The sequence below is a fragment of the Chanos chanos genome, chromosome 9 (genome assembly GCF_902362185.1).
Source record: "Chanos chanos chromosome 9, fChaCha1.1, whole genome shotgun sequence".
Classification (NCBI taxonomy): domain Eukaryota; kingdom Metazoa; phylum Chordata; class Actinopteri; order Gonorynchiformes; family Chanidae; genus Chanos; species Chanos chanos.
In genome coordinates this window covers 7,976,506-8,103,456 of record NC_044503.1, presented here as the reverse complement: position 1 = coordinate 8,103,456, position 126,951 = coordinate 7,976,506, and the positions used below count along the sequence as shown (strand labels likewise).

At 43.0% G+C, this 126,951-nt stretch overlaps 8 protein-coding genes across 9 annotated transcripts in view; 6 read left to right on the top strand and 2 right to left on the bottom strand.

Annotated features, from left to right (window-relative positions):
• Positions 1–2,422, bottom strand: part of myo1f (myosin IF) — a 14,977-nt gene extending 12,555 nt beyond the window's left edge. Inside the window, exon 1 of the mRNA XM_030784320.1 lies at positions 2,344–2,422. Within this exon, the coding sequence (XP_030640180.1) occupies positions 2,344–2,346 (3 nt within the window). The 5' untranslated portion in view covers positions 2,347–2,422. The remainder of the gene's footprint in view (positions 1–2,343) is intronic.
• Positions 2,423–5,587: 3,165 nt separating this feature from the next.
• adamts10 (ADAM metallopeptidase with thrombospondin type 1 motif, 10) lies at positions 5,588–33,425 on the bottom strand. The gene is made up of 24 exons (XM_030784874.1): positions 33,332–33,425; positions 29,346–29,701; positions 27,939–28,098; positions 27,486–27,688; positions 26,940–27,023; positions 25,158–25,303; positions 24,143–24,186; positions 23,434–23,539; positions 21,990–22,136; positions 21,567–21,708; positions 20,372–20,479; positions 20,058–20,203; positions 19,641–19,704; positions 19,220–19,322; positions 15,409–15,542; positions 13,521–13,644; positions 10,247–10,327; positions 9,553–9,716; positions 9,210–9,336; positions 8,282–8,411; positions 7,277–7,481; positions 6,780–6,956; positions 5,881–6,037; positions 5,588–5,697 (listed from the first exon to the last, which is right to left on the bottom strand). The coding sequence occupies exons 1-24, from the start codon at positions 33,423–33,425 to the stop codon at positions 5,588–5,590; spliced, it is 3,312 nt and encodes a 1,103-aa protein (XP_030640734.1).
• Positions 33,426–42,864: 9,439 nt separating this feature from the next.
• On the top strand, positions 42,865–48,414 carry zap70 (zeta chain of T cell receptor associated protein kinase 70). The gene is made up of 12 exons (XM_030784681.1): positions 42,865–43,266; positions 43,825–43,985; positions 44,735–44,873; positions 45,185–45,335; positions 45,644–45,690; positions 45,797–45,806; positions 46,200–46,383; positions 46,629–46,835; positions 47,167–47,359; positions 47,663–47,803; positions 47,970–48,082; positions 48,300–48,414. The coding sequence occupies exons 1-12, from the start codon at positions 42,865–42,867 to the stop codon at positions 48,412–48,414; spliced, it is 1,863 nt and encodes a 620-aa protein (XP_030640541.1).
• Positions 48,415–49,707: 1,293 nt separating this feature from the next.
• On the top strand, positions 49,708–54,189 carry mob3a (MOB kinase activator 3A). Its single transcript, XM_030784171.1, has 4 exons — positions 49,708–49,853; positions 50,859–51,427; positions 52,143–52,345; positions 53,809–54,189. The coding sequence occupies exons 2-4, from the start codon at positions 51,010–51,012 to the stop codon at positions 53,836–53,838; spliced, it is 651 nt and encodes a 216-aa protein (XP_030640031.1). The 5' UTR covers positions 49,708–49,853; positions 50,859–51,009; the 3' UTR covers positions 53,839–54,189.
• Positions 54,190–60,021: 5,832 nt separating this feature from the next.
• On the top strand, positions 60,022–71,713 carry mknk2b (MAPK interacting serine/threonine kinase 2b). The gene is made up of 14 exons (XM_030783905.1): positions 60,022–60,119; positions 60,993–61,172; positions 61,331–61,421; positions 61,624–61,725; positions 61,935–62,032; positions 64,598–64,677; positions 64,847–64,920; positions 65,120–65,224; positions 65,584–65,639; positions 65,829–65,924; positions 70,376–70,570; positions 70,825–70,989; positions 71,125–71,165; positions 71,343–71,713. The coding sequence occupies exons 2-14, from the start codon at positions 61,122–61,124 to the stop codon at positions 71,614–71,616; spliced, it is 1,428 nt and encodes a 475-aa protein (XP_030639765.1). The 5' UTR covers positions 60,022–60,119; positions 60,993–61,121; the 3' UTR covers positions 71,617–71,713.
• An 11,710-nt stretch (positions 71,714–83,423) lies between these two features.
• On the top strand, positions 83,424–93,886 carry rexo1 (REX1, RNA exonuclease 1 homolog). The gene is made up of 16 exons (XM_030784530.1): positions 83,424–83,611; positions 84,042–85,897; positions 86,291–86,386; positions 86,586–86,799; positions 86,894–87,051; positions 87,196–87,333; positions 87,728–87,851; positions 88,300–88,425; positions 89,024–89,161; positions 89,378–89,491; positions 89,712–89,785; positions 90,125–90,235; positions 90,372–90,487; positions 90,844–90,982; positions 93,336–93,456; positions 93,716–93,886. Exons 1-16 carry the CDS (start codon positions 83,425–83,427, stop codon positions 93,802–93,804), a joined length of 3,801 nt encoding a protein of 1,266 aa, XP_030640390.1. The 5' UTR covers position 83,424; the 3' UTR covers positions 93,805–93,886.
• A 6,958-nt stretch (positions 93,887–100,844) lies between these two features.
• dmbx2 (diencephalon/mesencephalon homeobox 2) lies at positions 100,845–101,937 on the top strand. Its single transcript, XM_030784364.1, has 3 exons — positions 100,845–101,016; positions 101,167–101,342; positions 101,482–101,937. Exons 1-3 carry the CDS (start codon positions 100,845–100,847, stop codon positions 101,935–101,937), a joined length of 804 nt encoding a protein of 267 aa, XP_030640224.1.
• Positions 101,938–107,043: 5,106 nt separating this feature from the next.
• csnk1g2b (casein kinase 1, gamma 2b) lies at positions 107,044–125,253 on the top strand. Of its 2 annotated transcripts, XM_030783586.1 has the most exons (11): positions 107,044–107,438; positions 115,488–115,557; positions 120,276–120,424; positions 120,606–120,840; positions 121,086–121,171; positions 121,961–122,045; positions 122,169–122,317; positions 122,625–122,705; positions 123,785–123,886; positions 124,670–124,776; positions 124,919–125,253. In XM_030783586.1, the coding sequence occupies exons 1-11, from the start codon at positions 107,211–107,213 to the stop codon at positions 124,971–124,973; spliced, it is 1,347 nt and encodes a 448-aa protein (XP_030639446.1). In that variant the 5' UTR covers positions 107,044–107,210; the 3' UTR covers positions 124,974–125,253. The 2 variants fall into 2 exon arrangements, with proteins under 2 accessions (XP_030639446.1, XP_030639447.1); XM_030783587.1 differs by lacking the exon at positions 123,785–123,886.
• Positions 125,254–126,951: the final 1,698 nt, after the last annotated feature.

The following is a 126,951-nucleotide window of genomic DNA, read 5'->3' as shown; positions in this document are numbered from 1 at the left end:
GTCCGATGAAAAAAACCAGAGATATAGCTCTAAAAATACCTTGTAGTCTGTGTCTTTAAAGATGTGGTTATCAACAGCGAGATCGTTTCCAAGCAACCAGCGAGTGTCTACAGTTCAATACTGCTTACAAACGCTGAGCAGTCTTGCTTTGAACTTCAAAAATATTTTATAGATTTTGTAGATCATTTTGTAGCTGTTGCAGATATTTATCTTTTTTTTTTTTAATTTTATTTTCCCGGAGTGCTAAAATAATTTCACAAACGTATCAGTCACCTTAATCCTGAAGTACTGACAAAGAGTTCACCTCTGATTTCGCGCATCATCGTATGTACAGCTGGAGATATAGCTTTTTTTGTTTTTCTTTTTTTTTCCCACCCCTTTTGACTTCTTGAGGATGAGCTGTTTTTGATGTGTGTGGCTTACTGGGGAGGGTGTGCTCTACCTGTGGCCTCTGTGGTTCACAGTCCTACCTTACTCACAGTTTTTCCAAAACAAATTTAAAATCTATTGTTAAAGTCCAGCCTCTTCCTTCAGTCACAAACATAGTTAAGTTCAAGTCAAACGTTTTTTATTACGGTTATATACTCTATTTGGGTGGATTTATCCTGAAAATGAATATTAGATTGAAATAATGGATGCTCTTCTCCTGATTTGAATTCATTGTTTTGTACATAACAACGCCGAAACCACTGTCTGGCCTGATATTCTGCATGTTATGTCCACAGATGTGATGCCAAATATAAAAAGGTAAAGGCCAAGTTCATTGTGAGAACCAGCGGTTTGAAAGTCAAGAGTGAAAGTTAAAAAAGAAAGGTTCATTTTCTGCTTCTGAGTTGTCAACACAGCCACCCAACTGATACACAATGCATCGTACACCTTTGATACGAAACATAGTGGGAAAAAAAATTCATGCCAACGCTGGTGGTTCGTGGCAAGCTGTGACATCTGAAAAATTAAAGACTCCAAACTCAGCATTTTAAAAATGGAATTCAGGAGTGATGCAGAGACCAGTGATGCACTGACCACTTCCTTTCACAAAGTGACCAAAAATAGTTGTTAGTGGACTATTTATACATGCGAAAGGTGATACATACACTTTCCATTGTTTTTGGAATGACTAAACATCTGGGGCACGCTGGTGCTCTTTTGCTGTGTCAGTGTTTCCAAAGGCTCTGAATGGCAGCTAGACAGCTGACGCTAACTTGAAAGGTACCAACAAGTGGATTAAATGGTACCATATTGTGCCCTAGGAAGCTACAATGATAGCATCAATCCTGACCTCTGGCTTAGATACTAAAGGATGCAGTTGGCCTGATGTGGTTACGACTTTGCTAATGCATGGCAGCCAAAAATGCAATTTCGTGTTGAAAATGCGGTGAGGAAGCGTAGAGACAGAAACCTCAGGGTCCTCTGAGACACATCCTCACTTCCCCCCCCATCGTGTCTAAGCGCTCTCTCTCTCTCTCTCTCTTGAAGAAAACCTCATGAACTTGGGGGCATGCTATACAGACTACCTATGGTTCTCTTTCCACTCTCATTCTCTCCTTCCATCTCTCAGAGAAGTTACTGCTGGCTAAATCCACTCAGGCCTTTTTCACAAAGAGGAGGAAGGTCTCTCATCCAACTCTAGACCTGTCTCTGTAAACAGCTGAGATAATAAGCAATAGCCTTGCAACTAGTTCGTGAAGTCTCTTCAAAGTCAGTCGTGCGCTGAAGGATGCCATAGCTCTGTACTGGAAAGTCTGTATTGGAATGTTACAACACAGAGGATGTAAGAGCAGATTACTGAAGGCACATTGCTTAACAGGCCACAATAAACTGTTAATACAAGAGAAATTCTCACTGAAGCCAACAGAGTTTAGGGTCGAGGCTTAAAAGAGGAAAAAGACTTTCTTTGCTATTTGAGGAGCTGAAATTTCAAGTTCCGCTGTGTGGGGGTTTTTTTGTGTTTTTTTTTTTTTTTTACCTTTCCTACAACCGGTGGGGTTAGATAAAATGTGCTCTTTGTCATTATATATTGCAAACAAAAACAGTATTAGCTCTGTTGTGGACCAGGGAATCGTTAGAACTGTAACAACAGCGTCTTATCTCTATGTTAACACTTTAGTTTTACCACCCCCAAGTTCAGTGTCATGTTTTTCACTTATGACACAACCAGCTAACATTAACGCAACTTCGGACAATGAAGGTGCTCTCCACCAAAAAAGAAAATGTGTCACAAATTTTTAAATTCAAATTTAAAAATAATTTAAAAAAAAAACTGCCTGCAGCTTGCAGAAAGAGAGAGGTATAATTCATTTAGCATCAGGCTCAGTGAAAGATATGCTGAGGTATGTGTTTTACCATGATGCTGATGGTAAAGATGCTCCTGTACTCTCCAGCAGTTAAGCCTGGATATGCCCAAATGTAATATTCCACACAATCCCTGTCAGCGTCCTCCCATCGCTGTCTGCTAGTCAAATACAGACACATTCAGTCAGTGCAGCAACTTTGACAAGCTCCCACTTCCTTATACTCCCACCCGAGACTGAGCGAAACGAGAAGTGCTCTCTCAGTCACACACACACATTCACACACGCACGCACGCACGCACATTCGGTGACCTCGGTGATGATTTTTGTCAATATAAATATATTTTTCTGTCATAAAAAAGAATCTTCAGATAGAAAGTGTTCTCATTGTCCTGTTTACACTTTTTGACTTTTACTGATGGATGTGGACTTCAACGTGTAACGATACTGAACAAACTTAGCAAAGAAGGTGCAAAGTAGTCTTCCTTATAGAGAACTGGTAACCATGGGGTTAATTCTGTTTTGATATGACCTGAGATACAAAAATACCATATTTGTCATCGCGAGAGATATGAAATGACATCGACAGACTGATAGCATGACGGAAGGTGATGGTGGGTGACAGTAAAATCGCAACAAATTGACTTCTCCAGGATGTTTCGCGCATTTGCCACAACAGAACGTTCATTCTTTCAAACATCTTCATCCGCGAGAGAAGAGTGATGTTTTAAATACTGCTGGAGAGAACAAACTGACAGAAGTGGAAGGAAACAGCAAGTCAACATCCTGACACTGGCCTCAATGACAGTTTACACCCACAAAACCCCACCCAGGTAGCTGTTTGCGTTTCAGTCGTTAAAAGCTAAGCTGAAGAAGGCATCACCCTTAACTGTCAAAGAAAAAAAAAGAAACGAAAACGCTTTTTCCTGCACAAGGAGTTCCACGCCCTATACGACTAGGCTTACCTTGTGTGCATTTTAAATCACATCCATAAGACCAACTGAACTAAGTGGGGTTTTTTTTTCTCCTTCTGTTCTCTTTGTTCTTGAGCTATCTGATCAATCACATTCTTTTCTCTGTGAGTAAATGTGGGAGAACACCTGAACTTTTCTTAAAATTGACAAAAGATTCACATCCATGACACTAAGACTATGCAAACACCTAAAACACCTCTTACATATGTATATATACATTATTTCTTCCCCTTTTCACCCTCATACCTGTAAATATGAACATGAATCATGAATTATTAATAAATGTTCCACGTCACGTTATATTAATGAGGTCAACACTTTGGCCTTAGGAAGTATGATCTAAGCATGTGAGGGCCAGAATCATGTTCTTCATTTTAACCTTAAAGAGACATAGCGGTAGTCATTATCACAACACCCGCATGACATGTTCAGCTGGAAGAAGAAGAAGAAGAAGAAAGAAAGAAAATGAACACCATGATTCATATGTTCACAATGCACCAAGTTTATTCACTGCATCATTTTCATTTCAATTTTTTCTACATAAAAATTCAGAGGGTGTTTCTATGACACTGCATGTACATATTCCATATTAATTCTCAAGTTATGAATATGAATAAACATAAGAGTCAAAACTTGTTTGTACAGTTAAAATAGTTGTGTGGAGTCAACCACTACAGTGGATGTGAAAAGATTTTGCACTAAGAGAAAACTGAGGGTGTGAAAAATGACCAGGTTCACACAGACTTTCAAAGTTTCACCCTGTAATATTCCAATATTCAGTCTTCATGGATGCCAAAGAGATACAGATAATGTTTGCTTTATGCTAGGTTCTTAATCCCCGACCCCAGCAAATCACTTTCAGTTAAAATAAAAATGACGAATCTCAATAATATGAAAAATTACAAAATAGCACCATTCCAAAGCACCGTAAGAAAAGAAATCACAACTTGGTTAAAAGCCATCTCCATTTAAAAAAAATAAAGGCTACTGCCACAGTACGCCTTGTGTACGAGAGTGTACGATATTCGATCGATGGTTTTTGAATCCTGAAGGCATAATATTTCATTTCTGTGCTTGAAAAGCTAATATGAGCTCTGTCTATGTTCTGTCAGGCTAACAGAACATGTGCTTAACACCAGCAGGGTTTTGTGTTTGTTTTTGCTTTCTGAAAACCATGGCGCATTGGGAATCCCGACGCGCAGTGTCCTTTACGTAGCGCGCTCCTGTCTGTCGCCGCGCAGAGTGACGATAATGAAGTACCGCGTGAGTGACCGAGAGCTAAGGGAGACCTTCACATTGCTCTTGCTAATGCAGTGCACTTTTTTTTATATATCAAACTGGCCAAAGTACTGTAACCTACCGACATCGATAAATGTCACGTGAGCAAGTTTGAGTTTGACTAACAAGCCACTGGTAGATCGACACTGGTTTTACCAGCACTAATGGCAAGAAATTGGCACTTTGACGGTAGTTAAAGGAAACAACAACAAACAAACAAACGACAACAAAAAAAAAAGACGACAGTTAAAGGCATTAGGTTATAATAAGAAAAGAAGGAGACATTTTGTTCCTATTCACCCTCTACACATAGCTAATAAAAATAATAGATTTATTGAAATCCTTCTTAAAAAATAGAAATGCAACTGAATTAGACTATAGGTGGTTTCGTCTCGGTTCAGACAAAACAACTGATCTGCGTGAATCGCTATGTTGTTTTGCGGCAGTCGTGCTAAAGTTTCACGAGACAGTAATTTAAAACATCCAAAACTTTGTCCAGCTGTGGGGGTTTTTTTTGTGTTTTTTTTTTTGAGCAGGGCGGGGTGAAGGAGGGGGTAGCTAAACCAGGCTGTGGGAAACAGAGCAACACTGGAGGACAAAGTGTGTGTTGGCTTGACAGACTATTCTAATGAGGATAAACTATAGTAGCACCACATGGTAAGGTAAGGTAAGGTAAGGTATGGTAAGGTAAGAGAGGCCGTCTGGAATTCACAGAAGCGCCACATCCTGGCCGAGGGGAGCCCACCGAGGAGGAAAAAGCAGCATAGTGTTACTTCCTCTGCCTCTTCGCCTCTTTTTTTTTTCTTTTTTCGTGCGTGTCTCTCTGCTTCTCTTTCAATCTTTTTGTCTTTCTTTCTGTCTTTCTCTCGCCCCCTTTCCCTTTTTTCTAGCCCACGGTGTGATCGCGAGCTCGACTTCAGTGGAATGTACAGCTCTGGCGGTCTTGGCCCAGCAGGGAGGAGTGGAGAGTAAAGAGACGGAGAGAGAGAGAGAGAGAGAGATAGAGAGAGAGAGAGAGAGAGAGAGAAGGAGGAGGGAGGGTTGTCAGTGTCCTTGGCAGGTTTTGCAGCACATCTGTCTGAAGTATGGGCGGCTGCAGAACTTGAACCTGAGCACCAGGGGGCAGTATGCCACCGTGTTCACATCTTTGCATTCTGAGAAAGGAAACGGGAATATTAGATTAAACACAACATGGGTCCGAAAATATACACAATGGAACTGAGGAAAAATGGCGCAAAAACTGGGAAACAGATAACATTACAAATACATTTGTTAAATAACTACAGATTTTTTAAAGTGGAACATGGAATATTCCGGAGTTAATTTGGAGCCCTCACCCTCGGGGTTGTCTGTAGGGTTGAGGTCACAGGTGCTGGTGCACTGTTGCATCGCTGAGGGCCTCAGCAGCTCTGGACACTCATTGGACAGCTGGCCAGTGTGTGACAGACACTGCACAGAACGCATCTGCTGGCCAAGGCCGCACTGAGCTGAGCACTGAGAGAGAGACATACACGCACACGTATGCACACATACACACACACACACAAGCACACACACACACACACGTACACACACACACACACACACACACAGCCACACATATGCACGTGCATACAGGCACACGCATACAGGCACGCACATACACACACAGGCACACATAAACACGCACACAAGCAATGCAATACGTTCATGTGAAGACGCCAACATTCTAAAATATCCTTTTTGGATTCTAATAATGTGTTGCATATTTTGCTGACAGAAATCTCTGAAAATAAAAATCTCTATAAAATATACGAAAGTAGAACGGAAATGTATATTGAAACATCCTTTTTTTTTTGGTCTATTTCTATTACAGCTTCAGATTATTTTACGTTAACATTTTTCCCATGATAAGATTTTTTCATGCGTTTCCATGACAGCACATTGCTTGGGGAAACACTGTATTACTGCAGAGCCCCAGAGAAGACGTAGCTTGTCTGAATTTGTGTATTTGTATTTGCGGTCCAGTCCAGTCTGTTGGAATGAACAGCGTTTGCTGTCTTAACATTGCTTCGCTGAGACATCCAAAATAAATTACTTCCCCAAAAAAAAAAAAAAAAAAAAATCAAAGTCAGTTACGAGCAGGTTACAAACATTCAAATGACCCCCGTCTGGTAACTCAACCTTGCGATGCGAATTTTGAAAACGGTTTTGTTTTCTCTGGGCTGGAATCAAACCAGAGACGGCGTGCTCTTACCTCACCCCACGGTCCAGTGATCCAATGCGGCGGTGGGCAGCGCTGCAGGTTACAGCGCACCCTAGTGGTGGGACGCCCTTGTTTCGGGCACTCCGACTCCGGCAGCGTGTCTCCGCTCTCCCCGCTTTTGCACAAGACGACCCGATGCCTGTAACCGGGACCACAGCTGGGCGTGCACTGCGTGGAGAAAGACAGCGAGAGTGAGGGAGAGAGAACAAAGGGAAACGTGTAGAGAAAAGAAAAATCGTTTTAAACGCAGGTTTTACAAAAACGTCCCTCGTGGCAATTTAACCCGATGACGGCTGACTAATTAAATCAACATCGGGGTCCATTGTTCAGGGTTCTCTGGGAGTGACGTTTCGACATAATTGTGGGAATTTTTTTGCTTTGGTTTCCATGTTTATCCAAAGAGTGTGCAGAACTGGCGCTGTTTTGTTCTGAAACGTTACTGCACATGGAGTTTTTTAACAATAGCCGCAGGGCGGGACTTCCTGTACCTCAGACCAGTCCAGGGCAAGCCACTCCGGAGGGCACGTGTGGTTGTTGCAGGGTTCGGTGAGGGGGGGTCGTGGGGGGGTACAGGCTTGGTCGTCCAGGACTTTCTCCTCCGTTCCGGATATCTTCCTTTTGCAGAGCACATCCCGCGTTCTCACTCCTCCGTTACAGCTCCGGCTACACTCTGACCAGTCCCCCACCCACCATCTGGGCGCACGCACACACACACACACACACACACACACACACGCATGCAAACGCACGCACACACACACACACACACACACGCAAATGCATACACACACACACACGCACGCACGCAAACGCAAACGCAAACGCACACACACACACACACACACACACACGCAAACGCATACACACACACACACACACGCAAACGCATACACACACACACACACACACACGCAAACGCATACACAAATTCACACACACCACGCACAGACACACACACGCAAACACATACACACACATCCCACATAACGTACATATGTTTCTTAGGCAGGTGCTGAGTAAATATATGGCAGTGCGCAGATGCAGAAATATATACTTATATTAAGATACACACGATGTGCTCTGGGTAAAAATACGCTCAAATGTGATTCTGTCCCCAAACATAGTCTTAGGTACAAATGTAAGGCATATTCAAAATAAAATGAGTTAACAGATGAACATATATTTTCATACACACACTCTGACACGCATGCACAATGCACACACACACACACAAATAACACACACAAACATGCATATACACAATCACACACACACACACACACACACACACACACAAACACACACACACACACACAAAAACTTGCATATACAAAATCACACATACACACACACAAACGCGCATGTACACAATCACACACATGTACACAATCACACACATGTACACAATCACGCACATGTACACAATCACATACATGTACACAATCACACACATGTACACAAACACACACAGGCGCGTGAACAGGAGCACTCACGTGGGAGAGCAGGGTTCTGAGTTGCAGGCCCGTTTCTTGTCTTTGGGTTTGCTTTTCTTGTCACAGAAATGATTGTAAACCACCGAGTGATCGGCCTGTTTCTTACACACGACCTGCTGGATCTGTACGCCTGCGAGAGAAAGAACAGAAACCTCTCTCGTCACAGGTCTCCTCCCTTTCCACCACACCTACTCAGTCCAGCCCGTTCATCAAAACCCTCAGTTCAAATCCAGCTCTGGCAGCTGCACCGGAGGGCCATTAATAACGCGTGCGGTCTTATTTTGCGCTTCAATTTGTTTTAAATCACCGAGAATGACGGATTGCCTGGAGGTAAAACGCAACCACGCAAGCTGATGGATCACGACTGCCGAAAATGCCCTCTCTTTTCCAAAACAAATGAAATCTGAACTCATGCGGAGCAAATGATTTCTTATCGGCCGTCGTCGATTCGGATCATTAACCGACAACAGACGGAAAGTAAATGGACTCGGCGAGAGAGTGCGACTTCAAAGCGCGTTTCGAGTTCTGACCGAGTCGCGTCTGATTGGTTAAGACGCTCCATTCCCAGGGTTCCCCGGGGGATCAGCGCGTTGGTGAATGCGCCACAGAGCACAAAAGGGGGAAGGCTCGGGCCCGCGCTGTTTGTGTGTACATGCGTGTGAGTGCGCGCGTGTATATTTCATCCACGGTGTTTACGTATGTAATTGAGGGGAGGAAATGATACGCTTGACTGATTTCAACGCGCAGTCCGTTGGCCCTTACGCGCATGTGTACACGTCTTGTGTCTCTGAGTGGGCGCATACATTTGTAAACACACAAACACACACAAGTTTGTGTGTACAATTCAGGGTGTGAGACCTTGTCACACACACACACACACACACACACACACACACACAGAGAGAGAGAGTATGAAAAGGTCGTTTACCCCCTGCACAGAGAGCAGAGCAGCGGGACCAGGAGGTGTAGTGCCACGCGTATCCGCTGAGCGGGTCCCGACTCACTGGTGGATTGAACCGGTAATGAATCCCTGGATTCTCCTCTCTCACCAACACCTACCACACACACACACACACACACACACACACAATCATAACTTGCCACTCACATATCAATACGTCTATCAACATGCAATTTTTTTAATTTTTTTTTTTTGCTGTTGTTGTTGTTTTTTTACCGTTCTATGACATTACCCAAGCCGTTCTGCATTAACTGCAGGAATATGTTTATCCTTCACACCAACACAGACAGATACCACCAGGCATGGTTACCATGACGATAAGCGACATGTTGGTGGGTCCCAGGGCCTCCAGGGTCTCTGGTCCGTCAGCGGGCCGCCGGTAATGAAAAGTGGTCCCAGCGATGTCAAAGCGACGGGGGGTGTCGATGGTCAGTTTACCGTTAATAAAGTACTGGTCCCCTTTACTCTTCAGCACTGAAACAGCAAGAAGAGAACAGGGTCAGGGTCTTGGGGTGGTTTAGAGAAGGATGGTAATTTGTACAGCGATAACTATGGGAAGGACATTACATGTATGCTTCCCTACAGCTGACCTCTTTCAACCTCAGTCTGATCTCTAAGAGATTCCATATGGAGACATAATAAAATGCGATTGATTATACAGCGTACACAAGCACTACCCACATACACACACACACACATACACACTCGCACACAAACACACACACACACACACACACGTACTCGCACACAAACACACACTTGCACTCACACACACACACACACACACACACACACACTCGCACTCACACACAAACACAAACACACACTCGCACTCACATACACACACAAACACACACACTGGCCTCTACCACTAACCTTTTGGCCCTGACATATACATTCATTCCTCCTGTGTCAGCATCAGTTAGAAAAGCTATCAAATGGCACCCTCGAGATCCCCACGAGAGATCCATTTACGAATCAAGTCAGGGAAGTTTCTGTCTCACCCAAGTAATTGAGGGAGACGTTGAGCTCCTGGATATGTATGAACACTGATCCTTTGGGAATTCTCACCACTTCCTCATAACCTGAGAAGACACACACACACACAGATACACACACACAGATACACACACAAGCACAAACACGGACAAAAACACACACACACACACAAACACATACACACACAGGCATAGACACATGCACACACAATCACACACAAACATAGACACAGACATAGACACATACACGCACATTGACACACATACACACGCATATACACAAGCACAAACACACAGCCACAATACACACACACACACACACACACACACACACACAAAAACACAAGTTAATTCACAAACACAGTGAAGAAGCAGCGCAGTGTGAGTGGAGGTTTACACAGCAGGGCTGTAACAGAATAAGCAGAAGCTTCGGATTCCAGCTGAATTCCTGGGCAGAGCTCTGCACTTCTGCTGGTGAACAGTAACCATGTCTGAAGCCAGGCAGAGCTGTCCAATCCTCCGACCGCCGAAGGAAAGGAGGGGTTTGGCTTTTGACCTCTCTCTGGAGCTCAGACAGGCATGCAAGTCATTTCTAAAAACCAAGATCTATACTTGTGGTTTTTGGTGGACCAAAAAAATATGAAGAGATTTTTTTTTTTCTGTTAACAATCAAGGGGCTTTGAGTTAAACAGAGTGCCAAAGAGTAATAAACCGCTGGACCTCAACCCCTGAATAACCCTCCATCTCTGCCAGAACTGGATACCGGACACAGACACACACACACACATGGAGAGAGAGAGAGAGAGAGAGAGAGAGAGAGAAATAAAGAGAGGGATTGAGGGGGGTAGAGAGAGAGAGAGAGAGTGAGAGCAAGTTTGAGAGCGAGAGGGAGAGAGAGAGAGAGAGAGAGAGAGAGGATTGAGAGAGGGGGAGAGAGAGTGAGTGTGTGAGAGAGTCAGGGTGAGTGAGTGCACAGATTGGACATAGAGACCCTGAGAGAATGTTGAAGTATGCATTGGAAAATGATTCATGAAAATATGAAGAGAGAGTGAACAGTAACCTACAGAAAGACAAAAAGAGGTGGCCACAATATACACAATGGAAAAATATAACCTTCAGTTTGGAGTTATTGTAAATCAAAAGCTGTCGAACAAAATAGTCCAAGACATTTCGAATTTGGATTCTTCAACCACCCATGAGTATTCATCATTAACTGAATTGTTCACAGAGCAGCAGAAAATTCCACCTTTAAAATTCGCTGCATTCAAATACACAAAACATATTTTTTTTAATACTGCGTCCAAACCAGACATACTTTAAGTCACTTAAAATACAGTTCATTCTACAGTTCTGTCTACTCTGCGTGTGTATTAGGAAAAGGTCGTCTCAGCCTGGGTCCCCATCCACCCAGCAGGCCTCAGTTCACAAGGCCTTATAAATCACACACGAGCCCAAAAATAGCACGCTCAGCTGGGTATGCGCTGGTCACTGTGGTCCCTTGCTCCGGCCGTCTGCCCTGGGAGGGGCTCTCTGAGGCTTTCTGCTGCCTAGAATAAACTCCTCTCTCAGCTTACCGCTTGCCAATGGGCAACGCTACCGGCATCACCTAAATCCGCCCTGACGTGTGACCCGGCTACCTCCCCAAAAAACGACCCATCAACCCATGCGGAGGGAAGGAGGGAAGTGGGGGGGGGGTCGGGAACAACTCCACCCAGCATGATATACCCTCTCAGGGTAGATGGAAACCTCATTAGCTTTGACGGAGGTATTATTAGATGGTACCGAGAAGCAATTTTAGTGTAGTGTGGTCTGAAGTCCCGAGGATGACGTTACTTAATGGTTTCTTAAGGCAATGAGACGATGGAGAATGTGGCAGTTTGTGTGCGGTGACTCTCTAAAGATAGACAACGACTGGTGTCTGACCTCAGAGAACAAGGCGTGACTTGTGACGGATTATTCTGCAATAGAAAACAGAAGAGAAGAAGAAAAACACACACACACACCGCTACAGGGACAGTTAGCTCCTCTTCTTCATCTCTGGACGTCTCCGAAGACGGTTTTCTGTGTAAAAGCTAAACTATTCAGATGGAGAGAGGCGTAAATCTACTGCGTGTAGAGATTTACACATGGGGGGAGGGGGGGGGGGTTGTGACGGTTGTGAATGTCTGTGTTTCAACTTTCACAAGGGAAATAAACACCAAGTTATGAAGCGAAAAAAAAAACCCAACAAAAAACAAGTTCGAAGCTTGCATGTGAACAAACAATTATAATTCTCTTATATAAATGGCCAAAGTCCACAAAAACTCCTGTAACAACAAGGCACGGGTCCAACCAGCATCTCGACGGAGCTGGAAGCACAATGCACAAGCATATGGACACATTTGTGTGAATTTCCATAAGGCAATTACATAGGCTTTGACAAGACACAAGGCTAAATCAGCGCTAAATCTTACTCTCTCGTGGTTTCGCTGCAGTTCTAGCATCCAAAATTCCTCCATTTACTCTCATTTCAGATTTTCTTTTCCACTTGCTAGATCCCAGACTAATTGAACATCATTTTTTTTGTTTTTTTTTTTACTGGCCCCAATATGGCTGTAGTGTAAGGAGAGTGAGACGACAGGAAAGCGAAACAGACCAATCAGAAGGCTTTTAAAGAGCCCCGCGCTTCTTGCCAGGACACAGAGTAGTAACTGCCTCCCCAGAGTCTTGGATTGATTTAGGGGCTCAGCAGCTTGCGGTCCAAGACGCTCTTGAGTTTCAAAAAAAAAAAAAAAAAACCCCTGACAGCCACTGACTGGACGTGCCAACGCTGCCCATACCCTCTTAACCGCTGACCTCCTGGTTCACACTCAGAGGGGTTTTAATACCGGGGTCCGGGTCACAGAGGACGTGTGAACCCAAACACGAGGCTAGTGTAACGGCACGTTGTTAGACAAACCGGTTTTTACCACCCGACTCCCCGTTTCAAAGAGCTGTGCATATAACACTATATTACATAGGGAGAGGAAGTGGGTTTAGCATTACCGTCTGAGCGACTATATTAAAATACATTACTTCGTAATCCGAGAAGTATTATTTCATGGTACTATTTCGAGGATGTGTATTCGACATTTCGTCATGTGTACCACACGTGCCATATGACACCTGACGCTAAGGGGAGATGATGTACAGTATATTTCCATACATCACTCCGTAGTGACAGCAACAATATCCAACACACAACCCGGATAATCCCTTTCTCGTACGCCCCCCACCCCCCCACCTCTCCCCTTCTCTGTACCTCCTTCAGGAAGAGAGTCGTTGAAAACGCCCTCGATGGCCTCGCAGCTGCTGCCGTCTCCCCCGCACACCCTGCAGCGGTCCTCACGCACGTCGGAGCCCAGGATTCGATCGCAGCCCACGTGCTGCGGAGACACACAGGTGCACCCGAGTCAAAGGTCAGAGGTCACACGAGAGACTTTCCCCTCATGCTGTCGACAGCAAAAAAAACTGAATGTGAGTACCGGGGGCGGGGTGGTCTGTGGGGGGGTTTTGGGGGGGGGGACGTTGTGTCATCTAATTCCATGAGGTAAGATTTCTCAATTAGCTGAAAGACTTAAGTCAAAAGTCACGACTGCCTCACAGGAATGTTCTTTATTGGAACACGTTCTTCATTCCTTGCTCTTGTATTGGACGGTTTTTGACTTGCGGCTAAAGTTTATCAAGCTAGGTGAGAAATCTCGCTTCGTGAAATATCACTCCAACGTTATAAAACCGATAAACAGATTCGAATGTAAACTTAAAACATATTTTAATGACTAAAGAGTAACGCCTGGAAAGAATTAAGACAGATACGAAGAAATGCACGAAGACGTTATTGCCAGGCTAAGAAAAACGGACTGTCTGAATCACTCGAGCCGTCCCGGAGTCGTGGATTTAATTAAGTGCCGCAGAGGTTAAGCACTAATCCCAATTTCTCCAGTCTTTACACATATTACTCCCGGCACTCTTTAAAAAAAAAAGAAAAAAAAAAAAGCCTCCCCGGTGCTTTTTGAAATTTTGTCAACCCGTGCTTACATTCCATTAACTACAGTACAAATGTGCAACCCATTTCCCCCTCAGTAATGAGTAGACAGCCACTTGCTGCATGTTAGGGGTAGGGCAGGGTTGGGTCCCCTGTTGAGCAAGAACAGTCTGGGAGTGTCTGGGACATGTGTTTCCACAAACATTGCCATGGGCTTCCAAACGCTCCCAAAAAAAAAAAAGAAAAAAGAAAAATGCCTTAAGTCAGTCACTAACTGTTTGGATCTCAAATAACCATGAGGCTGCAAACAATACTTTGATTTTTCTCTCTGCTGTTCTTTTCTTTTTATATGCACAATAAAATAAGAGAGATAGAAGAGAGAGAAGGGAGAGATAGTAGAGAGAGAGAGAGCGAGAGAGAGAGAGAGAGAGAGATGAGATGGAGAGAGAGCAGGAGAGAATCTGTGTGTGAGAAAAAGAGAGAGAGAGAGGCTGCTGTGATCTTGTTCAGCTGCCCACGGTGCAGACAGCTGAGCTGGAAGGTCACCGGGTTCTCGCTCCATGCAGAACAGTGCTGAGCTGTTGATAAACAGGTTCCCCAGGCTGGAAGAGCACTGCGACTCCTACAGCACTAACCCCCCCCCCCACCTCCCCCCCCTTCCACCCCCACCCACCCGCCCATAACCCAAGTATGAGCACCGGATCACAGCGAAACTCCAAACAAAGCACACGAGAAGAGAAAGAGGCTGTCTGAGCTGCTAATGAAAGCCAGTTACGTCCTGCATAGCTACAGGAAACCGCAAAACAACCATTCTGGTGTTTTATGGTGTTATGTCAATCAATCTGAGAGGGTGTTTTTGTTTTTTTGGGGGTTTTTTTTGGTAAATCTTTTCCCTCACTCCCTCCCTGTCACTGCTCTCTTCCTCTGACAGGGTCTGAAGCTATCCAAAAACAACAGACTTGCCATGCGAAATACAATACAGCTCGACGAAAAACCAGAGAGAAAGAGAAGAAAAGAGAAGAGAAGAGAGGAGAAGAGAGGAGAAGAGAAGAGAAGAGAAGAGAAGAGAAGAGACGAGACGAGACGAGACGAGACGAGACGAGAAGAGAAGCGTATGAAGAAAACGAATCTGCTCCAGACGCGCAGAAGGCAGGTCCAGTCTCACCTTGCACTCTCCGTTAACGCAGACGTCCAGAGAATCGTCACGACACGGCGTGCCGTCCACCACAGCCGGGGCGCGCTCGGTGTAAAAGTTATATCCCTCAGCCAAGCAGTTCAGTGAACAGGATTTCACCCCACCTGCGGTAAAACACAGACCACCATATTCATGAAAGGAAAACACTACAAATCTAACTGTCATAAACTTTGGAATGCAACACTGATACACCAACACGCTTAAACAACACATAAAACCTTTTTAAAGAGGTTCTGTAGGTATGCTTAGGTCAACCAATGCCTCTTCACTCCTTTCACTTTTATTTATTTAGTGCGATTTACTACAGACACCGTGACAAGGCGGTTTTATAGTACACACCAGGTGTGAAACTCCCCATTGAGCAAAGCTGAACACATGAGTACTGATTTAAAAAACAGGAAAAAAAAATCTGTAGCATCAGACTTTATTCAGACGTGATACTTTATTCATTATGTCAATGCGATTTTGCTGACATAAGCTTTTCTGACTCTACTGCTTATGATGGAGTAATGTAGTGTTTAGAAAAGGTTTAGAGTTATGGAGAAGTTATGTTAGAGTGCTATAAGGACCGCGTGCAAAAACAGCTAAGCTCTCAGATTCTCGCGGGGAGATCTACAGAAAGAATCACCTGAGATGATGAAGTCATCAGCTCAAACTATGTCATCATGTTCTGCATATCTGCTAGACAAACCAATCATCCTGTCCGTTTTGCTTAAATGACTCCGTTACACAACAACAACACGAGAACAGGCTGTTTACAAGTGCCCCCCCCCCCCCCCCTTTCATACACCCCACCAAACAGTGAAGTCAACATTCCTTATTGTAAAACACAACACATTTACTCAAAGTGGTCTAATCCATCACAAGCCACATCAACAAATGTCGGTCTAAACTATCTGATAACTGTGCGTGGTATTTTAATGGGCTTGGGCATTTTTTATGTAAGACTTGACTGGTTTGTTCTTGCACAGCTGTTAGCGTAGTGGGTGCCAGAGATGAGAGAGAAAGAGAGACAGTGTTAGAGAGAGAGAGGGAGAGAGAGGGAAAAAGGGAGAGAGAGAGAGAGAGAGAGAATGGGGTCCGAGGAGGGAGAGCACATTTTAAATGGCTCACTTCAAGAGAACAACCAGCTGAATGTGATTAAACTCCCTCTCTCTCTCTTTTTCTCTCTCTCTCTCTAACACACACACACACACACACACACACAGACACACACACACACAAACACAGACACACGCACACACAGACTTGCTACATCCAGTCTCGGCCTTTGTAACTGCCTTAGAAACCTGAGACCCAAGAAATAACAGGAGTGAGAAGGAATAATGTATCTCTCAGCACATTTCTCAACAACCTGGAAAGCCATAATCCCACACAATCGTGTAACTAACAGGAGTAGGGAAGTAAAAAGAATGCCATAATCCCACACAATTGTGTAACTAACAGGAGTAGGGAAGTAAAAAGAATGCCATAATCCCACACAATCGTGTAACTAACAAGAGTAGGGAAGTAAAAAGAAAGCCATAATCCCACACAATCGAGTAACTAACAGGAGTAGGGAAGTAAAAAGAAAGCCATAATCCCACACAATCGTGTAACTAACAAGAGTAGGGAAGTAAAAAGAAAGCCATAATCCCACACAATCGAGTAACTAACAGGAGTAGGGAAGTAAAAAGAAAGCCATAATCCCACACAATCATGTAACTAACAGGAGTAGGGAGGTAAAAAAAAATGCCATAATCCCGCACAACCATGTAACTATCAGGAGTAGGGGGTAAAAAGAATGCCGTAATCCCGAACAATCGTGCAACTATCAGGAGTAGGGAAGTAAAAAGAATGGTGTAATCCCGCACAATCATGTAACTATCAAGAGTAGGGGGGTAAAAAGAGAGAGAGAGAAAGTGTGTAGGAAGTAACAGGTGCTCTTTTTTTAACATTATATTTCCAGAAGACTACGAAATAACACTCTACACTTTTTACAAAAAAAGAATAACCAAATCAAAAAGAAACCTAAGCTCACGGCATCTGCTGCTATGAGTGATTTTAAAATTTCAAAATTAGCCCAGACGCCGTAATTTCACAATCTCCACGGAAGCCGTCCATTTAAACTTGACCCCTTTGTCCCCACGCACCCAAACACCTCGTTCCCAGGTCTACCACGGCACGACTTGCAAGGAATCATGTGAGCGTCGGACCTAAGTGTTAATCAGCGCCTAATCCTCAGCCTGCACACTGGTACCGCGCTAAACCAGAGATTTTCTGCCCCGCCCCGTCTTTATTCTATACTTTAAACGTGTTAGCGGTGGAGGCCTCTCCAGCAGGCACCATGACATCAGATATGCAGTTTCAAGGCTCGTCCTGTGCCAGTAACTGCCTGGTGGAGATTGCCAAACTGGGAATAATCCAGCAATGCAACCCATAGGATCGCTGGTCTTTACGAAGCACATGAGTGGTCGAAAGCTTCTCCTCAACCTTTAAAGAAAGACTATAAAAGTTCTCTTCGCTTCAGATTTTTAAAACACCCAAAGGGTGCGCTATATGAGCTGTCTGAGAAATGGCTTCAAGCTCATTTTAATGGCACTTCTTGTTATTACTGGAATTTCTTATGGAGTTCGTTGCCGAGCGTGTCCAATAATGTTTGATAATGGGAGACTACAATTCCCAGGTTGCTCTTCTCTTGGCAAGTCTGAAGGTGACAGTGGAAGTTGAATGGGAAAGGCGGCAGGGTAATCGCAGGCCTGGTGAGAAATAGCTCACCATGGAGGGTTTTTTGGACAGAATGCAACAATGTGGATGGCTCCTGTCATGGTGAAAATAAATATGACTGTCTGAAGCGCTGTATGATTTTTTTATGAACTGTCCTTGGCTGTCTGAGTGGAAGGAGACCGGCTGTTCTTACTGTTCAAGAGAGGGGGGAGGGGGAGGGGAGACGAAACAGAGAAAGAGAAAGGAAACATAACAAAGAGACGAGCGAGTGTGTACGTGTATGCGTGTGTGTGTGTGTGTGTGTGTGTATAAGAGTGAGTTTGTGAGAGAGTTAGAGAGGCACTGAGAGAATTCAGGGTTGGTAAAACGGGAGAGGGGATGGGACACAGAAAGAAAAGAAAGAAAGAAGGTGTGTGAGTTAGAGGAGCCTGAGTGTAATCTGGCCCTAACGGGTGGACACGTTGTGGCAGGGCTCATATTTTAACAGCTGCGAGGGACTTCCATAGTAAAATCAGCTGACTTGATGAAAGGACCACTTGTTGCCCTGAAGTTGGGTGGGTTTTCCCTCTCTTTCTCTCTCTCTCTCTCTCTCTCTCTGTCTCCCTCTCTGCGAGCCATTATGTTATTGGGCTGGCAGATTAAAGGCAGTTATGTTGTTGAAGGTATTTATCTTTAACATCCAGCGCCGCCCTTTATCGGGCCCGAGGAATTCTAGCCGAGGATTCTGGGAGCTGGCAGGCCAGCGCCGGCATATGGGTGCCAGACGGTAGACTGTCTGAGTTTCTCCAGACCCCTCGCTTCTCCGCCGGCCAGCCGAAAAAGGGCCGGGCCAAGGCAGCTCTCCATCCGAGCACGCTCTGGCTCCTCTCTCCCGGCTCGGCATTCAGCTCGCTCGACTCTGCAGCAGCGTCTGCTGGAGCCCTAACGCGTCGGGTTCCAGGAGAGAGGAAGAGCTTATGTATCAGCTGTTGGGACGAGGAAGGCGGAGGAGGAGGAGGGGGGTGGGCGGGTTGTGGGGGGGGGGTGTCTGACAGGAGGTTAAAACGTCACCGTGACTCAGTGTCTGTGTACTAACCTCCTCTGTAAGGCTTCCAGGTGTAGAATTTCCCGCGGAAAGGAACGCTGTCGAATTGGGAGCACTGAATGGCTCGGAAATCCTGCGATCCGGCTGGGCACTCCTAAGACACCCAGACGTATACACACACGCGCACACACACACACACACACACACACACACACACACACACACACACACACACACAGTCAGACACAGGCAATGCTCACTGTCTGAAAAATCAGTGGTCTATAGCAAATCCTTCTCTATTTTTGTGGTCAGACTGAAGGCATGAGGTCTGCTCCCCTGGACTGTCAGCTAATGACCACAGGCAGCTGTAGGTCTGATCTGCCTGAATTTAAAAAGGTAAGATTGGTGCCCTTAGGAAAGCGATGCACAGATGAGGATTTTCAGTCAAACAAATGCAAGTTCTAAGACTCACATCAATATTACAAGATCTGAAGCGTTTCCTCTCTCCGAGACAATACTTTCCACCGATGGTTGGCCTGAAATCAGAGAAACACAGGCAAATACACATCTGAATGCAATTTCACAATATCTCCCAATAATCACACGCACTGTTCTGCTAAAATCCACCTTATCCCGCACCTATTCTGTCAGTCAACTTTTATTCCTTTAACGGTCCAAGTCCAATTTGCACTGAGATCTTAGTCCAAGAATACGGGCGAAAAAAAAGATTACAATGAGTGAAAAACCTCTGTTTCAGATTGGCACAGTCGCCTGTCTGGACGTAGAGGCAGAAGACTATTCAGATAGGAGATCTGTGCCTATCAAGAATTCAAGCTGTAATTAAGCTATATTGAATTGTCACGTGATTGAGTCAAGTCACATGACCAACCTGGGGCTGTCACAGTGCCGAATGGAGGAGGAGACTCCGCCCCCACACGTACGACTGCACTCCTCCCACGGCGACCAAAGGCCCCACCCACCATCTACACCCTCTGGCCTTGTTCCATAGGCCACACACACTCTTTTATAGCACCACTGTGGAAAAAAAACACACACACACACACACACACAGAGGAGAAAAATTAAATAAGAAAAGAAAAAAAAAAAAAGAACAAGAAAATAAGAAGCATTTGTTCCTGATACTGGTAATGGAATAGAACATATGTGATCCTCCTGCTTTCCATTTTGACCTCCATTACTTACACCTTTCTCTATGGTGTTGGTTTGGCAGATGGTTCCCTCTGCTGCCGGGATGCTACTGGTGATGCAACGGTTACTTTTGCTCATACACCACAACTCGCTGCATACTTCCTGCAACCAATCAGAGACCATAAAAAAAAACACAGTCAGGTTTCATTCAGTCAGGCACATACAAGTCAACTTACACCACAGGCCTGGTTACACCGCGTGCCTTTGATTCAGACCTGTCACATTCCCCTGTGTAATGAAATACGCACGACATACACAGAGCACCTCACCAGCTAAATACCGACCAATCCGACAGAAAAGTCGTCTTCCGCCCACTGCGGAACTCGTTAAAACTATGCGACGGCAATGGAAGTAATTTAGCCCCAAGCGACGCATTCTGGTCAAGTGAGACCGCATTCTCTTTGTGGGATACCAGAGACCGTTCGAGAACAGCGACGCAGAGCGTGTCTCTCGGTTTTATTGGGCCTTATTTTGACTGCGCAATAAAAATCATACCGATTCTATAGAGCGGTATTTCGTTCCAGATGTCCGACTCGCTTCACAGTCCGTCTCATAAAACAGACTATACATACGGCTCTGCTCAATAAAGGCGGCTATTGAACTCTTCATAGCTTTCGTACGGCCCAGCCAAAGCTCTAGAGTAGGCTACGCTGTGAATCATTACGAGGCAAAAGAAAGGTCAATGGTGGCTGGCAGAAAAAGTCTATTTCAGCCAAACAAATTCAACAACTTTTCAACTTTCATGCGACTTTGAACAAATGTGGCATTCTGCCAGAAATATCCAGAGAGAGAGTGAGAGAGAGAGAGAGAGAGGGAAAGATAGAGAGAGAAAGAGGCCTTACAGAGGTAGAACTCTACAACTGGAGAGAGGTAAAGCAAGCCATCTGCTCACAATTTAGAGAGAAAGTCAAAAAAAAAGAGAGAAGGCTGAAGAGAAAGCGAGATACGGTGAGAAGAAAGATTTACGGGAATAAGAGAGACCGAGACGGGGGTTTCGAACCGACCACACTCGGCTCTCGAAATCATTTTTACGCTTTTTTTTTTGAGTCAAACAGATGAGATTCAGAAAAGAGAGAGACAGAGAGAGAGAGAGAGAGAGAGAGAGAGAGAGAGACAGAGAGAGAGAGAGAGAGAGAGAGAGAGAGAGAGAGAGAGAGAGAGAGAGAGAAAAGAGGAGAAGACTGAGTACCCCGTATTTACACTGGCGAGATTTTACTCCGTACTGGAAGCGGCATTGTTCGTCTGCGTCATAGGCCTGGCCTGGGGCCGTGGAGGGGTACACAAACTCCTGTTTGGGTGGAACATTGTTGAGGCAGGAGCCCATGCCTGAACTACAGCAACAACAAAAAAAAAAAAAAACAAAAAAAAAAAAAAACAAAAAAAGGGAAAATGCACAAAGATGACAGCTAATACTGAACATCAAAAAAAACGAAAATAAAAAAAAAAAACCCCAGAGTGATTTACAGCAACAATTATCTGATAAATCTTTCCGCAAAATTGGTTTTAAGTACGGCCGAATTCATATTTAAGACCGTCTTTATTAAGCCCTTTTGGTGCCAATGTGCTAAGTTGTTTGTCTCTGCGGTGAAAGGACAGGGCTACAAAGTCTCACTCGAGGAAGTTGGTGATGTAATCGCGGCTGCAGGCGGACCACACAAAAGGATTGGTCTTCATGGTGATGTGAGCAGCCATTAGCTTGGCTGTCTCCTGGCTACGAGCACCGCATGCATTTCCCACACCATCGTGGTTCATCCCAAATCTGAGAAAGACAGAGAGAGAGACAGAGAGACAGAGAGAGAGAGACAGAGAGAGAAACAATCAAATTGCTGATTTTCCAACCCAAAACAAAACAGCAGTTTACCTCAATTGACAATAGCTTATAAACACACTACCATTATCATGGTTTGAGAAACAGCTGTGTCTAATGATATTATGCTGCTTTTAACATGAATAAAGAGAATTACACGCACATACCCACACACACACACACACACAGACACACACACACGCTCTCAGACACAGACATACTCCCCACACACTTCCATGCACACACAGGTCTAGATGGTCCCTAGCCACAATCATTGGCTCAGAGTCTGTTTTAAAAAGGTACCTGGACGAGCCATCAGGGAAAAAAGCACGTATGGCTTCGCCACCTGTAAAAATACCTCATATGCCAAGATTGTGCACAGACTAAGGTAAACAGTGCATTCAATTATGCTGTGTAAATAATGCAGAGTGCTTAAAAAAAAAGAGAGAGAGAGAGAGAGAGAGAGAGAAAAGAATGCAACAGAACGTGCTTTCATGGGAATTGACAAAGTGCTCGGAGAAAGACCCGCAGTTTCACTGGTGCATGTTGCTAGCCACTAAGGCATGTGGATAAATATGTATGTATCAGTAAAAAAAAATGACGGAGAGAGACACAGAAGGCCTGGAATGCAAAAGCCAGCAAAACAAAACTTTGTCTTGGAGCGAAACTACAAAAGTCGTGACCGACGCCAGAGTCTGAGTGATACACCAGCGAATAAGTCGTAACTTGTTCCATTCGGGTATAAATAGCACAGGACCGAAAAGAAAAATATAAAGCTATTAACACGTTTCCCCATTGATGGAAATTACCCATGATTGTTATGTAAGTCTTCCCTCTGGGTGCTTTCCTGATCTGTGCTTTTTAGTTCAAGCTTGGCCCATTTGAAGTTCAGGTCAGAATTTAATAGCAGAAGTCAAGGTGCCTGAGGTGGTCTGACGTTATAGCAGCGCTGGCAATGTGAGGGACTCGTAATATTTGGACATGCTTGTCGCCAGCAAACACAGGGCGAGTCAAAAACAATTTAATTCAGCAAAGTCCAAGTGCTAATCGAGAACAAGCATAGTCAGTGAATTAAGCTTAAGTTCAGAGAGCAGCTTTGTTCTGTTGCGTTGACTTTTCGGCGAATAAAATAATCTGAAGTAAATCAGACGGTGAGGATGGAGGGAGAGAACAGAGACGGGGTGAGGGAGGAGAGGACGAAGGTGAAGATGAGGGAAAGGGGGGGGGGGGTGGGAGTGGGGTGACTCACGTGTGTCCGATCTCGTGAGCGATGGTGAACGCTGTGGCCAGGCCGATGTCTTCGTTTATGCTGCAGCTTCTCTCTGGCTCACACATCCCCCCAACAGGAGCCAGGCCTGATACACACACACATACACACACACACACGCGCGCGCGCGCACACACACACACACACACACACACACACACACACAACTACTGTTCTAAACACAATATAGCGCAACACACAACTACTAGCTGCAGGCCACACAAATCACAGCTGACAAAGCTATAGAGTTTCAAGAGACAACTGCGTCATAGAAACTGGAGAAATTAATTGATTAGTTACAGAGGAAATTACAAACTAACACAAGAGAGGGCATAACTGGAAACTTTCAGCTACCTGCTAAGCTCTTGTTAGCTTTATTACATACAGAGGGATTAGCAGGAAGTCATTAATATAGTAATTAGTGCAAAAACAATATTACAGCTGTTTTCACATATTTTGTCCACATTCAATTGAGTAAAAATGAAAACTTAAATAAGGCGTGATTAATGTCTTGATTCAGAACCTTGACAATCACGTTTAAGTCATACATTAAGTGCTTGACTGTGATTAAAATATCTAAAACACGTACAAATTAAAACAGATCCCTGCAGCTAATATTAAAAAAAAATATTACGTCCTATTCAGGAAAAAGCCTGTGATGTGATGCTTTTGTGTAATTTTCACGTCTTACCTAAGGTTCCGCACGGTTTATTTTTGTAGATGCAGATGTCGTACCTAAAAACAGAAAATTAAGGTCAGTGAAAAAAGGGCTGGGACAGACTGCGGTACTCCCACTGACACAAACATATAGAGAAAGAGCAAGAGAAAGAGAGAGAGACAGAGAGCCAGAGAGAGAGAGAGAGAGAGAGAGAGAGAGAGAAAGAGAGAGAGAGAGAGAGAGACAGAGAGAGAGAGAGAGAGAGAAAGAGAGAAAGAGAGAGAGAGAGAGAGACCGAGAGAGAGAGAGAGAGAAAGAGAGAGAAAGGGGGGGGGGTACTGTCCTGATAAGAGAATGATACAGTAAGAACAATGACAGGAAATGAGAGATGCTGACAGTTGTGTCCTTTTGGATGATTTTCCACTCCTTTGATAAAAACGTCCAGAGACGCAATCCAGGCTAAATCATAGCATCATTCTCACAAACGCATTCAAACACGGGCCTGCGTCTCAAACGGGAACCACACGCCACCTCCCATTTGAACATCAGAGACGCGGCGTTTGCCAAAAGGTGCTCATTTTCCAAAAGGCTTCCCACAGTGGGGTTTTTTTTTTTTTGCTAGTCTTCTATGTCTCCTGTAATACGTACTTTACCATGTCTAAATTATGCCCCTGTCTCCATGGCCAAGAGGGAAAGCTGTGAGATTTCAGTCAGCTGTTTGTGAGTGTGTGTGTGTGTGTGTGTGTGTTAGTAATCTAGAATGTCCAGATGCTCAGTTGAGCGGAACAGTCAAAGCTTGCAGCCCTGCAGACATAACTACTACACTAAACCAAAAAATTTACTCTCCTGACAAAAAAAAAAAAAAAAAAAAATTGGCCAGAGGAGAAAGAGGAAAAAGAAAGACAGCAAACTCATGAGGCGGTAGCTCAAAGAACACGAGGGAATTACAACAGTACAGACAATGACACATCACATCATCCTTAACATGCTGCGCTAAAGCTTCGCCAAAACTCACAGAAGCTGAGGTATTTGAATCTGATTGGCTGACCTGGTGATGAGTACGGCTGTGTCATGATGGGCGATGCCGTTGTCGGGGATCGCGTTGCCGTGCCCGTTCCGGTTCTGGATGGATTTCTGCCACTTGCAGAAGCTGTCTAAAGATTTCCCTGCATGGTGGTTGATCTCCAGAGTTGGCTGACAGTGGAGAACAGAAGTTAAAAAAAAAAAAACATTAAATATGTGCGATAAATATAGAGCTACTGAATATAAATAGAGCATCAGTAATAATTAAAGCGTCCTCTTGAGGACTGATATTTTTGAAGGGAAAAACAACATGGCGCTGTTACCCATCTTTGGGTTATTTCTGACTATAAACATCACACCATATGACATTTTCATCATACAATATACCTTTTTCTTTACTGTTACTGCACACGGTGATTCTGAATGTGCTAAACTAAATAAGTAAATAACTTGTCAAGTATGAGTTTTGTTATTTCATTTTTTGAGGTAAACAGTTTCTTCTTGAATTATCCTAATGATCACCTCTTGGGGGGGGGTTAACATACATGTGGGGAAATACAGCTAAATTCTTCTTCTTTTTTTTTTTTTTTGTACCAAGTCAAAATATCATTTGAAGGGTCACCTTTAACAACCTTACATGGGCTGTAAGGACCAGTGAACTTTTCGTTAATGGCTGTGGAATGGTTATATGAGCTGATCTGCTTATGTGCCCTTTAGATGTTAATACTCTGGGTAGCTCGGTGACAGACTGAAGCTTTGGCTGCTCTTAAGCTGCGCTGGCAGCACCAAGGGGAATGCTTTAACTAACCACAGCAGGGTTACGCGCTCCACACAGGAATGCACACTGTGACATAACTGGCAATTGTCTCATCCACCGCAGTCTTTTTTGCCTCTCTATCCGGCTCTCCTGCTTTTCTCTTTTTCCAAAGGGCCTGAATCATCCGGAAACTGCAGACGGAGCTTTAGCGCGCGCGCGACCAATCCCTGAGGTTTTAATCTCGAACCTCAGCGTACCGGACCGCAGCAAAGCAACGCTGCTAATACCTCTTCTAACGATCGTGACGGCTTCGTCCCCCCCCCCCCCCCCCCCCCCCCCGTCGCCGGTCGGACGACACGGCCTGGAACAAATTACGGAGGCTCATTTTTAGCTGTCTGTGATTCACGACCATTAATGCTTCATTACCTACGCCACAAAAAACCACCGCTAATGACCCCTCCCTTGCGTTTCCAGACATCTGCAGAAGTCTGTTCGGGGGGTTCTCTGTTCAAGCCACGGGTGAGCCAAGTTCTGCTAGGTCATACTGACCACAGTGTCATTAACACCAAATTCAGGATGGTGGAGGCGAGACCACAAACAAGATGGAAGACTGATTTCCCCCCCCAAAAAAAAAAAAAATGCCCTCTCACAGCAGGTTACGAGAACAGTGCAGGCACAGTCTTTGAGAACCAACCTCAGGATCCAAAATTGACGTCACTGACGTGACCTTACGGGTCAAAATTAACAACAAGGGCAGTCATCAAGGGACCGTCGAGCACGCCTCACGGATCCGTATGAAAAACAACTTAACTTACGCGGACCTTTTTAGAGGAGGGATAGGAAAGGAGGGACACTTAAGCCAACAAATCAAGCAACAAGGAACTCTTTGACATTAACGGCAGTTCTTTGACGGTGATGGAGGCTCTTTGACGTGATGGAGGGAGTATTAGATGTTTGCAGGACGTAACGAGGGCCGTAGGAAATAGAAGAAAAAAAAAAGAGAGCGAGAGAGAGAGAGCAGAGCTGGGCATCTGCTCCGGCCGGTTCTACCTGGTCCTCCATCAGCAGGATGAGGCGAGTCACCACGATGTTGACTGCATTCCCCAGACTAGAGTCCTGGAACAGTTTGGCAACCTGACCTCCAGGGAAGCAAGAAAAGATCAGTCTTAAAAACAGTGCAAACACACAAAATGCTTATGCTTTTAAATCCCCCCCTATAATACCAATCCTGACTTCATATTATTAGCCTTTACAGCACATCTGTTACCAAGCGCAACCTGTTGTCTCAGGTCTTTCCAGCCAGCTAAAGCCTTTTATTAGATACATTCCAGGAGTGTAAAACAGAAAGAAGAAGTTAGGTCCAGTCATTAGGTAACCAACAAAAAAAAAATCCTGTCACACTCCATTTACAGATTTGAGATTTTACCCCGATCGCTCCACAGATTTACTTGCTGTAGAACAAATAACACGACTTCATCGTGCAGACGTCATGCTGTCCAATCAAATATCAGGATGTTCTCCACACATTTTTCTGCTTTGCTGTAGGTATACAGACAGCATGCTGACAGAGCAGATCCAGCTCAGTGTGAAACTTACAATATTCATGACAGCTAGAATGTACTGCTCGATGTCTCTCCGTCCGTGGTATCCCACCATCATCTTATCGGCCACTACCAATGTCTCCACGTAACGCTCCCTGCTCACCGACCGTTTGAGTGGCAGCTGACCGCGTCCCATCTGGTTAGGGGAGGCCTTCATTGTCCTTTGCCACCAACTGAAGCTCTTACTTGGTTTCTCATCTGAAGCAGAGTTAATGGCAAACTGTTATGTGCCATAGAGAGTTCACAGATAGAATCAAATCTGCTAACAAAAAAAAAAAAAAAAAAAGTTTGGAACAAAGATGATAAAACTAACTATCCAGACTGTATTAGTATGTGTAGCAAGATGCGATGGGGCTCCCCACTGCCATTAGACTGAACCAGAGATAAGCCTTTGCTGTACAGTAATGACAAAGAAACCTTTAAAAACGTTGGCGTTATTTGCGCCTACCAATGACTCCACAGGACTGGTCCATATACTGGTGTCGCAGGGACGACCTTTTATAGACCACATGGGGGCGTCCCTCCCTCCCGTCGATGTTTGTGTGGTTTTCAGCTGAGGCAAGTGGCTCAATGAGGTACTCCTCTCCACCAGCAACAATCACCCCCTGCTGAAAGAGTCAAGAGGTCCACGGATTAACGCAACTGGCGAACTCTGAGATGACCGTGACGGTTATGAAAGTGACATACATGGAAATGCCTAAGAAAAGCGTCACAGCGGGTGGTTCTTTATTCTCTCTATGCTCTCAACTGTTTGATGTTTCATGATTAATGCATTAATTTCTCTATTATGATAATATCAGCACCCTTTGTCAGCATGTTTCAATACAAACGCGTTCTTGCTCTTTCGCCGACAGAGAAGATCTAATAGGAGGGGAATGCAGTTCTGTCAGAACGGGAACGCGTTTTGCCAGAGATACAAAATGTCCACACTTCCTTTGATTAGATCTGTTGGGTTAAAGCCATGGAGTTCAATGCGAGTGTTGTTTCCTTTTTTTTTTTTCTTTTTTTTTTCCTTTTCTCTCCACAGCACACTTTCAAAGTGCTCATAATCCTCTAACGAACTTAGTGATGCTCTTGTTAACACACAGTGAATTCCCTCCACTGAATTAAGTTATGCTACTCTGACCAGAAGTAATTATCTTCAGAGCTTCTAAATGCCTGTATGAAGATGGATCATCCCCAACTCTGTTTACCACTTGTATCGGGGACTTGGCGTTCCTCTGCTTTTTAATGGTTAAAATATTAGTATGGATCTCCGACTTGCTCTTGAGAGAGGACAGGGAACAACCAAGATACATGTGCTTTAGAGCAACTTATTTGTATCTGAGGCAACTTGTGCTAAACTGTACAAAGCCGCATGCAGTGTTGGGTGATGGGTTTTGAGTGCATGACTAAGAGAGGTCCTCAGTGGGTCTTCTGGGTGTTGTTTATGCAGGTGCATTACCAGCCTTGTCTAGTAATGAGCATGCCGCAGCGTGTCGCTTGAAACTAAATCCATCATTAGGGTCCAAAACACCTGTTTCTGGAACAGAGCTGTAAACCAGCTGGAATCGACAAAGATGTGATGGCAGCTGCCCACTTCAGCTTTTGCTGCAATATCAAAGCTAATCTGTCCAACAGAATGATGACAGTGAGACACACTTACCAGTTGGTACTTCTGTACATTTCTTTTTAATATACTGTAAGAGTGAGGATTGGGACTCTGGTCTAAGACTTAGCAAAAACAGGCTCTACGGACATGGTTACTGGTATAAAACAAGTCAAATCCTAGAAAAAAACTGGTAGAGAAACTGGGAGAAATTTGCCGTAGGCAATTCCACTCCACTCCAGGTAGGCCACGCAGGTGAGTCCTTACCAGGCCATTGCAGTTGGTGAGGGCGACTGCGGTAGAGTGCGGTTGATTCTGTAGGTGACCCACATAGTGGCAATTAGGGGCATAGGGACGGCTCCAGGCCAGACGCCCCCTTCTCCAGTACTCCACACGGAACTGGCGTGAGAGCAGCCCCCCCTGGAGGGTCAGGTTGAGCAGGAGGCTGGTGCTTGGTGTGGAGAGATGGTAGTACAGCTGCGGATCGGCCTGTTGCGTCTCCGCGCTACGGCGGTGGCGGTCGTGCGGTTGAGGGCTTCCCTCAACGGTCAGAGCCTCACCCCGCCGCCCCACACGCACTGGGATGGCAATCTCATACTGGTCCAGGCTGGAGAGGAACGCAGCTGTAGAAACACAGAAGTGGAAAGCAGGATTAACCTCGCATTCCAGATGACGCAGAGAGAAACATCCCTCTGCGGTTTTGAGCAAACAAGGATATTTTTCACAATTAGTGCAGGTCTGAAAGAAATCAACTAGCCACATTCTGAACGTGTCGTTTTGGAATAAGAGACTTGTCTTGAACCCGCTAAGTAGAAAAGCTACTGGCAGCCTGACCAACTGGCAGTCTATCGCCATGGAAACTCTGAAATTGTATACTTCCTGTCCCCAAGCAGTGGGCCCTGAGATTTATCGTCCAAACACTTCTCTCTAAACACTGCACCCATGGGGAAAAGGTCACCGAAGAAGCACACGATTTTCAAGCAACCAATCTCCATACCGTACAAGGGTTTGTAAGATCCTCCCTATGTTAAGTAAGCAGAGCTGGAGGATCACTGTCTCATTTTTGAGATGAAGCCCCAGTCCACGGTTTACAAGACAAAGCCAGAACAAACAACCAATAAGTAGGAGTACAAAACCCAGACTGAAGCAGTAAACAAGCATGTGAGCATCTCCTGTTCCCTCTGCAATTCTTGTAAATGTATACATTTCACAAAAAAAAACAAAGAAGGATGAGATTTTAAGTGGTAAACACATTTCTTCAACCCACTGGAGACACACACACAGAAAATACAAATAGAAAGCGAGGAGAGGGCGGATATGGTGAACATTTGTTGAAGATACAGTTTTTTGTTGTTTTTTTTTTCTTTCAAACTTCGAATAGGAATTCGAAACCGACAATACCTCTTCTAATTCTCATTACAGAAATAATCTCTACAGACAAGGTCGCAAGCTAAGACTGTCTAATTAGCGAAAAATGAGCTGTTACTGAACTCCAACTGAGATTTCAATGGACTTTCAAACACCTCCACTTATTTAGCCTAACCCTAACACCACCACAGAGTTCTGCAGGAGAGAAAGACTTACAGTGGGACAGGAAATGAGTGAATATCCAGTCTGATACTCCCTGAAGGCATTCTGGAGGTACACTACAGGCACAATTAAATGCGGGGGGGGGGACTTGCTGGGGGTATGGAGTCAGGGGGTTGGTGTTTTTATTTACAAATGAACTCTTTTTATTGGCTATTGTACAAAGATAAACTGACGATTCTGTAGTGGTTTTAGATTATTCACCAACAAAGGTTTTGCTGTGGCAATGTTGAATCAACACGCTAAGACTCTAATTTGTAATCTAGGACGTCAAACTCAAGCGTAGCAGGTTACAGCTATGAAGCTACTGTTTCGCTTTAATATGTTTAGAGTTAAAAAAAAACGTGTCCGTTTATGTTCTCGAAGGGTGTGAATTTTGCGGCCTACAAAATCACACTCCATATAACCCAGAATTTAAAGTCTCGCTTTTTTTTTTTTTGCCTGGTTCCTACCCTGTTTCCATATTGCTTTGCAGTCTCCTGCGGGGGGTTTGTCCGCTGTGTCAATAAATTGGCCGCTTTTTTTTTTTTTTTATAAGTTAACACATTTCCATTAACGGCATGACCTCTTCCAGGAATACAAACACACCCCTGCCCTGTGGTCATCGTCATTTGGCAGGGCAGACACTATCATTAAAAAAAAAACAAAAAACAAAAAAAAACAAGCCCCACAATTCATGGAAGGGCTCTCCCTATTCTCGCACCTATGGAGAGCACAGCTCCTCAGGAGATCCTTTGATGTGTGCTTTAATCACTACCAGGGAGGAGCAACGGGGAAGATACTTCCATTACTCACCAATAAACCAAACCACTACAGACAAAGCTTTGTAAAAGATTCAAAGTGCTCGACTTTTATTAAAATAAACCGCCATTAAGAACTACCCACGGTTTGGGTTTATTTTAAGATTTGGGGGAAAGGAACCTTTAATTAGACTTTAAGAGGGAAAAAAAAAAAAACGGACGAACAGTGGCCCTTTTCTCCTGTATCATTCCCATAGAAATGGGGCGGTGGAAAGACCCCCCCCACCCCATCCCAGCTCCCCCTCCTCAGATGTACAACAGCTGTATCTGGTCAGGGTTGAGTCGACACCGGAGGAGGAGTGGGGAGGCCTCTATTATGCCAAGCGAAAAAGTCAGCCTGTCTTTAAATGTATGCCACAGAAACTCAGTTCCAATGAGCTTCAATGTACCATTTCTGCCTCCTTCTCAAGCCCTGTCCATTTAGCTTTCAATCACAGAGCTATTAAGTGGTTGAATTATAGGACTGTGTAGTGCTGAGCTCCAGATTGGTGGAGAAATTATTTATATACTCGGTGCATTAGCTCAGTATCTTCAGACACAACTAAATGACATAATGCCCTTCTCACAATGTTTTAACTGCATTATTTGGTTGTTTAAAGGAGGAGGGGGGTGGGGTGGGGAAAGAGATTTGAAAAACTTCAGTAGTAGCTATGCCATGTCTGCATATTTGTCCTCCCTCAATGTTAAATAAACACTAGAGTTATTCAAATATACTCTGGAGCTTGTCATGAACTGAAACTTTGAAACAACGTGAGGTTCTTTCAGTTAGGCATTTTCCCATTGTTTTAATATGCATAAGCCCGTTTTCCTCTTTAAATTCGTGCCCACATCCGCAGGACGAGACCTGGCATTGATTTACTCGCACTGTCGAGTGTCCATTCATGTGATCGATTTTGCCTTTTTTTGGTGTGTGGAGTTCCCCTTTAACCCCACGATAAAAAAAAAAGAAAAAAAAAGTGTATGACAAACAGCCGAGACCACGCGGACAAATGCATACTGATTCATATACTATGAACGAAAGTCCATTCTCGAACAGTTTGAAGCGAACTGTTTCGTTTTAATTGAACAGGTTTATCAAACAAGTCTTCTGAATTAGAGAGAAAGCCAAGGTGGAATTCTCTGGGTATAAAGATGCAGAGGGCAATGAAAATGAATGAGTCCATAGTCATTTTGAAGCGGTCTGCCTGACTATTGGAAACAGATGACTTGGACCGGGGGCAAAAGGTTAACCAGTGGAAATACAGTCAGTCACTTATTCTGCGGGACAAATGACGGACATTCAGGCCACGTCTACAAGTGGATCTGGTTAAACCAAACTCCGACTGGGGGGGGGCATTTTGGTCTTTGCCTTAAGGTCAAGTTCAAAGGAGTTAACAGTACGGAAACACGGCTAAAGGCAGTGTTTTTTTTTTACATTCGGGCCTGCGGGCGCACTGGACGGAAATTCTTTATATCACACATCACCAACGCACCTGACAGAACCTGTCTGGTAATTAACTGAGCAGTGTCAAAAACAGGACTGCATTGAAACCGTGCTGACGAGCAGGTTCCTGGGACTGGATTTTTAAAAACACTGAAATGGTTTACGGGACTTACAGCGGCAATCTTCTCACGGCTCCCAGCGTGAAGCATGTTGTATCCAGTGACTATGGTGCGCTTTGTCTGATCTCCTTTAAAAGCTGAGAGTTCAGACAAAACTCGAATCGTTCGCTTGATGACACTGTCTAATCTCTTCCCGCGATATTCTAGAATACGCATCAGTTGATGGCACTTTTTTGAAGTATGCTCTCTCCGTGAAAAAAGCAATAGTTAATCAGGTTAGCATATACATCACAAACCGAGAAAAATAGAAAGGATTCGTCTCACCCTGCGACTCCTCAGCAGTTCGACTTCCTGCGACTTCGGTAGCCGCCATGACAACGATGCCAATGCAGACCAAGGTCCTCCACACCGTTTCCATAGTTACTAAAGCTAGCTTCAGTGCGGTCCCCAGCGTTCCGTCCCCACATGTCTTCTGCCCTCTAATGTTTCACGTTCACCAGTGTGACACACTGAATTCTAGGGCCATGGTGACAGCGAACGTCCTTTCTCTTCCGATAAGTTTGGGTCGGGGTGCCTCACGATGCCGTCTTCCTCCGCGTTCCTGTTCTTCTCTGTCTGAGACTATTACGGCTGGCTGCTAACGGCTCGTAGGAATGGGCTCCCCTGTTGAAAAAGAAACAGGTTTGTTGGAAATTAAATAGAAGGAGATGAGAGGAGGGGGGAAAAAAGCATAGGATAACCTGGAGCTAAACATTTCCGCCCCTCTGACAGCGCAAACATGCAGTATCTTCCCCTGCTGCTCCTTAAGCTAATCCATCACTCCCTCCAGTCAGACTGAAACACTGCCCGGCCATTAGCAAAAGAGGGGTGGTGGTGTTGGGGTAGGGGGTGTCTGACTGACCCAGGGGCCTCATTTCTTTCTTGTCATCTGCTCACCGGAACATTTCAACCAGAAAAGAAAGCATTGATCTTAAAAAGAGAGAGAGAGAGAGAGAGAGAGAGAGAGACCTGCGCTTAAGACTCAAGTAAGCTATATGGGAGTGGTTCTAATGAGCCAATTTGAGAAAAGCTGCAGGCTACTTCCAGGTTTGAGGGGGGGTGGGTAGGGGGGGGTGGGCTTGTGTAGGCCTACTGTTCCACATCAGAGGAAGAGGTAGACACACACACACACACACACACACACACACATACACACACAAAAACACACACACACACACCGAGACGCCACACTGGCCCAGATGGCTGGCAGAAAACCAACTGCAGGCAAAGGTAATCGGAAGCAGATGGGAAACGGTTTGGCGACGAGAGTGAGGGAACAAGTTGCCTCCACAACAAAAAAAAAAAAAAAAGGGAAAAGAAGTATAGAAGGAGAGGAAAGCTCTAGAGGACAGAAAGAGAGTCTTTTTCTTCCAGCTGGGATAGCCATTCTTGAATACTAACATGCACACTACAGTGCGTGTATGCGTGTGTGTGTGTGTGTGTGTGCGTGTGTGTGTGTGCATGTTCCACCTCTCAGAAATAAACTCAGTTTGCACGTCTAAACCATGAATAAATATGTCTGCTCAGTGCCTAGACTGAGTTTCAACTCACTTTGAGTCATTTTGGAGAGAAATTTTGTTTTGGAATGTAATTGGAGACCACAGTGCAAACTCTATCCAGGAATTCTTTTGCCTTGATATCTGCCATGTTTCAACGTCTCGTTGAACAGCTCTGAATAATCTGTCTGAAGCTGAAACACAAACACAAAACTTTATCTTTAAAAAAAAAAAAATTAATAAATAACTCGCTGCTTATTAAATCGTCCTCTGCTTCTCCTGTAACCTAAACAAAACAAAATGTAACTGCAAACAACAGCACGTCACTGAGAGAGATGCTCCGGAAAAGGGCAGAGAGAGGGAAAGAGAGAAAGGTACAGGTTTAAGGTTCCCTTCATTTCCCCTGGGCTCCGGTAAAGTGGGTGCAGTGCAGTGGGTAGTCTTCCAACACTAAGGGGTCTTTGTGTCCCTTGCTCTTTTCTAATGGGGATGGACTATAACTCCACGCTCCTCTCAACCACTCCCTCCTTCTCCCGCTAGATTTTTCCCTTTTATTTCCTGCTTGGCACAACTCCCTTTTGTTTCATTAGCTCTTGTTAAAGACTCATTTTATTGTGTGGTTATTAGACTCTGAGTTAAGTGTCCAGTGGTTTTCATTAAAACATTTCAAAACATTCTTTCATCTTGTTTGTTAGAAAACAAGAAGACAGAATTGGACCCCCCTCCGCTAGAAGGCTTTATTGATTGTCCTTGAACTGGCTTTCCTCAAAAAACCAAATGCTCAATAAATCACTGTTGAGTAAAGACACACAACAGAAACATGATCCAGAAGGAAAAAAAAAAAAAACACATTCATTTTTCCATAAGAACATTTCTCACTTGTCTCTTTGCGGTTTTTTGCCACTAACTGCATGTGCGGTCAAAAAGAACTGCTTCTGTCATATAACTGTAATCAGCTGAGACGTAACACTACAATCTTATTTAAAAAAAAAAAAAAGAGGAGGAAAAAAAAAAAACGTTCACCAAATCTTCACGGGCTTGACTTGGTTATGAACTGGTATAATCTGAGATTTGAGAAGCGTTTGCAAAACCGCAGATAGTAGACCAGGATAGGGACAATGTGAGGTGAGATTTTAGAGTGGACAAAATTTATAATGCACTGTTGAATTTAAGGGTAGGCTTGCCCCTACACATAATCTAGAATAGTCTATGCAGTCAAACTATATTGTCTCTCTGTTAAAGTGAAGGCAGAAAGCTATCAGGGCATGAACAGACCTAACTAATTAGACCCATACGACTATCTGAATGTAAAAGCTCTCTGGAGAGCAGAAACGCTAAGGTTACTCCTGCCCTTTCTGCTTCACCAGTTTAAAACCACTCTCTGTTCCTACTCAGTAGTGCAACAGTAGTGTAATAACTGCCTGTCCTCCAAACTGTGTCTACATCACATGTGGGCAACTGATGTCTTATCTTAAAATGCACTGTATCAAGTGAGCCAGATCCACAAATCATTTGACTCTAGAAACACATAAAACTATTTATAGACAGCATGATGATTTTACACTAATCAAAAAGAAAAAATTCTCACTCAATAGCTGACTAGGTGATTATAATAATAGGGAGAACAAAGGTTGACTGAGATATGATACGAACAACTTTTGATTCATTTTCCATTTTCACTAGAAATAAACAAGCCAAACATGAAAAACGGGAACATAAACAATTCTAACTGCCATTTATGCACACTCAGCGAAAGGATCCATGGAATAACATCTGGCAAGCGCAGAATCAATCAGCAAGACGAATTATCTGTGAAGCTAGGATTAACTTTTCAGTAACCGTGAACAACTGACATTTGTTTTAAATTTCTCTGCTTGCTCAGGTCCTACCGATAGATTAACCCAGTAACACCTATATCCCAAGCATACAAACCAGCCACTGGTTTGAGACGTTTCGGAGGGAAAGCGAGACGTACCCTATCATGCAGGTCAAATACTTAAACTGGTAGTAAGAGATCTCACCTAGCTTGCTGTTACCCAAACTCTCTGGGCGTGAAGATCAGCCCCCAATCCCAAATGTTTCCTTACTTCCAAAATGTAAAGGGTTACAGGAAATAATAACAGATCTGTAAGATATGCAAACAGCATTAATGGAAAGAAAAATGAGCGATATATTATGTAGATAACTATAATCCGTCAACGGCAATTGCCTGAAACCATCCAGTCAGCCAAGCTCGCTCACTCACACGTAGGCACGCAGAGAGCCGTGGTGGACCCGTGCCATACGATCCAGCCTCCCCTCTCTCGCTCCCCCTTCAGCTTTCTCTCTCTCACACACACACACACGCACGCACACACACACACATTGGGAGAGAGCCTGCCTGCTTGACTGTAATTCGCATGCTGATCTATCGCACCGACTGATCGATGTCAGTGACAATCGACTAAGGTACTAATATACGATCAATTAAAAATTGATCAAAATAACAGCTACTCTTAACGGTACTCTTCGGAATCAACAGGTACATGCAGTTAACGGCAGCATTTTCAAAAAGCTCAAACTTTGCAACAAACTTAGATTTCAATCTCCATGAGGACCACCATATCTCGGCAGGAAAAAAGAAAAGTAAAGAAATAAAAGAAAACACAACAACTCTCACAGACTGGGACTCTCACAGTCACTCCTCGTAATCCAGTGCAAATGCATAATCATCCCAGAAGTGATATTACTAAAGTTACATCCACAAGTTTCATGGGGAAAAGAGGATGTAACAGCTTAAAGTTACGTCGTGACAGCAGTGCAGAGCACATATCATTTAGCTAGGCTAATATTGTTATCAAATGGAATGTAAAAATGCGCGTCTACACAAACCACATATTCACAAAGAGACTTATTTAGTTTACCAACCTTCCTGTCTGTTCCAGGCAGTGGTTAATTTATGTATCTCGTAGATTTGTGGCTATATCTCTACCGTCTTTCTGTTATTACAGGCTAAGTTCTCTGCCACATACAGTGGGAACAGTACTGAGCTATTCCTTCTCCTCTTTCCTTGCGTCCAACTGCTGAATAGAGTGACTACCGTAGAAGCCTGCCCGCATTCTGGCTCAGGACAGAATTCTCCTGTCGCACAGCGGAAAAGGCAATAACAGAAGTCGAACACAGGGAGGAGCTGCCTCCAATACAGATAGAGCATTGTAGTTTCTTTCATCACTAAGCAGTAATGTCTCTGTGGCGGAAGCGTATCGTTACATATCCTGTTAAACACAAGACTACTCCTCTAATAAGCCTAACGATGAACGAGGCCCTTGCAGTACCTGATAAATTTGGGTCTTGGGTTCCGTTAATCGTCTCACAGCAACAGCATAGACCTAAGATCACAGCATGCTAATTGAAACAATCCTGAGTATATGATCAATACTTCAGCATCATCTCTGTATGTCGTTTATTTTCTGGGCACCTTAATTCATATTTGGCATCTGCACCTTGCAGAGCAAATGAACTGTCTGACTAATAAATATTAATAACTATTGTTGTATGTCAGTGAACTTTTGTGTGGTCTGAAGAAACTGACTCCAATTGGAGGCCATGGATACTGTGGGACTATTTGGTACATTTTACTGTAGCATTCAGACAAAAAAACAAAAACAAAACTGGTGTATCTTCTTTTTAGTTCCTTTCATTTAAGATTGGTTATGTTAAAAAAAAAAGTAAACATAAAGTGTTTGGATTTTCATCTTAATATTTATGGAGGTTTTTAGTAAACCTCAAGTGAATTTGGAGTGATGTTAAAACTGTTATGATTTCTGAATTTATGGAGTAACTGTCATTATTGTTGGACTAAGTGGAGAATCAGAGACCCTTCATTCATACAGATCCAGAGGCAGTCTATAGGGCTGAGACAAGGAAGTAGGTTGCTGCTTCTGAGAAACTGTTAGGAATCCAGGGCTGCATCTACATCAACCCACACAGTTCACCTGCACAACAGTTCAGAGGCTCGTCAAGAGCAGATGTCTTTAGATAGGACCAGATCTAGAGACCTCGCTATCTCACACAACTTAGCACACTTCTGATCGCCAGTTCACACTAAAAAAAAAGGTCTTGTCTTTCAATTCCAGGCTGTGGTGAGTTGCTTTTGAATATTTTTGGAGTTGCTTTTGGATGTTTTTCCCTTATATATGTTGTAATTTATTTTCTTTGGTGGTATCTCTTCTGTGCTTATCTTTTTCTGTTGTGAAAATGTTTTCCTGTTGAATCAAATGTCAGGCCCAGATCTATGTGTATATAGAGCAAGATGATGTTTAGCTGATATAACTCAGTGTGTTTGAAATATTGCAGTTTAGACGACTGCCTTATCTGCAGACGCTCCTGCTTGCGAAAGGCCTAAATTGGTTTTCGTGCTCGTGAAACCAAAATGGCCCTGAAATTACAAGTTATCATAATTCCACGTTCTTTGTCTTCATTCTGTAGTTCTAGACATTATTTTCCCTCTTAGGATCACCATAATTATTTCAGATATTGAGCGATAATATGACAATGTTGTTATACAGCTGTTAAAGCATATTATGTAAGTATATCTAAACGCTGATTATAATTTGTTTCCTTAAAGTTATTTACGTTCTGGTTAGTGGATAAAATTGTAAATGTTCAGTCATAGAAATGATTATTCTTATGAAGAGTTCTTTTTCGTTATCGTACATATAAATTCCATGCTCTCTATGTCATGTTATTTCTTACGTGGTGCATTACGAAACAGACTTTCTGTCAAGAAACAGAGAAGTATTTTGGTAATATGCTGATTTTCAGCACACAGACTGCAAAACTGCAGGTCAGTGAAGAGTCTGAGATACGCATGTGATTTCGTCCGTAATTTCTGCACGTGTATTTTGTCTTTATTATTTCCTTCATATTTATATACATTTCACGTCACTTTCTGCAGTTTCATCTTTAAAAAAAAAAAAAAGGTATACATGTAGCGATACAAACTGATGGCGATTAACGACCAAAAATAACTAAAAATAAATGAGCACATGAATAAAAGTTTACGTGCTGCAACAAAGGAAAAAAAAAAAAACTTTTTTTTTTTTTTGTTATTGCTTTTGCTACGGCACAGTCTGCATGTTTTAGCTGTGACCTCAAAGCCTGAAATTACGGTTATATTTAGTCTTTATGCACATGTATGGAAAAACACTGCTTTAAAGAGTTAGGTATTCATCTAACCCCACACCTCCATTACCCCATGCCTCCATTACTGTTAATAGTATGTCAGTGACACGTTTAGTATAGAGGCACATAAAGATACTTTTAAAAAAAAACCCAACAAAAAACGATACTTTGTGCTAAAAGAAAACAATTTCGACTGCTTTCTTGGAAACAGGCATTAGTTCACTCTTTCTGCATGACAGCAACCTGCCCCCCCCCCCCCCTTCCCCCTTCCCCTTCCCCTCAACAAAAACATATCAAGCTCAAAAACAATATAAGACACTGGCTCATAACATCTAGATTGCATTTAACCAATCCAAGGATGAAATAGTTTAAAACAAAGGTATCCGAAGCACAAACGTGGCGTTGAAATTAAAATCTTAAGTCCTGTCCCACTGTACACTCCTCACTGCTCTAATGCTTTTGGGTCTGTATCAAATATTCAGCCTTGCCAGCAGTCCAAATAGCCATGATATTTCACTGGCACTAAGGGTGCATCTAAATATGGGCACAAAAACCAGGGAAGGCCGTACCACTCAAACAAAAAGAAAAAAAGACAAACATGCAAGGACATGGGGTCAAAGCCGCAACTGCCCTCTGGGTCGATGGAAAAATAATGTTTTGCTTTCCATTCTAGTCCACTCCAAAGAAAAAAAAAAAAAAAGTTGTTAACATGGTCATTGCTAGCGTGCTACTAATTAACGCTGTTTCTATACAATACTACCTAAACTCCCAAGAGAGCGGGAAAAATGTTCGCTCGTTGCGGCATCGTCGCGCTCTATCGAACCCGATTTCGACTTACGACACGCAGCGTTTCGTTATTCTTTTCTTTGTAGTCGGCTAGTCGCCGGGAAGAATCGTGCAGGGCCTCTCCTCCTGTGCAGTTCCACAAGATCAAAGCTGAAGTGAATTTCCTAAAAGACATTCTTTGTTTCTAGATCTTAAATATGTTGTTATAGACAACAGCCCACAGATCTGCAGCTACAGGTCAATGCCAGTGACCGTTAACTATTTACCGAAAAACTATCCCTTAATAGCATACATGGCGGATGTGGGACAGAAGACAGTTTCTTGAAATATCGGCGATTAACAGCAAATCTGAAAGGCTTTATACCCATACAATATTTTTACAATGTCAAGAGAGGAGCTAATATGGGAGGCATTACCAGCCATGTGTGAAAGAAACGGGATTACCCCTCCACGTGCTTTGGCCTCACTTTTGATACATAGTTGCTTTTGGGAGAATGTAAAAGGTTATTTTAATCATTCTGGCCTTAGGTAGTTAAAGAAACACCAATACCTTTGTCAGAGCATAGTCCCTCCTCAGAAAGAGCCAGTGGCTAATGATCCAATGTAGTATTTGAGTTGTGCGTATTTGGACAATTTGTGCCTGTGTAATATCACTGTCCCTTTGCTGTGGCCTGTGGTACTGTGAGACCAGAGGCCGGCGGTAAGGTCTCTGTGTCTGTCATAACACACAGTTGCAGGGTGTTCCTGTGTTCTAGTGTCGTCCCCCCCCCGCCCGTGGATGTGGGCAGCTTAACACAGGTATGTCCAGGAAGTTGTGGTTGAATCACAGGTCTTGTAGTGGGGATTCACGTGAAACTTCCTCGTTTCGCATTTACCTTCATCTGAAGGACACATGTGCTTTAGTTATGCATCACACACAAAACTCACTATCCACGCTCAGCTGTTTTATTTCTTACAACTGGGGCCTTTGAGAAGATAGAGCTCTGGACTTTGTTAGTTAGTTAGTTTGTTTGTTTGTTTGTTTGTTTTTTTCAACTCAGGCAAGTTTGTTTACTATGAAAAATAACTATACCTTGGTCTGTCTGTGGTTAAAGTAACTCAACAAAAAACAAGTCAAGAAGATATCTATGACCTATTACACTCCTACGCATTGGAAAATAGCTGCGATCAGAAGGTTTTCTATAAGATGTTGGAAAGTGCTTTAGAAGGGGGAGACCTTGATTTAAGGTAACGAGAAAATTTAACGTAGAATCTTCTTTTTTTTTACATTGTTTAGGAAACGACGTTCTCTGTGTATTTTAAAGGTTTGTGTCTGACTGTGCCAAGATACCATTTTGAAGATCTGAGTTGCTGATTTTATGTCTTTTCTTTTTGTGGTCGGTCCTCGAGCAAACATTTTCCACTAAGTTATCATATCTCGCTTACACTGTGTACCACATCAGTTCACATCATTCACCAAAGTTTCACCAAATTTGGAAGTAACACCTCTCTAAGGTTTTACATATTGTAGAATGATCATAATTTTGATGGAGGGAGCGGTTAGTTAAGTATTTGCTTTTCCGTTTTCATCTTTTTCATGCACTGGGTGAAAAAAATACATTCTGGAATAGTCTAGAAATTAGCACTCATACTTGCTTTTCCAGACGTAATCATGTATCATTTCTCAAAGCTTTTCGCCGTCAGCGCAGAATAACTCTGTCTACTTCATTTTGTGTTTTAACACCAGTTTATCTTTTCCTAAACATCTTAGTTTGAGTGCATTTTCTGTTTCTGCTTGTGTGGCACATGTTGTTGATAAAGTCTTTTTGGAACGTTCGCGAAATTTCAGCACCTGCTCACAAGAGGAGACACCACCACTCCAGAGAATGGAGGAGGGGTGAGAGTATGTCTGCATTTCCTGTTGTGGTGATGGTGCTTGCCGACTATGACTTATTGAGTGTGCAATGCAACGCTCGCTATCGCTCTTAAAGCTGTGACTGCCAACCACACGTACAACCAGATAGTGCTCTTAACTGATGTAACAGTGAAATAAATATAATGGGAATGAAACTCTTTAAAAAAAGGATGAGGGGTTGTCCTTCATCATCGTTCCTTCATCGTAAAGAAAAAAGTTTTGTCAAAACACAGGGACTGAGAGAGAGTGCGAGAGTAACGACTGATATAACTTTCCACTCACATCAGCAGCGTTTCACAGTCTATAAAAGCATGAAACCTACGCCTTACTACATATCTACGTCTCTACGCCCAGGGTGTGTTCTGCGCCCGAAAATAATTTGCTGAAGCTCACGTTCGCTCCCCTTTGAACTTTTTTCCACACAGCGGATTTTCTCTCGAGTCGTCGCGCTAATCGTCGGCCCCTCACACACCGTCGCCATGATCGACCCCGCTGTCGAGCTCCCCTTCTTCTACGGGAGCATCAGCCGGGCGGAGGCCGAGGAGCAGCTGAAGCTGGCCGGGATGTTGGACGGCCTGTTCCTGCTCCGTCAGTGCCTGCGGAGCCTCGGCGGGTACGTCCTCTCCATGGTCTGGAACTTGGATTTTCATCACTATTCGGTGGAGAAGCAGCTCAACGGTACCTACTGCATCGCCGGCGGCAAACCTCACTGCGGGCCGGCCGAGCTGTGCGAGTACTACAGCAAGGACGCGGACGGGCTGGTGTGCCCGCTCCGCAAACCCTGCCTGCGAGGCCCGGAGATGCCCATCCGACCCGGCGTCTTCGACAACCTTAGAGACAACATGCTGAGGGAGTACGTGCGGCAGACCTGGAACCTGGAGGTGAGACTTGGCCCCCTGGGGTCAAAGGGCAGAGGGCATCTCGGGGCACGTACGGTCGGTTTTAATGCTGAAATGTGAATCTGTGGAAATGTTGTGTTAGTTTCCGACATGACGCAGCCAGGCTCTTTTTTTTTTGTTGGCGCCTTGTTCATCTGATTGAAGATCTCGATACACGCAGGACATGTACTTTTTTGACTGCAGAACTAAAGAAAGATAGATTTGTATGATAAAGAACTGTTTTCCAGATCATGGCGGGGTTGGGTTGACGTTCAAGTTCTTGCGTTAATGTGCGTCTGTTGTCTCAAGAATAAAATAAAATAAAATAACATGAAGAACGTCAAAAAAGAGCAAAAAAAAAAAAAAGGCAAGAATATCGCTACCTAGCGACTCTAGTCTCTGATCAAAGTTATTGTCGCGATCCTGCGGGTTGAGATTCCAGTAAGACAAGCGAAATTAGAGAGTCAGGGTCCTCAGGCTTGTAGTTTTATCCAAATGATATAAGTAATATAAATTCTAATTGCGGTATTTACGACTGTGTAACATGTTCACTGTTTTAAGGGAGAGGCCATGGAGCAAGCTATCATCAGTCAGGCCCCACAGCTAGAGAAGCTAATCGCCACCACTGCACATGAGAAAATGCCCTGGTTCCACGGCAAGATCCCAAGGCAGGAGGGAGAGAGACGGCTGTATTCCGGAGTGCAGCCAGATGGCAAATTCCTGTAAGTTAAACTGGAAAGTTCACTCTTGTTGGGATATGCGTCTATTCTGTCAATCACCATCCCTGTCCACACAGTTGTCCTGATGCTGTATTTTGGTAGACTGATATTTACTGATGTCTCACAAGGTTTATGTTTACAAATCCAGTAAGTGTGTCAACATGTGGCTTATGCTAGCCTGACCAAGAGACAACCCTCCATCTCCTGTGTTAAAGGTCAATTTTTAAAAAAAAAAGAATAAAAACCCTTTCGGTTCAGTTCTTGTGTAGATAAAAGAGCCGTGTCAACAAGATCAGCTATTACACTTTAGCTATTAAACCATTTGTTAGGAAGAGATTGGTCTATGAATTTTTTTGTTTGTTTGTTTGTTTTTTAAATTTTTCCTCTGCTATACATACTTTAAAAATGGCTGACTTTGAAAGTCAGGGTCCATATTTGGAAGCTATGGAAAATGAACGCATTTAATGAAAAAACCCATACACGTAAAGTGTTTAGCGCAGAATTGTCTGAGATGCGAACACACACGTTGATATGGGTTATAATGACTCCATTTGTCAAAAAAAAAAAGAAAAAAACAACAACAACAACATGAAATTCTCTGTTTTTCTCTCACAGCTGTCAGTTTCTCTGCAGTTTTTCACCATGTCCATTGTGTAGCAACCTCTACAATTCTACTATGTGTATTACATAAGGACATAAAGCTTACTGGTGTGTATTCACTCACTTAAGAGATTTGTTTGTTTTCGCTTCAGAATAAGAGAGAGAGACGAGTCTGGCACCTTTGCTCTCTCGGTCATGTATGGTAAAACAGTTTACCATTACCAAATTCTGCACGACAAATCAGGCAAATATTCAATGCCGGAGGGGACCAAGTTTGACACGGTGTGGCAGGTGAGATCACATACTACGGCATATAATGATATCGTGTTGAGGTTTTTGTTCTTTTTTGTTGCCGTTGTCATTGTCGTTGTTGTTGTTGCTGTTGTTGACGAGTTACACATTCGCTCTTACTTGAAAGGACCATCAGCTTCAAAACAGGGTTCGGTCAACACAGAATGTGTTGAGTGAATCATGAACATAGTCAGCGTGGAACCAGTTGAACTTTGTGAACAAGATTTTCCATGTTAAGAAAACAACCATCACATCCGCTCCTCACAGCCCTCAGAGTTCTCCTTTTTTCCCTCTTCCTCTCGCCCCTGCAGCTCGTAGAGTATCTGAAGATGAAACCCGACGGCCTGGTGACTATCCTTAGAGAAGCTTGCGTGAATCGCAATAACGTACCACAGAGTATGCACCCACTCAACCTTACACACACATTAACACACAAACACACACACACACACACACACACACGCTGTGAGCAGAGTCTTTGTGATTCACACTGCTATAAGGTTTATAGTATGCTGTAGAATGAACTGTTCTAGACTTTAGATTTAATGAAAGAAAATGTAACAGGGCGACGTTAACGTTTTTATCCTCTTCCCTCCAAATGTCTTTCAGCACCTCTTGCTTCAGCCGCGTCGGTGAGTCTTTCTCAGATGAATTTGTATCATACATCGTTTCACATATGTACAAACGTTTCTTTAAACATCAGTCTACATTATACTATTTCTTAAAAAAATGCGGTCTGATTTTTTTTTTTTTTTTCCAACAGGCGAAAGGCGGCAAAAATCCCTACACACCGCCACCTCAAGGTAAGCTTGCGTCAGTGCAACACCAATCATGGTGTTCTTTTTTTATTGTCAGAGGAAACCTGCTTTTGAAAGTCTGTTCTCTCAAAAGTACAGAACATCACGTACGACAATGCTTCACAGTCACTGCCCTGCTTATAAATATACAAAAATAACTATTTTTAAAAATGTATTGATTGATTGATTGATATAAAAATGTATTTTCATTTGTATAAAAAGTACCTATTGCTCGCAGACTACTTTATATGTAAATATACAATATGCTTTATGCATAAATAAATCAAGTGTAGAAAAATTTGCTTCTATATTAACGGTCCAATCTGTAAAATCTTTTATTATTACTGTCTAGATGTAGAATTAAAATCATTTGGAAAGATTATAAAAAACAGACCAATAATCCTAACAGACTTATAAATGCTACAGAAGCTGGGCTGTTTGTGTTTGTGTTTTTGTTTTTTTTTTTAAGTTTATTTTCTTTGAGATTCTCACTGGCCATTCTTACTGTGTCACTCATCAAATCCTCTAGCTATAAAACTTGGCGATCGTCAGCCTCTGCCCATGGACAGCAGTGCGTTTGATCACTACGCCGACCCGAAAGAACTGCAGGAGAGGACTCTCTTCATTAAGAGAGACCGACTGATGATCGACGAAGTGGAGCTGGGGTCAGGCAACTTTGGATGTGTGAAGAAAGGGGTTTACACGATGACAAGGTGAGTAGTTTTCAACGAGGCGATACTTAACGGTTTAAATTAGTTTTGTTCACTCACCGAACTACGAGACTAAATCTTTAAGGAAAGACTTCGACATCTTAATGAGTTTGATTTTGACTAAGGTTTGTTCTTCTTCTGGCAAATAAATTTACTAAAAAAAAAAAAAAAAAAACACATAACAATCAGACACACACACACACACACGCGCGTTGAAACAAATAAAAGCCTTCTTTTGTAATCCGCAGCAAACACATCGATGTGGCCATCAAAGTGCTGAAGAGCGAGAATGAGAAAGCAGTGAGGGACGAGATGATGAGAGAAGCAGAGATCATGCACCAGTTGGATAATCCTTACATTGTGCGCATGATTGGTCTCTGCCAGGCAGAAGCACTCATGCTGGTGATGGAGATGGCCCCCGCCGGGCCACTTAACAAGTTCCTCTCCAGCAAGAAGTAAGTTTTAGACATATAGACGCCGAGCTGGGGGGGGGGGGGGGTTAAGAATTCGGTGTTGCGGATAGACTTTGCAGAGCTCTGTTAAATAAGAGGTCTTCTCAGTTTGTGAGAAGTTATACAAATCAACGTCAAGTACTGTTCCTTTTCATTTTATCCAGTCGGTATATGTCCTATATGACCCAATGTGGGCCCAGTTGTTTATTTATGTTTTTTACTTTTTGTAAATAACTGAAAAAGGTTTTTCACCTTGATGGATTGCTATACTGGACTGGTCGTACAAGAAGACCAAATAGAAGCTGACCGCGTTCTCGTGTTGTCTTCTTATCAGAGACCAGATCCCAGTGGATAACATTGTGGAGTTGATGCATCAGGTATCTCTAGGGATGAAGTATTTGGAGGAGAAGAATTTTGTGCACCGAGATTTGGCAGCTCGCAACGTACTACTGGTCAACCAGCATTATGCCAAAATTAGCGACTTTGGCCTGTCCAAGGCTCTGGGTGCAGATGACAACTATTACAGGGTAAGAGCTCACTCAGATGTGTCCATTTTATACAGATTTTTAAAAAAGTAGGAGGCTGCTTAGTAAATTGTGAGTGTGTGTGTGTGTGTGTGTGTGTGTGTGCGTGTGTGTGTGTGTGTGTGCGTGCGTGCGTGCGTGCGTGTGTGTGTGTGCGCGCGTGTGTGTGTGTGTGTGTGTGTGTGTGCGCGTGCGTGTGTGTGTGTGTGTGTGTGTGTGTGTGTGTGCGCGTGCGTGTGTGTGTGTGTGTGCGTGTGTGTGTGTGTGTGTGCGCGCGCGTGTGTGTGTGTGTGTGTGACCTTATAGGCACGCACAGCTGGAAAATGGCCCCTGAAGTGGTACGCACCAGAGTGCATCAACTTTCACAAGTTCTCCAGCAAAAGTGACGTTTGGAGCTTTGGCGTGACCATGTGGGAGGCCTTCTCATATGGTGGAAAGCCTTACAAGGTACATTTTGTCCTATTTGTCCTAATGAAAAATTTCAGTTATTTATTAACAATGAATCGTTTACCTCTCCGACCTGACGAGGTCTCAGCCTACATCCTATATATATGTATGTATGTATGTATGTATATGTATATATGTATATATATATTTCTTATGTCCTGAACAGAAAATGAAAGGTCCAGAGGTCATTAGCTTTATTGAGAGCGGGAGTCGTATGGACTGTCCAGCGGTGTGCCCGGAGCCCATGTATGAACTGATGAAAGAATGCTGGACATACAAGTACGTGGAATATAGTTGTTATTACATATGTACTATGTGGATGTCAGATAACAACCTGGTGAATTTCTGATTATGCCAATTACAAAAAGAACATCAAGAAAGACACTGAGTTGCGCTCCATGACAGAACAATGTAAAAAAAAAAAAAAAAAAAATAGTTGAGTGGGTGCAGTACATGGATGAAATGAATGAAATCTTTGAACTTTTTTTTTTTCTAGACACGAGGAACGGCCGGGTTTCGTGAAAGTGGAAGAACGCATGAGGACCTACTACTACTCCATATCCAAAAAGCCTCCTCCTGAAGCCAACGCTGCCTGTGCCCCGCCCTCCTAATAGATGGAGGGAAGCTACACACGCCGCGTTTTCCCCTATGAGAGACTAACTTCACATTCGCTTTGAAAACCTTAACCCGGGATGAAACAAGCTTTGATGAAGTTTTGGGAGTTATGCACGCTTTTGTTTGTCTCAGTGATGTGTTATCAGTGATGTTTTAGAGTGTGAACAAATTTATATGACTGATGCTGTCTGTTAATGTTTGCCTCTCGACAATGCACATCTTTTACACTCACGTCTTTACTGTGAATGTAAATGTGTGCTTTTTCTGCAAGCAGTCATCAGTTTTATGGTAACGTGATAATGTCATGATCAAATTCAAACTACAGATTTTTTTTTTTCCAATGCTGTCATCGAAACTCCAACTATGGATGTTAAATATGGAATGTTTTAGAGAGTGTACAACCTAATCTGAAATATGCCGTCTGTCAATGCTGACTGACTCTCAACCTTACTGACTGACTCTCTGTGGTGTATCCTACATCTTCACTGGCATTTACTGATAATGAGGTGGAGTTTTTTGGGGGGGAGGGTTTTGCAAGCAATGATCAGTTTTATGATAATGCTATTATGCTGCCAACAGATTCAAACTATATCTTTTTTTTTCCTATTTGTGTCATCAGACTAAAACTATTTAGTTCGGTTAATGTGCCCGAAACTATTTGTAATACTCACTTCTGGTGGATGTTGGAGATGCTGAAAACTAAAATACCGATAAGCGATCTGCTTCAGAACACGAAACTTCCTCCTTTTATGCTGTAGTTGGCTATGATGTGACGTAAGAGCCATTTTCTGTAATTAAATGTTTTATGTAAAACACGTTTCTGTCTTGATTCGTACAAATTCCAAAACGTGTGGGGGGTAAAGGGGTGGGAAATGTGAAAAATACAATAGCTTATTTAGTCAGTTGTTCAAGATTTTCTAAGCGAAGACAGCATATTTCATGTAAAGTGGCGAACGCGGACCGTAAGTTTAAATAAAAAGAAGAAGAAAAAAGAAAAGTAACATTGTTAGCGATTTTGATTTAAGTTAAACGAGTTTAAAAGATATTCAACAAGTTCTATCAACGCAATAATCCTTATGTGTTTTTAGTGATACATGCTGTACAATACACTGAATTTTTTCTCTGTATGTTTCCGACATCTAAAATTCATAGCTGCAAACCATGAATTTCGCTGCTACAACAGGGTGCGGTGACGTTTCATGAAAGGAAGTGTTTAGTTCTTTTGGGAGGGGCTTGTTGTTTAGTTTCCTAAGAAAGTGTAACGTCAATAATTGGTACAGTAAAGGGCTATAACTGTTATTTCCGAATACCTATAGGTGTATGTACAGATACGACGGTTTGTAAAAATCATCAAGTAGTAAGTAACTGCGTCGTTCGCAACGAACTGCACGAAGCAACAGTTAAGCAGAGGTGTACGACGAAGGAGGATTACTCGGTGAGTTTGTTTCAAGTTTCAAGTTGGTCTGTTTCCGTTTTCGAGACCGTTATTGTCTATTTCAGGAGCTTGACGTTAGTAATAGACAGAAAGTCATTGCCGATTGTAACTCCAAGTGCACCGTTATGTCGAGAGAATGGCTGAGATGTTTATCTGGTGCGTGTCAACGGTGACCAAAGTATCGTATCGCATCAGATCCATCATTTGGCTCGCGACGCTTGTTTCACTTTTGCCCTCGTGGATAAAATCCCCCTCGTTGTTTTGTAGATACGATTTTTATATGTATACACGGTGTACAAATACACATTCTGTGAAGTTTACCTACAAACTCAACATATAACCTATATCTAATCTTCGTGGAAAGCACCTTCACATCATGTAATTATATAGTATACTTGGTTAGATGCTCACTGAAAAGTCCCTTGGTGGCCAGTGTCACACGCAGTGGATTCAGAACGTCACCGACGAGGAAGTAACAAACGCTGCTGGAATAGATTGCGGTAATGAAATTTTCATCAAAATTTTTCGTCGCGAGAGGCAAAATCGGTCTAATTTTAAGCTTGGCTGACACTGCCTCGACTGACTACTTCGATAAACGTTTAATTTCGTGAGCTCCCAGCTTTAATGACTATGCAGATTTGCAGTGTTTTTTCATCTGAAAAATGCTTTAGACGCGTAATTTGGTGACTTTGATCATAGTTATATTGCTCCGTTTTTCCATTATTCCATTTGTCTTATTTAAATGGTAGGCTTTTAGTCTTTCCTGTAATTGCTTTCAGTTTTTCTCTTGTCTAGTTTCTCAAATGAATCCTTGAACTCTCGTGCTATTGAAATGTTGTAGTTTGTCTGCAGTAATTGATGAGTTAAAGATGTTTGAGTCTCAGCATGTCTTTAATGCATTCCTTCCATTTACAGTAGGCTTATGCAAAGACAGATATGAAGTCAGAGTAAATGTTTGACCCAGTTCTAACATTGCAGGCCTTTCTATCTTTATCTCTCATGTAGCTCACTTCAAGTCGACGACCGAAAATAGCTACAAGTGATATTAAAAGGGCCCCATAGCAACAACCTCTTTGTTGCTGTTTGTTTTTATCCCTTGATCCTTGGTATCAACACAGTAAGTAATCAACCGAAATCAACACTGCCCCTGGCAACTATGTCCCAAGCCCTGAAACAAGTCTTCAACAAGGATAGGACATTCCGGCCGAAGCGCAAGTTTGAGCCTGGAACTCAGCGTTTTGAACTGCACAAGAAGGCCCAGGCGTCGCTTAACGCCGGCCTGGACCTGAAGCAGGCCGTTCAGCTCCCCCATGGCGAAGATCTCAACGACTGGGTGGCCGTACATGTGGTCGACTTCTTCAACCGCATCAACCTCATCTACGGCACCATCAGCGACTCCTGCACCGACCAGTCCTGTCCCATAATGTCAGGCGGACCCAAATACGAGTACCGCTGGCAAGACGAGCACAAATACAAAAAACCCACTGCTCTCTCCGCCCCCAAGTACATGAACCTGCTAATGGACTGGATCGAAGTTCAAATCAACAATGAAGACATCTTCCCCACTAACGTCGGTAAGGGAGGGAAAAATGAATAGTCATGTGACCATTCTGCCCGGTGCTGAGAGAAAGAGTGATACTCAGAACTCTAAATGAATTTAGACGTAATGCATTTAAACGGGACAGTGGTTCCATTCAGTGGTAAACAGCAACTGTATTGTAGCGTGTTAACGGTGAAACGGATCCAAAACTCATCTTTCCATTCATCTTTGCAACCTTAACCTGCCATATGACTGGCTTTGGAAGCATCCAAGTGATGCCCTTTAAAATGGGTCATATAATCTGCAGTGAGGTATAAATAGACTGGGCCATTGGAAACGGGTTCTTAGAATGCAGTTAGACGAGCCTTCGCCAAACGTCTTGTCAGTTTGATTGATGGGTCGATTTGTGTTATGGCAGGATCACTGCTCATATATATATATATATATATTTTTTTTTTCAAAATGTGCGACGAATTTCATTTCCACAACAGTGGTTAGGGTTTGTTTTACAACCCTCAATATCAGGTTTTTACGACGTTTCGATATCGGGTAGCGCAGTAGTGCACAATGAGTCATTTAGATGAAAATAACAAGAGCGGAAAAGACATTAAGAGTCATTATATATGTATTTATTTTTTTGCTTGATACAGACATACTTGATGATATTATAGCCACTCTTGACATAGATCTAAAAAAAATAGATCTTGCATCCACAGCGTTCTCATATCATTATTGTTTCCGTTTTCCAGGTACTCCTTTTCCCAAGACCTTCATGCAAGTTGCAAAGAAGATACTGTCTCGTTTGTTCCGTGTCTTTGTCCACGTCTACATTCACCACTTTGACCGCGTGAGTCAGATGGGAGCAGAGGCTCACGTCAACACCTGTTACAAGCATTTCTACTACTTCGTAAAGGAATTCAACCTCATAGACCACAAAGAGCTGGAACCACTTGTAAGTCCAGGTGTATCATGTATGTGTGTGATATAAAGAAAGTGAATGTGAAGTGAGTGGATGAGGGAGAGTAAGTGTGAGTGAATCCGTATACAGCCATCAAATAAGCCATCAAACGGTCTTTTTGAAACGGGTCAAAAAAATCCTACAGTTTTTTTTTTCTTTTCTTTTCTGGTTCATATTTATATTATCATTGGGAGAAAAAAGCTTAAACGTTTAGTCCCCACATACAGCAGTTTGACTGAATATGGTCTAATGAGTATAATAGAATTAAAAGTCGCTTTTTTTTGTTCCTTATAGATGAATTATTAAATTAATTATGGTGTAGCATTCAAGTTTTATCAAGTTTAGAATTGCTTCTATTAGAAATGGTCCCATGAACCTCTGCATCTGTGCTCAGGAGGTTTAAGCAAAGGTATCTGACAGAGAGTTTTAAACTCCGAGACCTTTTAAAAAAAATACGAGACAGTCAGAATTCTAACCATAACAGTGATGACACGCTGAACCTCAAAGACATGATGGAGAACTGAGAGGGTGAGAAGATGACTCGACTATGTTTTCCACGCAGACAGTCTTGACACTTGGCATGTAATGACAGGAGAAACTCGTGAAGCAGAAAAAAACTCTGAGGTCACAGACAAAGTAGAAACTTAATCTGTGGACTCAAGCTCATGTGTCACCATTGGATCAGATTACAGACATACAAGAGCGAGTCTGTGGCTTTTTTTTTTTTTTGCATCCTGGCAAATCCATGACCTTATATTCACTCCCGGTGACATTTTTTTTTTTTTTTAATTGCGTCATGAATGTGGACCGACCTAAGACTTCATGGAGCCTAGAGATATTAAAAATAAACAAGAGGTGAAACCGTCCATTTTAGAATGATCTTTATTGTCATTATACTCAGGTGCAGTGAAATTTCGCGTGGCTTCTCTCAATTTAGTTTAAAAAATAAGGCAAGTAAATAACAAATAAGTAAACAATAAATAAAGCAGCACTAGAAAAACAGCAGTAATGGCAGCTTAATGTTTGAAAAGAAACAAAATAACGGTATCAGCAGCTTAATGTTTAAGAGAGTGGCGTTTGTGCACGTACAACTTTTAGAGAAACAGAAGGCACTAGTGAGATTATAAATTATATTTACACATTTACAGGGTTACAGAGGTTATACATTGTGTCTGTGGTAACAGTCTCTCGGGGTGGAGGTGTGTGTGCGTGCGTGTGTTTGTGTGTCACAGTGTTTGTGTGTGTGTGTGTGTGTTACAACCCCTGATGTGTATGTGTGTGTGTGTGTGTTTGTGTGCGCGTGTACATTTTGTCTAACTGTAAGGGATTAACGCATGGTGTTGGCAGGTATTATGTTAAGGTAAAGTTTGCCTGACTAATTCCTGGTCACTTGTAAAGTTGGCTCAAATGTCTCTGCAGCGATGTTATAGATTGTCTTTTCTTTCTCTGATCAACAGAAGGAAATGACATCACGGATGTGTCACTGAAATGGAAGACCACTGACCACATCCCCCAAGCAGAACAAGAGAACCATCCGAAAAGAAACATAGAAGATAGAGGGATAAAAATAAATTCAAAGACTATATTTTTATACACATTAAAAGTACTGTAATATTCTATTTAGCAGGAAGAATGCTATACTTCCTTTACTTTATTAATGTGTAGGCCTTTGAGAATTTTATCAAAATTCAGTATTAAGTAATCATGTTTTGTACTTTCAAATTTGCTCCTGAATCATTCCTGTGTTTTTGTTTTACCATTCCTATCCAAAGTTTTGAATTATGTATGTGTATATTTATGTATGTCGCAGAGACATTAAATGTACTTTGACTCACCAATATTTCTTGAGAATGATCAATTATTTAGGCCGATATTCTAACTGCTAAAACGATGCTTGGACGAAGTTACTATGACCACCATCAAGCTAAGCTAACTGCGCAAGTAACCGACCACATGAGAGAGTATCATTTTACCATTTAAAAATTAATTAAACGTTCTCTCATTGTCATTATTTTTGGCTGCACAATTATTAACAAGAAGAGCGTGCATAGGACACCCAAGTATCTAGTCACAGGCTGCAGTTCCGAGTACTGGGGTTGTAGAATAATGATTGTTACGTAAGGCGATGGAAGAATTATTTTAGAACGTATAAGGAGCGTCAGATGTACACTAGGTGGAGCCAAAATGCATTGAAAACGATGTGGAGGTGACGAAATCTGAGAGTGTTATGAGTAGCCGGAAATCAAGATCCTGTCTAGCGTGTTACATGTGCTGTAGTCGAATTAAAATCGCTGTTCAGCAAGTTACTTGTGTAGCGCAATTACACAGCTCGCCATGTAGCGGAAAGTCGAAGTGCAGTTTGTGTTAGAACGCATAAAGGCTATTCATATGTGTGTTATTTATATGTGTTTTAAATTATAAACAAAAGAAACCGTGGGCCCCAATATGTTTATAGTCACTAGGTACGTTATCACCACAAAGACATACGAATACATCACACATTCACTAGATTCACATATACACAGACACACAGGTCAAATAGAAAATGTCATTAATGAAAGCGTGTAGCCCTGCATAATAATTTAAGCTGGCATTTCTTATTTCTCACGTTCGTTTTGCCTATGGGTAAAACAAGTATTTTGTGGAAGACGTGAGCGCCCGTCACGTCAAAAACAACCGGCAGAACTAAGGGCATGGCATTCAGTTTCAAAGAACTTGGTTAGAACGGAGGTTTACGTTTTCGAACATTTATCTTACAAAGATTTAGATTTACAAATGCCCGCATGGACGATGCGTGAATTTTCGAGAAAAGTCTAACAAGTCTGATCTTGTGGGCATATGGTTTACATTTTGCGAGCAATCTCCGGTACACACCTTGCAGCAATACATACGTTATGTTATACATGTGTTTGTGTGTGTGTGTGTATGCGTGTTTGTTCTAGCCATGTGCTACGACGATTACATTATGTATTATATATTACGATATTATGATTTTAATTGCATTGCAATTATTGCAGTTTCAGTACTTTCAGTATTTATTTGAGTTTATCAGAGAATGTGGGAATGACTAAAGTAGCCTAACAAATGAATAGTTGCTAAAGCTGTAACTGTAAACACAATGCAAGCACCCAGTGTGAGAGTGTAATACTGATAAGATGATGAGATGACCTTAAACAATCTTGTCTTTAGCCATGCCGAAGAGTACAGCCACTTTTGTAGTGGAGGTCTCCCACCCCCCCTTAACCTGTATGTGCTTCATCTTGAACTGTCCTTCGAAAGCACGCGCAGAGCGTGCGTTACGTGCTCACTGCGACGCTTGCCGAATACATGGTTGTTTTGCCTCTAGAATGTACTCAGGAGATCGAGACGACAAGTAATGTTACGTCAGTGTGCGTCACTTGTTATGTATACTGTTTCGGTAGGAACGAAACAAAGTGTTCAAAAAAACCCAAAACTCCATTCATCGCTCTTCGTCGTAGTAATCGTCAACTTGAGAGATAATGTAATGTGTTGTAAAGCTGCGTTCACATGGCCGAAATGGTTGAAGTCGGAAATCGGCGTCTCAAACCACTGTCAACAACCGAAGGTCTTTTAACACAGCAGTTCCGATACTTGCCACGAAAATTCACGGTTGAACAACGCCGCAGCAGAAAAAACCTGCATTGAGTACGAATGAGTTGCAATCGAATTAATTATTGTTTTAGTTGCATGAACCAGTTTTACAGACAGCCTAACTTCAATCGGATTGTTTTATGCACATTGTGCTCAAACAGGACTGCACAATATATTTGATTGTTGTGGTCTACATGTTTTTACATTTTGCACACTAGTTTTTCATGCCTTTCTATTCTATCTAGTCTAATCTACGCAAGGTACTTAAATTATGTAAGTGCTAAATTATGCAAATGTTTCTGTGACCCGAATAAAGTTGAGAAGAATTCCATTTTCGAGGAAAAAAAAAGATTTCTGAAAGACAGACATTGTTATGTAATGTGTACTGAGAACAAATTACCTCACCAAAAGAATATTTTCTGGGACAGATGAAATTCCTCTCGCTGGAGGAACAAAAACAGAAGGACTTGCCAAAAACTCCAATTTTTCAAATCCCTGTGCTAAAACATAGTTCAGTTTATCTCAGGTCGAAGGAATTGATTTTCAAATTTATTTACTAGTGTTTTGCAATAATGGTTCTGTGAAAATTTTAACTGTGACTTTTAAACATGCACAGCATTAAGTTTCTTCTGCTACGATCCAATAAAACTCTCTCTGTAACAATGACATTGCTAGCTTGCTTTTTCTGTACTTTTATGTGAGAGACAGTTGGTCTGTCCTGAAAATAAGTGCAGTTTGCTGCCCTGATGTAGGTAAGCTTTATGTAAATTACTGGCTCTTGGCTCCAGCTGCTCATGTTTCTATCTCTCATGAAGTGTGTTTCCAAGAAGGCTTCAAGCGCTGAAGGAGTGTGAATAAATCTTCACCATGTCTACATACAAGCTGACTGTGGAAAATCTATGTGGCCAAGAGGTAACAGAAGAGGCCCTAGTGATTTGTGTACACACACACACACATACACACGCACACACACACACACACACACACATTTACATACATTTGGACCCACCCACTATTCCCCCCTCCCACAAAAAAAAACATTTGCGCACATACACACACACATACACACACTCCTTGCCCATGTGTATCATTACTGAAAACAAATGCTTTTTTTTTTTTAGCTACACCTTTAGCAACGTGTTTTAAATCTAATTTTAGTCAAATCCACTGCACGTTATGTTTGACATTCTGTGTTAAGTCAGAGAGTCTGTATTTTAAGGTAAATCTTATGAGTCTGCCACTCTTTCCTCAAGGAAAGAAATCCCCTTTGAAGTGCAGATGACCCTCTCTGTGTGTCGATGTTAATGATTCTGTGAGGCTCTCATGTCCAGGAGTTAGAATACCAGAATACCATTTGGGTTTTTTTTTTTTTTTTTTTAAGGCGGCCCTGTAACTGCTGTTAAGGAGGGGCCTTATTCCTTAACCACATGGCTTGTTTGCCAACATAATCAGTTATTGCGTCATGCGGTCTTCTCTCACTGAGCAGAGGATAGCACTTTTGCGCAATGTTTGCTGCTGTTTTTATGCCTCAGTATAACGGGCCAAGAGATGTTCTCTTGGATGAAAAGCCCTACAAGGCAACTGAGGGACTCAGTAGGACATGGTGATCATTAGACAGGATTTGTTGACAAACAATGGCCTATCTGCAGACAGGATTAGTGGAGTTCACCTCTAATCTTTAACCCTGGCCCGGGAGAGTAAATTAAAAGGATAAGTATTGCAACATGTGGCATTAGTATTAAAAAAAAAAGGAACTAGTTACAATATTAAAAAAAATTCGTGGGCCAAACATAACTGCTATGCATAATGGTTTAGGGATATCTCTCGGTACATATCTTGAAACCTAACCTTAAACTCATTACTTGTCGAACTCCGAGCAAAGTAACAGGTCATTACTTTTCGAGGAAAGAGAATCAGCAAGGCGAGGTATTTCATTAGCACGGACTTAAGAGACACAATCTCTTGACCAAGCATTATTGAGTCAGCAATTCATAAAATGCGTCAGAGTCATGAGCAGGAGCACAAGAATACATCTGAGTCACTCTCCATCTTTGTCTACCGAACCCTCCTTTTTCTCTGAGATTCTTTGACCAGTAACAACATTAAATATGTTTTGCCCCTCATTATATTCCTCAGTGATGTTGTCAAACATTTTTGAAGTACGTGATGAGAAAATAACTTTATGCCATCGCAGAAGGTAATGTTTTGCACACCGCTTCACAAACATCCAACCTAGCCTCATTCCCCACTAGCATTACTTCATACACCTGGAATTCATTCTTTGTATACCAAGTACCTGTATGATTCTGACTATTTGATACCAATAGATTATGGTTTTTGCATGCCAAATGTTGTGTCCTTCTGGACTGTTGTCATTGTCTTTCAATGTTTACAGTGCGGTTGCATCAGAAATTGGCAGAATGTAGAGTGTAGGCTTACATTATTTGCAGAAATGTGCAATAATGCAAAAGCATGTGGACTTGCAAAACATTGATTATTCATTGTTGGATCTCCATTAAAAAATATATATATATTGCTGGAAGCCAAAAAGGGGGAAATGCAAGTACAAAGTACCTTGAAAGGACACTAGGCCATCACATACTACCAGGACAGCTTCCATGTGCGAAGGTGTAGAATTTGTTTGTATTAAGCGTTCCTTTGGAGGAATGTGGCACCGTTCCCTCACGAGAGCCGATCAACGCTATTGGAAAATGCTGTATCTGAGACATTGTTCCGGAATCTCCCACAAACGTTCGATTGTGTTTAAGTCTGGTGACTGAGGGGGCAATGGCACATGGGTAACACCGTTGTGACACACATACTGCAAAAAACATACTGTCACGATATTGTTGTGTTCATCCAGGTTGGACTGGAAATTTGTCAGTTGGATTATTCCAAAAGTGATCCACTGAATGAGACTGGGGTGAGACCTTACATAAATATCAGTGACGATACACAGTCAAGCCCACTGAAATTACACTTTCAAAAACAATTTGGATCTGTTAAATTTAACAAACAAATCCTGACTAAAAAATAATACTTCGTCACGACTCATGAGACTTATTAGGAACGAAGCAATTGACCACATGAGATCAATACAACATCAGGAAAAAAAAAAATAAGCAGTGATGTGAATTATTGGCAAAAGAACCCTCTGTGGATAAAGCCATCATTGTCCCAGAATGATATCCTCCTGATAGTAAAGAAAAGCTGCAGTGTCAGATGAATGTGAATGTGCACAGAATCATTCTGTTCACACACAGGATTAGAATCAAGTTTGCCTTCTGGGGGATCAGGGCACCCATACCGCGCCAAAAAATTCAGCCCGTGCCTTTAGGTCTGTGGAACCCCAGGACCCTCCATTAATGGACTCTGGACTTTGCTTTCATCTGTTCGTCGAGAGTATACCAAAGGACGGTGATATCTCATTTCTCTTCTCCCTGGTTGCCTATAGATTATACACTCTTTGCCCTTCTCCACTTGCATGTGCACAGGTGTTGTGAGCAATTCACACCCTGTAATCCACGATAGTTTTCCTGCTTTAAGGTGTTGATGGACTGTTCTTGTAGAAACTGTTTGTTCATGTTCTCTCTCTCTCTCTCTCTCTACATACACACACGCACACACACATATATATATTTATACATACATACATACATACATACACACACACACATTCACACGCACGCACGCATACATACATATACATGTGCATGTGCCAGTTCTGTGGTTTTCCATGACGTTTTGATGGCGATTAATGGAGCTAAAGAGCGAGCTTTATTTGTGCAATAATGAATTTTTTTTTATCATTTGTATGCTCTGCATGGCACATAGTAATTTACAGTTCAACGAGGCACCCTCTAAACTCGGACCACACTTCGCACGTAGCTTACTCATGTGATCAACTGACTGTGACAAACATCGTTCGCTGCGTGCTCAGGACAAACGAAGGATGGGAAGTGTGTTTACAGTTAAAGGGGCGGGATTAAGTATAGAGAGGGGCGGTGTAGCTGACGTGAGATTATAAAAAGCCTACCCTCGTCTGTAGTCATACCTTCCACACAATCAGAGCCATAGGTCCACAACCAATATCTACGGCCTAAAGCACAGGGCCACTACACGGCGTCAAGACTGGAGCTTTAAAAAGAACAACGGGGTAGGAGAATTTTTCGAATCATGTACCACTGTTTGCTTTTTTTTGTAATATGCTTTGGAGGAAGGAAAAACAAAGTAATTTATCTGACGGATACCCAGGATTTAAGATATTGTCCTCAAGCTGGCTAAGTTAAACAACAATGAAAGGGCTCGGGCGTAACACATTGTGTGTAACATTACCTTTGCTCTGTCGTTAAAATCTAACCAGTCATTGACTAACGAGCAGCTTGCTAGTAATGTTGGTTGGCATTTTCGTTGGACTGCCTTTGCATTGGCTAGACTGATGTAAATTAAGAACATTTATGCTGTCGATGGTAGACATTGTCTGAGAATCCAGTATGCTTGTTATGCTAGAACCAGTGATGGCGTAGAGTTGATTATTTTAACCATTTCTCTCAAGATTAGTTCACCATGTCTGACTATTTGAAAATTAAATGTTCATCAGCTTTTGCGTTGTGATGTAATAAGTTTTGGACTGAGCACAAAAGATCGCAGAATTTGGACTGCATATTCTCTCTTGGGTTCAAACATGAGGAGAAAAACAATGTTCAGGTTATATAGCCACGTTGATTGCTGACTAGAATAGTAACGTGAATAATGTTTTGTTAACCTGACCGATATAACCCAAGTTATTTCTGTTCAGCTTAGTGGACTAGTGGTGACACATTCCTGTTGCAATGTTCATTGATGGCTAACGTTATAGCTGGCTAGCCGCCTCACTAGATAAACACTCTGCACGTTTCACTTTGCGACGCTAAATCCACTTGGATTTGCTACATGTCGCTTTTGTGGTTAGTAATTAATAAACCATCAGTTTTCCGCAGTGTTGAAGTTATTCGAGGTGATGAATTACAATTACTGGTAAACTTTTTCAGGTTTCCCGTCTAAAGCACTAAAGTCACTCAACGTCGGATTAGCTAAGTGCAAACTGTCACTCAAGCTAAGACCACCGTTGTTGTCGCCAGCCATCAATCCGAACGAAAAATCACACAATCCGGACAAAATGGTGCAAAACAAGATTACCGAAGTAACGGGGTTCCATCGCTCATTCAAGGTTGGTTATTTATCCGTTCCCCGTGATACTGCACTGTAACGATGACTGTTGGTTGCATCAGTGAGTGCGTGTCAATGGTATGAGTAACCACGAGAGAGAATGTTGCCAATCTCAATAACTTATTTTATGTATCACTTAATGGGATATTCTTTCTGCAGGGTCAAAATCCCTTCGAATCTGACGAGTTTTCAAAAACTGGTTCCCATCTCCTTGAATCTGCCTTCAATTTTGATTGTTCCGCCCGACCTGGTTGGTATTTTAGTTGCTGTTTATCTTAACTCGCAGCGAGTCAATGTTTTGTTATGTTTAAGTGAGCCTAGCGCTAACGTCAAGTTTATATAAATCAGCTCTTTATCGCCACTTATTTTGGATCTCAGTGTGTTTACCTGTTTTTACTGAACATTCACACATCTGGCCTACTCTCTTTTTCTCAATTTTTTTTTACATGAAGACATGCCGTCAAGTCAGCCAATCGACATCCCAGACGCAAAGAAGAGAAACAAGAAGAAAAAGAGATGTCGGGCCACTGACAGCTTCTCAGGACGATTTGAAGGTGAGTCAGAGAGTGCAGAAAGATGCCAGCACATTTTGCTGTTCCCTGACTTCTTTAACCTGTGTTTTTTGGGGGGTTTTTGTCATGATAAAGAGTCTGTTATCAGGGTTGCGGGCGTGCCAGCACATGCAGAGGATCAGCCTGTGGAATGCAGTTAAGGAAATCTGAAAGTGAAAATGTTTTCACTAATGAATTGAATTTGTTTTCAGATGTATACAAACTACAAGATGAAGTTCTTGGGGAAGGGGCATATGCAATAGTTCAAACCTGCATCAACCAAATTACTCAGAAGGAATATGCTGTAAAGGTAAAACGTTTGTTTGTTTGTTTGTTTGTTTGTTTTTTTTGGGGGGGGGGGGCGCATCCACTCATGGAAATGTGTCATGCAGTCCATTCCAAATAAGTATAAATGCAACACATTTACAATGGATGCTCTATTCATTTATGGTGTTTGACACCGTAAGTGCTTTTTTTTAGGTCATGTATACTGTTCAGTGTATTCTGATGCTGTGTTTTGGAAGTGACTTAATTGTTTACGGATGTACCCAGGCGACGCAGCGCGGTGTGAAACCGAATCGCTCGCTCTAACACAGACACGCGTCTGTGTTTGTTTTGTGTTTCTCATTGTTTCACGTGCCTGGGTTGTGAGCTTGATATGGGCCTGTTACATTTCTAAAGGCAAGAAGGGGGGGGGGGCATTGTCATTATCATCTACCTGAGAATCATTCAAATTATGGCTTTTTGGTGTAGGGTGGTAATGGCATGATATTGTGAGATTTGTCAACTTCCACTGTAGTTTTTTTTTTTTTTTTTTTTGGATAAGACATTTGTCAGTTCTTTGCAACTATGTAAAGCACCTCTCTGAGTGAATTCCCCCCCTCCCCCTAATGAATTGCTAACGTGACTTACGTGACGGGGATGTCGATGAGAAGAGTCATCCTGCAGTAAATTTGAGCCTTCATTGCTGGCTCAGCAAAGAAATTGTTTCTTCATTGTTTTTGTTTCGCTGTCCCTGTGTGCAGGGCCAATCACATTCTTAATTCGTCTGTGTCCTCCCCCACTCTTTGTTCCCATTGGCTATAAGGACAGTCACTGGCGGGAACATTATGTTCTGGCAACACTGCCCAAACAAAGCGTGGCTGAGAAGAGGGCTGGGTTAGAGGCTGTGATTGAAGAGGTTTACAGTTTTTCACTTTTTCTTCCTCTCGCTCGCCGCATAGTTTAGAGTTGGGGCGGAGCTTAAAAACGTTGAAGTCCCGGGGGGATATTGCCTCATGCTTTGAGGAAGTCAAATTTTGTGAAATTCCAGTAGGTGTTTTCCTGTCTGCCTACGTGAGGAAGCAGTGTATTTCAATACTGCATTACCACAGATTGCAGATTTGTTTTTTTAATTTTTTTTTTACAAATGGAATTATGTAACTGAACAGATTTGATTTGTCATTGGTAAGAATTTCTGTTGGATTTGGTTTAAAAAGCAAATAAAAGAATAACTTTTGTGCACAACAACAAACACCCCCCCAAAAAAACGTACCTTTTAACTTTATTGTTTGCATTCCTATTACTTCTTTGATTTGCAATGGTCTCAAAGAGTCAATGAAGGAGAGAGAGAGGAGGGGGGGGGGAGTTGTTTTGAAAAAACGGCTCGGTTTGGTGGGGGTCTCGCTCGTCAGAAAAAGTGGGGTCAGTTTGGGCTAGAAAGGAGCTCAGACAACTCGTACCAGATGTTCTAATCTTCTCCCTCCCCCCCCTTACCCTTAAACGGTGGTTGGTGGTGGGGAGGCTCTGGCGTCACGGGCTGAACAAAAGGCTGAATGAAAACAAGCGAGTAGCCAATCAGACTGCATCCGAAGCCTGCGTGTTTACGAGCTCGGCTTGATTTACAGACCTGCAGTACGACTCTGTAGGGGCCCCACTATCTCAGCAGAGATTTACAGTCTCTCTTCAGACACCGTCCCAGTTTGTCTCTGAAACTGTAAAAACTGGTTTCGACCCCCCCCTCACCATTTAGAGGATTAGAAGTTACATTCTTACCTTCACAACCCCCCCCCCCCCCCCCCCGCCCCCTCATTTAAACTAAAAAGAAAAGCAAAAGAAAAAAGGCTTTAAAGCTTTGAATAACTGGATTACGACTGTCGTGGGGTTTTTTTTTGTTTTGTTTTTTTTTTTTTTTGACATGGATAGATAAACCATTTGGGTTGGTATTTGGTTATGAAGACAAAAGATTTGCTTGCTTGCTGCTGAGTCAGAATTGCGATAGTAACACCGAGGTTTTGAGAATGGCACCGGCCCGAAACTGCACTCTAATCCTAGACTCTCATTGTGCGCCTGCCTGCTGACTACCAATGGGGGTCTGCAGTTCAGCTAAGCATGAAGTCTAGCACGTACAACACAGACAGATGGGACGGAATGGACAGGTTCGGCTGTCAGCAGTGGCGTTTGTCTCAACATGTGTCTCATTCTCTACAGATTGGACTATATTTAACTTAAGCATTATTGTTGTTTATGGGTTGCTTGAGTTCTGGGACTTGTGTGTTATTTGAGTCCCCCACCCCCACTCCCTCATTCCTTGAGATGTCTTGGGAGTATTTTGACTGGAATATAGGTTGCATATATAAACTATATTTAGAAATATGGCGCCTTGGACTTCTACCTCATTCGCATCTGGAAAAACTGGGTTAAGTCTTTTTTTTTTTTTCCCCCCAAAGTGGTACAGTAGTGTGGCTTATGAATGTTTAGAATACTTAAACCATGTGTTTACTTAACTTTTTACTTGACACAGTTTTAAAGACAAATGAACTCTGTCTTAAGCTATAATTCGTCATGTTTTTGCAAGTCTAACCCGGAGTTGTTGTGTCCCCCCCCCCCTTTCTAGATCATCGAGAAGATGCCAGGACATAGCAGGAGTAGAGTCTTCAGGGAGGTTGAGATGCTTTATCAGTGCCAGGGTCACAGGTACTACAAATTCCTTCCTTTACTGTCGCTTTAAGCAGGCTAAGAGTGCTTTTACTGTGTGTTTACTGCTGCTGCTCAAACGTCTGCGGTAATGGTCATAGCTAATTTGTATTTACTAGAGTTCATTGTCTGCTTCTGGTGTCTGAACATTCCTTGTTCGTCTTCTCAGAAATATCTTGGAACTTGTGGAATTCTTTGAGGAGGAGGACAAGTTTTATCTCGTGTTTGAAAAACTCAGAGGGGGTGAGTTTTTATTTGTCACAGTGGCTTCCCTTGTAGTATTACAAATATTTCACAGATGGAAACATTCCCTTTTCTGTTTCATTTTAACCGAGTCTCCGGCTTATGTACTGCATGTCCAAAGTCTCAGAAAACATTTAAATGTGTTTTTGTTTTTGTCTTTTTTTGCAACACAGAGCTAATAAGTGTTGAACTCTCCTAGGTTCTATCTTGACCCATATTCACAAAAGAAGGCACTTCAGCGAACAGGAAGCCAGCATTGTGGTGCAGGACATTGCTAGTGCTCTGGACTTCCTACACAATAAAGGTGAGTGGTGCCTCAAGGGCAGTAAAGGGAGATTGACAGGACAGGAGAGATGAGGTTTCATGCTGGGAGTGGTCGGCCCGAGGAATTTCAGTGAGAAATTTCGCTTGGTGTAGGAAGGGGATCTTGAGTGTAACACAGTCTCATGTATGATGTTGGCTGGAAAAGCAGCACCGTGGACTTCTGGGTAGTAATGGGGGAGAGGTGAAGTGTCTCACGTGTGTCTTTGAATGGACTGTCAACTAAAGGATCAGTCATTTATTCTTAGCTCTGGTATCACCCCCCGCCCCTCATAAATTACCCGATATCGGTCTGCTGTTGAAAACTTGAGTGTAATCAAAGATCATTTCTTTCCTCCAAAGGTATGGCCCATAGGGACCTTAAACCCGAGAACATATTATGTGAACATGAGCATAAGGTAAGTTGTGTGTGTGTGTGTGTGTGTTTTAAACATATTTGCATAACAGATTCAAAGGGCATAGCAATGCTACGATAATGAAAGTTTGATAAGACTTCCATCTACGTAAACATTTCTAACAGTCGTGCTCTTTGCGCAGGGTTACTTGCTTGTCACAGCTGAAATGACCTTAAGTTTTTCCTCCCCTAGATCTCACCTGTTAAAATCTGCGATTTTGACCTGGGTAGTGGAATCAAGCTCAACAGTGACAGTTCACCCATCTCCACTCCTGAACTCCTCACTCCTGTGAGTATGCTACAGCTGCTATTAGCTATCTGTTTGGGGCTTTCTCTTCAGCTAATATTAAAATGACCTTTGTTATAAATAGGAGAGAGAGAGGTATTGTTGGGGGCAATGGGAAACGGTAAACACGGACTAACAGCTGTGACGGGGGTGGGGGGGGCTATGCTCGGTCAGAGGCGTTTCTCATTGTTTCTGCTGAGTGTGTGGATTAGCTCGGCATTTTACAGCGCATTTCGTTATCTAGGACAACTTGCTGGAATGCTATTGGATGAGACATGGTGGTGTCACTTTAGAGAAGCCTTCTCATTCGCAAAAAAGAAAAAAAAAAAACCCTGTTTGTTGCTTTCAAGGACCAAGTTTATGACTAGCTGGAATCTGAGAAACAACAAATCCTGAATTAGCCTCCCTGTTTGACATTGACCCTTTCCCGGCAGCTCTGTTCCTCTATCTCGTCCTGAACGGATATCTCCTCCATTCAGATATCCCGACGGCCGTATCTGCCTGGCCTTCTACCTATCAGCGAAAAAAAAAAGACGTGAGTCATAGACGGGAATCCGTTTCAAGTTAGGGGAAAAAAAAAAAAAAAAGAGAGAGAGCGAGAGAGAGAGAGAGAGAGAAAAAAACCACGAAACGCTAGATTAAAAGAAAAAGAAAAGGAAAAAAAAAAAAGACGAAACACGTGAAATGTAGTCATTTACCCAGAGCCAAGGTCTCTGTTATGTTTGTGGATGAACAGTGGTCAGAGCCACGTGGCTCTGGCTGGACTGAGACAGATGAGAGCAGGTGAAGTAGGGATGGGGTAGTGCATGGTGTTGTAAAGGGGGGGGGGGAGTGTATGGTGAGAAATGCGGAGTTAGAATTGGGGGGGGGGGGTGCCTTTCTTTGTAACCAGAGCTGCCCCGCCCCCCCCCCCCCCCCCCCCGGCAGCCTGTTGGATGGCTCTGACTCGGACTATTTGTGGAGAGATAAAAGGGGGTCGTGGGTCTCACGTGTCCAGTGTGTGAAGCGATGGGAAGACACAGGGTTGTAGGTTTACCCTCTGTCCCTGCTGACAGACCTTTTGAGTAATGTACTCTTTACAGAAAAATGACCACCGCCGCGGTACAGCGCATGTCGTAGGGATGATGTTGTATGTGATGTCTTGAATTGTGAATCGTGTTTCCAAGTCTTGAACTGAGTGGAAGTTGTAATTAAAGGGTTATTGAGATGTAATGCAACCAGTAGGTTAGTAACACATGAACTTTCTCTCTTGTGTGTGTGTGTGGTTTGTGAGACAACACATTTGCTTTTGAGAACACATTTGTGAAAGTTGGTTACATCTAGCATCAGAACATATTGTGCAATTTTATTTTTAGAGCAAAACATGTTAAACGAGGAAGTAATGTAGGCCGGGGGAAAAAAGGAAAAAAAAAAAAAAAAAAAAAGAGTAGTTGCTTGGGCATATTTAAACTTGATAATCAGTTCCACTTTTGCCTCATGCCTCTGTCGTCTCTGTGGAACTGCCGTTTTGAAAAAACAACCAGGCTCACACTTTATTCCTTTGGCCCCTGTAGGAGGGTTCTTTCTCAACCTACCCCCTTCAGCACATTTGGGACTGCGTTTTTTTTTTTTTTCTTTGTTTTTAATACTGTGGCACAAAGACTGATGCCTAGACAGGCTCTGAGGAAATCTGTCGTTGCCCTAGCACCTAGCAACTGTGTTGTGATTGGCTGGTTGAGAGGGAGGGTGAGGAGGTGGTTTGTGTGGGAGTGGCCTCAGCTCTGGTCATGCGCTCTACTTGTTTTTCTTGGGCTTGATCCCAGGGACAATCTTATCTGATTTTCTTTTTCTTTTCTTTTTTTTTCTCTCTCTCTCTGCACTCTTGTTAACTCTTACTTGTTTACCAGAATGGTAACTTACCTTTTCCCCTGAATTCAGCCTCAAACCCTCTAATGCGCTGTAAGATTCCTGTACATAATTTGAATAGGGAGCATGATTTTTTTCTTTTTTCTTTTTTTGGGTTTCTCACATGGTGTTGTTATGAGTATGCAGGTAGTGGTGGTGCTTCAGGGGAATTTACACAAGTTCTGAGAAATAGATACATGTAGCTTCCTGCCTTCAGAGCTCCGACAGTACGTAGCTGTGTGTGTGTGTGTGTGTGTCAGTGTGTACACCACACCTTAAGAGGAAATTCAGATCAGGTTTAGCCGGCAGGCTGGTGAAATATCAGTGTCATAGGCCGAAAATGAGTGCGAGAGCATGCCTTGTAGGTTTTTTTTTTTGTTTAGTCACATGGACAGGAAAACCCCGGTTAGGTTTACCGACGAATCCGCACGCATCAGCTGATCGGCCTCTATCTCTGAGTCTAATCTATCTCTAAGCAGAAACGCAGCAGGGAAAAATGCGTCTGATGCAAGGCTGAGGTGGCCTTGCACCTAGACGGCTGCGTCTGGTGTGCTTGGAAAGTTTAAAATCTGCTGCACTGTTATCATTTGAACCCCCCCCCCCCCCCCCCCCCCCCCCCCCAAGATGTTTCTCTCCCCGTATCTCTAGCAGAGAGTGAATCGGCACCTCTTGCCGCATGCAGGAGTAATGTACTTGGGTTTCAGCGCAGAGGCACAATAGCATGTGACCCTTCATTGGATAGTCACAATACTGTTGCAGGAGCTGTCTTTTTTTTTTTTTTTTTTTTTTTTTTTTTCATTCTTTCTTTTTTTTTTTTTTTTTTTTAAGCTTTCCTGTTGTTCCCAGTATGTCAGTACTTAGACTCCGCATTTCTCTTAGGCTGGATGTGTTCGAGGTTCTTTGTTGTCAAGGTGGGGGGTTTTTAAGAGCTGACCTGAATGTAGGGTGTTGAGGGATGGTATGAGAGAGAGCGAGAGAGAGCGAGAGAGAGAGAGAGAAGAGGGGGTTGAGCAACAGTGAAGTCTTTGTTTGGTGTTTGGATTCCTGCACTGCGAAATTGCATTACATAAGGGTGCAGCAGGGCGGAGCAAAGAAGACAGCTGGGCCATGGCACACAAAAGGAGACTAGCTTTGCAAACAGGCCGTTGGCTTTATTCTTATAGATCAAGAAAAGACTTTCATCCTGAAAACATGACCTGTGATTCACTGGATCACCTGAGAAGATAGCCTGGAGGTTTTCCAGACTGTTAGCTAGTTTTTTTTTTGTTTGTTTTTTTTTTGTTTTTTTATGGCTGTTTTTCATGCTACTGACGTTTCACCCTATTTAATTTTATATTAACCGTGATAACAGACACCTTGTGTAATAGGGCGTGTTGGGATGAACAGCGAGTCACATGAGTTCTGCCGTTTTTATCAAGTCAGATATACCTGATAATGCCGAACTAAAAAACTGCTAAAAAAAACAAAAAAAACAATCTGGAATTCCAGACTGAGATTCTAGAAATTGCTGCGTCAAACTTTTCAGAGCAAGGTCTTAAAACATTAATTTAGAAAGGTGACAACTTATCCATTTGAAACAACAACAACAACAACAAAAAAACCCTTTTTGCTTTATCTAGACTCATCTCCTTGTTAGAAATTTGAACGAAGAACAAAGCCCTTCTGAGACCTTAAAGTGGTTAGTGAAAATACAGCTGAGTTTAGAGGAATGCCTTTGTGTTTGTCCTGCTGATCTGATAACCCGTCCACCGCTAACACAAAGAGTTTTGCGCTTTCTTATCGTGCAAGGTTTGTTGGGTAGATGTGTTGATGTTATGTAACCAACGAGCTTGACTCTGGTATTTGGGCTTTCTGGTCCACTCGATCTGCTTTCCGTGCTCTCAAGAGTTTGACCTGATTTCAGCGTCTGTGGGTTTTTAGCTGTGTGCACTGTAACGGGGCCTCCCTACGTGACCTCCATAACTGCTCTGTTACTCAACATAAAATATTACATATGGCACCGAGTTTTCCATATGAACCACGTAATTGAAGCCCAAGAGTGTGGGCTCATATGAATCCATCAGCGTGGCTAATCCATCACCCCCCCCTTGCCCACCCTCCCCCATCAGCTACAATGAACTCTCAGCACCCCCATCCACAGACTACCATGTGACCCTCACATAGTCTGTCTCAGACGTGGTGGTGGGCTATGCTGAATATCACATGATGTAGCAGCTGAATGGGGAAAATGTCTCCCGAGGGCTCCAATTCAAACAATCTAGTTATAGACCAACCGGGAGGCTGCAAAGAGCCTATATGTTTTGCCCACAATGGTTTTCTTTTTCTTTCTTTCTTTCTTTCTTTCTCTTTCTTTCTCTCTTTTTTTTTTTTTTTTTTTCCCCCCTTCCTTCGTTCTTTCATTTGGTCTCGTTGAAACCACACCCCGCTTAACCGCTAGTTCCTGACATCGCCTCGTGACTGTTTAGCAGTCCAGGTGGTGCTTGTGTACTCTTTTTTTTTTTTTTTTTTTTTGTTCTCTTCAGCATGTGACTAAGCATCCTGTGTGTGTGTGTGTGTTTGTCTTTCGACAGTGCGGTTCCGCAGAGTACATGGCACCCGAGGTGGTGGAGGCGTTCAACGAGGAGGCCAGCATATACGACAAACGCTGCGACCTGTGGAGCCTGGGAGTGATCCTGTACATCATGCTGAGCGGTTACCCTCCTTTCGTGGGCCGCTGTGGAAGCGACTGTGGCTGGGAGCTGGGGGAGCCCTGCCACGCATGTCAGGTGAGGCGCCGTCCGTTACCTGGGGGCATCGGCCCCCCCCCGAGCTTGCGTTCTTAATGACGTCAGAGCCTGCACCTGTAAAGGTATCTGAGAAGGGATACCCCCCCCCCCCTCCCGTGCTTTATTACGTTTGACACGTGAACGGGTGAAAGGGTCACATGGCGGCTGAACCAGGCCTTTTGAAGGGATGGGTTGCTTTTCTCTTGTTAAGAAAAGGAAACTAGAGTACTAACGTGTTGTTGTGCGTTTGACAGAACACATTGTTCGAGAGTATCCAGGAAGGGAAGTATGAATTCCCTGAGAAAGAATGGGCTCATATTTCCCCCGGTGCCAAAGACCTCATCTCCAAACTGCTGGTTCGGGACGCCAAGAGTCGACTGAGTGCCGCTCAGGTTCTGCAGCACCCTTGGGTACAAGGGGTAAGCACCCATCTGTAGCACGTTTTGGGTTCAAAGGAGGAAGACTTGTGACTAAATAGTTTGAATGGAGTCATGAGTGTTCAGAAAGTGTATTAATCTGGTGCTGTCCCTTTTTTTTTCCCCCCCCCCCTTCAGGGAGCTCCTGACGCTCTTCCATCATCAAACCTACTTCAGAGGTAAGTTCAGCTCCTTTACTTCACTATCTTGGCACAAACATTGAGATTCTGGACGGAAGCACGAAGCCCGAAGCTTTAAGCCCGAAGTGCTAAACATGTAATCTTGGATACGTGATACCGCTGTTATAAGGGGGGGTAATGTCAATCTAACCTCTCTTGGCTGCCGCCTTGTCTTAGGAACAGCAGTGCCAAGGACCTGACGTTCTTTGCGGGGAAGGCTGTGGCCGTGAACAGGCAGCTGGCCGAACAAGACGACATTGAGGAGCAGCAGCAGCAGGAAATGGCCCACGTCGTCGCCGCAAGCGCCTCTTCCATGCGCCTCTCTCCTCCTTCCAACTCCAAACTGGCCAAACGCAGGCAGAAGAGCAGCCTCCTGAAGGGGGCTCCCGTTTCCGCCTCCGAACTCCGGCAGCTCCTGGCTCCGCTGGTCATCGTGGGAGATTGTGCCTGACTTCCTCTGTAAAAACAAAAAAAAAAAACGCCTCAGATCTCTGGACAAACATTCTGTCTCTGCTGCCGCAACCGACGCAAACCTAGCCGCCCCCCCCCCCCCCCCCCCCGACGCCATGGTTTTGGACTCATCTGAACAGAGTGATTTCCCCACCACCTCCCTTCCCTTATCCTGTCTCTACAGCACTTTCAGAAGCACAGTGGTCTGGTCAAGACAGAACATCCCATGTCCAGACTGAGGAGGGGGGGGGAAGGGGAGGGGCTAGGACCGGGACTGGTGTTTATCTTTTTTGTTTGGTTTTTTTGGGGTTTTTTTTGTATTTCTTTAAGCCCAGTGACGGAGCATTTTAAACGAGCGGAAAAGACACCAAAGGACTACCTTTCCCACCCTCTCACACTCGTGCTGCTTCCATGTTACAACTGGATCCACTGTGAATTTTTCATGCTCTATATATATATATATATATATATATATATATATATATATATATATATAATATTTTCAGGAAGGTTCTTGTGCCTGTTCTTGTGCCCCACCCCCCTCCATCTGCAGATATATACATGCTTATGCAACTTATGATGAAGGTTATTATGTCTGACATGATTCAGTGGAGATTTTACACAAAAGCTGGTAACCAGCGCAGTTCGTGCCTGACTCCCATCTTTCATACGTTGCGAGGTTGTTCAAAGCCTCTAAATTCCTGCTGTCAGTTCACAGGTCTTTCCCTTGAACCCTATGGAATTGTCCGTTTTTTAAAACTCTTTGTTCTGGATTGGCCTTAAAATAACAAAAAACTCAAGATGAAATGCACTTCAGTATGGAGTGCCTGAAGAATGTTAACAACCCAGAACGATATTATGGAATATGAATTTGTACGTAAGCTCTTTCTGTAATTGAACATTCAAATTCCCTCGAAGGGAATTGGTTAAAATATGTGGGGGGTGGGTTTTTTTTTTTTTTGGATGTTATTTATCTGGCTACATGCCTCAGGTCCCCTCCCAAAACTTGTTTCTTTAGTCGAAGCCTTGTAAGTCCAATTGGCATGCTAAAGTACACCGAAGAGGTTTGATAATAATTGGACAGTAGTTATGATAGTGCTGAGGTCGCTGATGAGCGGTACAATGGCTGACATCACAGTTCTGGCGTAAACATCTGTAAACATTGTCGCCACCAGTATAGTCATTAACCGTACACTAGCAGATTATTATGTGGTTATGTAAGCACATGTTTGCTTATATGTCTACACGAATAACTTGCGCTGATATCAGGGAAGTAAGGCTTTGAGCACATTCTCCCTCGAAAGAGAGCACCGCGGTTGTTCTCAATCCGTTCCGTGTATACAAATGCTAATGAATTGTTGATTTATTAAAAGAACAACAACAACAAAGAACATCTCTTTGTAGGAGTTGCCAAATAAGTACATTGTTGTTAATGTAAAGAGGGGACAAGGTGACCTTGAAAATGATTTTAAACGTTTCAAAAATTAAAAAAAAAAGAAAAAAAAAAAGAAAAAGCATTCCACGAAAAAATCAAAAATTTAAAAAAAAAAAAGTCTTCCAAGGAAATGTAGCTGTTTGAGTATGTGTGAAATAAGTTCTTTAAAAAGTTTACTTATATTTTATATGTTTATGGGTAACTCCATATCAGATTGTGCCACACTGATGTGTTTAAGCTTTGATAAGCTTTTTGTTAAGCTTATTTTTTGTTTCTTTATTCTAAAGCAGGTGCTGTTGAATTGTTCAGGTGTAACACCTTTTTTTTTTTTTTTTCTTTTTTAAGACTTTTTGTTTTTTGTAACTTTAGTGTTCATGAATTGCTGTTGTGAAAGGTTGAGTTATGTGGGTGTGGAAGGAGAGAGAGAGAGAGAGAGAGAAAGTGATTTTTAAAAGTAGAATTGGAGCAGAGAGAGCCTGAAGAAGGCAATGCAAATTCTTTTTTTTTTTTTTTTCCTTGTCTTTTTTTTGTTTTATGTATGGTGTATTGGCAGTGATTTCTGTAGAATGAGTATGGCTCTTTTTCTTATCTCAAATGTTGGTGACTTGCATCAGATCTTTTGACTCACCCAGGCCACCGTTGCCAAAGTGACCACATTTATTACATCATATGCTAGACACAAGTATCATCCAGAATTTTCCTTGTTCCCCTAGCATTAAGTCACCAGTAAGTGGGATGAGTCGACAAAGTATATTATTCTGTTGAATGTTCATGGAAGGTTGCAAGCACTGCAGTTTGGTACTCTGGAAAAAAAAAATGGAAGCCCCCCTCTGTTAAAGGCTCCATAAACTTAGAAAATAGGACACTGATTGTAATCTTTTTAAATCTTTCTACAGATGCATCTTTTGTGGGGTTTTCTTATGTCTTACAGTAAGACTTACTTGAATTGTATATGCAGCGGTTTCCTCGTGTTCTGCTGGGGGAATCTACCTTGCTAAATCTAAAAAAATCTGAACAAATGTATTCATGAGCTGACGTGTAAGGCAAACCTTTTTGGTGGGAAAAACGCTATTTCTACCACTTTTGATTCAGTATTTTATTTTTGCCTTTATTCTGTTCATTGTACTAAACAAAAAAAGAAATGTCCCCAGATTGGGCCCAGGTTTCCCCGTAAGGGCACACAGAAGTTAAAGACACTTTGTGTGTGTGTGAGTGTGTGTCCTCACAAATCTGGTGTACTGTCAAGCACACCGCCACTATTGTTCACATATGTTAGTATGAAAACTGCCTTATGTTGGTGGAGATGGGATATGTTGTCTCATATCTCCTGAGTGGGTTTTTTTTTTGAGAGGTTTGTTTTGCTGTCTTTTTAAATGGGGAAAGCATTAAGAAAATTGTCCTTGTTTAAGGGTCCCCTTCCAGCAAATAGATTTAACTGTGGTGTAAAGTATTTCAGATACTGATCAAAATAGGGTTTAAAGTGCACAAATATTTTTTTTTTTTTACTATTGATGATCTGTGATCCTCTAGCCATGTGGCTGCTGGTTTTTGAGTGTTATTGACGCTCATGGTTTTTTTTTTTTTTTTTCTTTTCTTTTCTTTTAGCACTGTTTGTCAATTTTCTGTCAAGTCCAAAATATTCATGGGAAGAAAATTTGAAATAATTTCTCCTTGGGAAACATATTGATTCAGAGAAGCACTTTACTGTACCACGTGACTGATTTACAGTTCACTCGAAGCAAAATTTATGACTCTTCTTGCAGAAGTTTTTGTATTTTTTTCTACAAAACAAAAAACATTATAATAAAATACTTTGAACCACAAACATTGTTGTCCTTCTGCTTCTTTCAGCTCATAACCATTCCAAAGTCACCACGTGTTGAAAACTAATGGCTGTTGTCATATTTTGGTGGTTGTTTAGCCAATAATACTGCTTTCGGTCTTTTGGGGAAAAATCAAGTATGTCAGTACCCACGTGTCAGAGCCAGCAAATAACACATTTGATACCCAGAAGGTCTGCTGTTATCTGAGTTTGAGCTCTTTTATTTGACATGACTGATTAGAAGTGATGGATATTATCAAGCCCAAACAGGTCACCTGATCTAAAAAGTCACATGGTTTTGCCTCACTGAGTAAACATCAGTTTTGGAACAGGATGAGGGTTTTCATTTGAACTGGTCAAGACCTGCTGCAGCATGGCATCTGATGCAACCCTACTGTAACTGCGCTTCATGTGGTGGTATCCAAGGAGACGCTACAGTAGCAGCCAACATGCCCAAACAAGAGAATGGGAAATTCCTACCAACCTGATCATGTATCAGCTCCCTCTAGTGTACGTTTTTATTATAACACGCAAAGGCAAGTTCATGCAAAACACTTTTATTTGTTCAAAATACAATAAAAATATTCCATAGAAATCAGGTTAAATTACGTTAACATACCAATTAAATGTTCAGCAAATACATAAACTGGGTTAAAATGTCAAGGATTGAATGTTAAGCCACAGCACCTGCAATAAATCAACGAGACCTTTTTCATGAAATTTTCAGAGATGAACAGATGGGCCTCTATGAGGAATTGCCTTAATGACGACCCCCCCCCCCCCAAGCCATTTTAAGCTGTGTGGGTCATTCCTGTTTGTTTGGCATGTGACTCTTCTCTATCTGTAGGGATTTCTCTGATGAAGACTGAGCTGGGCTTTCATGGTCTGTTGTGTCTACAGTGCTACTACTGTGGGGCTTTATCAGAGACAGGTGCTTGGGTTTAGGTCGGCCATCACTGACGGCTTCAGGTGCCTTAAACATTCTTTGAAATTCATGGTTCTCGCGTAATTTCATCTTCTTCACTTCACGTTTCAAATCCTCTTTCCGTACATCGGTCCAGCCCTGCAAATCGGGCACGATCGCCTGACTATCATACGACAGCCCGGAGGAACCCTCGCTCTGGTTTACCCCGGGTGCTTTGGGCATGAAAGCAGCCACTGACCTTTGCACAGTCAAAGGAAGACCCCACAAGTGCTGCATTTCTTACGTTTTATGTGGGACTCTAGGTTCTCTCTGATTTCTTTGCTGAGAAATGATAACTTGGCTCCTTTCAAATGGAGCTCTGTCTTTTTCAATGCGGCCGACTTGGGCCTCTCCGCTACTTTGGGTTTCATGAGCTCTAAGGATTGCGTGTAAATTGTAAACAACCCCAGCTGGTGCTCTAGACGTTTCCGTCTCAAGTTCATCTCAATCAGGCTAACGGCGTCCTCGTGCATGAATGGGACATTTTTTCCTCTCGAGAGAGGGGTGTGTGCCCCTGGCTCAATGCGCTCTCTCAAAGGATTTTTGTTGTGAGAAGACTTCCCCTTACATGACCCATCAGCAATTTTTGCTAATTTGATTTCCAGGCCGTTGCTCCTTTCGTTCACGTTGTCGACGTCTTTTACGTTTGGTGTGATTTCCTCAACTGTTCCATGGGTCACGGTCCCCTGGAGAGGGACAGAAGTGTTATCTGTAACACTGGGACGGGAGCATTCGTCTTTTGTGCTCTGACAAGAAACTGATGACAGATAGGTTTCATTCTTAAGCTTCTGACTGTTGATATGGGACCAAGGCTGCGTTGTGTCTCTGGATTTAGGGAGCTTGGAACTAAAAGCTCTCACAGATTGCAAGGCGAGCCTTAAAAGTTTCCATCGACGTTTTACCAGCCTTTTCTTAATGTGCATCTCCAAGGCCCCTCGGATCTCTTTTGACATAAACGGAGTGTCCGCACTGGTGAAATCTATGTCAGCCGATGGTGATCTGGCTAAAACTCTGGCTCCTGTCTTCTCCAGAGACTCGGTGTAGAGAGTTGGCAGTCCCTTCAGGTGCTGCAATGTTCGATGCCTCAGGTTCATTTCCAACAGATTTGTTGCTTCATCTCCGAGCATTTTCAGTAAAAATGATCTCTGAGCAAAATCTGACCTCTCTTTAGCCGCGCTCTTCCGCGCCTTCTTATTCTGGCTCTGAACCGGTCCGTGGATCTTTGCGATTGGGATTTTTGAGCCCGGTCCAGTGTATCTCTGCTTTAACAGGTCAGGCATCCTGGTTTCAAAGAAAGCACGCTTAGCTTTAAAATCACTGCCGCTGCTCGAGACGTGGGACCAGCCTAAAAGACCGTCAACCGCTGTGGGAGGATTCTCTGCACTGCAGGCGTGTTTGGGAGACATAATCATTTGTTGTTTCAGTCTCTCAGGGAGTAATCTACACATTATTTTAACGAAGAGAATGGCTAGTCTCCAGCACTCGCGTAAGAGACTCTTACGAACGCCGACTCCCACTGACTGCCTCAGTCGTGCCACTGTTAGGTTCAGATTGGATATTCCAGTCTTAGCATCCTCACATTCTCTACCATCAGTGGAAACTGGTTTGCCGGGTGAAGTGACAGGGCAGGCACGGTTTGTTGCGACCAGCTGCTCGGATTCACTCTCAAGCGGTGGTAAACTGGCTGAACTGGAATGCAGGGAGCATATGGAATGGAGAGAATTCACAGAACCGCACGAACCACTCCACTCACTGGAACTCTCCTCGCTCTCGCTGAAAGTGTCCTCTCCTGATTGACTGACCTCAATCTGAACATTAAGGCACTTGCCACCATTATTACTGCATAAATGCATAGATCTACATTGTTTGCAGTCATGTGGAAGAATGACATGAAGCTCCTTCTGATGTTTGTGTTCATCTTTAGAAGAGTTTGGGTGATAAATTTGCTTGTTACGGGACACTGTAAAGACTTCAGAGCTCTCAGTATTGCTTAAATTGACCCATGAATTATAGTCCGGTGCGTTGTCTACGCTAAAGATATCCACCTCTTCCAGCAAATCAGTAAGGTACATGCAGTCACTGTAAAATGTGTATGTGTCTGCAATGATCTCCTTTAATAGGTCTCTGTGAGAGAAGATAACACAAAAGGTCAGACTTGCTCTCAAGTAGAAACAACAGCCAGTTACTACATCCAGCGGATGCTAACACTTAGCCTTTACTGAGATTTTCCCTCTGAGGCTAGTTTCTTTGAGTTTTATTTGAATTGTAAATTAAATAAATATTGATATTAAGACTAGACATGAACCAGTGTCGTAAAATTTGAATTTTAGCATGACTTACTCATCAAATTCATCGTAGTCTTCATCCTAAAACAGGGAATACGTATCATATTTCCAATGTCTGTGCGGCGAATCAAAACATAATAGTTCAGTGTTAATGCTAACCTCTCTCACCCCATCAGATTGTCTTCGTCGACGCAATGAACACAAGACGAGGACCACGGAGAGGAGGCATACTATGAATTTCAAGAGAAGGGCCGCGTCAAGATCCACGAAGTGAAGATGGGATGGCACGTAATCCTGAGAGCCTGGGTTATAATTTACACCAGTGGACATTTCAACAGCAACTCTTTAAGGGTGCATTCCATCCTTTCATATATTCGCCTCTTAAACAGGATTTGCTGACAGACATCATGTTTGCTGCCTGATCTACGAAACAGTTCAAACGGAAAAACAACATATCTTTTGTTGAGTTTACAGGTATATTTCAACAGTAGAATGTTAGGGAAATCCTATAGTGAACGGCAGAATTTCGCGTCATTTAAAACGCAGATATTTCGGTAAATAAAAACTTTGTGTAAAAGCAACAGGAGACTGTTCACCTTCTTAGTTGTAGTCTATGCTGTTTGAAAGTTCTCAGGAACAGAGAGAAAGTAAATCCTAATTACAACCCAGTAATGATTCAGTCCTTTCGTTGGTCACATCCGTTTATCTTTATCAGTATAATTTACCAACCTAGGCCTAGGTAGTGAATTAGCAAGGGACATTAAGAGACTCTCCCAGCAGAGGGCAGCAGTTACTGTATCGTAGTAACTGCCTGGCAACGAACGCTGTGTCTTACTGCAGCGACGCCGAGGATAAGTAAAAACTAACTACGGCGCTTTTGTCATTAGTCCTCAGTTTGTGGAGCTCTATGGCCGTAGTTTACATGATTCACTTTACAGTTGTTCTTACATAATTAAGTGATCCTCAAGCATTAATTAAATCACTGTGAGGTTCTTTCACACACTTACATTAATTTACTTTACACATTGCACAAATCTTATTTAACGTGAGCACTCTGTGTGCTTCATCAGCATCCTGTGATATTCCTTTTACAACCAAAGTATTACCACCACGAGTACTATGAGAATGACTCCTACGATTAGATTAATTTCTTCTCATTTGCATAACTCTGTGGTTCACTCATAACAGGTTGTGACAGCTGCCCTGTGTTGAATATTTTCTTCTTCTCATATAACATGTAGATAGAAAATTTGTCCTGACCAGTTTTTTAAGAACCTTAGGCTGGGTCCCATTTCAGGGAAAGCCACCCTCAGAAGCAACATGTTTAATTAGGCATGTACCATTTCAAGATATCATAAAATGCTCCGACATGTTCTAGGGTGCCTTAATCTGGTTGTTCTTGAAGACGTGTTCTCATAGTCCACAATTTTCTCCCAATTCTGCCCGCCAGTTAAATATGGTGTAACGCTAGCTTAGTAGTTTTTACCAAATGCACCACCTTTTGGACATGTTCCAGTTTATATATGCAGCCCCACAAGACTACAAAGGACAAAGGCACCAAGCAGCTGCCAATGAAATGGGAAATACCCTTCAATTTCTTGAAACTACAATTAATGATTCGACTAAATTAACAATTCTTTTGAAGATTATCATTAAGAACTGCCTCAGCCATTGGGAAAATCCATCATATCTGGGCAATTATATACTTTGTTAGTGCACACATCTGTACATCTTTAAAATGAACAAATACAAAAACTTCATGCAAAACGTGTTTTTTAATTGGCCAAAATAGCCTTCCTTCCATAGAATCAAGATCCTGAGGACAAAATAACATAACAGTGAGCAGAATGTGAAATGTAAACAAAATGAGTAAATATGTGAGTCAAATGTATATTAATTTGTTTACCTTTTAATTATTTGGCTGTGAGGTAAACAGGCGGTGGATTACACATTTTTTGCTGGATGTGGGTCTCCAGGGTTTTCCTGATGTCAGAGACTGGTAAGGTGGCCGGGTCTTGGAAGTCACCCGACTGTGGTCTGACCGAAACAGTCCCAGGGATGACTTTGGTTTCCATTTTTTCCAGAGACTGTGTATACAGAGTTGGTGTTCCCCTTAGGTTCTCCAACCTTTTTTGTCTCAGATTCAGTTTTACTAAATCAGACGCCTCCTGTCCAATTAATTTAAGCAGAAAGGATTTTGACTGTTCTGAGGATGAAAACACTGAGCAAGATTGATTTTGGGCACTTGGTGTCTTGGCAAAACCTGGTTCGACAGTGGAATGGGAATTCTCCGTAACTGTGGTACTAGCTCCCTTGTCTCGGTTATGACCCTGACAAACTGAGAAGGATCTTATCGTTGCGGTGCCATTTGCCCCGGCAAACTTTGCGTTCATCAGAACAGGCCCCCTGTTTTCAAAGAAGGCAAGCTTGGCCTTAAAGTCCGTCTTTCCTCTCCAACCCAAACCGTCATCTTCTGCTGTTCTGGCATCATGGGAAATCCAATCTCGTTTGGGAGACACAAAAGTGTGCGGCCTCATTCTCTTTGAAAGTAACGCGCATACAATCCGAACAAAAAGTATGGCTCGTCTCCAGCGGTTGCGTATAATTCTCCTACGATCATCAACCCGCCTCACCTGTTCCACTCTGGGAGGCAGGCCACATAATCCAGTCCTGTCATCTGCTCCATGTCCAACATTACTCCGGACTGCCTTACTTAGTGGTTTGACGGAGAAGACATGATCTACTTCATCCGGTTGACTGGATGTACTCTCAACTGGAAGGAAACTGGAGGCTCTGGAGCTGAGAGACGATACAGTGGTGAATGATGTCATGGAGTCACAAGGGCCCTTCAACTCCCAGGCCCCGCTCCCACACCCACTGAGACTTTCATCGTCAGACTGACTGGATTCAGTCCTGATGCTCTCACACCTGGAAACACCATGACTGTTGAAGCTTGTTGGTTTGCAGTCACATTGGAGAAAGACCTCTAGCTCGTCCGATTTGGGCTCACCTTGGCAGGTGGTGTCATTGTAGAATGATCGAGATGTATTAGGGTTTTCAGACTGTCTTGGTTGAGCATCTGAACTGTAGTTGTGTGCACTGTTCTTGCTCATTGACATTAACATGTCCAATAACTCCATATGGTGTATGTAATTACTTTGCATCATGGAAATTTGTTCTTTGACATTCTTCAACAACTTTCTGTAAGAAAATGACACACCAGGTACGTAATAGGTATTGCAATACTGCGCTATACTGTTCCTAATAATTTAGGCCAAGTCTGTTAGAACAAATGCAGACAGTAAAAACAGTGAACCTGCCCCAATATAATAAAATATTAATTTAACAAGGCTTACCCATCAAAATCTTCGTCGTCTTCACCCTTAAAATAAGACACATTTGGTAGTTACATATAGTTATGCGGATTAGGCCGATAGAATCAATTATTATTATTTTTTTATTGTCTCTAAAATATCTATGATTAAATTCTCACCCCCCATACTCCGGCGCTTGATCTGCACTGTCCAAATAACCATAACAAGATCAGACCCAAAGAAAGTAAGCATACTCCGGATTTACAGAGAAGAACTGTGTCAAAATCCAACAACTGGCGCTGTAACGACAGACTGTCATCAAAGCCTAGGTAGTAGTTTGCACTATTCATGATGACAAAAAAAGGCTAGATGATTTCCTTTTTCTTCATCCTGTTTATAGTTTCTGTCTTTAACAAACGACACATATCGTCTAATGATATGCTAACTGTCCTGTGTGTTAACAAAAAGAACGTAGGTTGTTGAATGGCTGTTTTCAAATAATTCTGTGACATCACCGTTAGATGGAACGTTACCTTAGTCTAACAAATCAGGCCTCTCTGCACCACAGTTGGTAACATCATAACTCTTTAAAATAAATATGTGCGATATATATTCTAAAAGAAGAAACTCTGAACAGAGTTCAGAAATGCGCATATCCACTTGGTACCAGCCAAATCTATAATCTATGACCTATGACAGCTGATGAAACCCCGAAACATTAAACCTGTCACTCCCTGATAAGCTGCGCGTTTCTGCTGAGCACACCTGTTAATGGTTTGATCAGGCTTCGTTAAGTGAGTTCAGGTGTTATGAGGCGGATAAAGTTCAGGCATGCGCCGTTGTCGTGTTTGGTTTAATACTTCTACGTTAGTTGTGATGGCTGCGGTGATTTTGGCGCGTGCTTGCTCGGCTACTGAAAAAAACAATATCGCTTAAACTTCTTTACTTAGATCCATACCCAACACATTTCTGGAGCATTTTTTCCACTAGCATGGTAGCACGAAACCGAAGAAGCTTCTAGCATGCACTTAAATTGTTAAAACGGGCACTTGTGCCAGGCAGCAATTACTGTCGTGATAATTTGACTAAATTCATTCGTGAGTATGGAAATCTGTGTTGGAAATATTTGCCTCTGATACACATTGTCTATTAGCGTTTTATTTACGTACTCTTCATGTGTACGTTGTGTTCCAGGCAATTGTATGGTACTTTTATACTGAAATTCTCGCTGTAAATTTATGGGTTTTAACAATGGGACTCTTGGTCTACTGTGGTACCTGGCAGCTAAAAGTAAATTTACCCTCGGTTATTTTCTCGCTTTCAATGTGTACATGTTCAAGGTTGCAGAGTCCAAAATAGAGTTTAGCCTATTCCCCGCTGAAAGGCTCTGAAACCCCACACTCCTCAATGCAATACAATAAAAAATCACTTTCGTTGTCTTGTGTGGTTTTTTTTTTTTTGGTTTTCTTTTGTTTTGTTTTTTCTTCACTTTCGGCTTAGTGAGGTGAAACTAGAACTTTCTGATTCCACACTAAAGAAAAAGGAGGGTTCATAAGGGAATCAGTAATATGAATTTAATTTCCAGCGAGAAAACTTGATGAAACACATGCAACAAGTTTGCTGATTAGAGAATACGAGAGGAGTCCATTGATCGGACATGAATATTTTTGTTGTTGGTAAGACCTCGTGTTCCTCAGTCCGGTATGCTCTTGAGCGGGAGTCGAAGGCGAAGTTTCTCATTTCACCACGGCTCGAACCATCAGGCAAATGGCTCGCTTGCTATGTGACGTAAAAATGCGACGCCCTGGGCCTTTCTCGTCATTCTTTGTGCAATAAAACATGGCGTCGTAGGGACGCTTGTTATTGTCCGATAGAAAGTGGCAATATAGATATTTCTCCGGGATAACTTGAATTTTTGAAATCTAGGGATTAAAAGCCATCTTTGGTTCTTGCAAGTGACTGGGGTTATGAAAAACATTAGGGGTGACTATGTTGAGATCCACCGGTTTCTTCCGAGGGATTGACTGCCCGTTTTACTCTGAGAACTATAACGGGAAGCTCGGTAAAAATGGGTGCAACAGACCCTACTGTCACTTCAGACACAGCAAACATGGACCTGCGTCTTATGCTCTGCAGGATATCAGAAAATCGAAAGAGGTCTTAACTGATCCAAACGGTGAATTATATCTTTTTTTCCCTCCCAAACTCTTATCTGTGGTAGTGTCTACCGCTAACTAGGCTAACAAGCTAACATAACATTCCATGTGTCGTAATGTAAATAGGCTGTATATATAATCATTTCACCATTTTATGTCTATATTTTGAAAGCTGTTTCCAATAGTATTGACTTATGCGGGGACTGACCTCTGCAAGAATACGGGCGATGACCGTGGCTTTACCATCTGTCTGATATAAAGATACACTGTGTTAAGCACTAGTATACTATAGACGTCGGTTTCCCCATTGTCATAAATCATTTTTACGTCCGGTGCCTAGGACCACATCAGTGTAATCTGAATCATCATCATGAGCACAGATTAAGGTCTGACAAATATACAATTAAACAAATAACTGTACTTGAATGCCTGCCTTATTCCTCATTTCAGATCAAGGCTATGATCCATACAACCCAGAGGTAGTGAGACCAGAGGACCAATACAATGGGGAGTCTTCGTCAGACCTGGCGACCAGCACGGGTGTGGATTTGGGTTCCATGGAGCTCGAACAGGTCAACCGTGCTATCGAGGCTGTCCGCAACGAGGTGGAGAGAGAGAAAAAGAAGCTGTCTCAAATCGGGGATCAAAAGTATGAACCCACCAGCGCTCCCGTTAAAGCGGGATCTAAGACGCACGCCCAGTCCCATCAGGGGTACGACCCAGGAAGTTATCAAATGGCCCAAGCCAGTGATTACAACCCCACACCTTGCTCCAGCAAATATACTTTGGACTCTGAAAGCCAGGGCAGCAACAGTAACTCAATGGAGTACGTGCCCACAGCTGTTACCAAGACAGCTGTAAAAAAGCCTGCTGTTCCTCAGAATTCTCGTGCTGTGTCACGTTCCTCCAGTCCCCAGAACTCTGCTTCGAAATCAAAGTACACACTGGACAACGCCAAGCCTCCAACCGACATGGAGTACGACCCTCTTTCCAATTTCTCTGCTAAACCAGCCATGAAGGGTAATAAGGACAGGAAGCTGTCCTTAGAGGGAGAGGGTCAGAAGAGACGTCTTTCCACAGAGAAAGCGAAGCGGGCGACGGAGGAGGAGTACGTGCCGACCGCAAAGAAGCCGCGGCAGGCGCATCCCGCCGACGCCCCAAAGTACACCCTGAGTCTCTCCGAATCCGACGAGGAAAGCTCCGGAACGGAGTACCGACCCACCTCCTTGAGTCGCCTGCAGCGTAGGAAAAGCAGCACAGAATCGACGGAGGAGAATTTGAAGAAAACGGCGGGAAGGGCTGTCGCGTCTTTACCAAAGCACCAGAGAAATCAGGATTACAAGCCAGATTATAGCTCGTCAGACGGTGACGGCGAAGATTTTAAGACGCAGGATGGCGGTAAAGAAGCGACTGAAAGAATCGGCCAGCCGAAGACGAGCAAAACAGAAAGAGCGAAAAAAGAAGAAAAGGACTCTTCTAGAAAAAGCGACAAGAAAAACAGTAGCGGTGGGGACCAGTCAGTGAAGAGATTAAATCAGGACGGTACCAAGAAAGATAAAGGTCATACGAAAAACACAGAGGAAAAGAACAAATTGAAAGAAAAGTCTACGGAAAACGTCAGGAAAGAAGGAAAAGAGGCGAAAATCGGCGACGGCAAGAGCGCGAAGGCCGAGAGATTAAAAGGAGACCACGGCCATAGGGAGAAAGAAAAAATGAAAAGTGACTCTAAAAAGCCCAAGACGACAGACAAGGGTGAAAAAGAATCTTCCAAGTCCAAAGACCAAAGAAACGGGAAACACGACAGCGGCGGAAGAGAAAAAGAGAAGAAGAGAAGCAGCCAAGGGGGGGGCGGCACCGGTGGAGGTGGCAGCAGCAGCAGCAACAGCAGCAAAGAGAGAAGCAAGAAGAGCAGCTCGGGGCTGGAAAGCAGAGGGGCCAACCCCGAGAAAACCAAACAGAGGTCCCTGAGTCACGTCGACCTGTTCGGGGACGAGAGCGGGGAGGAAGATGATCAGCTGGTGAGGAAGTCAGCGTCGGCTTTCAAAAGAGGAAGCTTGATAAACAACAAGAGGAAAGCTTCCGAGGTCACGGCCTCCTCCTCAGAGGATGGAGGTTCTGAACACGACAGAGAGGATCGCGACGCCGACGAAGATGATGACGATGTCGACGTCGATGAAGGCGGCGTGGACTACTCCCGGCTGCAGGACGAAATGGGCTATGACTCCGACCCTATGGAGGAATGTCTGAGAATCTTTAACGAATCCAGGGACGTGAAAACTGAAGACAAAGGCAGACAAGCCAAACAGGTACCTCAGAGGTGTTTGTGCTTTTGGAAAATTACAGAGTATATGGGGTCAAAGCCCATAGCTTACAGCTGTCATCATACTCTTTGTCAGCATCCAGTTCATGTATGGGACAAAACCAACCAGTCTAAGGATATGATACAGTGTTTGGTTCTGATATGACACCAGGATGATAGGCTGTGTTTTCAGTTTCTGCACTTATCATTGGTCTACAGTGTCATTGTCAATTAGCTGCACTTATCAATGATCAACAGTGTTTCAAAGAAACTTCATGATAGCCATCTAGGGAGTTATTAATTCTGAGCTGACGGCAAGTGAATTTTTTTTTGGTGTGTTTTTATGCCTCAGTCGCTGCATCACAATTGGTCTTCAGTTTTTCCCTTCTGTCTATTTTAGAAGGAGCCGGAAGAAGACAAAGAGACAGAGAGCACTTTAACCACTCTCTTCCCAGGCCAGAAAAAGAGAGTGTCCCACTTCAAGGCCAAAGGAAGTGTAGGTGTTCAAATACAGGACTTCGCTACTCGTTCAAACAGTTAACTCTTAATTTATCTCTTTTGTATATGCCCAGAATTCTAAATAAGACCCGTCTTTGGTTGTCAGTTGATAAACCGCTAGTGCACGTTTTTGATGCACAGTTCAACGACTTGGGAGTTTAAAGACGAATTTATCACGCCTTTTTGTCTCTGCGCAGACCGAAACGACACGGAACCCCGTGGCCCTTCCCCAGCGGAGGTTAACCGCACAGGAGATCTGTTACCAGCGCATGCGCATAGCGCAGCAGCAGGCTGCGCAGCTGGCCGAGGCGGTAAAGACCGCGACCCCGGCGGTGAGTCCCGCCTCCAGTTTCCCGGGAGAGAAAAGAAGAGTTGCACACCGGCCTAACGCTCTAGCTTCTTCAAAACCTGGTATGAAACTTTTCAGATCTCGCGATTGAAACTGTTCTCGTTGAGAGCATAGACTTTGAAATCTTAGGAGATGATGCTGATGTCTTCACCGTAGGTCTGGCTGATTCCAAAAAGTCTGGCAGTCAGGGGTTAGCGTCTACAAAGGCAGCGTCGGGTCAGCTGTCTGTGAGGGCACACACTTCTGCAGGAATTCTCTCAAAGACTACGTCCACCGCAGTCCAGAAGAGAGTAGCCCATACACCCACTCTGAAGGTACTGAAAAGCACATGTTTATGACTGTAAACCACAGATTGTCTTTACGTCCTTATGTGTTGTCTGTCATGATAAGACTCTCTCTTTCTCTCTCTCTCACTCTCTCTCTCTCTCTCTCTCTCTCTCTCTCTGTCTTTCTCTCAGAGCTCTTCAATGAAGCGACCCGTCATCCCCGCAGAGTTTGGGGCTAAGGTGCCCACAAACATTCGGCAGAGATATCTCAACATCTTCATAGACGAGTGTCTGAAATTCTGCCCGTCTGAAGAAGTGGCTTTTCAAATGGTATGTGCTGACCTCTTAAGCCTCTCTCTGACAGTTTCCCATATAGTCACGTAAAACAAAACAAAGCAAAACCAGATCAAAAGATGACTTCTATACTAGTAGATTATGCTTGTACACAAACATTTCTTATTAATATCGATATGAAATATATATTAAATACTGCATAAGCAGTTTTAGATCATTAGAACATTGGAACATTGTTATACCTGTCATGTATTTGTTTGTTTTCAAGAAGAAAAGCTCACAGTTGCATAGGTTGCTCCATAAATATAGACTGTGTTTCTGTTTAGTGATTACTTCATTGCTGTTACTTTTTAAAAATCTATATTGCAGTGAACTGGTAGTGTTTTACTGTAACCAGTGCAGTAAGTTTCAGTTCTCTGTTTTTTCAAAGGCTTTGGATGAGGAGAAGGTTGTGTATGACAGAAGCAGCAGTAAAAATATTTATCTGAACGTGGCGGTGAACACGCTGAAAAAACTACGCAGCAAGAGCAGCGCCTCTCCCTCGCCTAAGACAAGTATGACACACACACACACACACACACACACACACACACACACACACACACTCACTCACTTGGAGAGCCTTTGCATTATGATGCATTACAAAGCAAATATTCAATTAATTTTGACTGTACATCTTTCCTGCATAGTGAAGAACTTGCAATACTGTGCCTGAAATTGCTTTCAACTTCAAAGTTCAAATATTGATTTTTTTTTTTTTTTATTATTATTATTGTCTTGCCTATTTGTTTTTTACTATTCGAACGTATCTGTTAAATATCCATTAACCACCGAAAGAAATGAATACTAATCTCACTAACGTGGAAACGTCTAGTTAATCAGTCAGCGACGGCTGTGTGAGCCGCGCTGTTTTTGGGGATACATCGTCACGGTAACGAAGACATTGAAACAAAGCGGGGTGTGTCGGTGACTGTGAGTGTGACCCGTGCGACTGTTTCACAGAGAGCCCGGTGACAGCGGTGAACAGGAAGGCGCAGTCGCACGAGGACGTGCTTGGAGGACGTCTGGCCGCTAAGACCAGCTTCACGGTCAATCGCACAGGGAAGCAGCAGGAGCTAGAGCTCAGAGGTAAACGAATCGCCCAAAACCATCCGTGAATACATAAACCCAAAACCCGAGCCAAGGCCTTTAGACGGGGCGTAACGAACTCAGCTGCAATTAGCGATTATAGTCATTTGTGACGCGTCGGCCCTTTATCACGTTGTCACTTTAACTCTAATTTAGTCAGCAAGGCTGGTCCATAATCTGAACATTGAGTCCTAAAGTCTGATGTGAGTCAGTAACTGATTTTTGTACAGGTACGGAACTTGAATGGTTACGTTGAACTGTTTCGCAAGAAAGTTCAAACCTGTTTTCCTGTACGTGTCAAAAAGCTGAGTTGTTTTGTTCGGCTGTATAATGACAGGATGTGGATAATGTCATGCTCTCTTTTTTTGTTTCCTCTGAAACTTGTTGTTGTTGTTTTTGTATGCAGATGATTGCTTCCTGGAGTTATTAATGCAGTTTCATTAGAATAGCATCGCTAGGAAGATCTGTGATGGTAAATAACTATCTCAAATTTGTGTGTGTGTGTGTGTGTGTATGCATGCATGAATGCGTGTATGTGTGTGTGTGTGTGTGTGTGTGTATGTGTGTGTGTGTGTGCATGTGTGTCTGTGTGACTCAGGTGCCAATCTGTACCGAAAGCTGAAGGAGTACGTAATGACGGAGGAGCAGCTGCAGGAGCACGGTTACCCCAGGCCCCACCCCGATCGCCCGGGCCGCGCCCTCATTTATAACGTCCCCGAGAAAAAGAACCCCGACCGTAAGAGAATCCTCCGTCACGCTCCCTAATCTTATCAGTCACGATCTGATCAATATGATAACTAGCTTTTCTTATGAAGATGTGCTGAGCCTGCTTGAGCCAGTAGAGCTGGTTTTGGTGTGATTGGCTGTACACTCGTAGGTCGGGTCATTCTGCTGTGAATTTCCCGTGGTCGCCTCTGTTTGTCTGACTGAGGTTTCCTCTCTGTTCGCTCAGCCTTCTGTAAAGTGTGCTGTCGATGTGGGGCTGAGTATAAAATCAACGCCAACGGCAGCTGTGTCCGAAAGGAAGAGTGTCATCATCACTGGGGGCGACTACGACGTTACAGAGGTGTGTGTGTGTGTGTGTGTGCGCGTGCGTGCGTGCGCGCGCGCGTGTGTTTGCGTGCATGTGTGCACGCTTATGTCCATTCGTTTCAGGAATGACTGATATCTAGTTCTTTGTGTTAAATGTTGTTAAATCTCTTGAGCTGTGTTTGTCTGAATCCAGTGTGTTTTATTGGACGCTGTATCTGCCTCAGTCTCTGATTGAATCCTCTGTGTACCTGCAGTGCCTGGAGGTTGGGAGACCCAGTACAACTGCTGCTCTGGTTCAGTGGGCTCACTAGGCTGTCAGGTGGCTAAGGTAAGCCTCATGCCCAACCTTACAGGACCTCCAGCTGTGGACTCAATGAGTCATGTTGTCCTCCTTCTAGAAGCTCTGGTTTATCATTATAGGTCCGCCCCCCCCCCACATAGCATCATTTCAAAGAGAGTTTATGCAGTTAGTTTCTGGACTTTGGCACCAGAGGGGACAGTGCACTCTTTCGCCAAAACTCCTGATTTCCATTGCCAGCACCTGTCACTGATGACCTGTAACCTTCCAATGATTTTAACGAATTAAACTTTTAGGAAAATCAGGATTCATTTCCAATCTGTGATCACATGACCATTATGTTAACGTGTGTCTTCTTCCCCGACGCAGCAACATGTGCAGGATGGGAGAAAAGAGTCTTTAGACGGCTATGTGAAAACCTTCAGCAAATCGTTACCGGCTGACGGTAACGGCGGCGTCTATGCCTTGGACTGTGAGATGGTGAGAGACCTTTGACCTACACTAACCCCTCCCACCCCTCCACCCCCCCCAAAAAGGAGAATAGATACATGTTTTATTTGATTTGTTTTTATTTGAACATTTTCATTGTTATGTGTGTTGCCTCTTTTCTTTCTAGTGCTACACAAAACAAGGCCTGGAGCTAACCAGAGTTACGGTCATTAACTCTGACCTCAAAGTCATTTATGACACGTTCGTAAAGCCCGAAAGTAAAATAGTGGATTACAACACAAGGTAAATACTTACACTTAAGCCTATATCATTTCCACACGCTCCATACGTAAATGAAGAGAAGGAATCGATTCGAATTTGGATTGGTTAAGACAAAAAAAAAAGTTTTATTGAAACACTGTATATTACAGTTGTATTATAAACTATTAGATCCTAAAATCGTCAGCATTGTATGTTTTCTGGCCTGTTTAGGGGTTGCTATGTTGCGTACTGTACCTGTCTTAAGTCACAGCTGTACAGACCACGTATCAGGCTCATGTTCAGATTGTTCTCATTAAGGTCTCTCTCATCGTGTGTGTGTGTGTGTGTGTGTGTGTGTGTGTGTGTGTGTGTGTGTGTGTGTGTGTTTACGTTTCCAGGTTTTCGGGCGTGACTGAAGAAGACTTAGAAAACACCACCATCACTCTGCGTGATGTGCAAGCCGTGTTGTTGAACATGTTCAGTGCTGAGTCCATTCTGATTGGACACAGTCTGGAGAGTGATCTCTTTGCCCTCAAGGTACTTCAAACACTCATACATACAGCGAGACTCACACATACAGCGAGACTCACACATACAGTGAGACTCACACATACAGTGAGACTCATACTTACAGTGAGACTCATACATACAGTTAGACTCATACAGTAAGACTCATACATACAGCGAGACTCATACATACAGTAAGACTCACACATACAGTGAGACTCATACTTACAGTGAGACTCATACTTACAGTGAGACTCACACATACACCAGGACTCACACATACAGTGAGAGTCGCACATACAGCAAGACTCATACATACAGCAGGACTCACACATACAGTGAGACTCACACATACAGCGAGACTCACACATACAGTGAGACTCACACATACAGTGAGACTCATACTTACAGTGAGACTCATACTTACAGTGAGACTCACACATACAGTGAGACTCATACTTACAGTGAGACTCATACTTACAGTGAGACTCACACATACACCAGGACTCACACATACAGTGAGAGTCGCACATACAGCAAGACTCATACATACAGCGAGACTCACACATACAGTGAGACTCACACATACAGCGAGACTCACACATACAGTGAGACTCACACATACAGTGAGACTCATACTTACAGTGAGACTCATACTTACAGTGAGACTCACACATACACCAGGACTCACACATACAGTGAGAGTCGCACATACAGCAAGACTCATACATACAGCAGGACTCACACATACAGTAAGAGTCGCACATACAGCAGGACTCACACATACAGTAAGAGTCGCACATACAGCAAGACTCACACATACAGCAGGACTCACACATACAGCAAGCCTCATACAGACAGTAAGACTCATACATACAGCAAGACTCATACATACAGCAAGACTCATACAGACAGCAAGACTCATACAGACAGTGAGACTCAAACATACAGCGAGACTCACACATACAGTAAGACTCACACATACAGTAAGAGTCGCACATACAGCAAGACTCATACATACAGCGAGACTCACACATACAGCAAGACTCATACATACAGTAAGACTCATACAGTAAGACTCATACATACAGCAAGACTCATACAGACAGCAAGACTCATACAGACAGTGAGACTCAAACATACAGCGAGACTCACACATACAGTAAGAGTCGCACATACAGTAAGACTCATACATACAGCGAGACTCACACATACAGCAAGACTCACACATACAGCAAGACTCACACATACAGCAAGACTCGCACATACAGCAAGACTCGCACATACAGCGAGACTCATACATACAGCGAGACTCACACATACAGCGAGACTCAAACATACAGTAAGAGTCGCACATACAGCAAGACTCATACATACAGCGAGACTCACACATACAGCAAGACTCATACATACAGTAAGAGTCGCACATACAGCAAGACTCATACATACAGCGAGACTCACACATACAGCAAGACTCGCACATACAGCAAGACTCATACATACAGCGAGACTCACACATACAGCGAGACTCACACATACAGCAAGACTCACACATACAGCAAGACTCAAACATACAGTAAGCGTTGCACATACAGCAAGACTCATACATACAGCGAGACTCACACATACAGCAAGACTCATACATACAGTAAGAGTCGCACATACAGCAAGACTCATACATACAGCGAGACTCACACATACAGCAAGACTCATACATACAGCAAGACTCATACATACAGTAAGACTCATACAGTAAGACTCATACAGTAAGACTCATACATACAGTAAGAGTCGCACATACAGCAAGACTCATACATACAGCGAGACTCACACATACAGCAAGACTCACACATACAGCAAGACTCATACATACAGTAAGACTCATACAGTAAGACTCATACAGTAAGACTCATACATACAGCAAGACTCATACATACAGTAAGACTCATACATACAGTAAGACTCATACATACAGCGAGACTCACACATACAGCAAGACTCACACATACAGCAAGACTCATACATACAGTAAGACTCATACAGTAAGACTCATACAGTAAGACTCATACATACAGCAAGACTCATACATACAGTAAGACTCATACATACAGTAAGACTCATACATACAGCGAGACTCATACATACAGTAAGACTCATACATACAGTAAGACTCATACAGACAGCAAGACTCATACAGACAGCAAGGCTCATACATACAGCAAGACTCATACATACAGTAAGACTCACTCATACAGCAAGACTCATACCGCAAGACTCATACATACAGTGAGACTCATACATACAGTGAGACAAGCCATGGTTGGGAATAGCACAGCACCTCTTCATGTGCTTATTGTCTGTGTTTGCTCTGTTGGTGACACAGCTCCTACACAGCACGATTGTGGACACAGCCATCGTCTTCCCTCATCGGCTGGGCTTGCCCTACAAACGAGCCTTACGCAACCTCATGGCAGACTACCTCAAACGCATCATCCAGGACAACGGTAAGGCTGTCCTGTCTGCACAAAAATAACGAAAATCATCATCCAGGGTGCTATGTGAGAACAAACATTGAATTCTGTTGTTTGTTTTGACTAAAATGTTGCGTTTAAAGGATTTTTGGAGTGTGACAGCTAGTTAACAGACAAGACAGAAAAGTTGCTTGTATGTGTGTGCGCGTGTGCGTTTGTGTGTGCATGTGTGCGTGACTGTGGGTATACACACATGTCTAACTCTTCACTATTCTCTTTTCTCCGGCGTTAGTCGAGGGGCACGACTCGAGCGAAGACGCCAGCGCTTGCATGGAACTCATGATGTGGAAGATCCGGGAAGATGCCAAGGTCAAGAGATGACCTCTGACCTCTCTGTTCTCTCTCTCTCGCTCTCTCCACCTGTGTCGCTGTAGACAGATACAGACTGAAAAAAAGAGAGAGAGAGAGAGATAAGCAGACTGTAATACTCTTGGCTTCTCTGCTGGACTGTGCTCTACTAACTTGCAACAAGCTTACCATTAGGCTTAGTACCAGTGGATCCAAGAGAGAGATGGAGAAGGGATAAAGCCTAGGGTGACACCACTGCTGGCCACCGATGGAGGACTTTGTCCGATTTTGACCAGTCATCGGGGGGGGACACCTCACCATTGCTACTGTTCCAGAAAACTAACCAACCGACCTTCTGCGGTCTCCGACCAGTGTCTCCAGTCACCTTCTGAAAAGATTTTGCCTTGTGCCCCCCCCCCCCCCCCATCTGCCAGTCTTTAACTAAACGAAAAAAAGATACTGATAAGAGAAAGAAAACTTGAGACAGTTATGATAGAAAGAATTATATTTTGCTGAAGACTGGACTCCTGTGCTCATTTTATGTTTGGGTTATCCCTTGGTTCTGCATTGAAAAGTCACCAGTTTTGGTATTAAGACACAGACTGTTAACACTGTAGACTTTTGAAACCTTGCGTTGTCTGATTTGGATATTTAAGTTATAGCAGGAGAAGTTTCAGTGCCAGGCTATTAAATTCCCCCCACCTACCTTTTTTTTTTTTTCTTTTTTTTTGGAGACGTCGGCATAGCATCACCACCCTCCTTGATTGAAGTCTAGATACTGACACTTAACTTGAAAAAAAAACAAAATTGAGCGAAGTGCACTTTATATATTTTAAAATAACGCCCCTCGCCTATCACCGCCCCCGCCCCCCTCAGAACTGCCCACTTATTTCAGTACGTCAGGTGGTTTAATCATGAAAAAACACTCGTACTATAATTAGTACTCGTATTTCATGAGATATTGTTTACATTTTTGAATGTGTTGTTGATGGTTCACGTATCTGGTGAACAAAGTAAAGACTTGAAGAAAAAAATAAATAAATAAAATAAAATAAACAAAAAACTGTAATAACGTGACTAGGTTTTACAATATTTGTCTTTTGTTATGGAGAGACTGTAAGACAGGAATGATCAGTGTTAAGTCGCTGGAAGAGAGAGATTCTTTATTCCGGTCTGTCCTGTAGTGGAAAATCAAGATGTACTGGTTGCATGGGAAGCAGCTGCCTATGTTGTAGACTAACTTTAATTTAGATACGGCGTACAACTGCCCGCTCCTGTATGTACCACTGTAGACAATAAAGGACAACGCTCAGTTGTTATTGATCATATAAGACAATTGTATGGTGTTTGTGTGAAATATAACCACACAAAACAAAACAAAAAAAAAAACACCACGTGCTGTAAATGTGCTGTATCAAGTTTGTTTTTATATCTGTTCATTTTTTTTTATTATTATTATTATTATTATTATAATTATTATTATTAAATGGTTTCATTGATTTTGTATTTATGCAATTCAAATAATGGTCTTATGAGAAAAGACACTGGACACTAGACAACTAAGACCCATGTCGGTTTCATGGGCCCTTGTTTGTTTAAAAAAAAAAAAAGAAATAATTCGAGAAATCCCACCACAAAGTGTTTATTCTGTTCGTACAGATGGACTTGACTCCTTATTCATCATAGTTTACACCCAACACTCAGAGTTAGAGAGACCCAATTTTTCCCATATTTTTTTTTAACAGGTTTTTCATTGTACTTTTTTTTTTTTTGTTTCTTCTTTTTCATTCTCTTTGCTGTATAATTTACTGATCTAAATGCCAATCATCAAAAACATAATCTACATCATTGTCTCTCGTTTTTGTTTTTATGTTGATTACGATATTGATAATACTCTGTGGTAGTATTCTTTCAGTATTTGGTTGCTACGCGAGATAAGCGTTTTGTTGCCATGGTCCCTCCACACTTACGTTCAAGTCTCCAAACTATTAGAAGTACCGCCTTTTTTTTTTTTTTGGTCTAGAAGGTTCCGAGTTCATCACTATGTCGATGGCTATTGCCGAAGCCCCCTTCTAGCAGGTGCTTGGCCAGGGATTCACCCTTTTGTCAGCAGATGTTGTATCACAAAACAAAACGGAACAAAACAAAAAAAGGACTGAGAAGTAAGGACCATTGTATAGTCCCTCACTAGGCTCATGTGTTTGCCCATTGAAGTCCGACCATCATTTGTCAGTGAGCTAGGCCGGCTGGGGACCCCAGGTATTAAAAGCCCTTTGCGATAGGATCAATAACCACACAATGTTCCCCTGGTTGGAGGGGGGTGGGTGGGTGGCGGTCCTCACTGTTTATTGAGTGATTTAGAGATTTGGGCATGTGGGGCGAAACAGCTTAGGGACTCCTTTATTATCAAGTTCGATCAGAGCGCTCCCTCTGATCACCTTTGACTGCTGAAGGTTGCCAGGGGGGTGGAGGGGGTGGGGGGTCCAGAGCAGTGTTCATGGACTGAGAGAAGCCCCATGCAGTGAGGGGACCCAAGTTATTCCCGTCTCTGGCCAGAGAAACTGATCTAATGACTGCTGTGTTGTCTCCTCTCTGACACCTTTATCTGCTTCTATTCACATTTAGACACTTATATAAGTATAAAATACTTCCATAGTACTTTGAAACAGTTTGTCAAAGGTACATCTAATGGCTGACTGTGATTTGATCAGTTGATCAAGTTCTTGTTCAACTGTAAAAAAAGGTTGTTTTTTTCCAAAATTGTAGTTTTACAAATTGTAAGTAGCAATTCTGCAATATAGTAAACGTGTTGGGAAATGAATCAAATGTTGTGAGAGGAATGACTTTTTTGGAGCTCGGACACACGGAAAAGTTCACAAGAAGCAAGATGAACAACCCGTTTTTCTTCACTTTGCCACGGTCACAATATCACATTGGCTCTATGGAGCTCCTGTCCTCCACTCCTTCATTAACTCCACCCTAACAAGTACACCCTGGTCACCTCATTAGGGGAATTATCTTTGCCTCATTTCCAATATTGATCTGTTAGGTGCTCAAAGGCCCTCGGTATTGTGAACTGGTCTCATAGGAGTGGTTCAGTTTTTAGAGAGAGGATTAGAGAGTAAAATGTCCACCTTTGACTAATGTGTTTGATGGATATCCATGAGAATACAAAGGCCTAGTAACACATTTTTAAGCGGCAGTGTTCTACTGAACGTGACGGTGGGCGCTGAACTGATCTCTTTTGTTCTTTACTCTCGTATGCACATCACTTGTGCTGTTTAATTAACCTCAGCGGTCCTTTGGTCCTTTGTGAAGGAGAGATGTTTAAGGAAACTGGGAGTGTATTTTGGACTGTTTGTTGGATGACTGTCTCAGCACACTTTGAGTGTCACTCTCACACTCTCTCTCTCTCTCTCTCTCCCTGGCAGTCGTCTCAGTGTGATCTTGCCAATCTCTGGAGCTTAAAAAGTGCCAGTGACCTGCTGCTTCAACACCCTCGCTGTGCTGGGTCAAAGGGCAGCCGGCCGCATCGATTTCGCCCAATGAAGAAGTCTTTAGCCCCCTAGCAAGTCTCTTGTGCACCCCTCTACGCCAGTCCTAACATGGCAGATCCAGAGAGGCTCTCAATTGTGTGGGGCTGAGATCGATTCATCCAGTGTCCAAGGGGCCTCCCATTTAATCGGCTATCCCACAGATAACTGACAGCTACAAAGCTCTCCTCTTGACAGGCGCTTGTCAATACAAATTTCCACTATTGATAAGTAATTAAAGAGAGCGAAAAAGGTCTGTCCTTCCAATTCAAACATCTGTTAAACAGGACGTGTAAACAAAAAAAAAAAACGAGATGGAAAATCTCAAAGGACAAAAACGATCCCCTCTCTGCAGAACCCCCTGTGGTTTTTTTTTTTACCAGTCCTTAGAAGACTGAGAGTTGCACAGTAACCGAAGGCTTTAGAAAGGCCTCTGAGATATCAGCTGTTTTTTTTTTCTTCCTTTCTTTCTTTTGAAAAAGAGCAGTCCTGTTTCAAATGCTCCTGAATAGTGCAAGTCGCTGTTTACTTTATGAACCATAAAATTGCAATAGGTCTCTGGCGTTCACCTTTTTGCTGTACTATCTTTTTATATATAGCAAGAAATGTGTTTACTTTTACTGCATATATCAGTCCGGTTCCTTCTCAAGAGATATTTTCTATTTAAATATGAGCAAAGTACATCATGTGGAGCCGATAAATTTGGTCAAATTAATACCACATAAACTAGATCGATTTTCTGTGGGGCTCAAGGAAAACATCCCTTAGATTGCTGGTGCTCTTTCTGTGAGTGAACATTTTTTCCTCTATTCAGTGTTAATTTGTTAGCTTTCTCCATGATGTGTCTAACCAGGGATAACCTTTCTCTAAAGCGTTGGTAATCCTTGCATATGTAAGTGGACCAGCTAGTCCAGGGATAACTTGTTTAAGCTGCTTTCAACACTACAGGAGGGATCCAGATCCGCAAGGGCCAAAACTGGCCTTAGCCACAGAGCATTTTCCCTCCAGCCTATTAGATATAAACAATAAACAAAATATGTTCCAAAAGGTTTAAAGTTGTGTGATCGTACAGAACAAAAAAAGAGAGGCGTGTGTGGGTGCGAGATAAAACGGGACATCCCTCATTTCGGCAGAAAACCGCAGCAATGCGGTGGCAACGAGGAGGTGGGGATGGTGGTGGTGAGTACTAGGGGTTTGGAGGAGCAGTCGAAAAGGGGAGGTGGTTATAGGGAGGAGGAGGGGGGGGGGGGTGCACACACACAACCAGAGTCTTTGTGTGGGTTTTAATCCCCCTAGCCAACACAGCTTTGGCCAGGTTTCATCATGAAAGTGCCATGAAATAACTACTTTTTTTTTTTTCTTAGCAGTAAATCTCCCCTAATCCTGCAGGCTGAGGAGACAAAGGCTTCTGGGCTCTGAGCTTGAAGCTTTTAATGGAGTTCAGAGGCTGTGCCACAGAGCCTCTTCTAAATGACTTATTTTTAGCCGACACTAATATAGCTTGACAGGCAAGAACGTCGCCAAAGAAAAATAAAGGCAAAGGGGTCAAAAACAGCATTTTAAAAATTCCACTTTTTTTTTTTTTTTTTAAAGTGGATACAGTGGGTGTTCTCACATTAGATTAAATTGCCACTCAAAGAAAGAGACGACTGCACTAAACACTCTAAATCATGCTGAATATCTTGTTCTAACATTATGACGTGTAATGATTTTTATACCAATACATCATTACATAAAAATCTTCCAGACAGTAAATTGAGAAGGGCTCCAGCATCTGGCATTTCTTCCTGTGTGGCTTTCCCAGGTGATTAGGTGAATATACACTGATAACAAATGAAAACGGAGCGGATTTCCCTTTATGCCGAACTTAGAGCCCTTCTGTGCAGCGCAGCACGAGAATATCAACAACCAGACACAGGAAAATCGGCGTAAAAGAGGTTTCACAATTTGCCTTGCACGTCCGGTTTGCATAAACTTGACCCGCTCGTGAAAAAATCGAAATCTGTCCTGCGAGGAGACAGAATAGTAAGGGCTCAGAGAGTGGTTAGTATGTGTGGTGAAGGGTTTCGCTTCAGTCTTACGCCAGTGGCCCTGCTCCCTTAGTTGGCCAGTGTCCTTGGTTCTTGGTTTACTCTTTTTTTTGGGTGGGGGGGGGGGGGGGTTAGAGAGAGAAAACACCCCAGGACTATGGAACACTGCTGATACTCGTGGGAAACATAATCTCGCACTCTGCATGCTTCGCCTTTCTGCCCTAAGCAGCACAGTGTCAGGCTTTAGTGGAATTTACATCTCTAAACCTCTCAGTCTGAAGCCAATGCTGCTTTAGTGAGGATGATCTTATTTGAGACCGTCAAGTTTTAGATTAGGCCAAACTGCACAGGTGTAACCTAAATACAAGAAGATTTGATGCCCAAAAGAAAGTAATGACAATGATAAATTAATTTTCCTTCTCACTGGTACACACAGCATCACTGTCTTGTCCTCTAGATATGGCCTGAAATTGAGATGGCTTTCTTCTGCTAACTTACATTTCTTACCATAATTCTCCTCTTTATTGATAGTCATCAAACTGGAGTGTGGCACTTATTTACAATAGACCGATTTGTCTTTGAAATTCGAAAGTCGATTTGTAAATTATGTATTTGAGGATGAGACTCCAAGAACAATTTCCAGATCTCAGTCGAAGCGTTGACAGTTATGAGCAAAATATGAGACTTGTTAGTAAAACAAATCACAAAGCAAACACCCCCCTCAGAGTTAAGACTGACAGCGTTTAGGGAATGGGAGAATGGCTGAGCGAGAACAACGAACAATCAAAGGCTGTTATTTTAATCTGCCCGGTCTCAGAGATTAGCAGACCACATTGTTTTAATTGTTTTAACGGGGAGAGCGAAATGCTCGCTTATTGAAGGGAGATCCTTTGCCTAAATCTCCCCAAGTTCAATAGTTTCAAAAACTTGAGCCCCCGGACCCCCCTTCTTCTCCCTCATCCCACTTAATCCAGGCTAATACCTTTCTTTCTATTGGCTAATGGTTGAGGGAAACTGGAGTTAATGCTTCTTAAATACTCGCGGGTGAGCCACGGCTCTGGAGAATATATATCCAACCCCAACGGTCGCTCAAAACACAGACGTCTGAAAACGTTGTTATCTGATCAAGGAATAATTCATTTGTATTTTTTCCCGGAGTTTTCTGCCTCTTTTTTGGTGAGTTCCACTAAAATTTTATGTATCTGACATTTATCGAAGAAAAAAATCGTCGCTCATTTTTTGCCTTTGTATTTATCAAATATGATTTGTTGAGAGATCGCTTTGAATAACTACATATTCGTTGTATGGATAAACGATGGTTGCGCGTAGATAATTTTGTCAGTTTTCAATTTAAATTAAAAAAAGGTTTGTCATCGATACAACCTCCTTGTCAACCGCTGAAATTAATAAATCAAGACAGACTAAAACATGTCGATGAGATTATAAATAAAGCAGATTTACTGTTCGTGTCTTTACTGAAGTGGCAGTCTTTTTCCACAGTCGTTAAGGGATGAATACCTCGTATTTCGGCGGACCAAGAAACCTTAATGGGACTTATCCAATGCACCGAGTCAACTCCATGTTTTATGACCTCCACCACCAGATGGCAGAACAATACCAAATTCATGCAACTGGTAGCCCGTCTTCAGCGCAAACGTTCTCTGTGGCCGAGCGTCTGGCAGGTATGATAAAAAAAGATCGATTATATATGAAAAATCAATCTGATGCATTTAAATAACATGTGAAACCACTAAATTAACTCGGCTGAACTCATTTAGTCTTTGAAAAATGGCCGACAGCCGTAAAAGCTAAGTCATTATCTGTCATAACAGAGCTGATTCTTGAAGCACGCTATGGGAACCAGCAGAAGCAACGCAGAAGTCGCACAGCCTTCAGTGTGTCCCAGTTGCAGGCCCTGGAAAAAGCCTTCCAGCAAACCCAGTACCCGGATGTTGGCATGAGAGAGAGATTGGCAGTCTGCATTAACCTTCCAGAGGCTCGCATTCAGGTAATCACTGGCCACTCTGCTTGGTTGAAGAGGCTCATACATCTCTGCAACCCTGAGATATCCTGTTATCATGAGCCCGTGTTGTTGACAAGCTGTCACATAAAAATGAATTGGATTATAATAAGTTTTTCCTCTCTAGGTGTGGTTCAAGAACAGACGTGCCAAGTTTCGTAAAGGTCAAAGAATTCCTCCCTACGCGAAAGAACACAGTTTAGAGGACCAAGACAACAAGAAAGAAAAGGAAGAACTCAAAACCAAAGACAAGGGCTCTAAAATTTTACTTGAGCCATCTTCAGTTAGGGACAATGATGACAGTCCTACCATTTCTTATCCTGGAAAAACCACTTACACCCAGTCAAACGCTAGACTACATTCTCCGGCTGTTTTTCCATTCATATTTGGGGAGCACTACCATCTTTCACATCACCACACTCTAAGCACGCTGTCATCAAGTTTACCCTTCCCCTCTGCTTTCCTTCCCATTATGCATCGACACAACACTGTGGCTGATATCATGCCAGTGGGTAAAAGCAGTCTTTCGCTTCTGACTGCTGGTCAAACTAAATCTGCAGTTCACCCTTGCCTGGATTTCTAGTTGGACACAACAACCCGCCTGACAAAGCCAGTTGTCACTGTGAGGATGAGGAATGGAACAGGTGTTCCCATGTTCTCCCTCATTCCTCTTACACTGTCTGAACAGTCAGGGAGAAAGTTTGGAACGAAGCTGTCCCATTTAAATCTCTTACTGGACGAACTGATGTGTGGTTGCAGTCTGTTGTTGTTTAGTGCAGTTACGAGAACTTGTTTTCTTTAAAAAAAAAAAAAAAAAAAGGGCAGCGGAGTTGATTTTGAACATAAAAAGAACACATAATATCAATTTTACATATTATTAAAAGTGGTAGACTGGATGCCTCGCTTTTACAGGACTTGCAGTACTGTATCATATAGAAAATGCCTTGGCCTGTATTTTGCTCCATGAAGTTGTTACTGACATAAAATAACACACTAATGAAAACAGGTCAAACGTATGAAAACCACCATCACTACTCATATAATGTTTTGTGCCTCTTAATACAATAAACCTTTTTATGAAACACTGCTTTAAATAATAAAAAAAAAAACTCCTCCTGTTTACTTGCCTTCTTGTGCTATGGGTGATAAACATGGGCAAAAAACAAGGAATATTATAGCTTCAACAATTACATGTCAAATCCAGAACCTCAGTTATAGGCATACCCCCCACTACAGATTCATATGTCAGCCAGTCAGTCAGTAAAAAGACTCACTGCTCCTTCTAGAGTCCCCATGTGTTTCTGTTAATTTGGGCAGAATTAATTTAACTCTTCAAATTTCACTTGTCCAATATTTATTTGTTATTTGCTTGTAAAATGACAGTCTATCCACCTAATTCTGATATTTTGGGTCAAACGTATACATGGGAGACGCACAAGTTTAGATGATAATCAACACAAGTTATATTTGACAAAGAAGTTATCATCACCACTAGAACTGAATACTTCAGTGCATTTTCTTATTGACTGTCTGCTAAAATAGAGAAATTCCCACTGTACATTTTGAACTAATTCTCTATTATCACCAGTATCCTTCCATTAATGTTCTTTACGTAATTCGCGGTTTCTCCTGTAATCCTAAGTGTGCAGCTGACTGACATTTCACTACTGCTGCCAAGCAGCGCACAAGAGGAAGATGAGAACATAGGAAAGGACTGCGCCACTTCGTGTTACTACAATGTATTCATCAACTAAGCTACGTTAGTTTGAAAGCGTAGAGATGGCAATGGGAGTGTCGAGTGACGCCAAATTCTTGCTTACCGACTGGGGGAGCTTAAAGAGACAACAGCCGAACCCAGCGAGGGAGCAGATGAAATCATATCTAAAACTGTAAATACAAGAATATGTGACCGGCAACACAGAAAACATACGGAAAGGTAAAATGTTTTATTTATTGGAAACGTTTCGGTTTGATGGTTTAATCAGAGAAAGAATGCTTGAGCCTTAGCTAACCTACCCTAAGAACAAGCCAGCTAGCTTAACGTTAGCCATTTAGGAGGAAAGCTAAAGCTAAAGCTAGCCAGTAGTGGAAGCTTAGCTGTGTTCGGCTGTTGAGGATTAGCTAGCTAGCTAAGGAGTTGTTCAGTTTATGTTTATGTAGGTGAAGGCGACAAACGATTCACCATAAAGGCTGCAATACATTTGACTTCGTATGAATATCTGTCTTCAGATGCCTGCAATATGTTACAAACAACACTATATAAGTTAGACGAATGTCAACCACAAATTACACATGGAATTGAGATAGCTCGCTAGCTGGTAACGTCAATTAATATTTGATGATGAGGTCTCGTTTTAACTTATTCCACATCGCTTGGTATCAGGCTCGTTAGCATGCTAGGCCACTAATGTAAGCCGAACTGCAGTTAGATATCATAAGATACACGCGTTAGAGTATGTTAGTGAACTAAACACCACAGTTAATTTTGTACGGTTCATTTTTTTTGACGGTAACCCACGTCTTCTGTTTTTTTTTCTTTTTGTATTCTTGCCTAGTTTAGCTGGTTAACCACACATCGTTTTAAAGGCTGTGTTAGAAAGTTAGTTACTCGGGTCTAAGTTGAAAGAGCATTTTTTGGGTCTATTTTTGACCGATTTGGTCAGTTTTCTAAATCACGAAATACCTGTGGGCCATACTTTCCCTTTTCATCACTCTGAAACTTGCCGGATTTAGCTAATTGTCTACATTGCCATAAACTGTACTCCTACACATTAGAGCAGAACTATAGCTAATTTGCTAACTGGGGTTTAATGCGTAAAATGCGGAGTTTCTAACTTCAGCAACACCAATTCAGTATGTTTCCATTTTAACTCACATCCTGTCATTACAATTCTGTCACTTTTATAAACGCTTTGTCAAACAGTCTTAATTATATGATCTCTGAAGTTATATTGTTCGCTAGTCTAGCCACAAGGAATTCCCTCTTAATGTCGACAGTGGAAAACGGATCGAGGCATAGCTTGTTAGCGAAATATTTCCTGTTAGACGACGTGCTTTTAAAGTCGTGTTCTCATTCTTTTGTATCGGTCGGTAAAAGTTTAGTGAAGCTTTAGGGTGAGTCGGCCAAGTAGGCATGTTAAAGGAACGAGTTACTATACGTTAATCGTAATTTTTTGTAGGTGCTACGACTTGAGTCAAACACTAGCTATAATAAGAGTACCTCGCTAACAACAGTAAGCCACCCTGTTGACTTGTTAACCATTTGTTTAGTTTCTTCAAAAAGAACAAAGTGGCTGTCGGCTCGAGGTGAATAAACGATCTCTTTCTTGTTAGACGATCAACTGGAGCCTTCGTAATTAGTGTAGCCATGTCGGCGCGTTCATTCAGTTACAGTAATGTTTACAGTTACTGAAGTTACTGTAAATTCGATAAATGTTTCCTTGTCACTCGTAATCAGTCTTCTTTTACCAATTTTCGAAGCTTAATTAGCTAGATATATTGCTTGCTTGAGCGAGAAGCGTTTGATTACCAAACGATGATTGTTAGCGTGTACTGTGTAGGCCACATACTGTTTCTCAGCTCAAGATCTGGTTTTGCCTGTAGTGAATGGAATGGTGCTCATGAGAAATATGTTGTATGAATTGCGTTGTGTTATATGAAGCAATGTCCAGTTTGATGTTTTTTGATGGGCTAACTAGTCCCTTCGACTGGTTTCCGAGTGGTTAATTTTTATTTTTAAATAGACATTGAATGCGTGAGTACAAAAGATTATTTTGTTTGTTTTACTAGCTTTCTTACAGAGAAGAAAGGCCTGTTCATCAAGACAGGTGTAGCTACTCTATATGTTTCATATTCCTGAGAGTTACGGCAGGTGAACGGTCATGTATTTCACCTTTTATGAGTTAACTATATGTTGTAATAATGCAGATAACAGAGTCCACACAATATGAGTACAACTAAAATACGGCACTGTAATGATTGACACGTTATTCAGAACGGTTTCATCGCCCGTCAGTCACGTGTTAATTCATCGTGCCCTCTGTCCAGCATATTCTCAACGAGCATACTGTGCGTTCATAGTCCTACAGCCTGCACAAGTCGGAGGTTTGTAACGTGCTGTACTGTCTTGGTCAGTGCTATTTGAGCATCTCATGATATGAGAGGAGAATAATTTTCTGGCGTGTTTGTTATCATTTTAATTCGATTCTCACACTCTAGTAGTCATACCACTTGCTTGAATTTCAAAGCGAAATCTGTATCATATTTATTAAAGTGGATTAATTATTTTTTTCCAGTGATGTGTGTCTTACCCAGTACAATGTTCAAGTATGGAGATGAATGAAAGAGCTATCTGTTCGATGTTGAATCGCAAAGTAAAGTTCAAACAAAGCCAGACACAGAGAAGGAAAGGGCTTTGACAAAGTAGACTTTAATATTGACACACCCACTGTGGTTTATTACTCGTCTCTGCCTCTACTTCGGTTTCCCGACATCATGAAACCACTGGTAGCAATTGATTGTTTTAAGTGCGTTTTCTGGAGAAAGCTTAGCTGTCTACCAACAGTTCTTACCCCCCCCCCCTCCTTCTCACATATCAACCCTATCAGTGACCTTGGGGGAGGTGCAGTGAAGGTATTCAACCTTTTTACGGTATTCAGGGTTTTTTTTTTCCCCATTAACTGTACAGGGTCTGTCACATAGCAGTTGCATGTGGAAACCGATACAAGCACAGTTTGGCTTGTAATTTGCAACTCTGCTCTGCCTTGCTTTGAGATCCCATGACTCCCAGAGACCTCTGTAAACCTGGTTTAGGTTGTTTCCATGGTAACTTCGTCATCAAATGACTAAATGTCCCGGCACTGGCCTTTCTCTTGCAATGCTTTACATTTTTCTCCTCTCAATAATATTCGCCCAGAATGCTGTATTTCTGTCTGGCCTGCACTGATGAAGTTTATTGAGCCTTCTGCATCACTAAGGCTAATCTGAAAATGGATTCTCTTAGAGTCTAGTTTGGTGTTGATGCATCATAAACCTTTCATCTAATTTTATGCAGAACACACACTGCCCTATGGCTAGCGCATTTTTATTCCTAGCGAAAATGTCAACGTAATTCTAAAATGGAGGTTTTCCAAAAACAGCCCTAAACCATAAACTTTACCTGAGAATTTCAAAAATAAACCATATTCCAAATCCCTAACTGTGTTTTCTGTTTCTTGTAGATATACGGTGGAACAGCGGGCCATACGTCACAGTTTGATTGGCGTCTTGGAATAGTCGCACCTTTCACCTGCGAGCATTAGACTGCGGCACCAGGACATGAAGAATGTACACTGCATTACCAAAGAGTAACTTCCAGGAGACAATGTGGAATACCGGGGGAAGTTGCCATACGGAAGTTTGGATCCAGTAGCAAAGAACGTGTATGCATGTGCATGTATGTATGTATGTATGAATGTGAGCGTGTGTGTGTGCGTGTGTGTATATGTGCGTGCATGCTAGCCCAACAACCTGCCTACCGCAGGCGGTGAAGTGCTACTACTCCCAGAACGGATTTACAGAAGAGGAGCCTCTCGCAAGCAAAGAAAACCGACTGTCGTCGCGTCGGTGATACTGGAAACCGTCGACCTTTTTTTTTTTTTTTTTTTTTTTGGGTCGTTTTTATTATCATTATTTTTTTAAATTAAAAAAAAAAAACATCGGGGTATATAAACTATACCTCACATAAAGAACTCCCTGTCTCCTCTGTTTTTTTTGCGTTGCCTCCCTCCCCACAAGTTCCCCTGGGGGTTGTTTTGACTCCTCTCTGATTTGCATGGCAGGGGAGTAACCGTGGAGAAGCCAGGGTATCATAAGCTTATGGATTTTGATAAGAGAGGTGGGAAGGGAGAGACAGAGGAAGGGAAAAGGATGTCTAAAGCAGCTGGAAGCAGGACTGGACATGGAGCCCGTGGGACAGGGACCAACTCGGGGGTTCTCATGGTTGGCCCGAACTTCCGCGTGGGCAAAAAGATCGGCTGTGGCAATTTCGGGGAGCTGCGGCTGGGAAAGAACCTCTACACAAACGAATACGTGGCCATCAAATTGGTAAGGGAGCGAAGTGGGGGGGCGGGGGGGGGGCGCGTCCCACACGGCATTCATCACACTGCCCTTTTTTTCTATCAAAAACCACTTAAGCATATGCACTATCATTCATGATGTTGACATACTTTATACCTGTTCCACTCTTATGGTTCTCTGTATCTTTGACTGCGGTGCCATCATTTGGACGTTTTTTTTCTTTTTTTTTAATTGTTATTCACATGTTCATATCCTGCATCTTGATCAATGCTCGGGAGCGTTCACACGCACCACGTTACCTGTTTGCACAAGCTAAACAATCACACACCCAAGGAAAGCAGACCCTTTTGTTATCAATGGGCATTCTGCCTTGATGCTTGCGTTTCTTTGTTTCACTTTGTGTCGCTCACCCTTCTTTCGTGAGCAAGACTAGTCCATCTGAATAGTTTTTTTTGTACGTTCAACCAAATCGTATGGATTTGGAGATTTTTTTTTGCTTTTTTACACTTGATGATTTCTCATAAATGGAAAGCAGAAAGCTTGAGAAAACGGAGTGAGCGAACAAACCCAGAGGAAGAATAGCAGATAAATCCCACTGTCTGTGTGTTCTGTGTCTCCTGATCAGGAGTCGTCATTGCTTCGCCAAATGTAGGCTACTTTTGAAAAGTCAGAGATACTGAGATTTACTCATGCGTAATGAAAGTGGGGGGGGGGGGGGGTCTTCCCATAACAGGAGAAGATGATTTTTTATAAATTCCCATATAAAAGCCCTGTAGAGTGGAGGGTGATGGGTCGTACACTAATGCCATGTGAAAAGAAGCGCTTACTTCAGTAAGGACCATGCACATGAACGTACTGACTTTCCTGAGGGAATAGTTTGGCATTGACGGTGAAGCGGATTGGCGTGGAAAGACTTGGGGGGGGGGGGGGGGGGGGTGTAGTTGGTTGTAGCAGCTTACGAAGATCATGGGAAGAATTGATTGAGAAAATTTCTTGGAAAATTTGTGTAGACCATTTCAGTTTTGTATTGTGAGTTCTTAAGATTTGGCATGAATGAATCTTTTCTCATTTCCTCTTTGAACTCAGATGTAGTAAACATTACAGCAATTACAGCAGTGACCAGAGATAAAAAATAACAACAACAAACTATTACACCCACAATTCAGCTTTCCTCAGCGCAGTCGGTCAAATATACCAAAGTTTACCGGTCCCACAGATGAATCTTATCCAGAGACTTCTTAAATAATGGGTTTTTTTTGTTTGTTGTTTTTTTTTAAATTTCAAAGATGACATCGTTTTTTTAAAACACAGCCCAATGTTTCAACACGTTCGACTTTGCGCTGGTCAATCAGTCTGTGATAATGTTGCCTGACATTTTCCCTAGGCCCAGAGTTCTCATCAGAAACATGAATAGACATGACAGGCCTATTTGAGGGAAATGTGTAATGGAAGTCCACCTCTGGTAATACACTTTTTTGATGGAAAAAAAAAAAAAAGAGGTTACCGCCCCCCACGCCGTTTAATAATTTCATTGACCGCAGACCTAATTTGTACTGAATCAAACTTTAAAATGAACATTTGAAGCAGAGCATGGCAATTTTGATGGTAAGGAACATCCAGGAAAGCAAGTTGACATTGAAATTCCATTACAGAGTTCATAGCTGGTTTGTTTTTCTTTTTATTGGGAGGGGTTTTTGCTTATGTTTTATTGGATCCTTAGAAAGCTGTCACTTTGGAAGGTTGTGTTCTGGGAAATAGGCATCAGGTTAGTGTTGGCATCCAGAGACAGCTTGTCAAAGATAATGTGTACAAACACATATTGATTTACTGGCTCCGCCTTGGCAAGCTTGGAGTGGAATAAAACTGTTTTTTACATTAGAAACTTGACAGATGGTAATATTCTTAAGAGTATATCTTTATCAAAGTTGTCTGAATGCAGTCCATTGGTTTTTTTGTTTTTTGTTTTTTAATTTCATTTGTTGAGTATTTTTTATTCTGTTAGCCTTGGTTCTCCTGTCTGTGAAAGGCCACATCTGTTGTGTATTTTTATCTACCAGTCCGGTAATAGCCAGGGCTGGACGTCACTCAGCAACACTGCTGTTTTTATTCTCGTTTCACACAAGAAAAGTCCACTTCAGATCCGCGTCACATACACAGCCACAAACACTCTTGTTACACGCGACTCTCGTATCACAAGCTAACACACACTTGTGGATTTCTCGTCCGTCTTATTCGACAGAAGAGTTCACAGTTCACCCTGTATGGTCATTTCTCTGTCGCAGCAAAAGAGAGACCAGCCCAGCTCAGCTGTCCACACGTTTGTGCCACGCTCTCTCTCTCTCCTGGCCACACAGATACTCGTGCGTTTTAGTGCTTGAGATTGGCTCAGTCTAGGCTTGCATACATTCGAAAGTTCTTCCTCAATGCTCTCAGAGCAGTTTGCATTGTCACCGTACCTGGGACAAAGGTGAACGACGGTGTCACTCTTTCCGAACACGTGAGAGAAGAGGAAGAAAGAGACTCATAGTTCAGGCCCTGGCACAGCCTCGTCTGACAGTCACTGAAACAGGCGTGCACGTTCCTGCTGGGGGGGGGGGGGGGGGGGGGGGGGGGGGGGGGGGGCGGTGTGAAGAAGAAAAAAAGAAGCAGGAGCGAGTGAGAGAGAGAGAGAGAGAGAGAGAGAGAGAGAAGTGCTTCGCTGAAAGGTTGCCTTTGTTTCCGGGCCTTGTCAACACAGTGCTCCAGTCTCTGGTTCAGCTGTGCACTTTCTCACACTGCCAGACCCCGTGGGGATGGAAGGAAAGCTAAAGACTGGAAATCCACCGCGTTATTACGCTCTCGTTCAAGGATTCCTGTCCACGTGAAAACAACACAGCGCACATTCGCAAGTGCAAAACTAACTCCGAGAGAGCGTAAATACGAGCGCTCGGCGGCACGCGTACACGCACACACTCTCGTCACTAATGTAACGTCGGGGGGGGGGGGTGCTGTGAAGAAATGCATATACAAACAGTTAGTTTATAGTAACGTGAGCAGGCTGCCACCCCCCCCCCCTTTTTTTTTTTCCCAAAAGCTGTCAGCTCTTTGGTGCCGGCAGCCCAGAATTCTGTCGTTCTCACTCATCCATTTTGTATGTTGGATTTGATCTCTCTTTTCTCTCACTTTATCTCTCTCTGTCTCTCTCTCTCTCTCTGATCCTAACCAGTCATCAATCAGACTCTTTAAATCCTCCCACCTGCTCTAGGCTCTTCTCCACTCACGTTTTCACTGGTCTCTCATCCCTCTGTAAACATCTGGCACCCAGCCAATCACGGCTCTGTGACTCTTCATTATTAATGCTCGGTAGAGAGAGAGAGATAAGGAACCCTTCCAAACACACACACACGCACCACACTGTCACCATAGCTCTCTGCAAGGCTTATGTGTGTGTGTGATTTGTGAGAAACATTAGTGAGGCATCCCCTGATTCACCGTGAGAGCAGTGATTGACAGTTGTAATGGATTCATATTGAGCCTATTCTGCAATGCTTCATTAAGACATGAAAACTGAGAGGTGTTTGAAGGGGAAGAGGATATAATTGCTGCAAGCGTGTAACCAGAGAGAATTGCGGTTTGTACTTTGTACATTGCTAAACAGAGTACAGACATAACCTAGTTGCCCCCCCCCCCATCTGTGAGCTCTTTCCTTGGTTCTAACTACTTGGTAATCTGTTTTGGTTTTATGTGTATGTGTGCCCTTGAGAAGATCCACGCACCCAACACCAAACGCTAAAGAATCCTTGTGAGTTTTTCATTGGTCAGATGATAAAAGTATGTTTAACTGTGCACATCAAGCCTATGCTGATGATCTGGATAACAGCAGGCAGTGAATCCGTCTACCTCGGGAGTTAAGTGTTTGTGTCTGGAGGGGAGGAGGGATTCTGTTTGATCCAAACTCTATCTCTTAACAGCGAAAACACTTGAGTAACTCCGGTACAAGTTTATTGCCCGAGTCCTTCCAGCGTTAGGGAGGCCCGCGATCTATTGGTGCAGCTGCCGTCTCCATCTGGGACCTGAAACCCGACCTAAAACGATGGACACGGGCCAGCTGTTGCTTTCTCGTATTGCCTCTTCGACACCTCTGTCCATAAAGGCTGACCCACCCCCACACCGACCCACCCCCCACTTGAGCCCTAAGGCCTCTCCATCACTATGGGATCATGTTCTTCCACGTGAGCGGAGCCTTGGAAATGGGAATCTGCTGTCTGGGCTGTTTTAGGCCTATTTATAGATAATAATGTCTATTTATATTGCTTAAAAGTTGCGTGGAGCTATTCCTGCACGTAATAAACTGGTATTTTACAGTCGCGCTTTGCGTTTCTCGGCACGTCGGGCAGTTGGACTCTTCACGGCTTCCGTCTGGGGGGAAACTCTACCAGAAGACGTTATTGTGTAAACAAATATTTGGAACGTATCACAGATGATAATCTTGTAACTTCTCTATAATTTTGCCATAGTTCCTGCCACCAGAGCAGACTGGATACCTTGAAGAGGCTTTTTTTTTTTAAGCATGTCTCAGTTTAAAATGATAGATGAACAAGCTGCACAAAAACATTTGCAAAATGCCCCAGTTCTAAACAACAGAATATATTTTTGTCACGGCAGGTGTGGCTTTTTTTTTTTTTTGTGCTCCTCAGCATGTAATGGAAGAGTAATACAGCGGTTAATCCATCTGTGCTTTTAAAAATAATTGTGTTTCATTCTGTTAACGTTTGGATTTTTTTTTTCTTTCTTTTTGCGGTTGGATTTATAATCTCGATTACCAAAAAGATCACGCACAATCAACTACTCTTCGACAGAGGGTGCGTCGGTGGAACATATTGGTTGACGTGAAGAGTGACCATAAAGCTTTGATCGTTACATAAGCCAAGCCGTGCATGTATGTAATAAAATGGCTCATCAAGATGCAAAGGTCATAGTTTGAGCTTTATCCTTTGGTATTAAGGCCATATAAAGCTGTTGGTAGAGCAGTATTAGTGATGATATCACTCACAGCTGACAGAAGAGAGCCTGCAACTTTCCACACCACCTCCTCCGCCTCCTCCTACGAGGTTTAGTGGCTTTTTTTCGCATTGGGTTGCTGAGCGTACACCACCGAATCACAGCGTACGCCTGCATAAAGTTATGAATACCTTGCATTATACCACTGTAAACGGAAAAGTGTAGCGTCGATCTGAGGGAGGACGTGTTTACTAACAAATGTCGAGTCGAAACGTCCCGGGTTGATTCCCATCACGGGGTTTAAAAAAAAAAAAAAAGGGGAACCTCAAGGCAGTATTCTCAGGAATGCGTGTGGGTTTTTTTTTTGTTGTTGTTGTTGTTGTTGCTGTTTGGTTTTTTTGGGTTTTTTTCATCATTAGCAACTCATGACTGATCACTCTGTTCTGTACTAGAGTGATCAAATTTTACATCATATTGCCTTCATCTGTAATCTGTACAGCACCCAGAGCCGTGGGAAAAGGCTCTGTCTGACACTACAGTGCAGCGAATGATACAGAAAAACTGGGATGATTTCGGCTACCAGCAGAGAACACCAGTTCTGTTCTGCTGTCAAACGCTTTGAAATGCAGATTGAACATGTTAGAACTACAAAGACTTTTAGCTTGTAACAATGGGGGGAAAAAAAAACTGTTTTGTTTTTTTTTTAACTCGTGGCCTTCTCATACTTGTCATCTACTTTACAAGCAAAACGATTTTCACAGGTTTACTTCCGACAAGCTGTGCAATATTCATGCAGTTTTTGAAAACACTGCCTTTTTCATGGGCCTCTACAGTTTTTGTTGCCTGTGACAAGAAGTAGTTTAAAAATGTCATTGAAGGAAAGTCCAGATTCTTCTTTTTTTTTTTCTCTGAGCTGCAGCCTTCAGAAGCTTCAAATGATCATTAGCCCAACAAATGTCAAGGACATTAGCCGTGAAATTCTTCACTGGAGATTCTGTCGCTACTGAAGTCGTCAAAACAGTAGTCGTAGCATAAGATTGACGCACTGACAAGTGTACCAGTGTAGCAGTCATAACTCTTTGATATGTTAAGATTGAAATCTGTTCTACCAGATGGTCTCTCTTTTATACCTCACTCTACTCTGCTCTGGCAGATACACACTTCCCTACAGTGTAGCTTTTGGCCTCTCGTCGCAGAGCAAGCCCGGAATACTTACACGGGAGCTAAAATAATATTTGGTTTCATTTTAATTCCATTAAAGTTTAGTCGTGGGATGCTTATTTCCCTAGGACACCTCAGAGTGTCTTCTGTCGGTGCCCCCCCCCCCCCCCCCCCCCCCCACGCAGGCCTGCTAAGGCCGGTTTGCGGAAGTTGTCAAGTTATAGATTTGGCCGCGGTGTTTCAGGACGGATTGTAGCGTAGTCATGGCTGCTAAAGTGGAGAGAGGGTATCTGAAAAGACAGCAGGTTGGACATAGAAGTGGACTCTTTTTTTTTTTAATTCCCTTTTTCCCCTCCTTCTGCTCTGGTCAGCTGCGTCTGATTTCTTTTCAGTTTTTCTTCACACTTTCTCCCCCCCAAATTAAATTGCTGTCTTAAGTTCATTTTCTTGCGATCGCCAATGCCACTCAGCGCATCTGTTAGCGAAGGCAATGTTCGGCCAGATTTCTTAAACTCAAGAGATTTGGCATTGCTTTCGGTATGTGTAATCTGTCCACGCAGCCCCGTTTCCTGGAAAGAGCCCCGCGTGCGACAACAGAACAGAGCGTTAAGTCACAGATGAATTTTTTGCGGTTTTCTGAGAGACGGCATGACATAGAAACGAGTAGCAAGACGACTGTTTAAACGCCCGTAACACCGGTGCTTCGTGGCGTTGAACGTTTTTTTTTTTTTTTAGGTGGTCTCGCGCTGAGCTATTAGGACAAATGCTTCGTGGGACGGTGCTGAATTTAAGCACGTAAAGCTAGCATAAGCCGCGCTATTCCACGGTAAGCGTTTTAGAACGTCCCGTGGTTTTGAGCCATCTGGTTTTCCCTCATATTATTTATATATTTAGTCTCATGTCCTGGCTGTAGTTCTCTGAGCTAACTGGGCATGGTATAATGGTCATAGCAACCCGGCCTGTGTGTGTGGCTAACCCCTGCAGCAGAGGCATGCCCCAGGATTCAGGAAAAGTGAGTGAGGGCTGATGGGAGCAGAGTGCTGGGAGAGTCAGTGGGGGGGGGGGGGAGTTGATGGGTACTGTAACCTGATATTGTGCTGATTGAAGCATTGCTCTCTGTGTTCTTGTCACACACCATTAACTGCTAGATCGCTCTTGCAAGCGGTTACTCTCTAATTTTTAAGGGTTCCAAGGACCAGTTCTCAGAAAGTCTTACGGGGGCGGGGGGTGGCACAAGCGAGAGTCTGAGTCTTATGTGGTGAAGTCTGAAATGTCAACTGTTTCCCTCCAATTGTGTTCTTTATTGAAGTCTCCGCTTTAGGTGTAAGAGTGTCACCAGAATACATACACAATACTTCCCCTCCTCCACCCCAACTTGTATAGTCTTTTGAAATTGGTATATGTCAACTTTGAACGATTGATGGCGTTTAGCGGTTTCAGTGTCTTGTATAAACAGACGATCAAAAGAGCAGCGTGCTCCCTGATCCTGCCAAAGGGCTGCATCTAAAATGTGGTTTTCTTTGTTTTGTTTTTGTTTTTTTTAAATGTACATACACTAAAAAGCTACCATCTTTTCACTTGAAGGGCAGAGGTTGTGGTAAGCTGCTTCCAATGAAGATTTACCATCTTAACGTTACATGGTGCCTGAGCCCTAGGCCTGTTACGTCATGTCCAACATAGGCTAGATGTGGTTTTGCATTTTCCGGCTTTTATTTGAGGGTTTCCTTTTCGTCTCTCCTCTGTAGCGCCGTTAATACAGATTCATAGATGATTTGCCTTCGGTCTCATGACCCCTTCACAAAGGATAAGAGACTCTTCCGGAAACTTTGTACATTATCCACGCAAAAGCAGTATTTTTAGACTTTTTATGTTAAAAAACAAAAATCTATATCTGCTATTTTCTCATTTTGTTTTCTCTCTTCTTTTTTCCCGTAGGAACCAATCAAATCCAGAGCTCCACAGCTTCATTTGGAATATAGATTTTATAAACAGTTGGGAAATTCAGGTAAGTACTCCTCCCTGTCAGTTTATTTGATATTTTTCTAATAAACAGGAGGAGTCAGAGGTATAAGTATGTGTATGTGTTGCTATGTATGCATGTAAATTTGTGTGTGTGTGTGTGAGTGAGACAGAGTGAGTGTGGTTTTTGTTTTCATATGCTGACTGATGATGTGTACACCGCTTCCTTATCCTGTCTGTGTGTGTGTGTGTGTGCGCGCGCGCACGCGCTGTGTCTGTCTGTCTGGCCGTGGTGAACCGAGGGGGTGATGCTGCTCTTATGAAAATGTGATGGGTGAAAGTCGGGGGGGGGGGGTGTACAAACAAGCCGTGGTCCTCAGCACTACACGCTTTGGGACCGTCCCTTCTTCCCAGCCCCTCGTTAAAAGGGCACGTAATCGGCTGAATCACTGGTACGGGAACAGGTAGACGTCTAAATATGATCAGAAACGGGTGGAATCCCCGGCAGCGGAGAAAGGACAGAGAAAAAACCGATCTGAAGACAGAAGGCCCGACTAATGCGAGTCCTGACACCTCAAATGTGCATATCGAAATAGGTAAATGTCTTCAGGCCTAACCGCAATCACACAAACATGTAAGAATTTGTCAGCGAGGTGATTAACGCAGACAAACCAATCTCAGCTGTAAGTAGGTGGAAGCTCTAATGGCCTTTGCACTGAATCAGAGTGCCTGTGTGTTTTGCCTGCTAGCTGTTACATCTGGTTTTGTCAGTTGCTCGGAGATGGAGGGGTTTTATTTTATTTATTTTATTTATTTTTTGGTCGTGGTGGCGGCGGCGGTGTGGTTCTGTGTTCGGATAGGCAGGTGGGACAGCTGGCTATTTTCATTATAATTACCTTATATGTTACCGAACCAGAGACCCTGATCTTTGATCCTTTTAAGCCTCTAAATGAAAAGGATGAACAGCTTGGACAAATCCTGAGTACATCCATTTGATCACTGGACTGGAAGGCTGACTTGACGAATCATATCTCTCTCTCTCTCTCTCTCTCTCTGTCTCTCTCTCTCACACACACACACACACACAGAAACACAAACACACACACACGCGCGCACGCACGCTCTGACACATAGCCTAGACTCAGAGACCACACCACACCGCAATCCAGTGAAGTCATTCATTGGACGAATGTTATTTCCATCTCTGATCTCCCTCCAGCTTTTTCAGTGCCAGATTCTGAGCTGGCCTTGTGCTGTGATCTAGTGAGAGTGCAGGGGACCAGGGTTCTCCTGCAGTATTTATAGACACTGCTCTTCTGCCACGACCTGCCATTATCAAATATCTACTGTGCCCGCACGTCACTTGCTTTTTAAGGAAGGGCTCCAGTCTCCCAGGCGGTAGAAAACACAGGCACACACACGCACTCTCGCACACACACACACACACACACACACACTAAAGCTTAGCTCCAATGGCTTTTGTTTTCTGTTGTCAGGCTGTTGCTTTAGGGAACGTAATTACAGATGCTGTTTTTATCCATCGTCTACTCTGTGTGGTGATAGTGTAGATATGATTGCGTTGTATCCTAGAAAGGGGGAAAGGGGAAAAACTGCTTAAACGTGTCAATAGAATTCACCCGACACCAGCTCCGTTTGCATTTGCTGCGTCAGCTTTTTCTCAGGTTTGTCTCGTAACTAATTTTGTAGCTTTTTTTTTTTCCCCCAAACCCCTCGGCCGGTCAGCAGTTCTGAACGGCGTTGGCGACCTGAGATCCAGCCCACCCCCCCCCCCACCCCCCGTCGAAGAGTCTAAACCCTCTGAGGCGTTTCTGCTGGTGCGTGAAAACACGCCCGACCCCCTGGTCCCTGAGCCTTAACGGCAGGCAGGCGACCACGCAGCAGAACGATGCTGATAGGCCGAGGCTGAGATGGAGCCACCAGGGTGGAGCCGCTCCACACCACTGTGAGAAAGAAGCTTCACTTCCACCATCAATCAGAGCAGGCTGCTACACACAGACAGAGCCTGACAGTCAAGCAACCAGTAAATGATTAGAATCTCCTTGATTAACTTTTTTTTTTTTTTTTTTTTTTAAGCTTGAGTAGAATCGTATCCGTGCAGCCCCGCGGTATTAGCCAGAGCTGTAAGGATCAGAGGTTTGTAACAGTGCTAGTGTTTGCCTGGAAGCTAAGCGTCCACTAATCTATGGAGCGGTAATACTCCCCTGGCTGGAAAGGCTCCAAACCGAAGAGTAAGAGGTCTTATCAGGATATCTTCTCCTTCTACGTCAGAGGCCAAGTTTAACACACTGCAGAGTGGTTGTGTTACTTTCTCTCTCTCTCTCTCGCCCTTTTTTTTTTTTCTTTTCTTTTTTTCATTACACTAATCTGAGAGATTTCTTTCCCTCTCTCTCTCTCTCTCTCTGTCTCTGTCTCTGTCATGTGATCGTAATGGTGCACAAGGACACGTACCCTCTTCCACTCTTAGCGAGCATCTTAGACATCATACAGTTTTTATGTCACTTTGAATAATTGATGACACGGGCCCCTCCCTTTTTGTAAAATGAATAATGGCCAAGGCTCTTCTCATCCAGAAATGTAGTTCAGCGTAAATAGTTTAGTTCCATTATCATTAAAGCAGTATCCCGACTAAGGCCTTTTGCATAACCGTGTTTTCAGTGTACAGAGAGACAGGAGACAAGTTGTACCCTCCTGCGCTGACATCACATGCGATTTCAGAGGTTTATTCGCAGTCACTGACGTTCGAAAACATGAGATCCCAGCCCTCTCACAGAATCCTCTGCGGCCCGGTTCCCGTAACGGGCTCCTGTCGGATGGATCCGTTTTTTCGGCCGGACAGATAACATGAGCCCTCCGTTCTCTTTAATCAGGCAAGGGGCCTCTCGTCGGACCGGACCGATCACGTTTCAGTTTCGGCCTCCGCGGTCCTGAGCTAATGGAACCGGGGGCCTTGTTATCCTGTCGAGGACGGCGGGCGTCCTGAATCTTTAATGCACGCCGCAGGGCTCGGGCCCGGCCCAAACTCTGACGTTCCATCGCGCGCGCTGGAGCTCACGACCCCGAGAGGCCTCGTGTCCGATGACAATGGGTCCGGTTGTTTGCAGACAGTTCCATCTGTCATCTGAGAGAGCGTTCAGTTCGAGTGGCGTGAGAGATGGCAAAAAGAAAGACTGCTAAACGCTCTGCCTTTTTCCTGTAGTCGTTATATCCTTCTGTAAATAAATAAAGACATATGCAGGCAGAGAAATCAATAAGAAAATTATTACCTACATAACTGCCTCTCATTACAGGCCTCACGTCCTCAGGCAGAAATGTTTTGTTGTTGTTGTTGTAAGGGTGGATGATACTAGAGCGTTCCCTCCTGCAGCCTCGTTCTCACGGTGGGTCTCTTTGAGTCTCTTCGGTTCCTTTAGAATTTCAGAAATTTCTACCTCGACAACTTGCGTGTTGATATTTACAACTGGAGGAAGTGGTTTGACAAGATGCGGTTGTAATTTTCCCTGCTGATTACTCAGTAGACGCTGTGCGCAAGTCAAGATTAGGGCTCTGATGAGTCAGCTTCCTGGTTGCCGGTTTGCATACACATCCGTCAGAGCCAGCGTTCCCAGTCAGAGGGTCACTGTAAAGAGCAGACAGGTGTGTTTATGTGTAGGTGTGTTTGTGTGTGTGTGTGTGTGTGTGTATGCGTGTTTTGGCGTTGGTGTCTGTGTGTGTTTTTTGGTGTGTGTGTGTGTTGGTGTTTGTGTGTGTTTGTGTGTGTGTGTGTGTGTTTGTGTATGTGTGTGTGTGAGATATCTGCGGAGCCTCACTCTGGGGGAGTGGTGTATAGACCTGATCAGGAAAATCCTACCCTAATCCTGCCAGAGCTGGGCTTCTCTGCTCTGTCTGTGTCTGTGTCTCTGTGTGTGTGAGCCTGGTTTTTGGGACGACAGCGGCTGGATAGGAAGCCAGATACGCACCCCCCCCCCCCCCAAGAGAGCGAGAGCGGAATGAGTGACTCTTGCATGTGTCAGGGTGCCATGTCCTTTGTGTGCTGGCCTTCAGCAGTGGGGATCCTGAACGCATAATCTTCAAAGGGATTCTCACTCAACACAAGTATACACGATGATTCACAAATACTTTTTGTTGCACTCTAGACCTGCATGCACGCACAGACACCCATCCCTAACACACACACACACACACACGCACGTACATGCAACCTTTACTGTTTCAACCAGCTCATGTTGTCAGGTTTTCCTTGGCGAGCGGTGTGACTTCTGGTCTTAACGCTGATACCAGGAGCCCCCTTATCATTCACACATAGATGCCAGTGGTTCCTGCTGTGTATTGTGATAAAACACCACTCCCTCCTGTACACCTCCTACTTGGGAGGGGTGTTAAATTTGAGAATATGTGTGTGTTTGTGTATGTATGTGGTGTTGTTGTTCTGGGGGGGGGGGGGTGTTGGGTTGGGTTGGGTTAGGGCAGAACAGCAACTATATGTGTAATCAGCAGCTAGACAGACTGTCACCCTCACTCTCTGGCTTAGGAAACGGGGTGGGCCAGCTGTGGACCAACGGTGGAACTGTTGTGACGGCCCCCATGTGTTCTCCTCACGTTTTCATCACTGTCCTTATCCTTCTTTTCAGAGTGCGATTGTCTTAAACCACCACAGTCATAACAGCCAGTCCACAGCTGCAGTAGACGTGGGTATAGTCCCTTCACACCACTCCTCTAACTCTTCCTCTGTTGATTTGGTTTCAGAGGGAATTCCTCAGGTCTACTACTTCGGACCGTGCGGGAAGTACAATGCCATGGTATTGGAACTTCTGGGGCCCAGTCTGGAAGACTTGTTTGATCTCTGCGACCGCACCTTCTCCCTCAAAACCGTCCTCATGATAGCCATACAGCTGGTGAGCTTCTTTATCTCCCTCAGGGGTTTTTTTTGTCTTTCTTTTTCTTTTCTTTTTTTTTTTTGCCCTTGGCCTCTCCCGAAAACCACGTCGAAAGCGGTTCGGAATGTTCTCCAGAAGGTTCCGCGAGATCGCTTATCTCCCGTTTTTTTTTTTGCCCCCCCCCCCCCCCTGTCTCCAGATAACGCGGATGGAGTACGTCCACACCAGGAGCTTGATATACAGAGACGTCAAACCCGAAAATTTCCTGGTGGGCCGGCCGGGAAGCAAGAGGCAACACACCATCCACATCATCGACTTCGGGCTTGCCAAAGAGTACATCGACCCCGAGACCAAAAAACATATCCCTTACAGGGAGCACAAGAGCCTAACGGGCACCGCTCGATACATGAGCATCAACACGCACCTGGGCAAAGGTCAGTGCCGTTACAGTTACGTTTTCAACTCATCATGCAGTAAGCACTTTATTTATACCTTGTAAACAAAGCCAAAAAGAAAAGATGCATGTCTGTGCAGCTTTGCTGGTAAACCCAGACCTTAGACACAGTACACGCTGCATGGATGTTAAGTGCTGAAATCTGAGCGTTGAAGGAAGCGGCTGATATGTTGGACCGGGGTATCGATTTCTCTCCGCTCTGAAATGCAATGTCCACTCTTCCAGAACAAAGCAGAAGGGATGACCTCGAGGCTTTGGGTCACATGTTCATGTACTTCCTGCGAGGCAGCCTACCATGGCAGGGCCTGAAGGTATCCGATTTCATTATTGTCTCCAGCGACCCCCGCTGACCACTCCCCCCCCCCCTTTTACCACCACTGTGTTAAGTAACACTTAGTCGCTAGGCTAGCCGGCTTCATTAACGTGACAAACGCGCGTTACTGTGGAGTGACTCCCGTTCTTTACAGCCAAGACTCGCACTGCGGTTTAGCTGTATACGTCAACTTCACCGCTTGACTGTTTTGATCACCATGGAGATGTAATTGTAGTTTTATTGTAAACATTCCATAAGGAGCGTCACAAACTGCGTGATGTCACGCTTCGTTGAAAGTGTTGTATGTGTTGACTTGAAAGAGGAAGTTTGTCTGTGTGTTTAGGACTTTGGTTCATCTTAGTTTGTTTCCACACTTTTTTTTTTTTTTTTTAAACTCGTGAGTCAGCTCTGTCTATTCAGGCACGTCAAAATACTCGTTTTTTTGGTTTGTTTTTGTTTATAAATCTCGTGTGACTTCAGAGCACAAGGGTGTCAGGAATTTGCCCTAAAGTAAAACCGCCTGACGCTTTGGCGTTTCCATTGTTTTCCTATTTTTTTTTTCCTTAAGTTGTTTAGTTGACTGTTAGGAAGAAATTCGCACAAAATGGTTGTTTTCGGAAGCGTCGATTAGTGACATAGGAACGCCCTTGGTCGTATCTGCAATTCTGTGATGTGTGTCAATTTCATGAGTTTTCTGATCTTGTGTGCATTGGGACTTAGAGAATCTGAGCTGTAAGATGGTAAATGTTCATTTGACTTATTTATGTATATTTAACACCCCCTCCAGGCGGACACGCTGAAGGAGCGATATCAGAAAATTGGGGATACCAAGAGAGCAACACCGATTGAAGTTCTCTGCGAAAGTTTTCCAGGTGGGTGCTGTAGTTGTCATGATATTTTTTTTTTTTTTTGACCATGCCAGACCCCGTGGCGTTGAAGTATTGTACAGTGGCTTTGAATAACCGACAACCCAACCATGTCTGATCCCCACACAGAGGAAATGGCCACATACCTGCGCTACGTGAGGAGACTGGATTTCTTTGAGAAACCAGATTACGATTACTTAAGGAAACTCTTCACCGACCTTTTCGACCGAAATGGCTACGTCTTCGATTACGAGTATGACTGGGTCGGCAAGCCTCTGGTGAGTTTGTCATTTCTTATTTCTCCTTTTCTTTCTTTCGTTCTTTCTTTCTTTCTTTCTTTCTTTCTTTCACCGCAGAGTTTACTAATGTACCACTTCCTTGTTTTTCTTCACAGAAACAACCACAAAACTGTATAGAAAAAGAAACAAAATCTGTCAGTTCTGCAGCTTTTTGAGTTCTTTCAGGAAGCATTACGATCCACACTCTCCACTAAAGTGTGTTTAAACTCAGTGAGAAGTGCCTTGTGTAAGACAAGGGTGTGATTTTTTTTTGTTTGTTTGTTTCATTTGTTTGTTTCCCACACAGCCCACACCCATTGGCCCGACACCCAGTGACACGCCCCAACCCAGCAGCCGAGACAAAGCTCAGCAGCAGACCAAAAATCAGGTGAGTCTGGCATTCCCCGTACCCCCCCCCCCCCAGACAATACTGGGACCCGCGCCTCTCGTCTCCACGGAGATCCCCGTGGCCGAGAGCGGACGCCCACTCCAACGCCCACCGTACGCCCCCCCTCTGTGCGGAGAGACGTAATCACCCCACTTACGTGGCGGTCTTTCGTCGCTCTCCCTAAACCGTCTTCATTTCCAGTTGGTCCTTACACAACAATCACTTACGCAGACTAAGGCCTTCTAACAAATGGTTTCCTTATTCATGCTTGATGAAGGACCGTCTCCTGATTTATAAACACGTCGAGTTTTTGTTCTGTTTTTTTTTTTTAACCTTTCATTAGTGGGAGAACCAACCGCAAATGAAAATCCGCCCAGCAATAACTAACCAGAGCCATTTAAAAAAAAAAAAAAAAAAATGCATGCAAACAACATGCATTTGGGTCCATTCCCTGTTAACTGAGAGAATGAAATGGATTATATTATTATTTTTCAGATTAAATTGATTAAACCTTACGCGCCACATCCCTAAATCCCTAAATTTTATGATTGATTTTGAGATTAACGCAATGTTTTATATAATGAATTTTTCAGTATTCAGTATAATGCCCTGTACAAAGCTAAGATCCCAGCAGTAAGGACTCGCGGGTTCGGAGGTTTCGGTGTCAGGGTGGAGAAGTTAGACTTTAATTCATAGGGAACGCAAAGTTAAGAGACAACAGGTGATGTGAGTGATGGTGTCTCTTGTAGTAGCATTCCTGATTGTGGTCCCTCATTTTGTTTTCTGCATGATTTTGGTGGGTTGTTTTAGTTTTCTACTTTTTATGTCCTCTCTTTCTTTTTTTTTTTTTTTCTTCCTTAATTAACGTAGTGTCTTAATAACATGCCTGCTTCTGCATGTGAAATAGCATCTGTAATTTTTTTTATTTTGTTTTGTTTGTTTGTTTGTTTGTTTGTTGAATCACCACAACCCCCCCCCCCCCCCCCCCCCCCCCCCCCCCCACACACACACATCACAACCGCTACCTACCCTTCCATGCCCCTTCACATAATGCCTTTCCACTGTGCTGTGGGGGTCAGTCGCCTGAACCCAAAGGAAATGAGTCCCATCCCACTCCAGTGACCAATAAGGAGACCTTGGGTTCACATCTGACAGCTGATAGGCTGGGGGGCTCTGCACAGGTACTGCTCCGCGCATGGTGCTAGCATGGCTGTGTCTGCTCTCGCTTTCTCTCCCTCTGTTTGTTTGTGTGTGTGTGTGTGTGTGTGTGTACACTGTGTCATTTTTCAAAACCCTTAGCTCACATGCTTCAGGCTCACAAACACAGCACTACAAGGAGGCAGTGTGTGTGTCGTCGCCAAAAAAAAAAAAAAATCCTTTAGTGAAATGTTTAAACACGAGACAGACTAGACTTTGATGGTCTGAAATGTCTGGAGAAAAGAAGCTTTGTTTCTTGTTCTGAGTTTTGCAGCAGTTTATTCTTATTAAAAAAAACTCTGCCTGGTTCCTCTGAAGATTTAAGTTTAATATGTGAAGTAATTAGGAGGCAGTAAGTGCTTTGTTAGCCTTGTGAACCCTGTGTGCCATCTAGTGGCCGTAGTGTGAAGTACACCCCAAAACAAGCTCTTTGAATAGGCGATTCATACATTATTAGCTAGAAGTGCCTTAGAGTTGAAGTAAAGGAACCGTTTTCACAAGTACCCAATAAGCTACACGTCCCTCTGAACGTCGGGAAGTTCTCACCGAAGTCTTAGATATAACATGTACCCAAGTGATTTCTTTATAAACTGAAAAATCGCCATGTCAAACTTAACCAAAAAAAAAACGGTTTTCCTGTTTCGTGAACTCAGACTTTTTTGATTATGTTTTTGTATGACACAGAAATGAATAAATCTGAACTTCATTTTGTCGCGGCTAGCGCGCGGGAGCGTCTCTCACTCGATTTGCTTTGCCCGCCCGTGCAGGTAATGAGCTCGACGAACGGAGAGCTAAACACCGACGATCCGACCGCAGGACACTCCAACGCTCCCATCACTGCGCCCACCGAGGTGGAGGTGGCAGACGATACAAAGTAAGCATAACACCACCCTCCCCCACACACACCTTAATCTGTCAGTTTCTGTCCAATATTGACAGCGTAACGGTACTTCGACGCCTTTTGAAAGACTTTTGAAAGTGCGGTTGTTAAGTGGCGTGTTCTTCCGTGCTTCCAGGTGCTGCTGTTTCTTCAAAAGAAGAAAGAGGAAAGCACTCCAGAGACACAAGTGAAGAGCGAGACTTTTACGGAGAACTTGAAACATTCTGGTCACTGTCAAGTTTTAAATGGAGGCAAATTTCACAGATTCCCTTTCCCCTCCTATTCATCTTCATCTTGTTTTTTTTTTTTTTTTTTCCCCTCTCTTCCTCTCTCTCTCTCTCTCTCTCTCTCTCTCTCTCCTCCTTCTCTCTGTCACCCTTTCTTCTTTTCGTAAAGCGATCCTCCACCGCTGGAGCGCAAAAGGACCGTTGTTGGCTATACAACAGACTGTGGTTCCTTTAAAAAAAAAAAAAAAAAGAAAAAAAAAGAAAGATACATAAGTCAATGTGTAAAAAAAAAAAAAAGAAGAAAAAAAAAAAGAGGGAGAGGTTGAGAAAATGTACAAAAAAAGAAAAAAAAACAATACATGAACACAGTGATGTGAAATGATAACAAAACAAAAACAAAACAAACCAGTGCTGTTTGAAACAGTGGTTATATTCTAGATTCCATGCTGAAAATGTAATGTTCAACAACCATTGATTTTTGGAGGGGGGAAGATCAATGACTCAATGAAAGAGTTAAATTGTTTAGATATAGTCCTTATTCGTGGGAATCTGGAGAGCAAGAGAGAACTTTACTAATAATAACCGTGAATCAAGAAAGCAATGGGAAAGCATTCATCTCAACCAGAATTTGAAGAGATTGTTTTTTCTTTTTTTTTTCTTTTTTTTTTTTGTAATTTACTCTTTGGTTGTTCTCACAGATGACTCCTTGGGTTGAAAGCAAACTTTTACATTTATGTTGTCTTTTTTTTTTTCTTTTGTTTTTCCTGGAATTTGATTTTTATTTTCTCGTTTCTGTTCTTCTGTCAACGTGGACTTTGTAGCACAGTCACTGGCCTCAGGTACTGTGGAGGAATGAGAGACAAACAGATATTAATCTCTCTACTTACTATTGCACTTTTGGAAAAAAAAAATAAGAAAAAAAAAACGGTGATATTCTGGGCTGGAAATTAACAAAAAAAAAAAAACAGAGAGAAAACAATAAAGACTGGTTTTAGGAGGATTCTTATTTGAGGGTGACATCTATACAAGGGCCGAAATGTCCATTTTAGGAAAAAGAAAAAAAAATATGTCTCTCAGTTTTATTTCTCACATCAGAATAATTTAGCAGGAAATCATAGTTTGTGCCTTTCCAAGTAAAATGTTTAAAGCTCAAGCTGAAGTGTCCCGCAATGACATTTTATCTGAACTGTGTCAGTGAGTGTTAATGGTACACTGTGTGTGTGTGTGTGTGTGTGTGTGTATGTGTGTGTGTGTGTGTGTGTGTGTATGCATGTGTACAATGTGTGTATGCTTGCACCACATAAAAATATATATGTACGTGAGCACGCACACACGTGTGTGTGTGTGTGTGTGTGTGTGTGTGTGTGTGTGTGTGTGTGTGTGTGTGTGTGTGTATGTGCATTCTTCCAAAGAGGATGGGCTGTAACATCCCAGCAGCCTACTGTGTGGTCCTTTGTTTTGGCCGTCAGTCCCTTAGTCCAACACGTGTGTGTGTGTGTGTGTGTGTGTGTGTGTGCGCGCATGCGTGTGTGCGTGCATGTGTGCACTCTCCTATGCTTTGACAATCAAAAACCTTCAGAAGTGACACATATTGAATGTGTTTTCACAAAAAAAAACCCCAACAACTTTTTCTCTGGGCAAATATTTTCTGTCTTCATGAATTTTAGATGCTAGTAGTTTTCACACTGCAAGTTTTCAGCTGTTGTTTGAAAATTACAGAAAGTATTTATTTCCCCATTTGCCCAAAACTTGCCTCTCGACATTGTCTACACTGTCAGGAATGCTACCTGTCACAGGTGGACAAAAAAAAAAACCTACTCACTTTCTCTCCTTTATCTTAATGATAATATTGTCTCTCACAGGGACTCTTACATAAACATTGTAAAATACTGTTTTTGTTTGGGTTTTTTTTTGGTTTTTTTCCTTTCCTGGCCTAATATGA

What these genes read in the sequence shown, in the direction of transcription:
- mknk2b (XM_030783905.1), top strand. Translation starts at nt 61,122, where the DNA reads ATGGTGCAAAACAAGATTACCGAAGTAACGGGGTTCCATCGCTCATTC. An exon ending in TGATTGTTCCGCCCGACCTG is followed by an intron (nt 61,422 to 61,623) that starts GTTGGTATTTTA and finishes TTTTACATGAAG; the next exon opens with ACATGCCGTCAAGTCAGCCA. An exon ending in TCATCAAACCTACTTCAGAG is followed by an intron (nt 71,166 to 71,342) that starts GTAAGTTCAGCT and finishes GCCTTGTCTTAG; the next exon opens with GAACAGCAGTGCCAAGGACC.
- adamts10 (XM_030784874.1), bottom strand. Translation starts at nt 33,425, where the DNA reads ATGGAAACGGTGTGGAGGACCTTGGTCTGCATTGGCATCGTTGTCATG. An exon ending in TCAGATCTTGTAATATTGAT is followed by an intron (nt 19,323 to 19,640) that starts GTGAGTCTTAGA and finishes TGGGTGTCTTAG; the next exon opens with GAGTGCCCAGCCGGATCGCA. An exon ending in CGTCTCCCTCAATTACTTGG is followed by an intron (nt 9,717 to 10,246) that starts GTGAGACAGAAA and finishes TTGCTGTTTCAG; the next exon opens with TGCTGAAGAGTAAAGGGGAC.
- rexo1 (XM_030784530.1), top strand. Translation starts at nt 83,425, where the DNA reads ATGTTGAGATCCACCGGTTTCTTCCGAGGGATTGACTGCCCGTTTTAC. An exon ending in ACTTCAAGGCCAAAGGAAGT is followed by an intron (nt 86,387 to 86,585) that starts GTAGGTGTTCAA and finishes GTCTCTGCGCAG; the next exon opens with ACCGAAACGACACGGAACCC. An exon ending in GCAGGAGCTAGAGCTCAGAG is followed by an intron (nt 88,426 to 89,023) that starts GTAAACGAATCG and finishes TGTGTGACTCAG; the next exon opens with GTGCCAATCTGTACCGAAAG.
- mob3a (XM_030784171.1), top strand. Translation starts at nt 51,010, where the DNA reads ATGTCCCAAGCCCTGAAACAAGTCTTCAACAAGGATAGGACATTCCGG. An exon ending in CATCTTCCCCACTAACGTCG is followed by an intron (nt 51,428 to 52,142) that starts GTAAGGGAGGGA and finishes TCCGTTTTCCAG; the next exon opens with GTACTCCTTTTCCCAAGACC. An exon ending in ACAAAGAGCTGGAACCACTT is followed by an intron (nt 52,346 to 53,808) that starts GTAAGTCCAGGT and finishes TCTGATCAACAG; the next exon opens with AAGGAAATGACATCACGGAT.
- dmbx2 (XM_030784364.1), top strand. Translation starts at nt 100,845, where the DNA reads ATGAATACCTCGTATTTCGGCGGACCAAGAAACCTTAATGGGACTTAT. An exon ending in TGTGGCCGAGCGTCTGGCAG is followed by an intron (nt 101,017 to 101,166) that starts GTATGATAAAAA and finishes CTGTCATAACAG; the next exon opens with AGCTGATTCTTGAAGCACGC. An exon ending in TTCCAGAGGCTCGCATTCAG is followed by an intron (nt 101,343 to 101,481) that starts GTAATCACTGGC and finishes TTTCCTCTCTAG; the next exon opens with GTGTGGTTCAAGAACAGACG.
- zap70 (XM_030784681.1), top strand. Translation starts at nt 42,865, where the DNA reads ATGATCGACCCCGCTGTCGAGCTCCCCTTCTTCTACGGGAGCATCAGC. An exon ending in GGCAGACCTGGAACCTGGAG is followed by an intron (nt 43,267 to 43,824) that starts GTGAGACTTGGC and finishes CACTGTTTTAAG; the next exon opens with GGAGAGGCCATGGAGCAAGC. An exon ending in CAGATGACAACTATTACAGG is followed by an intron (nt 47,360 to 47,662) that starts GTAAGAGCTCAC and finishes GTGACCTTATAG; the next exon opens with GCACGCACAGCTGGAAAATG.
- csnk1g2b (XM_030783586.1), top strand. Translation starts at nt 107,211, where the DNA reads ATGGATTTTGATAAGAGAGGTGGGAAGGGAGAGACAGAGGAAGGGAAA. An exon ending in TACCATGGCAGGGCCTGAAG is followed by an intron (nt 121,172 to 121,960) that starts GTATCCGATTTC and finishes CACCCCCTCCAG; the next exon opens with GCGGACACGCTGAAGGAGCG. An exon ending in GGCTGGGGGGCTCTGCACAG is followed by an intron (nt 123,887 to 124,669) that starts GTACTGCTCCGC and finishes CCGCCCGTGCAG; the next exon opens with GTAATGAGCTCGACGAACGG.